We start from the raw sequence: 144,179 nt of genomic DNA, 5'->3' as shown, positions 1-144,179 counted from the left end.
AAATTTTAATTATCTAAATTTTTTGATAGTCCACAAAATAAGTCCATTACTCATGCAAGCAACTTAAACCCAAATACTTATGCGGGTTGGCAGGTTGTGACGGGCCAGCCCGCCATTCGGCTCGACGGGTTGGTGAGTTTGGCGAGTTGACAGGTTGAAATGATGGGTCTGGCCCGCCAATTTTTAGCGAGCCAACGGGCCGGCCGCAGGTCACAGCCCACTTTGCCATCCCTAGTAAATATAGGTGCATCAGACATTCATGGGTCACGTAACATATATACCATATACTCTATCACTCTAATTGCGTGCTAACTTTAGCACTAGAATTTTGCAGGTATAAAAACCACTTGATATCTAGATGTTGAGAATCAAAAACCTTCGATTAAATACCACTTGATATCTAGATGTTGAGAATCAAAAACCTTCGATTGAATACTTCTTGCATCCATTTGAATCGAATACCTTCAATCGAATACTTCTTGCATCTATATTTTTTTGGTAAGAACTGTTATAATTATAATTATATATATATATATATATATATATATATTATAATAGATAAAGTCGATATAATATTTTTATATACATATTTCATTATATCTTTTTTCATCCTTTTTATCACACTATCTTTTTTAATGTGTGTAGTGAATTTTTTTTTCCGTGTGTAATAGAGGTTGGAGGGAGTAGTAGAATAATTTAATATTAATTAATATAAAAGATAGTGTGATAAAAAGGATGAAAAAAGATATAATGAAATATGTATACAAAAATATTGTATCGACTTTATCTATTATATAATATATATATATATATTATATTAATCTTTTAAATTTAAATTTTATTTTTTTAAAATATTTTCTTAATTTTTAAATAATTAGAAACTGAAAACACATTATTTTTAATGAATTAAAATAACATTATTATTTTATGATATATTGGTCTTGAATAGAGAAAAATCAAAGGTATCTATTAATAATATATATTTTTTATTAATTAATATACTATTTAATGTCAGTATTTTTTTACTTGTTAATTCTACTGTATTTAATAGAATGTACTTGAGAAAAGTTAAAAGAAAATGCACACACCTGTACTGAAAATAAATTTTTAATTAGAAGAATGGGTGCGGAAAGAATCAAAATTTTACTGCTAAATTGGAGATTATATTAGATTCTTACACCATGTCATCAATTTACAATTCCAAAAACTTAAGCTATTGGATAAAGATACGTTAGTGATGTTTATAATGCATGATTCGCATCTTTAACACTCCCGCCAGAGAAAAAGGAACCCAATTTAACTTTAATAATCTATACGCCTTCAAAAGAATTAGATTCCGACCGGTTGAGAATATCCATAGTGTGAAAAAATAAAAACAAGAAACCTATCATTTAACTTTGTTGGGTTGCAACTAGATCATTGAATTGATTCAAAAACTAGTTGAGAAGGCTAAAGTTACATATGCATGTACAATGAAAGCATTCTCGTCATATCCACAATTCATTTCAATGTCACTGTAATTGTCATTTCAGTTATGCAATCAATTTTGTTCTAACCAATTTCCCCATATAAAGGAAAGTTTTCAAAGCAAGATCTCTCAAGATAGTGAATAATCTGACAAACATGGACATTAGAGACTCATGGCAACATGGGGCAAACTTTTTAAGTACCCCATTAGAATTTATGATGTGTATTGGTAGTATTATATAATTTAATACTACTAGTGATGATGTGAGTTAAAGATCAGGGCAGAAGGCAAAGTTCAAGTTAAGAGAAGGCAAAGACAAGTCTCAGAGCACAAAAATAAAAGTAAAGGACTACTTATGCAAATGCAATAATAGGATTGGAAAAAAGGAAGATTGAAATCAAAACCCAGATGGTCAAGCCTAACAATAATAAAAGTAGAGTTAAAGGAGAATAGAAAGCTAAAGGGTGAAAAGATACAAAGTGGGAGAGAGATTAACCGATAAGATACAAAGTGGGAGAGAGATTAATCGATAGAACATTTTATTGGAATACAAATAAGATTTTACGTCGATAAAATAATAGAATAAATGACGGTTTATAAAATACACACATACTTCAATGATTGATATGTCTTTTGAATGATAACTAAAAACAAAATTATAGGGAGTTAGATTCAAAATAGACAATATCTCACCATTGTGTAGTTGTGTGAAATAATCTTATAAAAAAAATTAGGTTATAACTCTCATCTGATATGAAAATGATAACCATCTAGATCTAAGTGTCTAACATTGCAACAAGTTCATTGATGATAACCAAAATCAAAATTATGAAAGGTTAGGTTTAAAACGAATAATATCTCACCATTGTGAAGTTATGTATAAAATAATCTTATAAAAATAACAAATTTATAACTCACTTTTTTAGATATAAAATATGCTCTCAGATAAATATTGACAAAATAACCCAACACATTTGATATGAAAATGACAACCATCTTAGACTTATGTACCTAAAACACTGCAAAAAGTTCATTTGATATTTAAAGCAAACATTTAAGAAATTTTCTTTTGAATGATAACCAACAACAAAATCATGAAAGGTTAAGTTCAAAGTGAACAATATCTCATCATTGTAGAATTGTGTATAAAATAATCTTATAAAAATAACAAAATTATAACTCTTTCCTCTATATAGAAAATATATCTTCAGACAAATACTGACTTTCTATGTATCTTCAGACAAATACCGACAAAATAACCCAACACATTTGATATGGAAATGACAACCATCTCAAACCTAGGTACCTAAAACTAAAATATTGCAACAAGTTCATTTGATATTTAAAGCAAACATTTGAGAAATCTACTTTTAGATGATAACCAAAAACAAAACCGTGAAATGTTAGATTCAAAGTATACAATATCTTACTATTGTGAAATTATGTATAGAATAATCTTATAAAAATAAGAAAATTATATCTCTCTCTTTTGAATATAAAATGTCCTCAGATAAATACCAACAAAATAACCCCAATACATCTGATATGTATATGACAATCATCTCGTACCTGCGTGCTTAAAACACTTAAACAAGTTCATTTGATATTTAAAACAAACATTTGTGAAATCTACCAAACATTTTTTCTGCACTACAATAGCAACTAAACCTTTTCTCACTAGGTGGATCTTTATAAACTATATGTTCTTAAATATATACAACTAATGGTCTCAAATGTATGAGGAATATTTACATATGATGGTAATGGAAACATGGATAACATCACATATACACTTCTGTGAATCTTATCAGCACAAGAGAACTCCAATTCCAGAAAAGCATAGCAGAAGCACTTGATTAATGTTAGTCAATGTCCAAACCAAGACGTCCTTTATAAGGGTGGAAACATCCATCCCATGGTCCAACCAAGAAGCAAACCAGCACCAGCAAGGCCTAAACCCAATGCAAAAGCAACAACACACTTTGTAATCCCACATTTTCTGTTACTATTCTTCCTCTTCCCACTTCTGTGACTCTTCTTAAGCAGCATTCCCCTGTATGGGGCCCAGGGTAAGGATGCTGGAAAGAGGTTTATCAATGACTGGTTTTTGTTTCTGAGTTGCAGGCAGAGGTTCTCGAGCTGCAGCATGTGGAGCCACTGTTTGTAAGCAAAGAGTTGCGAAGCTTGTCGAAAAAAGAGACTCACGATGTGCTCCTTCTCGCTGAAAGCTTGCTGTGCTGCTTTCTCAGCCTCTCTTGCTCTTGTTTGAGAGTGACACAAAGCTTTCAACAGCTCAGACATGCTACTACTGTTCCCAGAGTTCATTTGACAACTTTTGTTGCTAGAACTAAAATCTGTGCTCTGGCTGGAACTGAACATATGGAGCAAAGTTTGTTAATAAATTGATCATAGAATAATCATGAAACTTCTCAACTCACCAGTATAAAAGTTGTAAAACTTTTTTTTTTCCTAAAACAGTCACCACTCACCAATTAAGTTGGAATGCATTCAAAATTCCTTCTTATTTAAAAATTTGTTTCATGAGTCAGGAGTTCAATATATCCAGTACAGAAATTAAAATCTATAATTGTATCTTAAATTTCCAAGAACACGAAGCATCTGTGCAACTACAAAATTATATACAATTTATGACTTCAATATAACTAATGTTTGCAAGCCATATACATGTCTAAAATATCACAGAATCTATACACTATCTAAGACAATGACATATAAAATGCAACGTAGATGCAGGTTTGTAACTGAAGCTAGGGTGATGTCAAAGGTTCAAAATCAGCTAGTGCATGTGAATGACTAAGCAGATCTTGTAAAAAGATGAAGAAAAAAAAGGTGGATTTCAAGGTCAGAAGGAAAAACATATTTGTCAAGGGGTTGAACTGTTGAAGCATAGCTTAAAAAGAGAGTAGAAAAAACGTCAATGTTTTTTTATGGTTAATTAAATTCAAAATCATAAATGATTTGATTTCATGCACACTTTGGTAGCTCTATACATTTGTACAACTTAGTAGCTTATCAGCTACAAAAGCAGGTTTAAATTCAGTTAAACATGTACGTCATCAAATTCCCTGTTAGCATGAGATAGATAACTAAAAGCACTTTTAAATTGGTAAGGGCAAGTAGTCAGAGCCAAAAATCTGTCTAAATAAAATAATTTTTGAAACCTGTCCAAAACTCCAAATTAGAAATTATGAGAAGTTATCGTCATAATACTTGAAGATCAATATCTCGTTTGGGTTTAAAATGGAATAATGGATGTATTAAAATCTGAGATATAAAAAAAATTGTACTATCTCATGAAAATTGTGAGGTTTGCCACCAATAACTACTACCTTCAGTCTCCAATAAATAGCATAGGAAAGAGCATACATCAAATTTCTTCCAAAATAAGTTGACCATGATGGAAAATATTCCAGAAAACAATTAAAAAAGAATTGTAAAGTATCCCTCTACAGCATTACCTGGAATTCTTGTTTGAATCCTGAAATGAATAGTCAGAAGTGGATATTCCAGTTGTATAACCATCTGCATTGGAAGAACCAGACTCAGTTTTATGGTTCAAAGATGATGGTGGAGCCTTATCATGGTTAACACCCTTTGTGTAAGGGGGTTTCTGTCTAACATGCTTAGTCAGGGGATGAGGGAGATCACAATTCTCAATATGCTCAAGTGACTTCTGAGCAACCAAGGAAGCTAACTCATCTCTTCCAGCAGTGCGCCACCAAGGACCAGATTTCTCTTCTCCCATCAGATGTGATTCTAGATCAGAAGATGCCATTTTACCTTGTTCAGAGACCCAGAAACTGGAAATATCACAATCCATAAAATGACTGTCTGAAAAACATAACTCCTCTTGATCTTTCTTCTTACAAGTAAAATGTAAATCAGCATTGAGTGAAGCCTCAATTTTTGGCATTCTTGTATTGTTGTTTTTCAAACACGTAGGAGACACATGCCAAGGCTGCTCCTTAGCACTTTCAACATTAGAAAGAGCATCAAAGTCTTTGGCCAGTTTATCTCCCCCACTCTTGACACTGCCATTTAGAAATTCAGCATACAAGGCATCATCAAGTTCAGACTCGCAAGAATTCAGATGCTGACATGTATAATTTGCTTCCTCCCCCAAGTCACTTTTCACATGCAGCCACCACTTCATTTCCGGTACCTTGTCAGAATTCAGATATTCATGAATAGAATTACTAGGAACCCAATCAGATACTAATTTTTTTGAAACTGATTTCGGATGATCAGGTGAATTGAGGGGTATCCGGAAATCTTGAGTAAAACAATTAGCTGTATAAGGAGCCTTCCCTTCTGCTGACGCCATTACTTCTTGGTCTCTGAGTAATTAGTAATTACCTATTTTAAGAAGCAACTTTCTATGGATCTGGCATCTGTTGAATCAGTAAGACATAAACTCAAATCACAATGAAATGTTAAGAAGTAAATACTAAACACTACAAAAAGACCAAGAAACCACAAATCTTCAAATTTGACAGTACAAAGGTTGTTGAGGTTGAGCCAAAAAGCAGCAACATGATTCGACAAATGAACTAGATTGAGACGTGGGATCATAGAGAAGCAAGGAAGGACAGGAATATTCAATTAACTGATTAAAGGACACACACACAGAGATTGAGAGAGAGAGAGAGAGAGACTGGCCTTGGTTTTGCTTATCATCTGAAGTGAATTTCCTTCCTTCCCTCCTTCCTTCCTTCCTTCTAAGGGCGAAACATGTCAGAGACTTTGCGTGCACAACTGTCCAAGATACTGTGTCTTGGTAGCGGTAATGTAAAAACAAGGTCCTTGTATTGACAACCATGTCACAAAAAGACTATAAATAATTATGTTTCAACCCTTCCTCCTAAATATCTATTTATCTCCTATGTTCCTGTCAGAGTCCCATCCCATGCTTTATGAATTATTGTTCCCCCCCTTCCTATTCTAATTCTTTCTCTAAAATGAAATATGCACCTCCTCTCCATAAATTAATTATTTATTTGAAAAAGGTTATATATTAAAAACTTTATTTGATTTCTTATAATACTTTTTTTTATTTCAATTTAGTCCTACTTTAATTTTGTTTTAATTTAATTCTTAATAATTTAAATTATTGTAATTTGGTACTTCTGTCTAAATGATTTAAACAGAGTTAATTGTTAGTCACGTGGATGTCACGTAGATGTCACGTAGATGAATGCCAAATTTCTCAAATACACTTGGAACCAGAACGGCTCGTTCTGAAACCAGAACGACCCGTTCTGGTTACACTATTGGTATGTAAATTTGGTATATGAGATGGGTTGTTCTGAATTCAGAACGTCCCGTTCTAACACCAGTTCTGGTTTCAGAATGGCCCGTTCCAATTACAAAATTAACACATAACATATGCATATAAAATGGGCCGTTCTGGTTTCAGAACGGGCTGTTCTACTTCAAGGTGTATTCATGAAATTTGGCGTCCACCTATGCATTTACGTGACATCCACCTGACATTCACGTGGCTAACAGTTAACTTCGTTTAAATCATTTAGACAGAAATCTCAAATTGTAATAATTTAAATTATTAAAGATTAAATTGAAACCAAAAATTAAAATAAAACTAAATTAAAATAAAAAAATATTATAAAAGACCAAATAAGAGTTTTAAAAGGTTATATTATAAATTGAGCATAAAATTCATCGAAGTATAAAAAACATAAAACTTATAAATTGTTGAAATGTCGTATAAATTGTTATTATTCTCTTTCGTGTCCAAGTGTCCTAATTCTATGGAACTTTGTGTCCCTATCGCTCTCAACGAAGTTTGGAGAGTCTGCTTATGGTGACACCTTCGCAGTCGACCTTGTGTGACTCATGACTCAACTTTGCAGCACCTTTTATTAGTATTTTCCTTATTTCTTTCTTTCTTTCTTTCTGTTTTGGTTTGGATTAATTGGATGGAGAGAAGTGAATGATTTTATTCCCTTTGAAGAAAATGGTGCCACCCACTAATATTTATTCATCTTATTTAATTAGCTATCCGTTTATCCTTATTAAGAAAACTATGCTTAGATTTGCATACAAATTATCCATTTAATTAGTTGCACGTCACTGTCCTATAGGCGATAACTTTGATCCAGAACTTTTCTCCTCATTTAATTGCATTCTATTAAAACAATCATGATTTTGTATGAATTATCTATATCGTAAGAGGTAATAATTAATTTTTATAAAAATTATAAACGTACGTAAAATGAGTATTTTTTTATTATTTTAAAATAATTTATTATAAACACATGAAATAAATATTTTTTTCTTAAAAATAATTTTTTCATTGTCAAAAAGTCAAGATTCAAATACAAAATCTATTTGCATTTTACAAGTCATTTAATATATCTTTTTCGAACACAAGGAACGGTACAACTTGAGAGTATGGGTCACAGCCTCTCAAAATATCTGTTACACGTTTAATTACGTTTAGATATGAGGTTTTTCTAAGCTCCTTTGAGAATGATTTAAAACATTTTTTTTCTTCATAAAAATATACTAAATCGAACACATACTATTCTAATTTAATCTCCAAACAACACTTTTCTTTCCATGCTCAGAATAGTGTTGAGATCGTCAGGATGATTACCCGATCTAATGAAATCGTGTTTATCCCATGTTTATTTCTTCCCATTCTTTTTCATTTAAGCATATTATTTCCTATTTTGTAGAACAAGAGTAAATTAATGTAGTAAAAAGTAACAGAACCCAAAATTTTCTAATTATTACGAAACTGATATCTCTCATTATTTTAACATGGGAATTTGAATTGGCATCCCCAACCCAACCCCCATGTGAACCTTCAATTAAGGTTGACCAAAAAAATATTTGTATACTTAAAAATTATAATCCATTTTACGGATAAAAGCCACCATAAATATGATATAAATAAATATCTTGTTGATTAACTGAACAGCAATGAATAGTAAGACATTTATATCAACAACTATTAACATTATAAAAATATTTAAATGCTCTATATTGTATACAAAGTAAATTGTTCACATTTAATTTTAGTACATAGCAATAATGAAACTCGAAGGAAGGAATCGACAAGACCACACAAACGGTGGAACATAACTCGATGGAATTGACAAGGGACAGAACAAGCGGTATGTGGTTAAATTTGAAATATATATTTTAAAATTATTTATTTTAAATATAAATATATATTACAAAATTACTTTTTAGTATAAATATGTACTTTAAAAACGTTTATTTATTTATTTATTTATTTTTCACTTTTATTTTACTTTCTACTCTGTTTAAATATGGACGAATAAGAGATGATTCCTATCCATAGCCACCCCGCCACCATTGTAGTCCCTACTTCGGATGTTAATTAAGCTCCTAAAAGAAATAGCAATAAGGCAAACATATCCCTCACTAGAAAGAAACACATGGTAACATTTAGACAAATACCTGAAGCATGAAGGAAGGATAAAGATCACAAACATCATAATCATAAAAATAATGAACCATCTGCTTTAGTAATGAACCATCTGCTTATACTTCTTCCTAAGCACAGACAACCTTCTCTGAAGTGGAAGCTTTTCATCTTTTTTCCCTAGTCTATCCAAGTAGTATACAATTTTATTTAGGGTAACCAAAACCTCCTCACTCTCATGTCCAAATTCTCTCTCTTGGATATTCAGGATCCTTCTAAGCAGCTTCAGTAACTCACTCTCATCCTTATCAAGTCTGATTTGAATGGACACCAAACAGTCCAAAGCCTCCCCTGCCATGCATAATATATGATAAATATCAATTTCATTCCCAAAATAACTTCTTGAAAACTGTTTTATATTTGAGTAAATTACATTGTGGTTTCATGAAATTGTACTGACATTCTCTGTTTTTTTAACGTTTACAGTAGTCTTCCTTACAAGGATCACAGTGTAATGTTAAAAACAAGAAAACAGAAAAAACTCGTTTGATAAGAGTAATTTTTGAAAACTGCTTTTAAAAGTAATCCCTCTTTTTCAGATTTTAAAATAAAAAACAAGAACATCTTTAAGTTGTTTTTCTTTTCTACTTTCAGTTTTCTTTTACTTATATTCTTCTTTACACAAACTCATTTTTTCTGACTCCTCTACTACTATCTAAAAAGTAGTTTTGAAAACTGTTTTACTAAATAGTTTTTAAAAACTGAAAACACCCTTAGGCTCTGTTTTTTTTTTCCTTCGGCATAAGAACTGGATTACTACTCTCATCAGTGAAATGCAACACAATTTAATGGCCTGAATAATGAATGACTTGATCATGTATTAACTTCAGACTGACCATATTATCAACGAGGTAAGGGAAAACTTACCAACGGGAAGAGAATTTTTTCCAAAAGCCTTCTCACGGATGCGCAAAACCTCCAGGGCAAGTTTCTCTGCTTCTTCATCATTTTTCAAATGGTAGAGTGTAACTGCAAGGTGTAACATAGGAAAGCTGATGGACTGGTCATCAGTTCCCTTATGCTTTATCATGATTTGCAAACTTCTTCTCAACAAGTGCTCGGCCTCCGCATAATTCTTTGACCGAGAATATGAAGTTGCAAGATTTATCATGTGTGTCAGTAGGCTGGGGTGCTCCTTTCCTTTGTACCTCTCACTGATCAATAAGCACTCCTCTAATAGCTCTCTGCCTTCTTGTCCTCTTTGAAGAGAAACAATACAAAAAATTCAATTCAATAACCTTCTTTGCTTTTAGTCTAACTTTTTTCTTTATGTTTTCTTCCTTTTCTTTTTTTTTTTTTTTGGGGGGGGGGGGGGGTATTGTTGGACGGAGATACAGCAAAACCATTTCTATAGCCCCAAAAGGTGATCAAAAAACCATTTAAGTTGTTAGAGTTTATTCTTAAATGCCATAAAATATTAAAAAATCTTTCATTCCTAACCAAGGTTATAGAAAAGCTTACTTCCCAACAGCATGAAGTAATTCAGCTAGATCTACTCTCATCTTTTCCATTATACTGTCATCTGGTGACAAGTAATTTGAATTCTTCATGACCTGAAGAGCACGTTTAAACAATTGAATTGCTTCATCTGATTTCCCTGTAAAAAATGTTCAACTCACACATCAATAAGTGCCTAGGCTTCATTCCCCTCTCCCCCTAATTGGCCAGCACATGGACACCATTTAAATAACAACTGGCATCACCAAAGTAATTCCAATATATAACTTCCAAAAATAAATCAAATTATCAAAAATATAGATGTTTATTCTACCATTCTTTTGCATTACACAGGACCCTTGATACGTGAAAGAAAATCTAATCAACATTCAGGTTAGCTGTGCAGCCAGCAAAAACAGAAGAAAATAATAAAGGGGATATAAAGTAAAAATGGAATATGCAAACCGCAAACAAATTGCATTTGCAAGTTTATACAGTTACCTTGAGCACACTTCACTTGAGCTAGGGAACTCATAGCCATTCCAATTCTTCCATCATTTTGTCCATATAATTCGGTGTATATGTTGAGAACTCTAGAAAACAAAAATAAATAAAAGTAATATAGACAAACAGAGTCAACAATGCACTGAATATGGAAGGAGAAAACAAAGATAGGAAGCTTAACCTAGTAAAATGACTTTCTGCGTCATTGGCTCTCCTTTCTTTGAGTAAAAGATTGCCAAGACTAAGTAAAGGTACAACCAAATCCTTACTTTTGGTACCTCTACTTGATTCCAAAATAGTGATAACACGCTGGTATATCTCTATTGCTTTTGTTGTTTTTCCAAAAGAGCCAAAAACTTTTGCCATACCCAAACAGGGTGTCACAAGAAAAATGCTATCCTTACCTAAAATAAGAAGTAATGTTCAGAATATCAAAATTTTGGAAAAAAAAAAACAGAAATTAGAAGCAAAAAGTTGACTTCAACACAGATCATTTCTGCTACGGTATTCGTATAATGAAACTGTTAAAAGTAGCTTCTAACTAGGCATGCTCAATTGAAAAATCTCAAGAAAATAGCTCCAGTTTTCTAATCAAATAGATAAGCAACCCAACATAACTACAACCACAATCATTCACCAATCACCATAGGTAAATAATATCAAATACTAAATGAAATTAACATTGCTAACTGAAAAATGCACTCACCATAGGTCCTCTCCATAATGTGGACAGCCCTCTGATATGTGTCCAATGAATTTTCGAACTTGCTCAATGTTGCATACATACTTCCCATATGCATAAGTATTGAATCTAGACATGGTGCATCATCCTTCAAATTGTCAACAACTTCTTTCATCTGGCCATCAATGAAAATATAACAATGCATTCCGCAGAGAAAAGGGTTTAGTCATTAAAATTTGAGGGAACAACAAAAAGAGGTGTGCAAATGTATTACTTTAAAATTTCAGCAAAAATGTGGAACATGTAATTATTTACAATTATCAGTTGGGTTTATACAAACTAAGACAGATGCAAAGGAAATTATTTCAGTCCAAGGGAGTCAAACATATTTAATACTTATAGAAAGTTACTGACCATTAACCAGACTAGTGAAAACACTCAGCCTTGTGCAAGAAAACATGCCTGACATGAGTGATTGCAAATAATTTAACTGCATATGTTTCTGGCGACCATTTATTCATTCTAGCCCCAGAGACCATGACAAATTCATTAACTCATGATAGAAACAAAAATAAAACCAACAACTGACTTCCTCGTTATACTTTCATCTCATTATAATAAAAGTTGGCTTTATTAGCATCTAATAAATTGTTATCCTGAAGTCTTAATTTAGAACAGTAAAAAAGTCACGCATATTCTGAGAGTTCAACTAATGACATTCCATGGACATAAATTTAAGTTACTATGAATCCAGAAAATCTCAACAGCAATTAAACTAGATATCTAAATAACTGAATAATGTGCAAGAATAAAAGAAAAGGGGGAAAATACCAAATCCAACAGAGAACCAACAAATTTTAAGTCTCCAACAGCCATGTAACCCAGTGCAATGATGTCCAAAGTTGCAGCTTCTTCTATGCCTTTAGTACCTGCATTCAGCCGCTCTTTCACCACTTCATAATTTGCAGTAAGCAGGTCTACAGCATCATTTTTGTTTCCCATCTTAATCATTCGTTTCACTTCATCAAATAATTCTTCCAATTCCCTCTCTAAACTGCCGATTCTGTGGAATATGTAATTTGCAAAGCCAAGGGACATTGTCAATTGGAGAACGAGCAATTTAAGTTTATAATGATGGCACAAAGTTGTTTTATCCTTAGAGGATAAAATTCTGACACAGTGGCCAGAGAATTTAGGCCCAAAAGTGAAATACAGAAATACTTCAATATACAACAAGCATAAGCAGTATAAGAAAGGAAGAAGACAAAATCATTTGAACCAATTCGCACCTCTGATAGTCATTTGGAGCTGAAAATCCTGAATAAGCATCACTATGTGAGCCTGTCCCACCAAATTCCACCGACCCAACTGAGGATCTTGAAACGCAGAACCGAACACAAACAGTCCTAATGGGAATAATATAAAGCTTTTGATTGTACTTTTGCTTGTGATTACAAACTGAGAAGCATGCTATGCTTTTCAACTCACACAGTGACAGCAGATGCGGAAGCTCTTTGCTAGTCCTAGTAATAGATAACACAATACATTAAACCAAGCCACCACGAATTATTATAATCAGATATGTACATTAAAATCAAGAGTATAGTGTATAACAAACAACTAATCAGAAACCATTATCTTCACTCACAGATTTAACATGTATCTTAGCCAAAGACTTACACCTAAATTATTAAAAGAATTCTGAACTCAACTATAAGCACTATCCACTCCTCTCCAACGACCTAGAAAAATAGTTTAAGAAATCGAAGTAACAACGAAAGGAGTGCTATCTCAATAAAGCATATACACCAAATTTGAGCATTCTCCGGAGTCTGAACAAGTAAGGAAATGCGTTTGTCGTTGATAATAATCTCGTGAACAAAACTTGCTTAATTATTGGTAGGTTTTGAGTTAGCGAAGCGCATTAGTTTCAATTAATAAAGTTGATGTTATCATCCTAAGGCATAAGGTAATTTAGTGCAACGAACAAAGAAGTGGCATGGGATGGAAGCAGAGAAAGAGAACCTGAATCCAGTGAAGGAGGGCGAGGGGACAAGAAATGAAGCTTTCATTGTACACATAAACCTCGTCTTCGTCTTCGTCTTAGGATCAAACCTTAGCAATTCGCAAGCTTAGCATACAACAACAATGAGAAACGGATAAAGCGTGGTTTTTATTTTTTGTTATTGTTGTTGTTGTGGGCTAGTTATGGATTTTGGGCCTCTCCTTTCAAGTTGACTTTAGTGATATATTGGACTTATGCTTCGGCCCATCAACATTTTTATGTGCCATATTTTTCGCATTGTCTTAGTTATTTTTTAATTTTTTTGGTTCGGCCCTGGAGTATCCACCGCCGATAGTAGTGATTAATCTTCTCACTAAGTTGGAGGCACCTCAAAGGATGGGATAACTGGTCTCAAGATTTAACGCGGCTGCATACACAAGGTAGGATTCGAACCCCTGACTTTGCTTAGTGTGGATCAACCCCTACCGCTAAATAACACGTTTGGAGTTTAGTTATTTTTTAATAATCATAAAGAAAAAAAAGAGATTATTTTATAATAAAATATTAAGATTTTTTTAATGTTTATTATACACTTCTTTGATTATTTCAAGACTTAATTATTAATCTATCAATGTTATCATTTATAAAAGAGTGATCATTGTCTATAATATTTTTATTTTACACGTTTTAATTAAAATTTAGATGTGCACTTTAAGTATCAATTATTGATTTAAATAAATAATAGTTTAATAATTTTGTCTATATTATAACATTTTCTCCTTCTTACAATGTTAGTATTTTTCTATAACAAACTTGTAAGATCCATTTGTTAAATTCATATGCTAAATAACTTGTTGTACTTATAGCAGTCGATAATTTTTAATATGTAAAAGTTTACTTGTCATTTTATCTAAACATTTACAACTAATAATGTCATTACTTAACCAATCAAAAAGCTTCAAGTCTAATCTCTATGCTTGGTCCATGTATATTTCAACTTAATTTTTTAAATGTTTTTACAAAATATTTTTTCAAAAAACTGGTAAAATGTTTTTTTTTTCCAAAATAAAAAATATGCATATATTTTATTTTAGTCTGTGCTTATTTTCAAAATTTTCTAATAACATTTAAAATTTGTAAATACTCATCCTACCTCATGAGTAGTAATGGAGGTATATATATTATCGGAAATAAAACAAATTAGAGAAAGTAGACGTAATAGAATGTATAAACGCATTATTTTAACTAGAGAAAAAGAGATACTCCATCTCTCTATGTATTATTTAAAAATAATTTTCTTTCTAAAGAGGAAAAATAAAATAATTGAAGTGGTTTAAAAAATATAATAGGTGAATTGTGGAAGAAAATTAGAGAAGGTTTGTATAAATTGGAAGTAAAATTATCTAAAAAATAATAAATAGCAAAAGATAATATCTCTTTTATTATTGGTATAAATTAAATAACAAAAAATATGCCACAAAACTAATTTCAAGTTAATATCTCCTCCTCCAAAATAAAAAATATTTTTAAATAAGATTATATTTATTATATTCTATAATAGTACATGCAATATTTGTAATTAAAATTTTTCAGCTTTGTTGATTTATTTATTCTATATAAAATAATGTAACTTAATTTACATGTAATATGAAATATCCTATAAATTTCATAACGTTTATAGTTTTAATTGTTTAATTGTTTATATTTATTATATTTTAATTTTTTACTTAATTAGTTGTTATAAATAAAATTCAAGTTGATATATATATATATATATATAATTTTATATAAATTTTAATTATATATAATAAACCTGAACGTGCATTACACCTTTTAAAATACTAATACATAAAAATATAATAAGTAAACAATATTTTGATGAAAATAATGATTTAAATATACTTTTAGTGTTTGTAATAAGTTGCATTTTTGGTCACCTATAATATTATATTCACAATTTGTACCCCTCTATTTTTAATTATGTAATTTTAATCTCTCAACTTTATAAAATCTATTTTGATCCTTTCATTAAATACTCATCTATAGATTGTGACACTTATGTTTAGTAGAGAGAGAGAGAGAGAAAGAGTTAGTGTGAATGATCTCTTTCTTTTCTCCCCTTTTCCTCCTTGGTTGAGGCCTTCTCCTCCTCCCTTGTGCAGTTGACTGGAGTAGTTGAGAGGTTTTGAGTCGCGATGTTGCTAGTTGGGCTTGAAACTATATGGAGTGTGCGGAGCATCCCTTTCTTCCCTTTCTCTGGTTGTTTTTGATTCTACAAGAGGTAAGGGAAGCTTGTGATTTGAATGATCCGTGTTGTATGTGGTCTGATGTTGTCTAGAATTACCTAAGTGCTTAATTATGATGAAGATAGATGAAATGTGGCTTGTTGAGTTTGTAGCACTTAAAGTGGTGTATGAGTGGGATTGTTGAAAATATGTGAGTTGATATGATGTTATGTTGTTGTGTACTTCAGATGAAATGATGTTTAAGTTGTAACGATGTACAATGTTAAGTTGTTAAGCTATACAATTATTAGGCATGTGGTTGTGATACATTTCTATGTTCAGATACATAGAAACTAGATAAAAGTTAAAGATGTTTTAGAACTTTAATATCCCATTGTGTGAATATATGCTATGTTGAACCCTTTAGTAAGTAAGTTGGATTCTAAATAGGTACGTTATTTTTAGTTGTCTCCTTTAGGTTCTATGTGATATTTGTATGTGGACAAGGTCAAGACATATGTGTATTAAGTGACCAACTGAGTAAAGCACGAAGTTGAGAGTTAAAATCCCTAACCTAGTATCAGAGGGTTGTGGTATTTAGAGGGTAGTTGATGGATTGATCCCACAGGTGACTTAGTTAAGCTAGTTAATGTCGTGGTGGACTCATACCCAAACTCTTCTACCTTCACGTAGTACCATACTTTCTAGTTTAAGTGACAAAACTTGAGAAATCAATCTAGCTTATGCTAGCCATTATTTTTAGCCTTGTGCTAGTTGCTATTTCTAGCCTTAGTGTTAGTTGATGTTTTTGACCATAGTGTCAACTACTATTTCTGGTTTTTACAACTGCTATTTTTGGTTTTATAATAGCTGTTGTGATTCAATATGGTCAAATCACTTAAACTGTTCACCTCAATTGTAGGAGATCTCTATAGTTGATATGTGTGATGACACATCAATTGTATTTAAATATATGTAGATTATGTCATTCTATTGAAGGTGAATGATAATCAAATGAATGTTTGTGTTGTTCTATGTTGTTTGTGATGTATTGATGATGTAAATGTACATCCTGTCTAGTAATATGTATATGTGCATACTAAAAATGGCTAAGTTGAAGGTGTAAAGATGTAGAAGTTGTTATCTGATGAAAGTTGTGAGTATGATGTTGTTTAATAATTATGTGTTGTGCTATATCTATAATGAAGTTTCCTAATCGTACACATTGTTTAAGTACCTTAAGTTGTATGACGAGATCTGATATGATGATATGAATGATGTTCATTTTAAGTTATTTATGTTGCATGTTGTTGTATGACATTGCTTTTGTATCACAAGTTTACCTTGTGTTTTCCCTTGTGGTTTGGAACTGCTATGATTATACTTGATATGAGAGCAAGACAAGATTAATAGGTCGAGTGATCTTGTTTCGTGGTAAGTCACGCTAGAGGTAGCTCTCTTTTGGATATTGCTACCTTGAGATAGCTAGGTCTTGTATAGAGGCTTGACCAATGACTAGGTTTATCTTGTATATAGTAGTTACTTCTTTTGTATTAGGTATGTATATATGTTCAGGAATAGTCATTTTATTTCTTACATATATGACTATTTGCATGAGATTTACCTACTTATTGCATGATATCCTAGGTTGATGTTTGATGCTAGTGCTTCCACTTAGTTGTTAGATTGTAGTAAGTATAGTGACCAGATGAGTCGTTACACTACTTACTAATAACAGCTCCTTTATCCTAGCCCTGATCTACTTCCATACAATGTATGATCCTCACAATCCAAACCAATTTAAACCACCATGAAAATAACAGGGTAAGTTAGAGTTCAAAAACATGAACATATAGAAAACAATTATATAACATACAATGTTACACCACAACTATACATGAAAGTTATTACACTCCAAGCAAACATGTATATCATTCAAGCCATATCACATAATACATCAACAATGCATATGAACACACCTCTACACACAACATATGCAAACATGTCAACTAATGCGTCATCACGCATTTAGCTATTGAGATCTCCTTATAAATGAGCAGTCTAAGTGACTTCATCCCACTGATCTAACCCAATCGTTATCCGATCTTGTCACTTACACTAGAAAAGTTTGATTCCACTGTTAGAAGTGGTACAAATAGGTATAGACGTATCATGACCTTGACTTGCATTACCAAGTCACATGTGAAGTTAGCCTACTAACCATCCTCAAGGAACCATGCAATCTTTTCAGGTACTTGGTTAAGGGTTGTAGCTCCTGACCTCTTACATTACTTAACCACTAACTAAGAGCCTAGAAGAGACTCAACACACCTTAGAAACCCATTCCAAGAGAAACAAATACTCAATAAGGGTTTTTCAATAATGGTCTACCCAAGCACCACTCCAAGATTCCCTATGTGGGATCTACAATTTTCAAGAAAAAATTCTCTCTTCATATCCTAAGTTAGCCAACATGTTTTAATACTATATCGCATTTTCAACATGTAAATCTCATCATACATTTACTATATACACCATATCCAATCAATGCATATAAAGATCAACAACAACTTCATAAACATGGCATATCAATGCTCTCCAAAATCATACATCATACAAATGTACAATAGACATATAATCACCATCATTCAACACCATACAAAACATCTACAATGTTATCTCTAATCAACATATGCAAAACATTTATCATATGTCATACAACATGTGATAGAACTTAAAAAATCTATTAATGTTCATCATACAACATCACCAAAACACACCAAACATCCAAGCATCACGTGCTCAACACAACTTATCTCACACTCGAGGCCATTAAGGCAAGGAGCTCCATGCTTCGCCCATGCTCAATGCTATCCAAATTGCCCTCGACATGACTAAGGTAGATATCCCTTGGGACCTCGTGCGAGGCATGGCAGAACCCATGCTCAACCTATCAAGCAAAGAGTCTCATTTTGACTCACATCAAGCATTGTCATATCGACATCCGGGGTCATTCAAATAGAGAGCTTTTGGCTTGGCCATACTGGGCACAACTCAACCTTGATCCTAATGTCACCAAGTTAGAGACCTCTCAAAGTTCTCACATTCACACCATTGAAAACCATGTTTGATGCCATTCCAACTTGAGATGAGTCTCTCTCCTCACATCCAACACTACCAATCTTACGACTGACATGGTCGAGACAAAGCTCTCTATTTGGAACTAGGCCCAACATCGTATCAGAAATATGTAAATCTAGACTTCAAAATCACCTCAATCAACTTGAAAAACAGGAAATCCAAACATACAAGGCATCCAATATTGCATATATATCATATATGGCTTGAAGTCGAGCTAAAACAACACATGCACTGCAATTTGTATCATTCACCAAAATCAACCCCATGAGCTCACAACACCAAGAACTCAACACACACTAAATCCCACCTTAGATTTGCCACATAACCAAGAACTTTAGGTAATCTAGGCACATATAACTCAACCATTCAATAAGAATCGAGTCTAGCTTCCTTTATCTTTACTCTGAGCAACCAGAACCGAAAGAGAAGGAAAGGAAGAAATCCAAGCTTCCACAAGCTCTGTAACCTTCCCAACTTAGATTCTCAACCTTCAAATACTTCGAATCAACTATCCAACAACAATCGCCACACATTGAAGGGATCTAAGAAGAAGAAAAGAAGAAAAAGGGTAAGAGTTTCTCTCTCTAGAAATTCTGTTTCTAAGGTTTAAAAATTATGAGTTTATAAAGCTCAACCCAAAATAAAACCTTATATATCTTTCCTATTAGGGTTAATTGAACCTCTAACCAGAGTCTTCACCACTTACCTAAGCATAATGTTACAATTTATATATTGATATAGATATAGATAGATGAATACCTATATTGTATGTTGATAGATGAGTTGACGATGTTAAGATGCAAGTTGTATGTTGTATGACTATTAAGTTGTGAAGCTATGGACATGTGGTTGAGATACATGTCTTAAGTTTAAGATACATAGATGCTAGAGGTGAGTTATGCTGTTTTAATGTTGGTTTTCCCTTTAGGGCCTATGTGAATTAATATGAAAGTAGTCGGACCATATCCTAGTTGAATGACTAATCAGGTAAAGTACGAAGTTGGAGACTTGATCCTTAACTGAGTATTAGAGGGTTGTGATATTTAGAGAGTGGTTGGTGGGTTAATCCCATAGGGGGACTTAATGTTGCAAGCTAATGTTATGGTAGACCCATACCCAAATTGTTTTACCTTGACATAGTACCATACTTCCTAGTTTAAGTGGCAAAACTTTAGAAATTAAACTAATTTAATTATCTATATCTAACTCTCTTTGAGGTCTAACGTTATTCTATATTTGACCTGATTGAGATGGGTCTAACATTGTAGTTCGATAGGGTCAAGTCACTTAAATTGTTCATCTTTCTTGTAGGAGAAATTGATATGCATGACAACACATTAGTTGTTAATATATGTATGATGAGATGTTGATTATAATAAAGTTGATAAGCATTGTGCATCTATTAAGTTGTGACTTACGTTATTGCTAATATGTGTTTTTGTTGCCTTTTGTCATATTGTTGTATGTTATTTCTTTTGTAAGTTTCTTATTTTTCTTGTGGTTAGGACTACGATGACCATATTTGGTATGCGAGTAAGGCATGATTAGGTGGTTAGCTAGTGAAATGGTGGCTTGTTTTGTATGACTATTTCGGTGGAGTCATATTTTGGAGTCGAAGTCTTCAACCGGTCATCTAAAGGATATTTTGTAATAGTTTAGTCTCTAATGTATATAGTATATGTAGTGAAATTTTTTTTATATGTTGTATATATTCCATACATTTTACTATATGCATGTTGTAGCTTCCGCTTTGAAGTCGATTATTCTGTAATAAGTGTGGTGACCTGTTAGGTTGTTACATTGATGGTTAAAATTGTAACATTAATTGTGACCTAACATTAGATAAATGACATGATGATTAATATTTAATAATATTTAGAATAATTTGTATTTTTAGTTCTCATTTTTACCACATTCTCATCCACTACTAGAATTTATCTTATTACATGCGATTTTTCTTGCGAATTTTTCATAAAAATTCGCAGGAAATGTTTGTTCCTGCAAATTTTTCTGCAAAATTTTATCTGCAGGTAATACCTTCATGGATAATATATTTTTGCGAATTTTAAAATTTGCAAGATATTTTCTTGCAAAATTTCTTGCGAAAAAATTCGCAGGAAAGTTTCTTGCAAAAAAAATTTCGCAAGAAAATTTGCAGGAAAGTTTCCTGCGAATTTTTTCGAAGAAATTTTGCAGGAATATTTTTTACGAAAAAAATTAAAGAAATTACTATAAATTCTATCAATAATTTTTCAACTTTCAAATGCTCACAATAGATTCATCTGAAGCATTTGTTTCCATGCCTCCAACATGGGATACATAATCTTTTAAATTCTAAGATTGTAGATTATAAGCCTAACATTCAACCATACAAATCAACTTGTAAGGTAAGTATTGCCCCAACTTATATATTCTTTAATTGCTTTATTTTCAATTGATGCGGGAATTGGAGTTTTTTTTTAAATATTAAACTTATAAATTTAAATATTTTTTTTTCCTACGGATTAAAATTTGCAGGAAAATCCGCAGGAAAAGTTACCTGCAAATTTTTTTTACCATTTAGTAAACATTACTTGCAAATTTATTTTTGCAAGAAAATCTGCAAGAAATAAAATAAAATTCTTACAATATTTTCTGCAAATTTTTACCATGGAAAAAAACTTTCTATGATTATTAAAATTGCAGCAAAATTTGTAAGAAATATCTGTAAATTATTTTTCGCAAATAAATTTGCAAAAAATTTCTGCAAATATTTTTTGCAGGAAAATTCGTAAAAAAATTTTGCGAATATTTTTTTGCAAGAAAATTCGCAAAAAAATTCTACGAATATTTTTTGAAGGAAAATTCGTAAAAAAATTCTACGAATATTTTTTTGCAAGAAAATTCACAAAAAATTTCTACGAATATTTTTTTTACAGGAAAATTCGCAAGAAAATGACACTTTTCTATGAATGATCTCACCATTTTTATAATATAAAAATGAGAAGTAAAAAAGTGAAAATTAACCTAAATATTATTAAATATATAATTTTCATATCATCATTTACTTAATGTCAAATCATGATTAATATTAAAATTTCAAAAATTACTTTGAATGAAAATTCAATAAAGTTAATAATAAAAATTATGAATTTTATAAAATTGTCAAATTAAATGTAAAGGACCAAAATTGTAATTTGATATTATAAGGAGATTAAACTTATAGTTTAGATGTTTTTTTATACCAATAAGGGGAACTTTGTTACATAGAAAAAAATTGTTTTTTAAGAATTTGAAATTAAAATTGTTTGATTTTATATTTAATTTATTATTAAAAAATTATCAAGAAATATTATTTTCCAAAAAAAAAATAACTACGTTGTTTTACAAAATTGTTTCCTAAGAGGTAGAATTTTTTTTTTTTTTGAGTTGGGAGAAAACATTTTAATGCATGTTCATTTAAATGGGTAAAAAAATAAAGATATGAGAATATACAAAAACTATATCCTCTTGGAGAGAAACAAGATGAGAGAGAAAGAGGAGGATGTCCGTTTGAAGCAAATTTTAACGGAACCATCGGACGAAGGTGGTGTTAAGATCCGTAAAACATCATTTAGAGATAGGATGATGGGCACAAATGCTACACACTTGAGGCAGGAAAGAAGGGGTTTGCTTAAGATGAAATTGATGACCATTGACTGGGAGGATGGTGACAGGCTAAAATCGAAGTGTTTCATTGATGAGAAGCTGCTGAATAAGTTGCGAATGCCATGGAAAGAAATAGTGATTGTCAAGCTTATAGGGAAAAGTATTAGTTATATGGTGATGAGAGACCGATTACAATTGATTTGGAAGCCCACAAATGGTTTTGATATGGTGTATTTGGGACATGATTTCTATGTTGTGAAGTTTGATTCAACTATGTATAGGGAAATGGTCATTAGTGGAGGGTTATGGATGATTTTTGACCACTATCTGATGGTGAGGCCATGGACCTTGAATTTCATGGCATTTAAGGAAAAGATAGATAGAACCCCTAGCTTGGATTCTTTTCCCTTGCTTAGGTATGGAGTTTTATGATGAAAGCATAATACTAGCCTTGGCCACGATGGTAGGGAAGCCTATTAAGGTTGATTTGATGACACTGGATGCATCATGAGGCAAGTTTGCGAGAGTTTGAATGGAGATTGAGTTACATAAGCTGGTGATGAGGAAGTTTTGGTTTTGTGATCACTGGTTTCATGTAGACTATGAAGGTCTTCATCTCATCAACAAAGAGTGTGGATTGTATGGTCACATTGTAGGGTTATGCATGACAAAAGGAGTACATCAGTGACAAATAGGAGGGGTATTCTCAGAGAGCATGGTGATAGGGCCGTGGTGGAGGAAGATCTTAGGCTATCTAATCCCGAGATTCAGGGAGGCCAAAATCAACCCAATTTATATGGTTATTGGTTGGTGGTTAAGAGAGGTAAAAAGGGGTTACCAAAATAGAATATTCTGTCTCGGGGAGGGGAGGGGGAGGAGCAACAAAGAGAGGAAAAAGGAGCGTGGCTAATAAGGGTCATATCCCAAGTGCAAATATGTTTGAGATTTTGAAGGATTAGGTTTCACGGGGAGAAACATATAATTTGGAAAAGTCGAATGAGAATATGGAGGTGGCCCACACAGGTTCAAAAGTTAAGACGAGTGCCAACAAGAACAAAAGAATATGAGGAAAAAATTTTATTGGTTCACCTAATAACTTGCAATCTCTGGTGAAGGGGAATGGGGTGGGACCCTTAGGGTGAAAAGAATCCCACATGGGGGGCCACATGTGACCTTACCCAATGGATACGAGGATGGAACGCAAATTTCATACCCGTCAAGTATAGGGACAAGGATGGGTATATGGTACTAGAATGGGGATGATGACATATATCGAGAAACCCGCACATGCCTCGCCTCGTTGCTATCCTTACCTAGTGCTATCCACCCACGCTCGACGTGGCTAAGAAAAAGGCCCCTGGGACCTCATGCTTGGTGTGGTAAAGCACCATGTCTGACCCCATCTTAGGCAAATAGTCTATACCTAACTCTCACTCGATGTCACCACATCGGTGCTCTACAAAATCCAGATAGAGAGCTATAGCTTAACCACATTGGGCGCCACTCAACTTTGAGTCTAGCATCACCAATTTAGAGAACTTTCAAGATTCCCATGCCCATAACCATTCCAACCCGACATGAGTCTCTTTCCTTACACCCGACGACATCAATCCTACGCTTGACACGATCGAGACAAAGTGCCTCAAGCTAGAACAACAACCGATTCCTTGAAGGTGCACTTTGTTTGACATCAAAATTTTGCATATATAGAACCTAATTTTGAACCACAACTTGAAATCCAACAAGGTTCCAACACATGCAACATAAAACAACAGGTATATGCATCACAACCAACTGAAAAATGCACTCAAATTCAACATGCAAACAATATCTTGCAAATAATTAATGATTATAGCTAACAACTCAAAACCTCATTTTTCCAACGAGCTTCCCTATTTGATTTCATCATCACAAACATACACAATGAGATTCCACCCTATACACAACTCAGAAATGATTTTCCAGTCCTCAATGCACCATAACACATAAATTTTCAACTTCCTTTACCTTGGATTGCTTTGGTTTGAGGTAGAAGAGGAGAAAGATTAAGGCTCCATAACATAATCAACAATTTCATTCAAGGTTTTCACCATTTGAATCACAATAACACAGTTTCGAAAAGGATTGGAAGAAGAAGAGAAGATTGAGAGAAAAAGAGCTCACGAACCAAATACGCTCTCTCTAAACTTCTAAGGGAAATAAGTTTAAGAGGCTCTATTCATATAGAAATCTTATATATTCTTCTCTCAGGGGTCAAACTGGATCTCTATCCTGAGAAACCCTCCCCTCTCTACTCCATTAAAGATCTTAAGGGATTTTTAGACCTCTAAGTCTCTCAACACTATTATCAACTCACTCAACAATATAAAACAATTAAGAGTAATATAACACTATCATAACTTATAATGTTACATCATTTATTATACATTATTAATGTTATGAATAATAATTAGTGGCTCAATTAGTGGATGCCAATATTCATTATTAATTATTACCATTTATATTTCTGTTATGTATTATTCCTTTTTTGTGTAATTCTTCAGTTACCATATGTACTTATAAATAGGTTAGTCCTTTCCCAAAGATAATACATCAGTAAGATTCTTTTCTTCATCTCATATTGTCTTATTTGTTTTCTCTAGTTTTCTTTCTTTTATAACACATTATCAACACGATAGTCTTTCCGCTATTGGTGTTGTAACTATAAGACAAAGCTGTGAAGAATTTTCTTGAAGAATGTCATATTTTTCAAGACAAATATTTTAAGCATAGATATTGACAATAGCATCAATAATGAAGATATGTGTGATCGAAGTCGTATCCGGTCAAATAAAAACAATGAAATGTAGTACTAGGAAGCTTTCCTAGGTCGTCTCCCAAGGACCATTCTTTTCTGTCAAAGGTTCAAACATGAAGGGGGTGGGTTTGGTTCAGATTTATCAGTTAAAACACAATAAAATGCAAAGTAACACAATAAGTAAAACAAATTCACTCCTTGTTCGGATTGTAACTCTCTTATCCCTGGTTCACAAGAGATTACTCTGTCAACAACTTAATCCTTGTTCCATCCGAGTTAACCAACTAAGCGAAGATTAACTCAAGACTTCCCTACACGAATTAAGCAAACGTATACAACATTGAACCTCTCCACAGGATTAAGCAAACTGTGGCATTAAAGACAACCCATTAAGCATGAACACATTAATACAGAGATTTAATGAAGAAGAACTAAGTAGAACAGAGATATACAAAATGAACCCAACCTCAAACAAAGATTAAAATCCACAACAAGGAGCCAACCCCATGGGTTTTAGCCTTCCATTAAAACAGAAACGAAAACGAAAATTCAAGGAAGAAGGAGAAGAAGAAATGAATAATTTGTATTACTTCAATGTAAAGGTTCCGTTTCTTGATAAACCAGAGAAGAAATAGAAGAAAAACTTAAGAGAATGAGCTCCAGAACAGAGAAAACGTAAAAAGGAGAAGAGGCAAAATGTGGTCACATCAAGTCTCAAAAGTTTTTGGCTGCATGGTCAGCCCTAGGACCTAAAAAACCTTAAACGAAAGTGGGCCTCCTTCCCATGTGTCTGGCCCAAAAATAACCAAAATAAGGTTAACAAAAATGTAAACATGTTGCTGATGTGGCACTGATGTGGCAGGTTGGTGCTGACATGGCGCTGACGTGACACTTTATCTCTTGAAGTCCAAAAATAATATCCAAGCCCAAAATAATTAATAGACAAAAATTAGACCATGTGAATCAAAATTAATTAAAATTCGAATTAGTAGCCCAATGAAGCCCAAACAATAAAACTGTACAATTAAAATAAGTACAAAAAGATAAATAAATAAGGGAAAATAATGACTCATCAATGTGTCTCGCTGATAGTGCAACGACTCACATGATTCTCAAGAATAATAAACTCTTCTCAAATTTAGTGATGCAAGAAATCAATGTTAGTATCATATCTGATACTACAAATATAATTGAAGGCTCCGGAAGAGCTAACATATTGTTACCGGGAGGAACGAAGTTGCATATTAAAAATGCATTATATTCTTCTAAGTTTTATAGAAACTTATTATGTTTCAAGGATATTCGTTTAAATGGGTTTCATATTGAAACAAACAATCAAGGGAATGTAGAATATCTTTATATCACAAAAATCCACTTGAATAAAAAGGAAGTACTGGAAAAATTACCTGCTTTCTCTTATGAACTGTATTGCACGTATGTTAATACAGTTGAAACACATACTATTGTAAACCAGAAGTTTACAAATCAAAATAAATTTGAGGTTTGGCATGATCGATTGGGTCACCCTGGGACTATCATGATGCGAACAATAATTGAAAATTCATGCGGAAATTTATTGAAGATCCAAGAGATTTTTCAATCAAATATTTTCTCATGCACTGCTTGTTCCCAAGGGAAGTTAATAATTAGACCATCACTAGCAAAATTTAGGAATGAATCTTTCTTATTTTTAGAACAGATACAAGGTGATATTTGTGGACCAATACACCCCCATGCGGACCATTTAGATATTTTATGGTTTTAATTGATGCATCAACAAGATGGTCACATGTTTGTTCATTATCAACTCGCAACCAGGCGTTTGCGAGATTATTAGCTCAACTAATTAGATTAAGAGCTCATTTTCCTAACTATCCAATTAAGAAAATTCGTTTGGATAATGCTGGTGAATTCACATCTCATGCTTTTAATGAGTATTGTATGTCCATTGGAATTGATATTGAACATCTAGTAGCACATGTTCATACACAAAATGGACTTGCAGAATCATTTATCAAACGTTTAAAACTAATTGCAAGACCATTACTCATGAGGTCAAAACTTTCAATGTCAACTTGGGGCATGCAATCTTACATGCCGCAATATTAATTCGCATCAGGCCAACAAGTTATCACAAATTCTCTCATTTATAGTTGGTTTTTAGTGAGCAACCCAATATTTCTCATTTGAGAATCTTTGGATGTGTTGTATATGTTTTAATTGCCCCCTTTCAAAGAACCAAAATGGGTCCTCAAAGAAGGTTGGGAATATAAGTTGGGTATGGATCTCCATCTATAATAAAACATCTTGAACCATTAACAGGAGATTTATTTACAGCTAGGTTTGCTGATTGCCATTTTAATGAGTTGATTTTCCCAACATTAGGGGGAGAACAAAAACAGCTAGAAAAAGATATTAGTTGGAATGAATTATCACTTCTCATCTTGATCCTCATACAAAATAATGTGAACTAGAAGTTCAAAAGATAATTCATTTGTAAAATCTAGCCAACCAATTACCAAATGTATTCACAGATCCAAAAAGGTTGACTAAGTCATATGTATTAACGGCTAATGCTCCAATAAGAGTCGAAGTCCCTATTAGACAATTTAATACTACAAACGAGTCACAAATACACCTGAAGCGTGGTAGACCAATTGGTTCCATAGATAAGAATCCTCGAATAAAATGTAGTTTAGCGGAAAACACACAAAAGGGGGGTTGAATGTGTGTGAACGAAGGATTTTTAAAACGTTTTTGCAAAGGGGCTTCTTTCTATCTAAAAATAATATTTTAAGCACTTAGAGACTGTGCAAGATTGGTTAAGAGAAACTCTACGTCTGAAGATCTATCGTCTACTTGAAAATAATTTCTTAAGTCAAGTAAATATAATTTTGTCTAAATATCGTTTAGAAAATAAGTAGTAGACGAAGTTTTTTAGTGTGATATATCAATATAAATAAAACTGTGTTTGTAAAACAAAATGACAATGCAAAGAGTTTTATACTGGTTCACTCGTCCTGAGCTACGTCTGAGGTTAGCGGAAAAACACATAGAAGGGGGGGTTGAATATGTGTGTGTGTGAACAAAGGTATTTTAAAACATTTTCGCAAGAGTAGTGCTCTTCGTCTACTGCACTTTTGAATATCATACTTTTATGCAGAGTTTGCTTAACATACGATCAATGCATCTGAAGGGTTTATCGTCCACTAGGAAAAATGTTTCGTAAAAATATTAATTGAAGTTCTTACATTTTCTTTTTCAAGATAGTTTCGTTTAAGGATAAGTAGTAGATGAAACTTTCAGTGTAATAAGTTTGTCAAGCAAAGTTAGCATCTTTGTCTAAAAGTTGTTTTAAAGATATATAAACACCGGACGAAGTTTTACACAAATATTTAATCAGTAAGGAAGATTTGCGCTTAAGTAAATAAAAGGATGCAATCATTTTATACTGGTTCGCTCAACAAAGCTACGTCCAGTCTCCTTCAACTTGAAGGGTTCCACTAGATATAAAATAAAGAACATTGAGCATTATCGTCCACTCCTGGACCTGAGTATTCTCGACTACTCCTGGCCTTGAGTATTCTCGACCACTCCTGGCCTTGAGTATTCTTGACCACTCCTGGCTCGTCAGCTTCACTCACCAACGCTAGTATTCTTAAACCACTTTTGGTTCTCTAAGTATTCTCGACCACTCCTGGCCCGTCGGCTTCACTCACCAACGCTACTATTCTTAAACCACTTCTGGTTCTCCAAGTATTCTCGATCACTCCTGGCCCGTCGAATTCACTCACCAACGCTAGTATTCTTAAACTACTTCTGGTTCTCCAAGTATTCTCGACCACTCCTGGCCCGTCAGCTTCACTCACCAACGCTAATATATTTTTCTCAGCCACTTCTAGCTAGCAGTGAGTATTCTTTGACAAACCCCTCTGGGCTTTACAAGTATTCTTTTCCTAGCCTCTTCAGGCTTTACAATGTTGGCTAGACAGTTTTGGTTGAGTGCATACATAACTCTCATAGAGAGGATTGGAAATTTCCTACACTTACTAAGGTTTTCTACCTTACTTTTATAGAGACTTGTGTTTGAGTGTTTGGGTTACTCTCATGGAGAGGATACATAGGTTTACAACACTCACGAAGGTTTAGTCCATCATTGAAATTTCGAACACCTTAGTCTACAGAGATAAAAATACAACATTACATTGTACATATGACTATGTATGCTCGTCTCTGGTCTCTGATTTTTATGGGCTGAACATAGCTCTTCTTTATGCTTGAACCATTTTTGGTCAAAAATAGCCAACGTCTAAGGTTTGAAGTTGAGGTTTATATAGTCTTGTGATTTCTGCCCGTTGCAACTTCCTGTTGAAGCAAATATAGTCGTTCGTGACTAGTTTAATCTTCGCATTTAATGCTTTGATTCTTGCATTAAATGTGGCTTCCTGTTCATAGACAATGCATGAAGTTATCTTGCTCAGTTAGTAGTTGTATCTGAATGTAGCAAAGTCCTAGGAAACTTCTGTCCTTTTCTGACCCTATAGCTGTGGAGCTTTTGTCCTTACCAGAAAAAGTGATGTACTTTTTTTGACATATGCATGATTTAACGTTTGATCATGTTCTTCTTCTTTCTTCTTTTCTTCTAATAATTCAAATGAATTCGTGTGTTCTTCTGTGAGTGTAGACGATATTCAAATTTTATTTTGAATCATGATTTCTTAGGAGATTGTGTGTCATTCTTCGTCTGTGTCTGGTAGTCGACATTTAGTTCAATACTTTGACCTTTGTCTGATCAACGTTTTGACTTTTCTTTCGTCTTAGTCAACCTTGTATATGGTCAGACTTTCCATTTCTTCTTGGTCGTTGATCATCTTCCGTCAGAGTCTTTATGTGCTACCTCTGACTGTATTTTGCATGGTCTTGTTGAGTGTTTATGTTGACCTTCTGTCTTGTACTGTTGATGCTTATGCCTCTTCGTCTTTTTATCTGTTCTTACGTCTTTCTGAAACACTAACTCACTTGTTAGAGATAATAACATATATTATATTTGTCTCACTCAAAACCTTTTTGGGAATGTCTTCGTCTGACTTAACAACGTCCAGTCTCCTTCAACTGAAGGGTTACACTAATCACAACGGATTACAAGTATTCTTAACCACTTCTGGTTCGTCAACTTTACTCGTCGACGCTAGTATTCTTAAACCACTTCTGGTTCTCTAAGTATTCTCAACCACTCCTGGTTCGTCAACTTCACTTGTCGACGCTAGTATTCTTAAACCACTTCTGGTTCTCCAAGTATTCTTTCACTAGCCTCTTCAGGCTTTACAAACAATGGATGTTTTGAGTGTGTGTGCGACTCTCATAGAGAGGATAGTATGATTTCTACACTCACTAAGGTTTTCAACCTTAGTTTTACAAGGATATGTGTTTTAGAGTGTGTATATAACTCTCGTAGAGAGGATGGGGTAGTTTCTACACTCACTAAGATAAATTATCTTAGTTTTACACTGATATTCAATTCTGAACAAGAAGAGATGTAAGTTTGTTTTGACGCTTGCTTTTTCTTATTGTTCGTTGCTTCTCTTCTCTCTTTCTTCTCTTCTTAGGTCTTGATACTTATAGCCTTGTGATACATCTGCCCGTTGTTTAAATTTGAATGTGTCCGTTGAGGCAGAGCTTCCCGTTGGTGCAGATAATCGTTTGTTCATGGCTACATATATCTTTTTCATTTAATGCATTTGATCTTGTATTAAATGCTTGCTTGCTGAATTTGTGTTACGTGAAGTCTTTTGCATAATTTGTTCCCTTTTATTTTTGACTTCAATCATGACCAAGGTATGTTTGTCCTTTTTCTGTCATTGTAGCTGCGGAGGCGTTGCCTTTTTCTGAAAAATAGATGTACTTGCCATGACACATGCAGCTTTGACTTGTGGATTAGCGCTCTTCTATTTTTCTTCTTTCATATCGCATTCTTGTGTACTCTTCTTGTGAATGTGGATAATATGGAATGTTCCTCGTTGTGAATAGTGGACTTTAGACGCTTTTCAACATTCTTCGTTTGCTTCTGGAATTTGAGTCTCCGTCTAAGAGTTAGACTTTGACTTTTTTGTGAAGTCCCACATCGGCTAGTAAGGTGAACGAAGCATGCCATATATATGGGTGTGGATACCTTACTCTTGAGGACGCGTTTTGGGGTGGTGTTGGCCATTCCCGAGAACAAAGCCGTGAGGCCGTGGGCCAAAGCGGACAATATCCTCATGCGGGTTGCTTGGGCTGTTACATTTGGTATCAGAGCCGGGACCCGGGCAGGTGTGCCAGCGAGGGCGCTGGGCTCCCCGAGGGGGGGTGGATTGTGAAGTCCCACATCGGCTAGTAAGGTGAACGAAGCATGCCATATATATGGGTGTGGATACCTTACTCTTGAGAACGCGTTTTGGGGTGGTGTTGGCCATTCCCGAGAACAAAGCCGTGAGGCCGTGGGCCAAAGCGGACAATATCCTCATGCGGGTTGCTTGGGCTGTTACATTTTTCATCTCGTCTGATCAGTCATGAAGATGGATGACTTTTATTCCGTCTAGAATATTTCTTCGTCTTGTGTTATCCAACGATTGATACTTGTTTTGTTGACCTTTGTATAGTTGACTATTGAGCTTCATCTGATGTTTATTTGGTGCTGAGCCAACTTTGTCTTGGTATAGTTTTGCTCTTTAGTTGATATTTGTTTTGGCCTTGTGTCTAGTTGTCCTTGACACATCTTCGTCTGATATTTGTTATCGCCTAACACTTATTTGGCTTTTGTTTGATCCTTGTTTTGATCGTCCATGCTTTAGTTTTGTCTGTTTCTTATATTTATCTGAAACACTGACACATAGATTAGTCTTAACAATATGTATTATATTTGTCATGTTCAAAACTTCGCTGGGAATGACTTCGTCTGACTCAACATAAAAAAGGGAGCTAAAGAGAAAAATGACCAAATTGAGGATGTAAAAACTCAAAAAGATTCCTCTGACATAATTAATATTCTAGTTTCAGAAGAAACTCAGGTACCTGAAATTATTGAAAATGAAGAGATCTCAATAAATTATGTCATGAATGAAATACGATAGAATCGAAACAATGTCAATATTGATGACGTGTTTGCATATAATATAGTGCTAAATGAAATAAATGATATTCAGGATCAAGAACCAAAGTTCATCAATGATTGTCAACAAAGAAATGATTGGCCAAAATGGAAAGATGCAATTGAGGCAGAATTAGACTCGCTTGCTAAACGAAAATATTTTGAACCAGTACTACGTACACCAAAAGGTGTAAAACTAATTGGATACAAATGGGTTTTTGTGCAAAAATGAAATGAAAATGCTGAAATTGTGAGATACAAAGCAGGAATAGTTGCTCAAGGTTTTTCACAAAGACTCAGTATTGATTTTGAATAGACATATTCACCTGTAGTGGATACAAACACTTGTCGATATTTAATTAGTTTGGTTGTACATGAAAAACTTAATTTACTTCTAATGGATGTAGTTACATCATATTTATATGGCTCTCTTGATGATGACATTTATATGAAACTCCAAGAAGGATTTAATTTGCCTAACGATACAATTTGTAGAGAAGATTATTCGATCAAATTGAATAAGTCCCTTATGGGCTAAAGCAATCAGGTCGTATGTGGTATAATCAACTAAGTGAGTAATTTTTACAAGAAGGATATAACAATGATCCAATTTGTCTATGTATATTTATAAAAAGATCTGAAAACGGATTTGTCATAATTGTAGTTTATGTAGATGACATAAACATTATTGGAACTCCCGAAGAGCTTTCAAAATCAATAGATTGCTTAAAGAAAGAGTTTGAAATGAAGGATCTAGGAGGACAAAGTTTTGTCTAGGACTGCAAGTTGAATACTTAGAAAATGGAATTCTAGTGCATCAAGAAGCTTATATAACAAAGGTGTTTAAAAGATTTATATGAACAAATCACATCCATTGTGCACTCCCATGGTTGTAAGATCTTTATATGTTAACAAAGATCTATTTAGACCCCAAAGAAAAAGGATGAAGAAATACTTGGTCCTGAAATACCATATCTCAGTGTTATAGGAGCACTAATGTACCTCGCTAATTATACATGACCTGATATAGCATTTTCTGTTAATTTGTTAGCAAGATATAGTTCTTCACCTACACGAAGACATTGGAATGAAGTTAAACAAATCCTTCGTTATCTTAGAGGTACAATGGATATGGGGTTATTATATTCAAATATTCTCAAACTAGAACTAAATAGTTATGCAGACGCAGGTTATTTGTCAGATCCTCATAATGGTAAATCACAAACAGGGTATTTGTTCACAAGTGGTGGTACAGCCATTTCATGGCGATCTGTAAAATAAACCATATCAGCCACTTCATCTAATCATGCTGAAATTTTAGCATTACATGAGGCAAGTCGTAAATGTGTTTGGCTAAGATCTGTGATTCAACACATACGTGAAACTTGTGGTTTATCTTCTGGAAAAATGACATCGACAGTTATATATGAAGATAATGCTGCATGTATTTCATAATTGAAAGATAGATACATAAATGGAGATAGAACAAAACATATTCTACCAAAATTCTTTTTTACTCATGATCTTCAAAGGAATGGTGATACAAGTGTTCAACAAGTCTGCTCAAGTGACAACCTAGCAGATCTCTTTACAAAGTCACTTTCAAAAAAAGTTTTTAAACAGTTGATACACAAGATTGGACTCCATCCTCTTTCAATCAAATTTTTTTCTCCATCTCATTGTCTTATTTGTTCTCTCTAGTTTTCTTTCTTTTTATAACAATTAATTAATTAATTTACTAATTGTTATATTTAGTTAACTTTGATAATACTATAACATATAATATAATATATTTATTAAATTTGATAAATATAATATATGTATTGAATTAATTACTTTCTACAATTATTACATATATATATATATATATATATATATTTAAAATAAAAAGGCAAAAATTAATATAATACTTAATGTTACAAATAAAATATTTATAAATATACGTGTAGGAATATATGTTATTATAATGTAGTATTTAAAAATAATAATAATGTGATTTCTTCTTGATACAATATTAATTAATTAATTTATTATATATGTTATTTGTTTAACTTTGATAATATTTTAAGGTATTATATTTATTATATTTAAAAATATAATAAGTGTTTATTAAATGTATTGTTTTTTACACCAATTAAATGTATTGTTTTTATATTAATTACTGTGGAGAAAAGATAAATACTGGAAGGAGAGTTGAATAGTATGTATCAAAAACTCATGTTTTTTTATAGTGAAATAATAACACTAGTCAGATGAAATGTAAAAAACAATTAGATGAAATACTAAGTATTTTTATATTGGTTTATCTTAATCACCAAGACTACATCTTATTCTCAATCCATCCAGATTGAGTTCCACTATCTTTAAACAAAGATAGAAGTATTCTTTTAGCAATCCACTTCTGGCTTAATCCTAAGTATTTTTTGACTTGCCCCTTCAAGCAACTACCCAAGTATTCTTTCAACAACAAGCCTCTCTAGATTTAACAACCAAGTATTTTTTTATAGTCAAGTCTCTTTAAACTTAAAAACAAGTATTCTTTTTCAGACAAGTCTCTTTAGACTCAACCTTATAACAATTGTTATAAAGGTTATACATATGTTGTGTTCGTCTTACTTAGACATTATACAACCAATATAGAGTAATAAACTTTTACAAGAAAGAACAGATTTACAGAGAATTTCTTTCTATACAAGTCTTTTCTGTATATTGTGTGTCTCTTCTTTCTTGAGCTTTGAGTCTTCTTATATAGTAGTTTGAAAAGATGATCGTTGCAACACTTTGAGTCCAACTCATAAGTTTTTTTTTTCTGTCTTCATCATTTTTTGTTGTGATGGCAGGTAACCATTCGACTCATTTAATGCAAGTATTAAATACATTTCACCAAATGGTATCTCTATACCAAACATAGCTTGTAAAAGTAATGTCAATGCAGTGCAACAACAATAGTGACTTTATTTTTTTTTTTTGTGATTTCAAGGATCTTTATCTTTGGTCTTGACAAAAAGTATGATCTTGTTTTATTTAATAGATTTGTGAGTTGCAAGATAATTTTCTAATTTGATTTGTTAAGGAATTAAACAAGAAGCTTTTGTTGTTAGTATCAATAAATATTAAGCATTTAATGTGTGAACACATTTTCTCTTATAAAAATTCTTTGTTTAATTCCTTAACAAATCGAAAATATTCTATAATAAGTTTTATGGATGAAACTTGAAAATCTTCCCTTCAAGTTTTGTGGGTGAAACTTGAAAACCATCCTCACAAATTTTATGGGTGAAACTTGGAAACCCCTTCCTCACAAGTTTTATGAGTGAAACTTGAAAATCTTTCCTACATAAGTTTTATTGGTGAAACTTGAAAATCCCTCACTCACAAGTTTTCTAACAAGACTTGAAAATCCTCCTTCATATGACATCTTCTCTCATTTAAGGCAATAACCCCCTCTACAGGTTGAGGAATTTTTCTCATCTCAAAATCTTTGACCTAACATCATAATTTTAAAAGATAAAACAAATATCTAAAATAAATACTATATTTCAATTATAAACAATATTCTTAAAGAATCAATATCTTTTAAATTCTAAACAGTATCTTATAGATTTAAAATTGAAAATTTGAATTATTTTTTCATCGATTCCTCCTTCAATTAAAATTTTTAAACTTGATCTTCTTCTTGTCATGATGCTCATCACAATCATCTTCAATCATATTTTTGCTTTGTAGTATTTCTTGTCTCAGTATTGAAATTGTCATATGTCAATCTTCAATACTCAAGTAAGAGGTCACCAAGTTGCACTAACCCATAAGCTCTGAAACCGTTGGCAACAAAAAAAAATTTTTTTTTTACACATAACAATGATGAGAAATACATTAAAAACAATACCATAAATATATAAAAAAATATCACAAAAAATTTGTTTAATATGATTCGAGCCTTCGTACTTACATTCAGGGATATTCATTATCTTAAAATGTGTTACATGTATCCTCCCTTCAAGTTTTGTGGGTGAAACTTGAAAAATCCTCCTTACAAGTTTTATAGGTAAAACTTAAAAACTCCTTTCTCACAAGTTTGATGGGTGAAACTTATAAATCCCTCTCTCACAAGTTTTATGTGTAAAACTTGGGAACTCCTTCCTCACAAATTTTATGGGTGAAACTTGGAAATCGCTTCCTCATAAGTTTTAAAGGTGAAACTTGGAAACTCCTTTCACACAAGTTTTACGAGTGAAACTTGGAATCCTTCCTCACAAGTTTTTTGGCGAAACTTGAAAATTTTCTTTCATATGACATTATCTTTCATTTAAGTGGGTAACCCCCTCTACAAGTGGGTTGATTCTTCTCATCTTAAGAGTCTCTATTTATTAACCTAACGTCCTAATTTTAAAAAAGAAAACAAATCTCTAAAATAAATATGTTATATTTCAATTATAAACAATATTCTAAAAGAATAAACATCTTTTAAAATCTAAATAGTATCTTATAGATTTAAAATTGAAAATTTGAATTATTTTACCAATAATTTTTCCTTTAATTAATTTTTTTTAACTTGATCTTCTTGTTGTCACAATGTTCAACACAATCATCTTCAATCATATTCTTGCTCTATAGTATTTCTTGTATCCAATATGTGAATATTAAAATTGTCATAATATCAATCTTCTCTAAATATTAAATATCTATCAATTTAATAATTTCATAAGTTATGTTATAACATTATTCTAAAAATCGGATCTAATTTACCTATTTAACCAGTGTAAATGAGAATTAGTTTGGTCATTAATTCATTAACACTTAAAAATTTGGAGTTTTGCATAACCGGTCTAAGATAGATCAAAAACAGTCTAAAATATGTGAATATTGGTCCATAATTAGTTTAAATATTGATTTGAATGGGATTGTTTTAAGTTTCATATTTGTATTTCTAAGTTAATCTAAAATATTTTAAGATAAATAAAACATATATGTAAACGTCACACACAAGTATAAATTATTTTACTAATTATTATTAATTTTTATTTTTTAAAACATATAATTTAATTATTTATACAAATTTATAATTTTTACATCCTGATTGTCTTTTTTTTTTATAAATTTATATTATTTATTGAACTATTGTACAATATTAAAATATAAATTTAATTACAAAATCGTGAACTAATGCTTTCACTTAGAGTTGTCAATTTAAGTCTAGTTGAAGAGATCGACTTGACTAGCCCACAAATAAGGTTATATTAGGCCTTAAAATGATAGACTAAATAAAATTAGGTTATTTTGGCCTGACCTACTAAGCTCAATCAACCAAATGAATGAACTTGAGTCAGGCTAACCTGCAAACTTATAGGTTGATTTGTTAAATTAATAAGTGGAATAATCTAAACTACTATTTATATAAATTCATAATGTATTATAAAATAATAGAATAAATTATAATAATACCATAATAGTAATTTTCACTCTTTTGTATTTGTTTAAGGAGTTATTGTTACAAGCTTGGAGTTAGGGTTAGTCCTTGTGAGAGTTTTGTCATTCGACCGCCCTTGTTGCTCCCTTAATGGCTTGACCCTATAACTCGTAATTTCTATTTTTTTGTTGAAGAAGACAAAGACACGATCACACTTGCATCTATTCTCACATAATGACCATAAAGACTCATTGTCAACACTCGACCATGAAATTACAAGCTATCACTTCACTCCCTAAACCATTCTAATTTTAGCTTGATTAGTTTTAACCTTTCAAATAATAAATCTTCTTTCTCTTTATGATATAATTTTATCCTATTCAACTGTTCAATTATATTTATCTAATTAATGACTCTTTTTTTTTATATTTTTTCTATTTCATTTTAATTATCATTTGCACAAAAATAAATAATTATTTTATAATAATATATAACATCAGTTAATCATGTTATAATAAATTATATATTTATTAAATATTTAACTTTTTATAGAACTGCATGTAAAATTCAATATCTGTTTTATATTTATTACGATGCATGTATATTTTAAATTTAAAAATAAATTTTATTTTTATTACAATTTAACATTTTTATTTGTGTCTGTAAAATTGAATCTCTTTTTTATATTTCCTGGTCGTATATATTAAATTTAAAAATAAATGATATATTTATTAAATGCTTGACTTTTTATATAACTGTATATAAAATTAAATATATTTATCTTTTAATATATTAACTGTTTGACTTTAAAAAAATTGTTTGACTTATTATATATTAGTATATATATATATAGGAGTGTTCAAACGACACCGGTGTAACTTTTATTAAGTGTTACACCGCTCAATAACTTTATATTAAATGTGAATTTTGAAAATTCAACCGTTAGATTGAAAGTTCATATCTCTTAGATTATATATGTCAAATTTTGTATTAATCTAAGATGATTTGATACTTCATTCTCATAAAACAAAATTGAAATAATATATACATTTTAAAATATACTAAAATATTAACACTTTGATTACCTTCAAGTTATTGTTCAATTTTAACAAAATTTGACGGTTTGAACTCTCCTCATATATATATATATATATATAAAATAAAAATATACATATAAGTCCATAAATTGAGAGAACACAACACACAAGTTCATAATCGCAAAAATGGCTTCCAAAAGAATCATCGATCAAAGCTCTTTCTTGGGAATTGTATTCTTTGCTTTTCTTTTGACTTCAGGTAACAAGCTTACAGTATTTAGTTTAGTTTTTTTTATTTTATTTTAATATTTTCTTATATTTTTTTCAAAAGCTAATTGGGAAATTTTTATTTTTCATTAACTTAAAAGAAATTATTTAAAGCATCAAGATCACTTTAAGTGTGATTATTTGACTCTTTTTTATATTTTTTTTATCAGCGATCAACTATTATATCGTATTTCGGAAGTTTAATGTGTAGTTTTGTTAAATAACTAGAGAGAATATTATTGCTCACATTGCCCTTAATTTCAAGATTCAAACATGATTACTCGCATGAATGACATGTATTTAGGTGAAACTTACGTTATTATTATTTTTTTCCCTAAAATCTCATTATTATTTTTTCTTCTAAAATCTCATTATATTTAAAATTAAATTGCACGGAATGTAACTAATGTTTAACGGTGGATAAATTATTAAGTTTGTTTTGGTGATTTGTTTCAAATAAACGTAAAACTCTTAAATGAAAACTGCTGAGCCATGCAAGTTGTTTCTTAAGTCTAGAGGACCCTAGTCCTAAAATATATATAAACACTCGTAATTCGTAAAGCATGATATTGAAAATCTAAGTTCATCTTCGAAGCTGTCAAAACAATAATAAAAAAAGGTTCATCTTTGAAGAATGGCCACCAGAATTATCAGTCTAAGCTCTTTCTTGGGAATTCTATGTATTACTTACCTTTTAACTTCAGGTATTAGTCTTATGATGCATTTATTTCAAAATTATTGCATGAAATCATATAATTCGACGACTGATGTATGTGAGACACATAATCACCTTTTTTTTTAATATACAAGAAGTTAGTAATAGGATTGCCCGGACCCAGATCATACGATCTAATACCCATGTAATAATTTTTATTGGGTTTAATGGTAATACGATCTTAGACTAATGTGATTAACAAATCTCACTTTTAGGAATTAGTTTGGAACCTTTTTAGTTTTAAGAACTAATTTAATAATGATATACACTTTGAAATGTATAAAATATAGAAAAAGAGAAAAAATAAGCATTACAAGAAACATATAATTTCTAATGAGATTACATTGATTTCAGGCTCAGCTCTTATAATTTGTCAAAAGAACGGAAACTGTCCAGATGCAAAAGCTTGCTACGATTTTTGTGTATTTTTTGGCTTTAAAACATACGGTGGTCGTTGCAATAGAGATAATCTGTGTTGCTGCATAAGAGATGATAATGGCCCTCCTGCTTAAGAGATTCGACACTAATTACATACTTTCAAAAGATGATAATACCTCTCTTGCCATTCAGATTCGGCCCTAATTAGATATTTTCCAAAACCACTGTTTTCTCACTGTGTTTCTAATACAAGGTTTCCATAAAAAGAGGTATAAATATAAATAAAGTGTTTCAATTTAAAATAATATCGTTGTATTAATTATAATTAATATATAATAAAAATTAATAAATGATATGTGAACCAAATTAATTTTTAATCTTAATCATATAATATTTAATCTTATTAATAAAAATGTTGGATGGCTGATAAATTGTATTTGGGAAGGACTAACCTATTTATAAGTAGTTGAACAATTACACACAAAAAATAATACATAACGAAATATAAATGATAATGATTGATAGTAAATATTAACATTTACTAATTAAGTCACTAATTACTATTCATAACAAATAAGTGAATTTTTGTCTTCTATATTAAAATACTTACAATATCCAAAATAATGTAATATTTTTTAGTAGAATAATATTTTACAAATGTAAGAATATATAATCTCATCTATTGCATTTATTAAATATAATACAGTATTTATATATAAAAAAAAAAGTGATCATTTGTATAAGAATCTCAATCGTTACAGGATGACAAAAATAGATAAAAATAATAATAATAAGAAACCGCCATTTATGTTTTATTTTAAGGAAAAAATATTGAAAGAATCATAAAATAAAAAAATGGTTTAAGAAAACAAAATTTTGAATAGGGAAAGTATTAACACCTTACAAATTCTTTGTAAAGATGGTTAACTTTAATTAATTAAGCAAATTTCTTATAATTTTAAAATATTTATCTCATCTCAAATTAATAAAAATTAATGATGATAATCAAATATATTTTATTTAACAAGTGCATATATTTTATTTGAATGAATACTAAAATTATTTATTATTATTGCTATAAAAATGAAAGACAATATTTTAATTTTAATTTTTTTGCTCGACAAGAAGGATTTCTTATTCTTACGTATCTTCATGTGTAATGATAAATCAGAATTACACATTTCATTTTAGAAAATATTTGTGAGCTTGTGCTTTTTAATTGAATTGCTTTTTTTTATTTTAATTTAAAATTTCTGAATTGTCTCAATTTATAAACCCTAGAATATAAAATTAATAGAGATGTACACCAAAATCAATTCATTGAAATATATAATTTTAAATATAATTATTGTAATTATAGTTATTATGGTATAAATTTTTTTAGTTTTTTTTTAAATTTTTGTTACAATGCTTTTAAATATTTTATGATTTTATCAATATATTGTAGTAATATTTTAATTTTTATGATATGAATTATACATTTTAATTAATTTAGAGAATAACTTTAAGATAACAAGTTATCCCAACTTATATCCTTAAACACTTAAATTAAGAGAATGTCATATTCAAATAATCCTTTTTATGTTAAATATTATTTAATTTTAAATAAATCATTTTTTTTATAGATTATAAAATTTAGTTTTAACTAGAGCTTACAATTTATGAAATATGTTATTTTTAAAGAATCTCAAAACTATTAAATTGTCATAACCTATATCTTAAGAAATTATAAGGTTGAAAAAATCTCAGATTTAATCAACCATTTTTATATTTTAAAAGATTTTTCTTGATTTTAATTTCATTATAAATTTTTATTTTAAATGATTATATGTTTATTTTAGAATTTTAGAACAATTAAATTGTCAAAACTTGTGCTCTAAAAACTTAAACACAACAACAAAAACCAACACAACTTTATATCTTACCACTCAATCATCACTACTCATATGCAACTCTTTAATTAACACACATCTCAGCAACACATCACACAATCAACAAAAATACACGGTCAACATACAACTCTATCAACACATCTTACCACTCATATCTACTTCTAAACTAACAATTCTCTACAAAATCATCACATGCTACTTCATCACTACAACTCATTCATAATATTTTCATTTAATAACTTAACATAACAAGTATTTAACACTTCATCAATTAAGTCATCATATTCTTTTTTAGCAACTAGTGCCTGGAGCTACTCATTTTGCGCTCGATACCGTCTAGGTAGGAAACTCTCTACCACCCACGCCCAGTGTTAGCAACCCATGCTCGACATGGCTAAGATAGAGGCCCATGGGACCTCAAGCCTAGAATGGTAAAACACCACGCTCGATCCCATCTCAGGCAAAGAGTCTTTGCCTAACTCTTGTCGGGCATCACCACATTGGTGCCTAGTAAAATCCAGACAAAGAGCTCTAGCTTGATCACGTTGGGCACCACTCAACTTTGGGTCACATGTCACCAAGTTAGAGAGCTCTCAAGGTTCCCATGCATGGTGTCATTCAACTCATGCCCAATGTCGTTCCAACCTGAGACGAGTCTTTCTCTTCACGTCCAACACCATCAATCCTATGTCCGATGTGATCGAGACAGTGTGCCTCAAGCTAAAACAACACTCGACACCTTGAAGGTGCGCTTAACATGACATCCAAATTCTGCATATGCAAAACTCAATTTTGAATCACAACCTGAAATCTAACAAGGTTCCAACGCATGCAACATAGATAGCAAGTATATACATCGCATAACCAAATAAAAAATGCACTCAAATTCAACATGCAAACAAGATCTTGTAAAGATGTAATGATTATAGCCAACAACTCAAAAACCATTTTTTTCCAACATGCTTCTTGCTTCGATTTCATCGTCACAACCATGTAGACACCAGGTTTTGTTCAAGTTATTCCTATAAGGATCATGAGGCTTTTTAAGCAAGAAGAGAAACCCTTGAGGGTCAAGGAAGGACGGAAGCGGGTCGGGATGAGGCCCGGGAAGCCCAAAAGACACCTTTTGCACGAGAAACCCTAATTTAGGCGCGGAACAACCGTTCCCACCTTTTGAATGGCCATTCCCAATGAAATTTTCAGTGTATTTTAGCCACCCAAATGACCGTTCCCAATGACCTAATTATGTGTAAATCTAAGGCACGGAATGGTCGTTTCAGACTTGGGAACGACCATTCCCCTTCCTTGGGAGCCTATAAAAGCATGCCCAAGGCTCACTCTCTTGGACACACCTCATAGACATAATTCTTTTCCCTTATTTATAATTTTTGAGTGATAGTGCGGTCTTTATAGAGCTAAAGGCTATAAAAAAAATCCTTGTCTAAATTTGTGAAGAGATTTATAAAAGTTTTCTTCAAAGGTTCTAAAACCCTTCCTTTTTTTCTTTTTTTCTCTCTCTCTCTCTTTCTTTCTCTTTATTTGCTTTATTTATAGCCCTAATTTCATGTAATAGATTAGACACTATGTAGATGATAAAAATAACATGCATGTTGTATAGGGATGGCAAAACGGGCCAGTCCGGCCCGTTTTGGCCCAGCCCGCCATTGGCCCGCCAAAAACGGGACGGCTCGGGCCGGCCCGCCAATGTAAAACGGGCTGGAGATGCTGGCTCGCCCCGCCTAAGATCGGGCTGGCGGGCTGGCAGGCCGGCCCGCTTACAAAAAATAAAAATAAAAATAATAGAAAAAAAAATATTTTATGGTCAAATAAAAAAAAATTGCTACAAATAAATAAATATAACCATATGAAATTAAAAATGCATACATATTGTACATAATATATGTTCAACAAAAATAAATTACAAACTTAAAACAAAATCAAATAGAAATTAATCCATTTACACCAAAATCAAAACCAAATTATAATGTTGTAGATTAGGGTTAATGCAAATTATTGTATATATAATAAAATAAAAAGGTTAGAAACTTAATTACATCGATATTATGCCAAATTTGTCATAGGGTACTGAGTTAGAACGTTGTAGGGTGCTTAATGTCTTCCCAATGTGTAACTGACCTATGAACCCGACTCTGGTTATAAAGGCCAAAATTGATTCTTTTGAAAACCCTTTTTCTTTTTTCGATGTTTTGTGTAAAATATTGGTGACGACCCTTTCGAACCCTTTTTCAAAACCATCAACGGAGGATTAGTCTGATTTTCAGGCATTCCAAAACTAATGAGATTTTTAAACTAGAGGTCCAAACCATCTGTTGGTAAGGTCGAAATTTTTTGGGTTCTGACAAGTCACACACAATGAGATTCCACACTACACAACTTAAAAATGATTTTCCAATCTTTACTGCATCATCACACATAAATTTTCTGCTTCCCTTACCTCAAGTTGCACAGGTTAGAGGTAGAAAAGGAGAAAGATCGAGGCTCTACAACGAAATCAATGATTTGATTCGAGGTTTTCACAATTTGAATCACCACAACCCAATTTAGAAAAGGATTGGAAGAAGAAGAGAAAAAGATCAAGATAAAAAGAGTTTACGGACTAGAAACCTTATTTCTAGAATCCTTTCTCTAGACTTTTAAGAGAAATGAGTTTGTGAGGCTCTACTCAAACATAAACTTTATATACTCTTCCCTTTAGGATTAAATTGGATCTTTGCTAGAGGAATTCTCCCATCTCAACACCACTAAAGCTCCTAAGGGGTTCTCAGACCCCCAAACCTCTTAACATCGATTAACAACTCATTCAACAATATTAAACAACTAAAAATAATATAACATTATCACAACTTATAATATTACATCATTTGTTATATATTATTAATTAGTTTATTTATTGATTGTTATATAGTTAACTTTGATAATACTATAACATATAATATAATATATATTTATTAAATTTAATAAATACAATATATATATATATATATTGAATGTATTACTTTCTATATTTAATATATATATATATATATATATATACATTATTTAAAAAATACAAAGGTAAAAATTAATATAATATTTAATGTTACTAATAAAATATTTATATATATAGGAGTAGGAATATATGTTATTATAATGTAGTATTTAAAAAATTAATGTGATTTCTTCCTCATACAATATTAATTAATTTATTTATTAAATATTCTATTGTTTAAATTTGATATTATTTTAAGGTATTATATTTATTAAATTTAAAAATATAAAATATATTTATTAAGTGTATTGTTTCTTAACACCAATTAAATGTATTGTTTTCATATTAATTACTGTGGAGAAAAGATAAACACTAGAAGGGGGTTTGGATAATGTGTAGCAAAAACTCACGTTTTTTTTTGTATTGAAGTAATAATGCTAGTTAAATGAAGTGCGAAGAACAGTGAGATGGAACATTAAATATTTTATATTAGTTCATCTCAACCACCAAGATTATGTCCCGTTCTCAATCTATTCAAATTAAGTTTCACTATCTTTAAACAATGATACAAATATTCTTTCAGTAATCCACTTCTGACTCAATCATAAGTATTCTAACTTACTCCTTCATGTAATCACCCAAGTATTCTTTTAATAACAAGTCTCTTAAGGTTTTACAACCAAGTATTCTTTTACAGTCCAACCTTTTTTAAACAAGTATTCTTTTTCAAAACAAACCTCTTTAGATTCAACCTTATAACAATGGTTATGAAGGTTACACAGATGTTGTGTTCGTCTCACTTAGACATTATATGACCAATATATAGCAGTAAGTTTTTACAAGAAAGAATAAATTTATAGAGAGAATTTCTTTTTATACAAGTCTTTTTTGTATATTGTGCATCTCTTCTTTCTTGAGCTTTGAGTCTTCTTATATAGTAACTTGGAAAAGATAACCGTTGCAACACTTTGAGTTCAGTTCACAAGCTTTCTTTGTTTGCCTTCATCGTCTCTTCCTTTTGATGGCAGGTAATTGTTCAGCTCATTTAATGCAAGCATTAAATGCATTTCACCAAATGGTATCTCTATACCAAACGAAGCTTGTAGAAGTAATGTCAGCACAATGCATCAATAACATTAGCTTTATCTGTTTTTCTCTATAATTTCAAGGATCTTTGTCCTTGGTCTTGACGAAAAGTATGATCTTGTCCTCTTTAACAAATTTAAAAGTTATAAGATAATTTTCTGGTTTGATTTGTTAAGGAATGAAGCATTGAAGAAGTTTTTTTCATTAGTCTCAATAAATATTAAGCATTTAATGTGTATGAGACAGACTATATGCTTCGTCTAATTTACATCACCTTGCAGACGATTTACATCTTGCACTTTGTTCGATAAGTATTTTCAAATATATTTTCGAAGATGTTTTTGAACACATTTTCTCTTATAAAAATGTTTCATTTATTAGTATTAAAATTCTAAATTCGACAGATTCAAGATTGTATTTTAACATAACAATTAGTAATAATTTTTATGTTGGTCTTTAATGAATAAAAGGGTGAAGATCTTCGGTGTTTTAATAATTTAAAAGAAGGAGCACAACTTTTATATAAAAATTTAGTCTATTTAATTAAATTTATATAAGATATTTTTCAACACAATTAAATGTTTGGTAAACTATTTTTGTTATGGAAAACGGGAGGATATGTAACTTTTAGTTGATCCTGGATTTCAAATACAACCATACACTCCAACCGTTTGATGAAGGCATAGTAGTGAGTAGTTGTTGAATGTTCACTACATCATCTTCAATCATATTTTTGTTCTACAATATTTCTTGTCTGAGTATTGGAATTGTCATATGTCAAGTTTTAATCCTCAAGTAAGAAGTCACCAAGTTGCACTAACCATGAGCTCTGATACCATTTGGAAACAACAAAAAAAACTCATTTTTTACATGTAACAATGATGAGAAATACATTAAAAATAACACCATAAATATATTAAAAAATTCACAAAAAAATTATTTAATGTGGTTCAGTCCTTTATGCCTATGTTCATAGTTATTCATTATCTTAAAATGTATTTCATGTTTGTTCCTAAAAATCTTCCTTTCAATTTTTATGTGTGAACACTGGTCCATAATTAGTTTAAATATTGACTTGAATTGGATTGTTTTAAGTTTCATATGTATTTCTAAGTCAATCTAAAATATTTTAAGATAAGTAAAACATATCTTTAAACGTCACCCACAAGTATAAATTATTTTACTAATTATTATTAATTATTATTTTTTAAAACATATAATTTAATCATTTATAAAATTTATAATTTTTACATCCTGATTTTTTTATAAATATATTATTAATTTCTTGAACTATTGTAAAACATTAAAATATAAATTTAATTACACAATTGTGAGCTAATACTTTCATTTAGAGTTGTCAATTTAAGTCCAGTCTAATAAGATGGCTTGACTAACCCACAAATAAGGTTATATTGGAACTTAAAATGATGGTATAAATAAAAGTAGGTCATTTTGGCCTGGCCTGCTAAACTCAACTGACCAAATGAATGAGTTTGGATTAGGCTGACCTGCAAGCTTATAGGTTGATTGGTTAAATTAATAAATGAAATAATATAAACTACTATTAATAAGTAAATTTGTAATGTATTATAAAATAAAAATAAATTATAATAATACCATAATAGTAATATATTTTCACTTTTTTGTATTTGCTTATAGATTTGTGGTTACAAGCTTTGAGTTAGGATTAGTTATCGTGAGAGTTTTGTCGCTCAGCCACCCTTGTTGCGCCCTTAATGGCTTGACTCCATGACCCATAATCTCTATTTTTTTTCAAAGAAGATGAAGATGCAATCACACTCACATCTATTCTCAGAGTGACCATAAGGACTCATTATCAACACTTAGGCCATGAAATTACATGATACCACTTCACTCTCTGAACCATCCCTATTTTAGCTTGATTAGTTTTAACTTTTCAAATAATAAATCTTCTTTCTCATTCTGATATGATTTTTTCCTATTCAACTGTTCAAGTATATTTATCTAACTAATTGAGTCTCTTTTTTATTTTGACATTTTTTCTATCTCATTTTAATTACCATCTGCACAAAATTAATCAAGTGTTTCATGATAGTATATAATATCAATTAACCATGTTATAATTAACTATTTATTAAATATTTGACTTTTTATAGAACTACATGTAAAATTCAATATCTATTTTATATTTATTACAATGCATGTATATTTTAAATTTAAAAATAAATTTTATATTTATTAAAATTTGACTTTTTATTTGTCTTTTTAAAATTGAATCTCATTTTTATATTTACTGAGTGTATATATTAAATTTAAAAAATAAATTATATATTTATTAAATGATTGACTTGTTATATAAGTGTATGTAAAATTTAATATATTTATCTTTTAATATATTAACTGTTTGACTTATTAAATACTACAGTGTATATTTATCCTATATATATGTGTATAATAAAAATATACACATAAGTCCATAAATTGAGAGAACACAAGCTCATAATCACAAAATGGCTTCCAAAAGAATCACCGATCTAAGCTCTTTCTTGGGAATTGTATTCGTTGCTTTTCTATTGGCTTCAGGTAACAAACTTACAGTATTTAGTTTAGGTTTTTTTTAATGTTTTTCAAAAGCCAACTGGGAAATTTTTATTTTAAAGCATCAAACCCATGTCACTTTAAGAGTGATTATTTGACTTTTTTTTATTTTTATTTTTTTATTTTTATTATCAGCTTAACTATTATATCGTATTTCGGAAGTTGAATGTGTAGTTTTGTTAAATAATTAGAGAGAATTTTATTGCTCACATTGCCCTTAATTTCGAGATTCAAACACGATTACTCGAATGAATGATATATATTTAGTGTTTAAAAAAAATAAAGAAATAATTTGAGAGAGAAAAAAAAAGGAAGAGATAGCTAGTGAGTAGAGGGATAAGAAAGAGCCAAAGGGAGAGAACAAGAAAAGAGTGATAGTAAAGAAAAAGTATATATAAAAAAAAAAGGTGAAACTTACATTATTTTTTTTCCTACAATTTCATTATATTTTAATTGTCTTAAAAGTAATATTTTTAATTTTATCCTAACACATTCTATATTAAACAAAAATGAGATACATTATTAATAGATTTACTATTTTAAGTATTTTATGAAAGAATATTTTTTTAAGTGGCAGAATAATTTATTTTTATTCAATGAAATAATTAATCCATTCATGCATGTATCTATATTAAACAAATAAAATCTTTGTTCTAATTTTACTTTATAATTGTTGATTCTCATGGAATGATGAATAATGATTGATATGAAGTATTAAACTTTAGTATACAAGTTTATTAAAAATAAGGAATAATATACTAACATGTATCTTAAGGACATTGTTTTAAAAAATTAAAAGTGAAAAAACACCAAAAATCAAAATAATGTACTCTATTATTTCCAATGCAAATTTTCGATTAAGAATTTTCTTTTAAATTTCTTGTGTACATTAATACTCCAAAAATAAAACCATGATTTGTAAACAACTGATAATGATGACATTCGACTGATTTCAGGACCCGTAAATGCTTCAACGACGGTTTGCAATTCCCAAAAGGGAAACTATTGTCCAAATGTGAAAGCTTGTAACAATTTTTGTTTATTTTTTGGCTTTAAGTCTGGTGCTTGCGATCCTCATACAAATCAATGTTGTTGCACCAAGGGTCCAGATACTTTGAAAAATTAGTGTTAGTGTTACTGTGTTTGTAATACAAGTTTCCACACATTAAAAAATAAAATAAAAAAAGAAGAAGTGGAAATATAAATAAAGTGTTTCAATTTAAAGTAACATCTTTATATAAATTTTGTCATTACTAAATGATAAAAATTAACAAAGGATATTTGGTTTAAATTAAATTTTAATCTTAATATATAGCTATATGACATACATTCATAAAAAAAAAATATTGAAATACATAACTGAGTCTGATAAAAATAAAAGGAACGAATATATGCTTTTTCTATTTAAAGCCTTAATAATTTTTCTTGTAATCCTTTACAAAAGATTTAATTATCTAATTCATTGAAATTAAAAAATTATTAATTTATTTGATAATAATAAATTTATAATAAAAATTGCTTTTTTCATCCCAATTTTTTAGTCCTTTAAAGTTAATGCACATGAATTAAGAAAATTTTAATTTAATATATATAAATTTAGACTAAAAAGTATTTATTTAACACCATATTATCTCAACTTCGATATAATGTTTTTGTAAATAAAAAAAAAAAAAAGAGAGAGAGTGAACAATGGATACAGAAATGCCTATTAAACAAGAGAAATTGAGAAAAAGATATTAATTAGATTTTAAAATTCTAAAATCACAATTATTTTGAGACAAAAATAAAGGTTAAAAAGACTAAAAATTTGGATATATATATATATATATATATATATATATATATATATATATTCTAATACTATTCTTGACATTAACAAGATTCTCATTCTACTAACTAATTGAATTAAGATAAATGATTGTAATTAAGAATATTTTTAAAAAAACAATTAATGGAAGAAATAGTATAGATTGGTTCTGATATAAAAGATCAAACAACGCTTTTGATTTAAGTCACATAAAAAGGATTGGAAAAAAACATTTATTTAAAAAGTGTGTTGTATCATTTTAAACAAAGAAAAATAATAATAAGGTTAATTTTATTTAAAAAGTTTACTATTTTCTTTCATATATTTATTATTTTATTTTTTGTTTATTTGAAAAAACTTAGAACAACATCTATTATAAGATGAAAGGAGTAACAATTAAGATTTGTTTAACAAGACATTTCATGAACTTATTGTAAGAATTCGAAAAATTTTGATCTTACCAACAAATGGTTTAGACTTCCATTTTAAAATTTTCATCAATTAGGAAATGTCTGGACAATCCCCAACTAATAGTTTTGAAAAGAGTTCATAGAATCGTCACCGATATTTTGCTCAAAATATCGGGAAAAGAAAAAGAGTTTTAAAACGACAAAATGACCTTTACAATTAAAATTTGGGCTCGGGGGTCGATTACGTGTAGAGAAGGTGTTAGGCACCCTACAACGTCCTGAATTAGTACCCTATAATGAAATTAGCGTGATTGAGAACAATAATTTAAATATTGAGTTCCCTTTATTAATGATTATTTACATGATTTACCCTAAAACATCTACATGATTGCTTTCGTTTACAACAAAATGAATATATAGTAAAGAAAATACCTCTTAGAACAAGCTTTTATAAATACTCCCAATATAGTAAACGTAAGGCATTTTTTGGCTACCTTTCACACATCAAAATACCTCAAAAATATCAAGAAATACAAAAAGAGAAGAAAAGAAGTGTCTAGACTCAGAGGGACTTTCAGAGACTAAATTTTTGGCCCCTAACACTATTCATGAGCCTTCTATTTATAGGCACAAAAATCTACCAGAACGCGTCATTCTGAATTCAGAACGGGCCATTTTGGACCTTTCTATTACATACAAAATTTGAAACTAGAACAACCCGTTCCCAAAGCGAAATGGCCCGTTCTGAATTTGAATTTTGCATGTAACAAACTAGGTCAGAACGGGGCATTCTAACCTAGGGTTACAGGTTTTTACCCAAGCTCAGAAGACTCGTTTCGGGCTACTAATTATGGCCCTTTGTGTTCTACACCTCTGGATGTCATGTTAGCCTGCTCTGATGTTGTTTTCGGGCCTTTGATAACTCATTCTTCATGCTAAAAGTCCCTTTCTTTGTTTATGTGCCTCCGGACGAAATTAGGTGTCTACACTTATAAGTTTGTTTGGTATGATAACTTATTTTAGGAGCTTATAGTGTATTTTTATAAGCTAATTAGAGTTGTTTATAATTTATAAACTCTTACTCTCCCTGTTTCTTCCTGTAACGACTCAACAAGTCACTACACTTTACAGCTTAACATCTAAGTAGTAGAAAACATAAAATCTAATTACTTAGAATTAACATACAAATAGTTTTTGGATATTTATACAACAATATATATGTGTGTGTGTGTCTGTGTGTGTGTGTGTATGTATGTGTGTGTGTATGTGTGTGTGCAAGAGATAATCAACTAAAAACATAAAACACAAATCCCTCAATGAGACTATATCATGATCTTTTTTATTTTTTTTATGTGTGTGTATATATATACACACACAATCATCCAAACTATAAACATAAAATCCTAAGTTATCGATCAAACAACTATTATCTACAAGCTACATCAGAACATGTTGGAGAATAAGATACACATTAGAAGGGGGTTGAATAGTGTATATCAAAGCCTCGCATTTTTACAATGAGGCAGAAAAAAATGTGAACAGATGAAGTATTGGAAGGTAATCAGACGAAGTGGTAAAATAGATGAAATGACACAAGTATTTTTATACTGGTTTGCCTCCAACCCAGAGACTATGTCCAGTTCTCAATCCAAACAGATTGAGTTTCACTATCTTTTACAAGATACAAGTATTCTTTACCAAGCCATTTCTGGCTAAAATCAATATTCTTTCAACAAGTCTCTCTAGGCTTAAACCCAAGTATTCTTTTAACAAGCCTATCTAGACTTCAACCCATATTATTTTAAAATAAGCCTCTTCAAGCTTAACCACTAAGTATTTTTTTAAACAAGCCTCTCCAAGCTTAACCATTAAGTATTCTTTTAAACAAGTCTCTCTAGGCGTAACCACTAAGTATTATTTTAAACAAGTCTCTTTAGGCTAAATCCTTACAAATACAATTGATAAGAGTTACGAAATAGCTTTGTCTCTTTTAGACGCGATGTTATACAATTTTGACACAAGTAGTCTATAAAGAATTCTACACAAGATTTGCTATAAAGGTCTTCTTTGTAGAGCTTCAAATATTTATTTCTTGTTTCACATTGTGCATTCTTGCTTGTCTCTTTGTCCTCTCTCTCTATTTCTTTTGTTTGAATGCTTGACCCTTATATAGTAGCTTCAGAGAAGCTGACCATTGTAACAATGTTTAAAATTTAAACATTCAAATTTCCTTGAGTTGCTTCGTCTATCTTCCCAAATGTTCCTCAGAGGGTATTGTAGATGCATTTAATGCGTACATTAAATTCTGATCAAAGATGTGTGTATCTCCTATCTGATCTAAGCAACTACTTATCATCTCTTTCTTCTGTTTTGAGTGTGACAGAGTGGTGTTGGAACAGAGCCACTTTTTTTAGTGTCTTGTCTGAGATATTTGGGATTTTCTCTTTTTATCCTGACATAATGATTTGATGTTTCCTTTAAAAAAAACTTTTGTTCTCTTCGAGGATCTTTCCTTATTCGATTTATTAAGGAATAGAGTATTAATGTTTTCTTAAGGAATAGTCTGACAGTATAACGAGCAATAAATATGGTAATTATTTCAAACTATATGCTTCGTCTTACAGACGAAGTATGTCACTGCTTCAACTGCAATGTTTTCTTTTGAAAAACTTTAAGCAATGTTCATGTTATTTATTAAAAATGTTTTAGAAACACTCTAAGCCTTTTAGAGAGATGTTTGTGATCATAAAAAATCAAATTGTCTCAAGGGATTCCAAATTGTTTTCTTGATATTTTAAGCTTCTTTTTGATCTTACAAAACAACATAATCAAACACGACCATCAGCAACATGGCCCTCAAAATCCTGCTCACCCTCCAACCTAATCCTATCCTACTCCCATAATAATATGATCTTTGTAGTCTAATAACAAGGAAAATGCAAGGGTAATCTCGTAATTGAGAAAATAACATAGTATAAAAGCAATAATTAGCTATACTACTCAACTTAATCATCACCATATACCATCGATCTAAAGCAACACAAGACAACATCATAATACAACTTCTTAATTTCACAACATATCATCATTTCAACTTACAACTTTAACATATAACTTACTAGCATACAAGCTTACAATCACTCAACACATTAACTTGGTAAATAACCACACAACTTTACCATGAAACACAACTAAATAACATAGCAACCCAACTACATAACAAGACATTAATTCACAACTCAACAAGACAACAATTTAAACAACACTGCAACATGGCAACACAACATCACAATGTGTCGTCACACATTTCAACTAAAAGATCTCTTACAACACAGGTGAGTAGTCTAAGTGGTGGTTTTCCCTTACTGAATCAACTTAACAACACAATCTTTTTTGGGCTTGCTAGATCAACAACAGCATAAACCACATTTGGTGCTACCAAACCCATGTCCGATGTCTTCCAGGTAGAGAGTCACTCACTTGATCATGCTTGATGCCACTAACTTCTGTTTGACGTCACCAAATTAGATAACTCCTAAGGTAATCGCACCTACCACCCTTTAACCCACTCATGACGTAACTAAGGTAAAGAACCCTTAACTGACTCACGTTGAGAGTTACCTATCTCGTATCTGATGTTAGTGACCTGTTATAAAATTTATGAATTCAAGTCACAATCAACATATACATCACTAATAGAATTAATCTAAAAGCTTTTCTTACCTCAAATCACCAAGAAAAGAGGAAGAAGAAGGAAGTATGGTGAAGAATGCGATCCTCCGAGCTTTCTCTACATAACAACTACAACTCCTAATTCGTGGCTCCAAAGCTTTGAATCACGACTCTGTAATACAACAAGGCTCTAAGGGAAGGATACGAGCAATTTGTCAAGTCAAAAGGATGAAAGGTTCTCTTTTAGCTCCAGAATTTATCTTTCTAACTTCTCTATAGATTTTCTTGTGGAAATAAACTTATGAAATTTAAGTCTTAAGAAAACCTTATATACCTTCCCCTAAACTTGGCCAATAATGAAATCAACTCCTAAACAATTAAACTCATAAGAATTCTTTTATCCTTAGAGTTTTAAACATTAAAACAAAAAACCACATAAATCATATACTTGATAAAATTAAATAAACAATCATAGAATTCACAGCATTACACTCCCTTTCATCATCGTTAATTTACTTGAAATCTTTTTACCCTTTTAATTTTGAAACCTGTTTACATAAGCTATCATTCTCCCACTCTTTATCAAATAAATAAATACATCATTTTAAATTTAGTAACTGTACCGTCCAGGTCGTAATCCGACCTGATCTCCCTAATGGCAGTAGGGCGACCCTGGCCCTCTACTCGGTCGTAACTCGATTTTCACTCGCCTACAAAAGGAAGGGGTTCTCGGCATTCACCCGACTGAATGCTCAGTGTGGGTCTAATCGGCCAAATGCCGACTTGACTCGTCCTCACTCACCCTGCACCCTCGAGATAACCTAGTCGGTCAGAGCCCGACTCAACTTGCTCTCACTCACCCGGCCCCGCGAGATAACCTTGTCGGTCAGAGCCCGACTCGACTTGTTCTCACTCATCCTGCACCCTCGAGATAACGACGGTTAAGGAAATCCCTTCATTCTCGGGGCCCAAGAGGCCCATGAACGAGGTACCATAAAACTCAAAACCCTAGAGCTAAGGAGGCAGATTACACTTTTGAATGCTCTGGCTCTAAGGCACGATCTAGGAAAAAACCCTAGTCCACCCTTTGGCCGGAACATTTTGGCGCCCACCGTGGGGCTACGATGAAACTTTTCCTACGCCCCAAGAAACACAAAAAACCTACACTTTACCATGGCGAGAGGCGGCAACAACAACAACAACTCGCAACCACCAACCATGGAGGAGATGATGGCCATGATCAATGGCTTAAGGGAGGAGAATGCGCGATCCAGGGAGAGAGAGGAGGCCATTCAATGCGAAAACGAGGAGATCAGGAGGCGAGCGGACGAGATGCAGGCCAAAATTGCGGCCAGTACCAGGACGGTGGATGAAGATGTCATGATGGAAGTCCCTAGGGATTTTCGACCCTTCTCGGAAGCCATAGAAGCCGAGATCATCCCCAGGGACCATCGGATACCCCAAGTGGAACCTTTCGATGGAACGCAGGATCCCAGTCAGCACTTGACAGACTTCCGAGCCCAAATGTTGATCTGTGGAGGGAGCATGGAAGTCCGATGCAAACTATTTATGGGAACACTCAAAAAGGCGGCACTCGATTGGTTCAGTGGTCTTCCGGATCGGTCGATCACCGATTTTGATGTATTTAGCCGACTCTTCATGGCGCAGTTCGCCGCTAACAAAAAGAAGCCGCCGATCACGTCGGATTTGTTTGACCTCAAACAACAGCTCGAGGAGTCTCTGAAAGATTTCCTACAAAGGTTCAACGAGGTCGCCTTGAGGATAACGTCGTTGGACGAGAGGATGGCTGTCATCGCATTTTAGAAAGGTTTGAGGTCTGGAGCCTTCGACATTGTGCTCGAAAGGTCAAATTGCCAAACGATGTCGGAGGTGAGGGCTTTCGCCTTGAGTCACATCAAGACGGAGGAAGGACAGATTAATAAAAGAGCTGCCGAAAGCCGAGAAGAGGCAGGCGGAAGTAACAAGGAGAGCAGCAAACATCTTCGACCGCGTTCAGACTGGAATAAACGACACGACCGCTATAATATGAAGGAGGGCAATTACCGACAGGCTGATCGGGGAGGTCGTCCAAGGGGCGAGTGGACACGTACCAACGACGAGGAGAAGTTCACCCCACTCAACGTCCCTAGGAGGCAGATACTCCATGATGTCAATAGCGCAGCATTGTTCGAATTCCCAGCAAGAAAACAGATTGAGCACTTGATCAAGGAGGGACGCCTGAAAAAGTTTGTAGCACGAAAACAGGAAGAAGGCTCGTCAGATAGGCGACACAGACACGCACAGGACGACACAAGGAGGGATAGGCACAGAGAGAGAACCCCCACCAAGGACGCTCCAGCAAGTTCGTCGGAGATCCATCAGCAAGCAATACATGGGGATTTCAATACAGTGGCAGGAGGATTTGCAGGAGGGGGAGTCACTTCGGCTGCGCGGAAAAGGTATACTCGCTCCGTCATGTCAGTATCGGAGATCCACCGACCAGTGCAACCCATAATTTCATTCTCGGATGCCGACTATGAAGGGGTAGCCCCTCATGAGGATGACCCCATCGTCATCTCGACGATAGTGATGGGCTATAATGTGAAGCGCGTCCTGATCGACCAGGGGAGCTCAGCTGACATTCTCTTTTGGGATGCGTTCGTGGGAATGAAGATCCCAAACGACCGACTAGTACCCTACACGGGAACCCTAGTAGGTTTTGCGGGAGACCAGGTTACAGCAAGAGGGTACGCCGATTTGGAAACAACCTTCGGACAGGGCTCGCAGATGAAGACGATAACGGTCCGTTATTTAGTGGTGAATGCTCAATCGTCATACAATATACTCATCGGCCGACCAACGCTGAACAAACTGGGAGCCGTAGTGTCAACATCACATCTGAAGGTGAAATACCCATTGCCGAATGGAGGAGTCGGGGTCCTCAAGGTAGATCAGGAGGTCGCCCGAAAGTGTTATGTGGACAGTCTAAAGGCGAGAAGGCGATTATATACAGCTCCAACCGAGAAACACATCCATTCCGTCGAGTTGGATCCTAGGATGTGTCAGTTTGATCATCGACCTGCCCCCGCAGAAGATGTTAAGGAAGTGGAGATAATGGAAGGAAGAAACGTGAAAATAGGCACGTCTTTAACCCTTGAGGATGAAGAAAAGCTAATTAGGGTTCTGAAAGACAACGTGTCGGCATTCGCATGGCATTCTAGTGACATGCCCGGGATTGATCCAGACTTCTTGTGCCACAAACTGGCTCTAGACCCTAGCGCGAAGGCGGTGATTCAGAAGAGAAGGAAGTTCGGCGAGGAGAAGAGAAGGGCGATCACGGAAGAGACACAAAAGTTAGTAATGGCAGGACATGTCCGAGAAATCCGATACCCGACCTGGTTGGCGAACGTAGTCATGGTGCGCAAGAGTAGCGGGAAGTGGAGAATGTGTACGGACTTCACCGACCTTAACAAGGCCTGCCCAAAAGACTTGTACCCGCTACCGAACATAGATTGCCTGGTGGACGGGGCGTCGGGATACGAGTTACTAAGCTTCATGGATGCCTACTCGGGGTACAACCAAATCCGAATGCATCCCGCAGACGAGGACAAGACCGCCTTCATAGCCGATCAAGCCAATTTCTGCTACAGGGTTATGCCGTTCGGTCTGAAGAACGCAGGGGCGACTTATCAGCGACTAATGGACAAAGTCCTTGTGAATCAACTAGGTCGGAATGTGGAAGCTTACGTAGACGACATGGTGGAGAAGTCGGAAAGCGTCAATCGATATTTTGCCGACTTGCAGGAATTGTTCGACACTATTGGCAAGTACTAGCTCAAACTGAATCCTGAGAAGTGCTCCTTCGGTGTCCAGGCGGGAAAGTTGCTCGGTTTCTTGCTGACTCACCGCGGCATTGAAGCTAACCCGGACAAGTGCTCAGCGATCATCAACATGAGGAGCCCATCTACGGTGAAAGAGGTACAGCAATTGACGGGAAGGATGGCTTCTCTCTCCCGATTTCTATCAAGAGCAGCGGATAAAGCGCTGCCTCTTTTTCAATGTCTGAGGAAGAACGACCGGTTCGCTTGGACGACCGAGTGTGAAGAAGCCTTCTCCGAGCTCAAGAAGTCATTGGCATCCCCGCCGATCCTGACAAAACCACGACTAGACATGCCCTTGTTGGTGTACATCTCGGCGTCTGACTGAGCTGTCAGTTCAGTTCTGGTGCAAGAGCAAGAGGCTTCTGAAGTTCCTATTTACTTCGTAAGTAGGGTCTTGCAGGGAGTAGAGACAAGATATCAGAGAATCGAAAAGATGGCCCTCGTTATACTGGTCACTGCGAGGAAGTTGAGGCACTACTTCCAGAGTTACAAAGTGATAATTCGTACTGATCATCCGATTCGACAAGTCTTGTAGAAACCCGATCTGGCTGGTAGAATGATGAAATGGTCGATCGAGCTATCGGAATTCTCCATCAAGTACAAGCCGAGAGGAGCAATCAAAGCTCAAGCATTAGCCGACTTCTTGATGGAGTTGACCCCTCCGGCCAAGGAGGACACATTCGGTGAAACTCAGTGGATTCTATCGGTTGATGGTGCTTCAAATCTAGGAGGAAGTGGAGCTGGAATTGTCTTGGAAGGCCCGGGCGGAATTCTACTAGAACAGTCATTACGATTTGAGTTCAGGGCAAGCAATAACCAAGCCGAGTACGAGGCGTTATTAGCAGGGATGAGTTTGGCAAAGGAGATGGGGGCGACGAGCTTGTCAGCTAGAAGCGACTCCCAGTTGATTACCGGACAAGTGGCGGGAACCTTCCAAGCCAAGGATCCTCAATTGGCCAAGTACTTGGAAAAGGTCAAAATCTTATCGGAAAATTTCTGAGAGTTCACACTTAACCACGTGCCGCGGGAGCAAAATTCGAGAGCAGATCTCCTCTCCAAGTTAGCCAGCACAAAGAAGCCAGGAGCCACCCGCTCGGTCATCCAAGAAACTTTAGCTCAGCCAAGTATAAATGAGCCAGAGGGGAGTGTTCTTTTCATCCAAGAGGAGCTCAACTCCTGGATGGGACCCTATATTGCGTACCTGACTCGGGGGGAATTGCCAGAGGACAAGAAGGAGGCGTCACTAATACAGAGGGAGTCAACCAGGTTCGTAGTCATCAATGAAAGATTGTATCGAAGAGGTTTTAGCTCTCCCCTTCTAAGGTGTTTGACCACGTCACAAGCGCAGAGAGTGATGGACGAGGTACATAGCAGAATGTGTGGAAGCCATATTGGAGGACGAGCTCTGGTATACAAAGTGGCGAGGGCAGGCTACTTCTGGCCGAGTCTGAGAAATGACTGCGTCAATTGGGTTCAAAAATGTGATGGATGTCAAAGGCATGCAACTCTGCACCACACCCCAGTTGAACGACAACACTCGATTTTGTCTCCTTGGCCATTCAACAAGTGGGGTATTGACATTCTCGGTCCATTTCCAATTGTAGTAAGACAGTTGAAGTTCTTGATAGTGGTTGTGGACTACTTCAGCAAATGGATCGAGGCGGAGCCAGTTGCAACCATCTCGGCAGAAAAGGTTAGAACTTTTCTTTGGAAGAATGTGGTGTGCAGGTATGGAGTCCCTCAAATGCTCGTTTCCGATAATGGGACACAGTTTGCAAGCGCGAGAGTTCGAGATTTTTGTAAAGAGGTCGGCATCCGAATGGCATTCACTTCCGTCGAACACCCACAGTCTAACGGTCAGGCGGAGTCGGCCAACAAGGTAATCCTTACAGGTTTGAAGAAGCGTGTGCAAGACTCCGGCGCTTCATGGGTGGAAGAGCTTCCCCGAGTGCTATGGTCGTACCACACGACTGTTCATTCAACGACCCAAGACACTCCCTTTAATCTGGTATACGGAACCGACGCCATGATCTCGATCGAAATTGCAGAGCCTTCAGTGCGCACTACAGCTTTTTTGGAGGAAGAATCCGACCAGGGAAGACGAGTTGATTTGGACTTGATCGCAGAGACAAGAGAAAAGGCAAGGATAAATCAAGTAGCGGCCCAGAGAAGAGCAGCCTTCAAGTACAATACAAAGGTAAATCCAAGAGACTTTGTCGTCGGTGACCTAGTTTTGAGGCGTGCTCAGCTAACACAGATGAGGAACAAGTTATCACCTAAGTGGGTCGGCCCTTACAAAATACACGACGTGGTCGGCAAAGGGGCTTACCGACTTAGGACTTTGGATGGAGGGATGATACCGAGAACTTGGAACGCGGCCAATTTACACTTCTATTATAGCTAGTCTTTCTTTCTATTTTGTATTAGGTGCACTCTTTTCCTAACTCAGTATTTTTTCCCCGTAAAAATAAGAGGGGTTTTGGCTGAGAAGGTTTTTAACAAGGCACCACGGTTCGTCTATTATTCAATGAACATCATTATTCCTCATATGATTTTTCATGTTTTATACAGAAGCGACCAAAACTCGTGATTGTCGGCAAAAGTCCGACTGGGCGAGTAGAAATAACTCGAAGACTAAAACTCGTGATTGTTGACAAAAGTCCGACTGGGCGAGTATAAATAACTCGAAAACTGAAACTCGTGATTGTCGGTAAAAGTCCGACTGGGCGAGTATAAATAACTCGAAGACTGAAACTCGTGATTGTTGGCAAAAGTCCGACTAGGCGAGTATAAATAACTCGAAGACTGAAACTCGTGATTGTCGACAAAATTCTGACTGGGCGAGTATAGATAACTCGAAGACTGAAACTCGTGATTGTCGGCAAAAGTCCGACTAGGCGAGTATAAATAACTCGAAGACTGAAACTCATGATTGTCGGCAAAAGTCCGACTGGGCGAGTATAAATAACTCAAAGAATGAAACTCGTGATTGTCGGCAAAAGTCTGACTGGGAGAGTATAAATAACTCGAAGACTGAAACTCGTGATTATCGGTATTTGGACGACTAGTTACATCGGAATTCAACTTTTACCTTAGACAAAATTTTGTCATTATTCTTGTCGGCAATTGGACGATCGGAAATTGGACGACTAGTTACATCGAAATTCAGCTTTTACCTTAGACTAAATTTTGTCATTATTCCTGTCGGCAATTGGACGATCGGTATTTGGACGACTAGTTGCTTTGGAATCCAACTTTTAACTTAGAAAAAATGTTATTTTTATAGTCGGTATCTGGACGACTAGTTACATCAGAATTCAACATTTACCTTAGACAAAATTTTGTCATTATTCCTGTCGGCATTTGGACGATCGGCAATTGGACGACTAGTTCCATTGAGATTCAACTTTTACCTTAGACAAAATTTTGTCATTATTCCTGTCGGCATTTGGACGATCGGCAATTGGACGACTAGTTCCATTGAGATTCAACTTTTAACTTAGAAAAAATGTTATTTTTATAGTCGGTATTTGGATGACTAGTTGCATGTGGGTTCTTAGAAAACGTTCATTTTAGTTTCGACCATTTCTCGATTTATAACTCAAAACTTTCCCGACTTTAGGAAGTCGTTTCTTGTCGTAGGGGGTGAGGACAAATTCCTAAGTCTAGATAAACACAAAAAAGACCATACTTCATTAAATGTTGTGAAACAAGAGCGACATTAGGTACAAGAAACATAACAATAATTAAAAACATAATAGCTAGTTTAGAGAGTCTTGGAGATCAAAAGAGATCAATCGTCCTCAGGGGGATCCACAAGCTCGCCATCCACGATTTCCTTGAAATAGCCAAGGCCTTCAAGGTCGATGTTAGCATGAAGAAACTTCACTTGGCTTGTAGCAGCGTCAAAACCTTGCGTGAACTTCTTCAGGGCATCCATTTTGGCGGCATGAAGGTCAGATTGCAACTTCTCAATCTCCACCTTCATCGTGGCCACATCATTCTAGAAGACTTGAACCGCGTCGGCACTTTTGTCTCGTGCCAAGTGAGCCTCCTCAACATCTTTCTCCAACTTTGATCTCTCGGCCACCCAAGCTTTCCGATCGTCCTCGAAGACACGTCGACCCTCTAACAACTTATCCCGCTCAGCGGCAACCCATCTTAAGTCAACCTTGCCCTTATTGATACTCTCTTCAAGGGTACTGATTTTCTTCCCTTGCAATTTGATCTCCCTTACCATCCCACGAATCTTGTCCTCATTAATAAGAGACAAGGCTGACAGCCGATTTGTAAGAGACTCCACGCCCTTGGCAATAGAGAAAGCACTCATCTTCTCTAGGTCGAGCTTATCCCCCTCGAGCAAATCCGTATGGTAGATGTGGGAGGAATGGTTGAACGTTTCATCCCAGAAAGAGGGGACCCTCCCCTGCTCGTTTCCGTGGTCCACGGGCTCCCAATTCTCACCCATACACATGCTTATGGTTCATTCGGCCGATTGAACCTCTAGGTCTTTCTCGGCCTCATCCCCCCCGACCTCGGTCTCCAAGTTCACGAGGGTAATAGGCTCCTCGGTTTCTCGGCGACGCTTCAAAGGATTTTCGCCGACCACACCCTTCGGGACAGAATCTTCAACGTCCCTCGCCCTTTCACCGACCACGTCGGCTACAACAGCTTTGGAAGCCTCTTGTTGCTTCCATAACTTCCTCAAATCCCGGTTGCTCATGCTAGCCATCCTATCTGAGAATTCAAACAGCACAACATTAGTCAGACAGAAAAATTAGAGAAAATACAAAAACAAAAAAGGGGTGATCGGTCAATAACCGGGTACCTATATAAATTCTCAGTTCCTTGGGCCTAGTTTCTAAATCTAGAAGTTTTGCAGTGTTGAAAATAGTTTCGAGAGCCTCAAGTTTTTTAACGTCTTCCTGGTCGGCCTCGGAGAGCTTGTCGGCAGATAGCCCCCCAAAGGATATCGTCTTTTGTTTCCAATACAAGGGAAACCCTTCTAGTACATCTTCATTACCCGAAGTGCACCGTATTCGAAAATATGACCTTTTAAAGTCCTTATAGGATGATTGAAACAAAGTTAACAACCCCCGATTCGATACCCCATGTACAGACACCCAGCTACTACGTTTATTACTACGACTCTCGAAGAAGTAGAAAAATTTATTTACGATCGGGGTTATACCTAAACCTAGACACAGGACCTCGAACCCTCGGAAAAAAGCCCAGCTATTAGGATGGAATTGGGTGGGAGCCACGTCCAAGGCTCGAAGCACTCCTTTCTCACACACAGTTAAAGGCCACCTCACCCTCAACTTGGAAATTAAAGTACAATAGCAAAAGGTAAACTTCTCGGCAGAACCACCATCAATACATACGGGTTCTTTATCTACGCAAGGTTCACGGATAATTATATGGTCACCCTCACTACACACCACATGCTCTGTACAAAAACTCTCCATGGCATCCCAAGAGTTTATTAAAGACTCACAACGCAAAACATCATCTTTCACCCATTGGTACATTTCCCCGTAGTTTACTACCGCCATGATAAACAGTAAACCCAACTTAAATAACAACTATGGCTTTGCTACAAACAGAAATGGCCAAAAAATGGTTCAGATGGGCGTACCTAGGACACACAACAACCTCCCACTCAATTAAAACTCCAAAGCGCCGCCGTAGACCGCCGTGTATCACCGGAAAATCCTAATGAGCCTCGAGGAACCACGGAGGAGAACAAAGTGAAAAAAGGGGAAGGGGAAACAGCAGCAGAAAATGGAAAAAGGCCCGCAAGGCATTTCCATTTATAGGGCCGAAGAGGCGTATGAGAGAAGTCGCGAACGAAACGCGGCGTTTCGAGCGAAACGCAAAAACATAACACCCTTTCACACGTGGAACGCTGTGACTACTGGATGAGGGGGTCCCATAATTAAACGCAATTAAGTTTCGCTGCCACGTGGCGGCACAACCACTCATGTCCCTGCAAAAAACGGCTACAAATTAAATGCTTGTCCCCTCATTTGTCATACCAAAAGGCGCGACTCGGGAATCACGGTATGACGAACCGTATTTCCAAACGGTAGAGGTCAGGTCCTGCTCATGGAGAAACTCATAGTCCTTAAAGACTCAAACAATACCTAAAACACATACCAAATCAACGTTAAAGAAGAGTTACTCGGTTATGAGTCGACCTCACTCCCCATGAAGAGGTAGAGAGGAAATCTGTTCAGTCAAGAACTTTCACCTCATTGGCTTAGCGCTAGAAGCCAAGCATGTCGTCTCGGCCTATTCCCGATACCTATTCCCGGCCTATGTCCGAGGTGACTCAATGAGAGCAATCATTTTAGCCTTTTCGCCTTATAGGCTCAAGGCTGGAAGGCAAGTGTACCGTCCAGGTCGTAATCCGACCTGATCTCCCTAACGGCAGTAGGGCGACCCTGACCCTCTACTCGGCCAATACCTGACTAGGTCACCCGGCCCAAAGCCCTCTCGCCTTACAGGCTCAGGGCTGGAAGGCAAGTGTACCGTCCAGGTCGTAATCCGACCTGATCTCCCTAACGGCAGTAGGGCGACCCTGGCCCTCTACTCGGTCGTAACTCGATTTCCACTCGCCTACAAAAGGAGGGGGTTCTCGGCATTCACCCGACTGAATGCTCAGTGTGGGTCTAATCGACCAAATGCCGACTCGACTCGTCCTCGCTCACCCTGCACCCTCGAGATAACCTAGTCGGTCAGAGCCCGACTCGACTTGCTCTCACTCACCCGGCCCCGCGAGATAACCTTGTCGGTCAGAGCCCGACTCGACTTGTTCTCACTCATCCTGCACCCTCGAGATAATGAAGGTTAAGGAAATCTCTTCATTCTCGGGGCCCAAGAGGCCCATGAACGAGGTACCATAAAACTCAAAACCCTAGAGCTAAGGAGGCAGATTACACTTTTGAATGCTCTGGCTCTAAGGCACGATCTAGGAAAAAACCCTAGTCCACCCTTTGGTCGGAACAGTAACTAAATCATTAGTTAATGTGATCAAACACTTTCAATTCAACCACTCAACTTATAACTTTCCAACTTTTTAGCTCCTTGCTTATAGTAACTTATAAGCTTTCAACTAACTTATAATTTAGTTTTACCAAAAACATTCTAAGTGTTTGTTTGGAAAAGTATTTGAGAAGATTATAAGCTCATTTGATTAATTTACGGGTGTGTTTGGAAAAATTAACTTATAACGTGGCTAAAAGCTTATAAGCTAGTTGAAAGCTTATAAACTATAAGTTAGGAGTTGAAAAACTAAAAGCTTATAGGCTAGTTGATTGAATTGAAAGTGTTTGGTAAAATTAGAGGATAAGTTAGCTGATTAATGTAAAATGGCATATTTGTTTAATAATAAAAGTGGGAGAATAACATGTAGGTAACATGGTTTCTAAATTAAAAAGGGTAAAAAAAATTCAAGTAAATTAATGAGATAAATAAAAGTAAAAGGAGAAAAGCTAAAAGCTTATAAGTTATAAGCAACTTCAATTACCTTATAGAAACAAGCTATAAGCTCCTAAAATAAGCTTTCATACCAAAAAAGCTGATTTTGGTCAAACAAGCTTATAAGTTAGTCAAATAAGCTTATAAGCTCTTCAAATGCCTTACCAAAAACTCTATGTAACATCTTAGACGCACCAAAATTAGAGGGATCCAAAGATTCATATAGGTGCAAAATTGTGCAATTGAGAATGATGTAATAGATTTAATTTGTACTACTTATATCAACAAGATGCATCTACTTTTCGGTAGCTCATCACTTAAGAACCTCATAGTTAAGCATGTTTGACTTGGAGCAATTTAAAGATGGGTGACCTCTTGTGTAGTTTCCCAGAAAGTATATGAGTGAGGACAAAGTACACTGAAAAGTCTTGTGTTAGTTTATAGGGATAGTTGTTGATCCTAGAAGCAGTTGGACAACATAGAAAAGGCTACTCGTGGAGGGTTTTGACTGGTGAAGATTTCTAACCAACAAGGAGTTGTGTGAAGTGTCTGTAACACTATATGTTTAATGTCTTATTATATGATTATTTGTTATATGTTGCTTTATATGTTATTATGTTGCATGATCCTTGAGATTTAAGTTATTTTGGACTATTTTAAGTCTAGGTCAAACTTGACCAAGTTTAGGAGAAGGTATATAAGGTTTTCTAAAGATTTGAACTTCATAAGTTTAATTCTTAAGAAATTGAGAGATAGGTTTTAGAGAGACAGACTCTAGAGAAAAAAGAGTTATTTTCTTCTTTTGACTCTATAGAAGTGTCTCAATCCTTCCTATGTGGAAGTGTTGTGGTGATTGTTTAGAGATCTAAAGCTAGGAGGTTGAGAATCAGAGATCGAAGCAAACATATGGTGAATTCTTGGGAAATCTTATTCTTCATCATTCTTCCTTTTTTTTCCTTGTTTCTTGGGAATTTGAGGTAATATATTGATTTTTGTTGTGTTGATTAATGCTTTGGAAAGAATTTAAGTCAAATTTAAAAGATAAAACCTTGGTGTTCTTAGTTATTGGGGTTTCTTGGTGAAGAGAGAATAGTTGAATGACCTTGAATTGTATTGTTGTTGTATGGTGTAATTCTTTCATTTTATAAACTATATGATTCTAGTAGCTGATGAATTATGAAATGCATGCATGAATCTTGGAGTTGGAGGAGAGGATTTTGAGTGAAAGTTGGTTTTTTGGGAGTGAGAACCTTGTTTTTGAAGTATACTTATCTATTGTGTTTTCTAGCTCATAGCACCCCTATGGCTCACTCAAGTGAGTTGGTGCAACCATTTCAAAAGTGGTCTTTGACTTGGCTCACTTGAAGCACTCAGTAAGTTACTCTAAGTGAATTTTGCTCACACAAAGTGAGAGCTCACTCTGTTAAGGGACTTGACTTCATCTCCCAGGTGTAGTCTCTATTTGAGCTTGCTTAAAGCAAGTTGTTGAGTGCTTCAAGAAAATTTCATTCACTTAAAGTGCATCCAATTGAGCTTGAAGCGATGGTTTCCTTTGAGACTTGTTGTTTTTTTAAGTTATATTCTTGTTATGTTGGTTGTTTACATGAAAGTTCATGATGATTGAACCTAATTCATAGTATGTTCATTTGAGAAGATGTATGATGATGATTTAAGTTGATTAAGTTGATAGTAGCTTGTTGTTTGATGTGGTATGAATTAAGTTGTATGATATTAAGTTTTGATAGACATGTGATGCATGTTTTTTTAAGTTAAAAGTCGTATAAAAATGAGAGGAGACAAAAATTTACATATTTCACTATGTGGATATCCATTACAACGCTCTAAGAGCCAAAAATTTGAAAACCCTTCAATGAGTAAATTGCCTCTTGATCGAAAAGTTGTTTTAAGTTGTCTCCTCTAGTTTTTTAGTTGAAACAATATGGTGAAGGTCGAACCATACTTTCCATAAGTGGCCAACGAGTAAGGTATAAGGTCGAGGGCCAAAATCTCTAAGTACTGGAAAGGTATGTAGTATTTGGAGATATCCAACATGATAATTCCATATAGACTTAGTTATGCATGTCAAGGTGGTGATAGAATCACACCTAAGTTGTTTTATCCTTGAAGGTTGTATTGGATTTTCCTAGTGTAAATGTCGAGACTTGATAAACCAATTTTTGTCATCATGTAAGGTGTGTTTCTGGTTTTATACCAGTTATTATGATTTAGTAGGGTCAAGCCTCTTAAACTGTTCATCAAGTTGTAGGAGATCCCCATAAGTTGTTATATGTGACAACGTGATAGTTATTTAATTGTTTAACTTGTTCAATTGTTTAGTTGATTATAAGTTGTTCAAGTTGATTTCTTAGTTGTTTATGTTGTTAAGTTGTGAATGTTGTTTAATTTGTTGTTATGCTTTTAATCTGCAACGCTAACTTGTTGTTTTAAGTTGCATATGTTGCTTGAAGTTGTTATTTCCTTATATGATGTTATGGTGTTTTCTTTCACAAGCTTAACCTCGCTTCTTCATGTTGTTGGACTGCAATAATTATACTTGTTACGAGGGTATGCAAGATTAGGTGGAGGGTACGCTTGGTGGATGGCCAGGCTAGAGATGACCTTTATTTTGTTGTGTTGCTTTGATACAACATCTGTATATAGAGACATTTGATCGATGCTAGAGTTGTGTTAGCAGTATTCTATACTAAATGTATATTTATACATATGTACAAGGTTTTTGTCGTAATCATTCAAGGAATTTATATTTTCAAGTCAAAACTTGCAGAGACTATTTTATGTTTTTACACCTTATTCATATATTTGTTGTATGAATATTCAAATATTGTTGTATGATAACTTTCTAACTTAGTTGATTCTTTATGTTTTCCATTGCATAGTAGCTTTACTATAGTAAGTAAAGTGACTTCTTAAGTCGTTATAATGTCATTATGTGAAGTATTGTGAATTGGAGTCACTAAGACATCGATTCTAAGAAGTGTGACTCTATATAAGTTAGTTTGATTAAAACAAATTTATTTGGTATGAAAAGTTATTTTAAGAGCTTATAACTTATTTTTATAGCTTATAACATATAAGCTCTTAGTGTTTTTTTTTCTTCATTAATTTACTTGAAATCACTTTACCTACCTTATCATTATATCACTCTAATTATAAAAATCATGTTATGTCATTTTATATTTATCAATTAGTTTATCAATTAATTTTATCAAGTATTTTTAATTCAATCAATTAGTTTATAGCTTTTAAATTTTTAACTACCTTATAGAATAGCTTTATCAATCTTAAGAATGTGTTTGACATGACATTGAAGGAGTTTATTAAAGATTTTGACTAATTTATAAACTAATTTGATTAAAATAAATTCATTTAGTATTTAAACTTATTTTATTAATTTATATTTTCTTAAGCTACCAATTTTTTTCTTCTTATTTATATAATATCATCATTAATTTATTTGAAATCTCCTTTTTATCTCATAACTAAATATGTCTTTATATCATTTTTCAATTGTCACCTAACTTATTGAGTTATCCTACCAAACATTTTTAGTACTAGATAGGCAAATAGTTGCTCAACTAATATATTTTAGATAAAGTTGAATATCTATTTAGCCATTGTTGACCGAATGACACCATTTAGCATGACTGCATGCATTTCATCCATAAAAGAAAACAAGTATAGATAAAGAAGGAAACGTAAAAAGATGAGAAGATTATCTTATCTGTATCGAAAGTTATGTACATCTCATATACATTTGTAACATTTTCCAAAGATTGTGCTATAATCAATGGCAGAGCTTCTTGGGGACATAGGGGCCCCAAAATTTTTGGTAAAATCTTTATATATATATATATATATATATATATTATAGATATTTATATAGAATAGAGTATTTATATTTTTAGTTGAAAATCAATAAATTTTTATAATATTTTCAAATATTTTTTAAAATTATTTGTTTCTCAATTATCAATAATTTTAAATTATTGAAAGAACAAAGATTACTATTTTAAGAAAATGTTTAATCATTTTAATTAATTAATTAATTATTTATTATTATTATTATCATCTATATAAACAATTTTTGTTAGTATACTTCAACTTTTCACTTTTGAAAACGCCAATTTTATTTTTTTTTACTAATTTTAAGCATTAACTTTTTTCATACATTAGTTACATGTTTATTAATTAATTGTATTTTCATGATATAATTTTTCTTTCCATTTCAAACCCAATTTCTCTGTGAAATTTGTATCACAATTTTTTACCAAAAAAGCTTGTATAATATATTGAATTCGTTGATTTTTCTTGTGTAAGAATTTTTTTTAAGGTTTTTTTGTACTTTTTTTTTTACTAATTGTGATATCTAGTGGAATTTTTGCTACAAAGATTTTTTTAAAAAAAAATTGCAATGATTTTGATAATAAAAAAAAAGTATGATTATATCTTTAAATTTGTTGAAAAGTTATAGAAAATTGTGTTAATTTTTATTAGGCTAAAATGTACTTTTAGTCCCGTGTAATTATCAATCTACAATTTTTGTCCCTTCTTTTCTAATTACATAATTTGATTTGATTTCCAATTTTTTAAATTACTCAATTTTTTTTCCCTTTTGTCACTTTGACATGGCATTAATATTAATATAGAATGACGTGTCACTTTAGTAGTGACGTGACTACTTACACAAATTGATGAGATGACATTATAGTGATGATGCAAATTAATGACATTAATGACATGACATTGACAAGATGAGAAAATATAAAATTTATTTAAAAAATGGTAAAAATTAACTTTATGAGGACTAAAACTCATGACCTTCATTGTAAAGCTCACAATTTAAACCACTAAGCCACTTTTTATAATTATAATTTGAACAACTTATTACATATAACATTACTCATAATAATTAATGAATAAACTCTAATTTCTCTAAATAAAACTTTAATATACAAGAAAATCATTTACAAAAACATCTCAATAGATAGAGGAAGTCATATCCATTCAAGCTTGAAAACATGTACTTAAACAAAAGAAACATGACTTTTAACAAAATAACTTCATGGTTAATAAGAGACTACTACAACTTCAAAAGTAATTGCATGATCCATAAATATAACAAAGAACTCTAAGTAATAAAGATCCTAGTCTAAAGATCTTCAATGTCACATCTTATCAATACTTGACCCACAACACATCACAAGGCACATACCCCTTTACCAACATCATCCTCATGATAATCATCACCTACAAAACACACATAGGAACACAATAACAACAACAAAGAGGAGTGAGAAACATTAATTTCACTCTAGGTACTGATATGACATATAACTGAACAACCACACACATCAACCATAACATAAGCATACGTACATGTAACAAGAGTATTAAAATATAAGTAAAATAATATAACTTCAATTAATAGCAACATCACACCATCACAAGCATACACATTCACATCTCATTCACTCAATGTAGCAGACATGAAATCATCTAGATCTACATGCATGAGACGCAAAAGATCTCATAACTCGTGGACTGAAGGCTAATACTATGGCTTGAAGGCGAATACTTATAGCTCGAAGGTTGTTACTCATGGCCCAAAGGGAAATGCTCATACTCATGATGCATGCTTTATATATAAGACTCTATGTAACACTATCACATGGATTTTACTCTTGCTCATCTCATTCACTTAATACATCATTTTAATGTCAATCTCATGCATACACATCATCATCTTTGATTTCTCATATCACACATCAACTCACGTCTCATCATTTACCAATGTTTCAAACATTGCATTCAACATTCTCAATTCAAGCATAAACATCTCCTCACAATCATATATATATATATATATATATATATATATATATATATATATATATATATATATATATATATATATATATATATATATAACTATATCATATCAAATCATATATAATCATATCATATCACATATAAAATTCTAATGCCACATATAAACATTTGATATCATTCACATAATGTAGAAACATCTCATGTAGGGATGGCAAATATACCCATACCCGTGGGTAATACCCGAACCCGTCCCGACTTTGACGTGAAATACCCGGTTTGACCGGGTACGGGTACGGGTATGTACTTACCCGCCCTGTACTCGTACCCGTACCCGTCCCCGTTCTCATTTTTAATTTAATACTCACTTTCAATTTAATTATATTAAAAAAATTTAATATTTTTTTATGTGTGATTATTTATTATAATATGAGATAAAGAAATAACTTAATTATAATTATAATATAATAAAAAAATAATTTAAAAATATCATTTTTTTTACAAAAAATAAAAAATAAAAAAATTTGACAGGTACGGGTACGGGTATACCCGATACCCGACGGAGACTGGGATGGGGATGAAAATCTATACCCGACGGGTATGGGGACGGGGACGAGGATGGGTTTAACTCGTGAGGACGGGGATGGGTATCATGAAACCCATACCCGACCCGCCCCGTTGCCATCCCTAATCTCATGTTACATACAAGCACAAAGTCTCAAGCACAAGGTGTCAAATATAATTTGTATCTTCATCATAACTCATTCACAAATACCCTTTTTCATTATTTCTCTTTCGTAACCATTGATATAAAGTTTCACAAACCTTTTTCAAGATTAAACATTTAAAGGATAAAGCAACTCACCATTACAACTCTCAAATTGTCTCTCATTATCTTAAGCTTCTACGACATTATAGGGTCTAAATGCAATATATGGTTATAATTATGATATTATGTTGATATCAATTTTGTTAGAAAGATCATACAATTATTTACAACTTATATGTTGACCTCAAGAGATTATTTTACCATCTATAATGCTTAAAAATTACAAAATCGTAGCATTTTAGTCTAAATATGATAACTTAACCTTCACTTATTAAGTTATCATATTTAATGGGAGACTGGGTCTAAGTGGTCGTGGTTGGTTGATTGGGGGGACAAGAGGTAGATGTTGACATGACGCACCTCTATTGTTCCCATTGTTCCACGTGTTACTTTCCTGGATATGTATCTCATGATGCCTCGCATTAATGATCTTTAAATGCACCTGAAATCTCTTTTAAAAACTTAGACAATATGTTAGTGAAACATAGGCATAAGATGATGTGAGTCACCTGATACAAATTACAATGTAAAATGATACGCAATAAGATGAAGCATGTAATGCTCAATCTGACATACATTTTAAATACAAATGATCTCCAATGGATATAAAACATTCTTCAACTAAAGCCTTTGTAAAGATATTAGTTAATTAATGATTAGTGTCAATAAATTTTATATCAAAAACTCCTTTTTGCACATAATCATGAATGAAATGATATCTTATTTCAATGTACTTTGCCTTGGAATGTTGTGTAGGATTTTTAGGTAAACTATTGGCATTGGTGTTATCACAAAGTACAGGTTATTATTTTCAAGACTATAATAGTCTTCAAGTTGATACTTGACCCATAAGAGTTGTGAGCAACACCCAGCTAGTCAGATATACTCTGCCTTTACTGTTAAAAGAGTTATAAAGTTTTGTTTCTTGCTTGCCCAAGAGATGAGGCAACTTCCCAAGAATTGAAAGGCTCCACTTGCACTCTTCCTTTCAATCTTATCTCCAACATAGTCAGCATCACAAAATCTTTCTAAATTGAAATTATTATTCCTTTCATAGAACAAACAAAGGTTAGTAGAACCTGCAAGATGTCTAAATATTTGTTTAACAACTTTCAGATGTGAATCTTTGGGATTAGATTGAAATCTAGCATAGAGACAAACGTTGAACATGATATCAGGTCTACTTGTAGTTATGTAGAGTAGAAATCCAATCATACCTCAATAGATTGTTTGATCTACTGGTTTATCTGATTCATCTTATGATAGACTTATAAATGGATGCATGGGTGTGGGAATTGGCTTATAGTCATTCATTCCAAACTTTTGAAGAAGTTATCTAGTATAATTTTGTTGATAAATGAAAATATCTTTGTCTATCTACTTGATTTAAAGTCCAAAGAAGAACTTCAACTCGCTCATCATACTCATCTCAAATTCTGTCTACATTAACCTGGAAAAATTCTTACACAAAGATTCATTAGTAGCACCAAAAGTTATATCATCTACATATATTTGAGCTATAATGAAATATGTTCCAAAATCTTTTCTAAAGAGAATCATGTCAACTTTACCTCTCACAAAATCATTGCTAAGTAAAAAAATTACCTAGTTTGTCATACCAAGCTCTAGGAGCTTGTTTTAGAACATAAAGAACTTTTTTGAGTTTGAAAACGTGTTCTCTAAAATTAGGATTTTTAAAGCTCGAAGGTTGTTTGACATACATTTCCTCTTTAATTATTCCATTTAAAAAGGCGTTATTTACATTCATTTGAAAAAAAAGCTTTATGCTTTTGCAAGCTACAAAAGCTAACATGATCTTAATAGCTTCAAGTCTAGTAATAGAAGCAAAGGTTTTAGTGAAATTAATACCTTCTTGTTGATTGTAGCCTTGAGCTACCAATCTACCCTTATTCCTAACCATTTTACCTTGTTCCTTTAGCTTGTTTCTAAATATCCATCAGGTTTCAAACACGTTTTGGTGTTCAGGCTTTGGTACTAGGGTTTAGATATCATTTCTTTCAAATTGATAGAGCTCCTCCTCCATGGCAATAATCCAGTCATCATCTCCTAATGCTTCGTCTATATTATTTGGTTCCATTTCAAACACTAGAGCACATAAAGCATTATCTCTAAGAGCAGACTTGGTCTTGATGCCTTCAGTCTTGTCTCTTAAGATTTGATCTTAAAATGATAGTTGAAAAAAATTTAGTCTATATGAGGTTTGGTGGATTCATTTGATTGATTTGTTTGTCCTTCAAGAGAGTCCATCATCTAATTTGTAGTATATAGTTATTTCGTCGGATCTCCTCCAATTTGCAAATCTACAAAATCTTCTAGATTCATACCTTTGATTTTTCCTTTTTCACTCCTAAAGGAGACTGATTCTTCATGTGGTTGGAGGTTTAGAAACATAGACCTTTCTCCTGTCATGTGTCATGAGTAGCCACTATTAGTGTGGATCCTTTCTTCTTCTCATTAAGGATATCTCTATGTTAGTAGCATCTGACTTAGTGTCTATAATGAGGTATATGTTGACCTTCTCATCATTTGAATTGCCATTATTGTTGTTATCCAGATCTTCCCAAGTGGCCATTAGGCTCTTTTTAGCCTTCAATTTTGGAAGACCACCTTTTCCTTTGTGAAAGGCAATCAGCCTTCATATGACCCGATTTCTTGCACTTATAGTAGACAACTTCTTTGTTGTCAATTTGATTAGGCTTTTTGAACTTGCCCTTCTTTCTATAGAAGTTTCTCAAACTTCCTTTCTTTTTTAACATGTCTTTAAACTTCTTAGAAATGAGAGATATATCATCATCTATGGAGTCCTCAAAACTATCATCTAAGATGTTGGGCTCAAATTCTACCTTCAAAGCTTTTACTTTTTCTCTCTTCTTGCTGGTCTCACCACCACCCTTTAAAGAAATAGTGTCATTTGATCTAGGGTGATCTCTGTTATTCAAGTGAACCTCATGAACTCGTAGAACTCCAAGGAATTCATCAAGAGTGAGAATTTTAAGATCACAGGCTTCTAAGATAGTTATGGCTTTGGGTTCTTAGATCTTAGGAAGGTTGTCCAAGATTTTGAGATTATTCTGAGCTCTAAAAAAACTCAATTCCCAGGGATTTTAATCCATTTAGAATTGTTTGGAATATTCCAAACATTTCATCCATGGATTCGCTCTCATTCATGGAGAACAACTCATAGTGTCTCTGAAGTGTAGCAAAACATTTGAGCTTTACATCTTTAGTACTCTCATGAGTTATCCTAATGACATCCCACATTTCTTTAGTTGTTGAGCAGTTGCAGAACTTGTTATACTTTATTTTGGGTAAGGAGCAAGCAAGGATGTATCTTGCTTTAGTATTGAGTTGCAATGTGTTGTAGTCATCCTAAGTATATTCATTCTCAGGCTTGGTAACAAACATCACCTTGAATGATGATTCTCCAAAGGTGGTATTGGGTGGATTTGATGAATACCTTCATTTGATCTTTCCAATACGAGTACTCCTCTCCATTAAAGGTAGGGGCCTTATAAGAGAGGCTCATTCCGGTAGGTATTATCATTCACTACTTCCCATAATGGATCTTTTTTCCTTTAGCGTGGTTAAATGCTCAACCCTGTCAAGGGTTGAACTCCAATACCAAACTAGGGAGAAAAGATAAACACTAGAAGGGTGTTAAATAGTGTGTATCAAAAACTCACATTTTTCATAGTAAAGTAGTAATGTTAGTTAGATGAAGCATGAAAAGCAGTCAAATGAAACACAGAGTATTTTTATACTAGTTTGTTTCAACCATCGAGACTACGTCAAGTCTTCAATCCAACCAAATTGAGTTTAACTATCTTTAAACAAAGATACAAGTATTCTTTCAACAAGCCACTTCTGACTCAACCCTAAGTATTCTTTGACTTACCTCTTCAAACAATTACTTAAGTATTCTTTGAAAAATAAGCCTCTCCAAGCTTAACAACCAAGTATTCTTTTATAGTCAAGCCTCTCCAAGCTCAAAATAAGTATTCTTTTTTAGACAAGCCTCTCCAGGGATTATAAAGGTTACACAAGTGTTGTGTTCGTCTTAGTTAGACGTTATACAACCAATACAGAGTAATGAGTGTTTACAAGAAAGAATAGATTTATAGAGTATTTATGTAAAAATGTATATATCACGTCTTTTGTGTAAATTCTATATCTATTTTTTGTGTGTTTTGAATCTTCTTATATAGTAGCTTCAAGAAGATCACTATTGTAAAACTTTGAGTCCAACTCACAAATTTGTTTCATTTATCTTCATCGTCTTTCCTTGTGGTGGTAGGTGACTGTTCGACTTATTTGATGCAAGCATTAAATGCATTTTACCAAATGGTACCTCTTATCTGATCAAGGAGGCTACTTATCAACTTTCCATACCAAATGGAGCTTGTAGAAGTAATGTTAGTGTAGAATAGTTGTAGCAATGACTTTATCTGCTTTACTCTGTGATTTTAAGGATTTTGGTTCTGACGGAAAATATGGTTCTTCTCTTTAACAAATTTGTGAGTTTCAGGATGACTTTTTGGTTCGATCTGTTAAGGAATATAGTATTTAAAGAAAACTTTGTTATATATATATATATAAGAGACAAATTGTAATGTCTTATAGACAATCTATATCTCACACTTCATCTTATAAGTTTTTCAAAGATATTTTTGTAGACATTTCTTCTTTATAAAAAATGTTTTCTTTGTTAGGATTAAAACATTAAGTTTAAGGGATCTAGATCATCTTTTGACTTAACAATCATCAATTTTATCAATCTTCACTCTCATCTACGATTCAAGGGTTTCTATAGACACTCATAGATTCACAAATAACCCAATTCAACACAATTCGTTTCATATATAATACAAAGCTCATCCACAAACCCTAAACGAATTATACGAGACACAAATTCTCATCATATAAATCAAAACCATAAGTTCTCCAAAAAACATAGGAGAACAAATAGAGCGATTAGGGCCAATAGATAACCCACACGTTAGAGAGAACTCTCACTCCACCTTACCATTGTAAACACTTGATGAAGGATGAAGATCTACAAGGTGTGCTCTAGATGCTCTTATGCTTTCCTTTTCCCATTCTTCAATTTAGAGAGATGAAGAGCATGAAAGTAAGAGTAAAAGAAACTAAAGGATAACCCTTAACCCAACATTAAGTTCTCTGGTTACATTTTTTAACCCTAGTTACAAAACTTTTCCCCTCACACTTTATTAAATCCGTTTACAAATAAAATAACTTATATAAGTCATATATTAAAATATTATTTTTTTACCTCATAAAATATTTAAATTACTTATAAATCCCAATTAATTAATTAAAATAATTTTTTATTAATTTTAGAAACTTGAGGTATTACAAACTTAGTAATTTAAATGGTGATTTTTTTTATTGAAGATCCTAAGTTTTAATCCTTATTAGATTATTTTTTACTATTTTATAAATTATTTTATATTGAATGATCTCATTATTAAAGTATCATATCATCAATCCACGTGAGTTGTCATGTCACTATCAAAGTAATACATTATTAATTCATGTTAATAGTAATATTACATCACAATTAAATTGGTAAAAATAACTTAGTAATTTAAATAATAATTTTTATAATAAAATGTTTTAATCTTTATTGTGTCATTTTTTTACTATTTTTTAAATTAATATTTTATTAAATGACTTCATTATTAAAATGTCATATCATTGATCCATGTGAATTGTCACTTCACTGTCAAAGTGACAAATCATTAGTTCAAATGTCATCTCATAATTTAATTAATAAATAGAACTAAAATTATGTAATTTTATAAATTGAAAAACCAAAATTGTGTGATTAAAAAAATAAGGACCAAAATTGCATATAAAAAATTCTAGATGAACAAAAATACTATTTAACTTTTCCTTAAAATTTCAAAATCTAACTAATTTCTTTATCAATTATACCTCTATTTACAAAATGAGAAAATTATATATTAAATAAGGACTTTTTAGTCCAAATGTACGTCAATATTCTCCATTTTAGGATAGTATACCGACTTCGAACCCTACTCATTAAAAAAAAAAAAAAAGACTATTCAATAAAATGCATTTAATTTTTTTTTATAATCATTATATCATGTATTAATCAGAATTAAATGATAGACGTAAACGATGATTAAATGACACTCGATAGTCGAATATAGTCCTTTTTCATATGTTATGAATTTTGTATCAAAATAAACATACCATGAGTATTGTTTGGTTATTTTATAAAAAAAATGTCTCTTATATTAATTATTTAAAAAAATACCTTTAATTAAAGTTATATTTCATTCGATAAGTAGTTGATAAAATAAAAGTCTTGTTAATATTAAAATAAACTGCAAAAGAAATAACATTATTAATTACATAATAACAATGGGAAATACATTACATAATAAATGAGGGTATTTTTGTGATTTTCCAACAAGTGGGCCTGGTTCAGGTCAGGCATCACATCTGCGACCCAGACTTAGAAAAGTAAGAAAAATATGAACTCAACTCTAACCACGCAGGTTAAAGTAGTTTCTCTGTTAAAATTGAAGTTTAGGTAGATAGATATACACACAAGTTCGGGCTCTTTTAATATGCAAACCTAAAAACAAACTACTTGCCACTTATGTGCAAGTATCTCACGTTGTCAATGAAAAACAAATAGTATATCTTTTGAAAAATGAAACTACAAAATAATCATCCTAGTTTTTAATTTTTATCTTTCAACAAATACGACATCACTCACGTGCTGATTTTAGTAAGCATCTTCATTAATATTTAACTTCAAATCAAGCATGCATCTCTGAGTTCAGACTTGTGCTAATGAGTGAGGTAGAGAACTGTGTATAATGGAAACCGCATGATTGAGGGAGAAAGACCCTCCCCTTTTCAGGCTTGAGTAAAACCTTTTGATTTCTTACTCAGAGATTAACAAATGTGATAAACTAGAAAAAAACACCATCCAGGGTAGCTAACAATTGCTCTCATGCACTTGCTAAATTACTAACAAAACTAACAAAGAAGCTCTCTCTTAGTACAATATTTACAGTGAGATGCTTCTTTCACAATGAAAATTTCTATTGGCCACCACAATCTTGTAAACATATGGAAAACTAATCAGTGCAAGGAACAAAATGTCTCGGGCAGTAACTTAAGGGCCATCTTCTTGTGCTGTTAAAACAAAAATAAACATCGTTTCAAATTTTCAATTTAGAAACAGGGCTGTTTACTCTTTAAGAAACAAGACAACAACAAATGCATTCATGAGAATAATAATAGTCACGTTTTGACGCATCGAGAGAGGACTTACTGCTCAAAATAAATCCTTGGAGCAAGCTCTGGGCTCTCTCAGCCTGCTCTGGAGTACCAGATATCTGAATAGTCTTCTGTGACACATCTTCTTTACCCTCTACAAGGGTTACATTGGCTCCTGATAACTGTTCCCATAAAAATGCAAGTCAAATTAAATGGCTTTCTATTGAAAGTAAAAGTAGTAACACAATGATAATAATTTCTTGAATCTCAATCTAAATCCAAAAAATATTGGGAAGTTATTGAGTAATTTTTTTTTTATTCTTGAAGCTATAACAAAAGGAAAAAATACATTTAGTATGATCTAGATACAACCCAGAAGTCAAGCAACACAGAACAATTCATATCATTTAAAAAAAAAATTCTATCTTTCCTGTTCTAAGAGTAATTCAACTGCTCACAGATTGGGTTTGGGGAAGAGAGGAAGGACAGAGGGAAGATAAAAGTAAACAAGGACTAAAAGGTTCCAACTACCTGTTACAAGAATGCCTTTCCTACCACTTTACAACTCAAATATTTAAGGGACTAAAAAATCTAATTACACACCTCACTTATTTGGGCAAGCTTTTTGGATTTTGCCGTAAGCTTTGGTACTGCATACTCTGGTATAACAACTTCAAGTGTACTCCTCGTGACAAGAGGCACAGCAATCCTAACCAGAAGGCAGGAACATAAATCATTATTAATGGGGAGGGAGAAAGGAAAAAGCATACAGAAGTAACACCTAAAGCTACAGATGAGAAGGATGAGATATTGTCATGTCATTCCATACTAGAATAAAACATCCTGTTATGAAATGAAGCAAGGACCAGTTACCTATTTAAACTACTAAGCACATCATCGCGGCGGTCACTTTCTTTTGGCTTTCCTGTCTCAGTGCCAGATCCTCCAACTTCCTGCCAGGAGAAAAAAAAATCATTTTTTTCTTCTAACAAAGAACAATATTCTCTATTAGAGAGGAGTGCAGACGACACACTCTTTAAAACACTAGGATAGTAACTAATGGTTTCATATAACATGCTTTAGCAAAAATAAGATGATATATTTGTTCCATATGAGAACACCTGATATAGTAAACTATACTTAAAATAGCCACTGAAAAATATAGCTTACTTAAATAAAAAAAATTTTAAAAAAAAAGCACTTTGTCATTGGATAATAATAATATATGGTTTCATATAATATGAATTGGTATATATCAATGGTACCAGCCAAATTCCTCTTTTTTTTTTTTTGTTAAGATACAGCTTAACTCAATAAACAAGAAAATAGAAAATATACAACAGGAGACAGAACCTCAACCCATCCCAAATGAAGAAAGAGTATACCACATTACTACTCATGAAAAATGTTCTCCATATCTTGGCAAAATCATGCATCTTTTTTTTTTCTATCTCCTATGCTTAAAAGTTATTTTCAGAGAAGACAAGAAACATATATTAAATATGGCTAATAAATCTCCTAAATGCCAATCATTTAAATAACCATAAATAAAGGCAATATTGAAAGATAATATGGCATTTCTCATTGCATCAAAGAATACCTTTGACGGAATGGCTGCTGCAACAGTTTGCACATTTTGATAGGTTGTGGGAGTTTCAGTAACTGGAACTACATTATTGGAAGAAGATGCATCCACACCAGGTAAGGGAGCTGGTGGTGGCACTGTGTCCCTTTGAAAGAAATCCCTGTACAGGTAACTTCTTAATCTTGATGTTACCTCAACAACAGCATCTCGGGCTGCTTTAATCTCTCCCACAATCTGTAATGGCAATAAAAAAAAAAAAAAAAACAATTGAGGAATGTAGAAAGCAGAATTTAAATATCTAGCATCTGGGTCTTCGTTTTAAACCTTGTGGAAGGTAGGATTTTGGATCCTCTCTATACCACAGTGCATGAGGCTCCCACCTAATGGGGGATCTGGGGAGGTTAAATATCCACTTACTTACCCACAAGTGAATAGGCTGTTTACAATACTTGAACCCGTGACCTCTGGGTCATAGGGTAATAACCCTATCATTTTCTCTAGACTCACTCTCATTTGGATCCTTTTAATAGTCTACCATTTATTTAAAGTTTTTAATAACAAAAGCCAATGGAAACTATACATTCTTTAGTTTGTAAAATTAGTGTCTAATGTAGTACATGTGCAACAAGTATGATGCTTTGAGGAGTAAGATCTATCATCATTATAAAGCTCAACATTTATCAGTAATTCTTACAGGCTACATTTATCAAAGGAATCGAATAGAATATATTGGCAAGTTATAAGTCAAATGACAAACCTGTACCAGTTCATCAGTTTTTGCAAGACAGAGAGGTAGATCATCTCTAGGTAAAATTTGAATATTAGCACCAGTCAACCTCCTTATTTCCAAAAGTGAAGCATCTTTTCCATCTAAGCATTCAATCTCACTAGATGGGATAACAAGCCTGGTGGTTATAGTATTGTCCTTATCCAGAACAAGATCGGCAATGCGAGTTTGTATATGTAACAAAGCTTCCTGAGCTGGGAACAGCTCATCATCAGGACCCTTGAGATACAAAATAGTAATGGTTATAACTTCAAATATGCGACATATATTATATGTAAGTGAAAAACGTATTAAATGCACTGATAAAAAGTTGAAGTTAAGCAGGGAATGTAGTCTCCCAAGAACACTAGCAACCTGAACTAGTGACCTAAAAGAATATGCATTAGTTATACTATACTTACTCACAACACATCAGGCAGAGAAACAGAAAAAATAAGAAAAGGAATGTACCTCCTCCGAAGTAACAATAATTATCTGTTCATCCGAACCACCAACAGGTTCAGTGACCTTAACATCTACCCCAACTTCATTCTGAAGGAACTCTACAATTCCATCTGTTTCCCCAATAATACGATCAACTTTCTCAACTGGACAAAGTACACGGAAAACAAGTTCCTCCCCATAGAAGCCCTGTGCATCATCAGCAACAGGAGCAGCCCCAGGCTCCATTGCATAACTTAATGAGGGGTGGTTATTGTTTCTGGAATTTGCTGTAGATGCCCGAGACCCAAAAGAGGCCCCATCCACAGAGGATCTACGAGATCCACTAGTCACGTGAGGGATATAATCATCCTCAGGAGAAAATAAACGCTCCGGCGAATGTACACGTCCATGAAAATGACCACGGTCACGGTGCTGGCTCTCCCTCAACCGTGATGATATAATTAGTAGAGCATTCTTTACAGCATTTACATCACCTACAACCTGCACAGAATATCATTTAATTATCAGCCTTCAGACTCCAGTTCATATATACTGTAAACGAGTAAATTTCCAGATGAATCACATCAGATCTTTAGAATGGCCAAGCAGCACAACACATATCCAGTTTTTTCAGTATGGTTTTAAACTCAATAAAAAGGATAAGGTCAGAGATGTTATCCTCAAATAAGCATGTTACTGTCTGCTTCCTGTCTCAATTACCAGATTAAATTGAAGCAAAAATCAATCAACAATTACATACTCGATCTAGCCAAGTTCAACCAGATCATCAAAGAAGCACATGATCCAGATCCACCACAAAATCAAAAGCAGATTTCTTAAAAAACATGGATAATGCAGCACAAATCCAATGATCCAACATCGAAATAGCTTCGAACCCGAACATCTTTCCTCCATTCCAGCTCAAAAGTATTGGAGAGCTTCAAATGCCGCTCACGGCGTAGCCAAAATCAGTTAAAATGGAGGCTTTATCACATTAGTTTATGAGAGAAAGAAGCAAAGAGAAAAGTGAAACGTGAAAAGGGGCATTAATATCTTCGGTTCGGTTCTGTAATTTTAATTAGTATCCTCCAAAAGAGAAGCAGAGTAACTTGCTCCCTCACAGTCCAAACCGATGGTGAGCAAAATTAATGAAAGGGGGGGTTTCGTTTGTTTCGTTTAGTCATCAGAGCACATCATGCATGCAATTTAAGAATGAGATGAAAAAGAGTTCCAAGCTTATTGTTTATGCTGATTGAGGCACCTGAACAATCTCTTCAGACATGGAAACACAACGAGGAAGGTTGTGATCTCTAGGGAGTATCCTAATTTGCGTCTTGGTTTCCATCCTCATTTGTTCAATAATCTTCCCTCCTTTCCCCAACAAACACCCCACGTGCATTCTCGACACCACCAGCCTCGTGGCCACGCGGCCGCTCCCACCGCCGCCGCCGCCGCCACCCCTTCCGCCGTAGTCCTCCTCCTCCTCCGGCACCCCAAAGGCGGCGTCGCTCTCGAGAATCCGGTCGTGGATCAGCAGCAGCGCCTCCTGCGCCGGCGAGAAGGACGGCATTCTCCCATCGGGGTCGCGGCGGCGCGTGTCCGAAATCTCGATGATCCGCTCCTCGTCTCCGGGCATGAGCTCGTGCACGTTGATCCACGCGCCGGTGTGCTGGCGAATGGACTTTATAATGCTGCCGGACTTGCCAATGACGCCGCCGGCCTTCATGTCGTGGCAGAGAATGCGGTAGCTGGTGGTCACCGTCAGCGGCGAGTCCTGCGTCTTGGCGTGGCGGGCGGCGCCGCCGCGGTGGCGGTGGCTGGCGGCGCTGTAGTGGTGGTTATAGCGCGGCCTGGTCCTGGCGACGGTCTCGGAATCATAGTCTTGGTCATAGTAGTAGTTTCTCTTAGATCTAGACCTTTCCATGGAGTTCGAAAGCGAAAAAATGAAATTAAAATTTGTTCTGGCTGCGCTTATCCGCAGCAGCGTGAATCAACAGAATCCAGTTTGCATTGTTTTGAAGGGATTAGGATTGGGATTGGGATTATAGAATTTTTGTTGACTTGTTTCTGCAATCGCCATTGGAAACCCTAGAAACAAGTTCGGAGTATCTTTCCTTTGCAAACTTGAGCAGCAACGTGAACCAAGTGAGTTACTGCTTTATTTTGTTTTTTATTATATTATATATATCCTAATGACATGTAATAGTAAATCATATAATATTTAAATTAAATTAATATTTTTAAATATATATATATATATATATATATGCGCAGTGGTCGCTTCTCGCGAGCTATGCTATCGCTGCCACTCAACTCGACAGTCAAACCTCCAACGGCTCTAGATAAATACATTAATTAATTAATTTTAAATGTTTTTATATTTATCAAGAGCTTAATTAATACTTACTAATCACAAATAATGGTAAGGATGGATTTAGAGATCTTTATTATAAAAAATATGTTTATTTTAGTGGTGAAATTGTTATGTATTACTCTATTAAACTTTGTTTAACATCAAAATTGAAATGTGTTTATGGTGGAATTAAAAGAGTAGTAAGGATATGACACAAAATGTTTTCACGTTTAATTTTTTTGTATTAAAATAATATTTAGTCAACGAAAGTGAAATTTTTTAAATACATATTAATCTTTAATTATTAACTTTGAAATATTGTGTGAGTGATATTTATAAAAAAAATTGTTTTATTTAAAAATGGTTTTTTTTTATATGTTAGTTGATTTTTTAATTTACTCTTATATTTTCTATAGTTTTGTACTTCATTTAAAATTATTTTATTTCATAAATTATGTATCTATATATTAAAGTTGTAGTCATTTACTTATTTTATGAGTAATTACGATATTAGTATGACGTATTTACATATAAAAATGATGATTAATCTTTGTTAAAAATTATGATTTGGTTAAATACACGAGAATAAATGTTTCTCTCTTAACATGATTTATTTTATTTCTAAATTTAAAATTTAAAATTTGAGCAATTTAATTAATAGATATAAATCGTTATTATAGTGTGAATTCATGTTATTATTATGTTTATGAATGGTGTGTAACCATGAAGAATACATGCAAATCATGAATAAAATCATGTAAAATTAAATCAAAAATAAGAATTTGATATTGATTGAGTTTATAACACAATCAACATAATGAGCTTTTACTCAAAACTTAGCTTCAAATTATAAAATTACATGTTTATGTCTAAACTTAGGATTGGTAGGATTCACTTATGTAGCAATATACCATACCTTGAGTTAGAGCAAAGTTATCTTCTCACTACACCAATACAAATTATTATTACCCTTGAAATATGCAGATAATCTAAAATATTTTAAGCTTTTATAAATATAACTAATGTCATTATAGTAGATAAGGATTTAAGATAAATCTTTAGTTAGTCGAAATCACTATTAACATAAGTATCAAAGTGTCTTTTACACATATTCACTCATTAGTTGAAATTTCTGATCTCTTAAAAAAGAAAATTCAACACTTCATAATATTTGAAGGTTAGAAATAAGAAAAATAGAAGGAAAAAAATGCATTACAATGATGAATTAGATTTTCTCATTATTATTTCCATAATTTTATATTTTAAAGAGATAAAAAAAAATTCTACTAAAAAGGTTTAGCTTAGTTAATTAAGCAAGTAACATGAGTTGCTCTAAATTTATTTGTACCAAATTCAATTCCAATAAAAAAGAAAGGAGATAAAAAAAAAAAAAATCTTTACCTTGTCATGTTTTTGGCCTTGAGATAACATATAAGTAAATTAGTTGAAATTTTATCTAAATATTTATTTCATTAATCCAAATATGCTCACAACACAATTAGTTTTAAATGTAAAATTATAGGCTACGCTAAAACTGTTTACAAATGCATATAAAATACAAGAGAGGTTAAGTTGTATTTTTAAAATATTTTCACAAATATTTTTTGGAAAACACATTAAGGGGGGTGTATTGGTTTAGGATTTTGTAGGATTTTAAAAGACTTTTTTTGAGTAAAAAAATCCATTGGTATTCAATCAGGATTTTATGTCACTTAAAAACAATCCAGTGGTATTCAATATAGATTTTCAAGATTTTTTAAAGAGTCCATTAAAATCTATTGGTATTCATTTGAGATTTTTTACAACTTAAAAACAATTCATTGGTATTCAAAAATATAAAGATTTTAAAGGATTGTTATGTGAGAGGGATTTTGAAGGACTTTCTAGTGTTATCTATAAATACCAAATTCATAAAACAATCTCATCTAAATCCATCGGATTTTGAAGGATTGTTTGAAGTGACTTTTCGAGAATTTTCAAGTGAGTTTTTCATCTTTGTTTTCCTATGTTCCTGTCTTCTCCATTTTTTCTCTGCTAATAATACTGCACTATTGTTCATTGCTCGTATATAATATTGTAGTACTGTTCTCATCCCATTCCCCTATTTTTTAAAACTCCGATATGTAAATGATAGTGTCATTGATTTGTTCTATTTTTCTGTTCGTTCTCTTTAATTGACTTGCTTTATTTTATTCTATGTAGTTGAATTTGTTCCTTTATATAACACAAAAAAATGCTTAAAATTTCAACTTTTAAGTGGTAATTTTTTTTATCACACACGTCAAGAAAAGAAAAAGGTGAAAGATGAAATTGATATCATAATCTCTACAATATATATATATATATAAGATGAATTTGTTAGGGTTTCTCTGAGTAGAATGAGATGAAAATGGATCTTAGTTGGAGGAAGAACCCTCTCAGCATAAAAACTGTGATTTCTCTGCTTCCCTTAAGTTTGTTACTCTTATCCCTCTCCTTTTACGACTCAATAATTATTTTATTTTTTTTACTATGAATTTTTATTTTTATTTTTATATTGTGAAATTAGGACTTTTTTATATTTTAAAAAAATAAAATTAACATAAGACATTGCAATATCTAATTTTTTAGGATTTAGGATTTATGTCTTCATTAGCTTATTTTTTAAAATAATAAATATTTTTAAAATATTTGTTAGAATAATTTACATTTATAAATATCGTTAAAAATTATCATATAATATATAACTAAAATAATATATATATATATATTCTATATATCTAAATGCTTATTCTTTAAATAATAATAATAATTATTATTATTATTATTATTATACTAATATTATATATATTGCATATGTAATTAGGTAAATATTTTTTTGGTGGATTGTGGATTTCCCAATCAACACCAATTTTTAGCTTTATTTCGAGGTGTAAGATATCATCTACAAAATTAAATTTTGCAGGTCAGGGTAATGACCCTGAAAATGAGAAAGAATTGTTCAATCTTCGTCATGTCTTTAAGGAATGTGATCGAGAAAATATTTGGTATTTTTAAATCAAGGTTCACAATTTTCAAGTCAGCACCTCCATTTTTATTTAAGACACAAGTAGAACTTGTGTTAGTATGTGCAACACTACATAACTTTCTACGTAAAGAATGTCGTTTTGATAAATTTCCAATTGAAGCGGTGGATGAATCTTCATCTTCAACGTTACCGGTTAATGAGATCATACTTTTAAACCTATTATTCAAACCCAGGAGCAAGAGCGAAAAGACGCTAATGCTTGGAGTACTAGTATAGCTATGAATATGTGGGTGAATGCTATTTAAGAGGATAAGATATTATGTTGAATTATTATTATTATTATTTATCTAGACATTATTATTTTTTATTATTTTTGTCTTTGACTCTTTTTAAATTTGAGTGTGAAATTTTTTTTGAAATCTTATCAAATGTCAAAAATCCACGAAAATTTTACAAAATCCCTCCTGATTTAAAAGTCTTGCAGAATCCATTAAAATCCTGATTTTAAGTCTTGTAGAATCCTGCAAAATCTTAAAAGTCATGAAAATTCTGCAAAGTCTTTTAAAATCCGTAGAATTTTTTTTAACTAAAAAAGTCCTTTAAAATCCTAATCCAATATACCCCCTGAAACACCCAAACAAAGCTAGTTTAAAAATTGTACAACTTCAACAAGATGAATAAAGGTATCATCTTATAAATGAATTGTAGTTTTGGTCCAGGCTAGGGTGGGAGACTTATTTTGTCTCCTACCGTAAGAAAGTTGCTTTTATCCTTTAGATTTGATAGATTTAAATCAATGGCTGAAATTATTTTTCTTTTTTTCCTTTTTACTTTTTTTTTCCTTTTCTAATTTACCCTTGATGTCACCTTCTCTCTCCACCAAATTTTCATCAAACATACTCTCTTTCCTCACCAACTACAACATCTTCACCCTACTCTCACACCTTACTCTAGCATCGACAACATTTGTCCATAATCATCATATATACAAACCAACTTGTGTTTTTGCAAGTGAGAAAAATCAAACAACTTTCTCTACCATTATATTCCTCGCGAGAGGTGCTTGGTTCTCATTCCAAGCCACCATCATAACACCACTATTTGACACAATCCTTGTCCTTGTATAATGTAATGTTTTAGATCTTCGATGTTGGGTTCCAAGTGAACATGCCACCTTTGGAGTGAGAGAGAAAGGGGTTGGAATTATTGTAGTCAGCGTTCAAAAAGGTAGATTGAGAAGAAATTGTTTTTAGAGTTTATGTTTTTGGGGTTATTTTGTTGGTTTTGTAATATTGATATGGTAGTGAATTTTTTGTTGGTGACACTGTCTAAAAAGGGGATTGACAGTCGCAACAAATTCTTTGAATGAAATCAAAGGAGAAGAATCATAGATGACAAAAGAGAGACATGGGAAGAGCAACTAAGACAAAACAAGAAAGACAAAAAAAAAAATCTTAATCTCTCATTTTAAAACCAATATATTTAATGATAACAAAAATTCTTTCGCACAGTGAGAGGCATTTGTTAGTCTCCCACCATAGCCATCACCTATAATTTTATGAAAACTTTATTTTTTACACAAGAAAAATTGAGAGAAGAGGATGATCACAAGTATTTATATCTTGTCTGTACTAAAAAATTATATTTTTTTAACTTATTTAAACCCATGGTTTAGAATTTATTTAAAAAAAATGTCATAATTACTTTAGTAATTAGGAAAGAGACCTCATTACTTTCTTTGGTGAATATAAACAACAAAAATTCAATTCACATTAATTAAAAAAGATTGTTTATATTATTTAATTTTGTCAATTCTATATAAAAAGTAACTTATTTATTTAAATTATCATTACTCGAAATTTAATATCAAAAGAATATATTAAAAATATAATTTAATTAATTAAAGAAGTATTTTAAAATAATAATATTAAATAAAGAAAATTTTATTTATATTTAAGACAATAAATATTATTATTTTTTACTTATATAAAAGTATTAATAAATCTTTTGGGTAATAGAAAAAAGAAGTGATTAATCAACAAAAAAAAATTATAATAATTGAGAAGATATCAAATAATATTGATATAACCTTTAATAATTATTATATCATTAAATAATTTTATATTTAATGTAAATTTTATCAATTTAATTGTTAAATTATAAATTTATATTACGTTATATATTTATATTAAATTTTATTAAAATTAAATAATAATTTAAAAATAATTAAATTATTTATATTTTAATATATTTTAAAATATATAGTATGTTGATTTTAATCTATATAAATAAAGTATAAAATATTAAATTAACTTGAATTAATATAAAATTTAATAATAAAAATTTAAAATTTTATTTTTTGATATATAATAATTAATAAAAATTATATGGGTGTTATCTAATTATCTGCTTAATAATATACGATTTTATTGATATAGATAAGGCGAACAGCAGAGAGTAGGTGAACACTCAGTCATGGCTATCCGCATCAACTCTTTTACTCTCTCTTCAGTTTCACCTGTAATCTCTTTTTTCCTTTTCCACGCAAATGCCCAAAGTAAAATTTAATTTGATTTATTTTCTTTCAAATATATATTTTCTGAAATTGACTTCAAGTTCCAACCATATTATTAAATAATTTTCATGCAGAAGATGGAGTTAAGAGTTGGAAATTCAGGCCTCTGGGTTAGCTCACAGGTAGAAAAGATTCGAAATTTTTGAATCTTTCGTTTGTCCCCAACTAAACTTGTTTTTGCGTTCACTCTTTTTGCAAGATGATGCCCCAAATGCGAAAGGAGAGTCGTGGACGACGCGTCTGGAGGCGAAGAAAATTGGTATCCTTGGTCCCCATTTTCTTTTTCTAACAGTTATTGCCTTTTACGCTTGCCTCTTACATGTTTGTCTAAATTCCCAAGTTAAAACAAATAAACATTAAGGTGTTTGCTTGTGTTGTTGTGCTTGTAGCCCAGTTTAGAAAGTTTTTTTCTAGATGTAAAGTGCTAGTTGTGGGACTATTGTTATGCAAAGTAATAGTTAGGTGTTTGAGTTTATTTGGCTTGAAGGGTTAGTTCGGGTTTTAGAGTGAGGTGAGTTTGTATTTTTAGTTCTCTTGGGCATCAGCCTCAACTGGATGAGGTTTTGCTTTTAAGTGCAACTTGATGAGTCAGGAGATGGGTATTTCCTACTTATCATTTACCCATGGTTGTTCTTTTGCTAGAAAAGAAGGGTTTTAGTTGAAGCATTCTGAACTTTGTAAGTTTGATGGAAGGGTTGTGTTTAAAGAACTTGATGGTATTATATTTTTCAAAGACTTATTTATTGGATTCTAGGATTTGAAAGTAGACTGGGAAAATGAAACAGAATTAGCAATCTAGGTGTTTACGTGTTGCACATGACACCTTCATGGGGTTCCAACTTCCAAGTATAGATGGTATGACTTTTACAATATCTGTTACTATTGAAGAATATGACTATTTGCAAAAGGCTTTTTTGCTCATCTCCTGAGATAAATTCAATTCATTTCATGTCTTTGCTTCTTCGTATCACAATTTTATTGCACATCTCGCAATATTTGGTAAATTAGTCTCAATAGATACTCATCTTCTCTCAATCTTGATACACACAACACAATGAAAGGGTGAACATAAAGATTCTTTGATTTTTTTTTTCTTTTTGTCTTTAGACATAAGTTATTCAGTATTTCAAAGCTGATAGTCAAGGACAAATCTACACTCACAGGATGTGGCTTCTGCTTTTGTTTCTTCTTTTCTAATTAATTTGACAAATAAATTCAGAAACATAATTGCTAAGCTTGTGCATTATAGTACATGTGATTCATGTCATTGGCATGACTCTAATATCATGTGTTATTAACCTGAATGTTTAAGCAAAACTCATTTTGTTACAGATAAAAAAGGATGAATATATGCTTCCAAAAATGGAGCGGGTTCCTTTCATGGAGGAGCAGGTAAGGATTATAAGGGAACAGGGAAAGCTATTGACAATGGACATAGAGAGGCTGTTGTTATCAGAAGATAATCGGTTTGATTTCGTGAATGAGATAGCAGCTGAGGCGAATTCTTATGTTGAGAGCAACAGGGATGAGTATGGAGGTGAGAAGAAGGCCATTCTTCATGTTTTGAGCAACCGAATGAATGATACTGGAATTTACCGGCCAGAGGCATATTATGAGCCCGATCACTTCAAGCCCGGGCCTCATTATTTGAGAGAAGAATTTACATAATAAGTCCAGAAAAAATACATGTTATGCTGGCATCTTAAACTAGAGACAAAATCCTACATCTTTGCTTCTTATTGATTTCCGTCTAAATTTGCTGGTGTTGTTTGTATGTATGCAAATGAAAGCCATATTCAAACCGAAAATAAAATCAAATTAAAGGGTTTTTCTTCCTACTCATTGCAAAGATTCTAATGATGTTGAAGATGCATTATGACTAGCATTGCATTTGTTTTCACAGTTAAACTTTGCTGACCTGAGAAAAGAGAAAGGAAAAACAGCTTTCAAAACCTATGCCCCCCAGTATGATTCCGAGATGAAGTGATACTCTTTCTTTTTTATTTTACAAAGAAGTGGTACTCTGTAATGATAACTATATTTTCAGATTTCATTAGTTTTTTCATGCATGCTCCTATTTAAAATATCTATATCTAATCTCTACGAGAAATAGTGCATTTACAATCAAACAATAACTCACATTTACATATCAAAGGGTGAATTATTGTAAACTCAACGGTATTGAGTTTGATTCTTAATTTCTTATGGATGAAAAAAAGGATAAAATTTAAATACACTATCATTGGTGCCATTTGTGTTACTATTTTTCAAGCAGAATTAAATTATTATCTTAATAATATGTGTAATAAAAGATTTTATTGAATATGAATACATACTATTGAAATAGTTTTTTTTTTATTTATTTTTTATTGAAGAACATTAACAATACATATGTTAGTGTATTAAAATCTTGGCATAAGAAAATCACATTTACATCTTACTAAATTAAATAAGAATACTTCAAACAATACATTAATATTTTACACTCATTAAATACTATTTAATCTATATAAATTAGAATAATTTTCTTACATGATAGTGTTTTTAACTATTTTCTTTAATCAGAGATTTTTCTTAATCTCTTATCACTTTTAGTATATCATTTTGTTATTTATATATTAAATTTTAATATTTTAAGAAATAGCAATAATTAAAAATGATTTTATATCATAATATAAATAATTTATTATAAACTTTTAGTACATATATATAATAGTTTTTATTATAAATTTTAATTCCATAAAATAAAAACGTATTTTTATATTTTAAATGCTAAAATACTAATTAAAATCGGTAGTAGTATGTAGATTTCTTCCATTTCCGGAGGTTAAACAAATGAACGATCTTTATCTTTATATCCAACATAAGATCATGTTACTAGCGTGCAGTAATATTTTTGCGCCTCATAAATGGTCATCGTAGTTTAGTCTCGGATTCAAATGCCTTGCCAGCTAGCTTGTTTATCTCACCTGAACTACAACCGCGTATTTTGTAGAAAAAAAGAGTTAAGGTTTTCTAGTTTGACAAAGTAACATCCTTGAGTTACATGCTCCTGGTAAAATACAAAGCCAGTGGGTCCAGGACCATCACGTTTCAGGTTCCTGTTTTGCCACCTCAGTTTGTGGGGAGGGCCCATTTGTTTCAAGGTTAATAATGTCTACAAGGTTGTAGAGAATCTAACCCCATCAGAGAATCCAATCCGTTAATGCAGTTAGAGGCTTCTATTAACTCACTTATCTATAACATCTCTCACCTTCTGCTTCCATTCTTCACTCACTCACTGCATCATGGCCTTGTCAAGCCCTCAGATACAACGATTCCTCTTGAGTAAGCTTCATGGCCGCTCCATCTCCAAGAACACACCGAGAAATGTTTTTGCCATCACAAGCAGAAGTGGGTGCTGTTCTGCCATAGCCATTGATGCCCCATCGTCGTCTTTGACTGAGGTGCCCGGCATAAGATGGGGGTCCATAGCCTTGCAGGGTCTCCGTGAAGAGATGGAAGATGATATTATTGTGAGACCCGCTGGCCTTCAAGGCTTCTCTTTTGCAGCTGTCTTTGATGGCCATGGAGGCTTTTCTTCGGTCGAGTTCCTCAGGTCTTTTCTTCCTATGGGATCTTATCTTATCTCATGTCATGTATGTTGTGCTTTGTTTAATGCCTTTTTGCTTGTTTACTTCCCCATGTTATATCCATTTATACTGCCCTAATGGGGTATGTAGATGTGAATATTAGATGGATAGTTTAAGGTAGGACAAAACTTAGGTAATCAGAAATATGCATTTACATTTATACAATCTTTAGTTGCATATAATACCAAAATGAAACTCTAATTCTGATTAGATAACAACACTAACATGATACTATATCTAAGTTTTGTCTTTTAAGATAAAGGTATTGCTATCGAGTGCCTTAGTAAAGGAACCAAAAGTAAAGATTTTATATTGGGAAGGTATATTGAAAATCAAGAGAAGTACACTTCACACTTTCCAATAAAAAAGTTGTTCACTTATGATTTCTTAACTGGTGACCTAAGTACACTAGCTAGCATTTTCATTACAGTAATTACTTGCTTAGGTTTCTAGTTAATTTTCGTGATAATGAATTTGGGGAGTGAGCGGTCAGTCTGTCTAATGGAGTCGCATAGGTGGAACAGAATGGAGTGAATTGAAATGAAGTGGAATTAAGTTACTACTATTATATTTGGAATAATTTTATGATGAAATGGGAGGGAATAAAAAGAATGGTTCCAATTCATAACCTTTGAAATCAGAGGGGGAAAAATGGGAATTGATTTGAATGAGAAGAAATGTATTCTATTTAGTTCTGCTTCATTCCATGTTATTTTAAACAATTCAAACAATGGCACCTAATATATTCCATTTCATTCTACTCCATGTTGGATAATCTTAAATTTCTAGAGATATCCGAGATATCCGAGATATTCGAGATATCCAAGATATCCGGGATATCCGATTTAGTTATCTGGAATTATTTGATTTTGAGTTATTTGGTTTCAGATTAGATAAGATAGTTTTTTGGTAAGTTTTGATTTGATAAGATATTTTATTATCTTCTTGTTAATTCAGTACGTTGTACAATGGCTATTTAAAGGCCATCTCTTATTCAATAAAAATCACAGTGAGTTGCTACGATCACCCACAATTTTAGTGTTACTCGTCTCTCTTAGTTTTTCTACAAATTGGTATCAGAGCTATATGCTCTGAGTGCCGAGTGTGAGAGGAAAACAGTGTGCGCCTGTGAAGGGGGAAGAGAGAAGAAAGAGAGAGTAATGGCAAAGGTTGTGAATGGAATGACCGTACCACAACTGTCAAAGAAAACCAATTATGATAATTGGTGTTTACAAATGAAGACCCTGTTGGGTTCCCAAAGTCTATGGGACATAGTGGAGAAGGGGTTCCAAGAACCCGAGGAGGACGAAGACCAATCTGTGGCTCAGATTGCCGCATTGGAAAAGACACGAGTGAAGGACAAATCAACTTTGTATTTTTTGTACAATGCCGTGGATGAGTCAGGTTTCGAGAAGATTGCAAACGCTGCATCTTCAAAGGAAGCATGGAAAATCTTAGAGGTTGCGCACAGAGGTAACCACCGTGTCAGACAGATTCGACTTCAAACTCTCCGAGGAGAGTTTGAGAGTTTGAAGATGGAGGATAAGGAACAAGTATCCGAGTACATAACTCGGGTGGAGAAGGTGGCTAACCAACTAGGAAGGAATGGGGAGCCAATGCCAGCAAGTAGAATTGTGGAGAAAATCTTGAGATCATTAACAGATGATTTCGAGAGTATTGCATGCGTAATTGAGGAGTCAAAGGACTTGTCAGTTCTCTCAGTGGAAGAGATCGCTGGGTCACTCGAAGCCCACGAACAAAGGAGGAGGAAGATGAAGAATACTCTTGATCAAGCATTACAGGCGCAACTTGATTTGAATGAAACTCGGAACACTCAGGGCCGAAGATCAGGAGGACAAGGACGAGGTGATCATGGAGGACGAGGCAAAGGACGAGGTGATCATGGAGGTGATCAAGGACGAGGTCGAGGACGAGGTGACCATGGAGGTGGACAAGGACGAGGTGATCGTAGCCAAGGAAGTCAGCCAAGGTCCGAGGTGGAATGTTATAAGTGTGGCAAACTCGGCCACTACGCAAAGGAATGCAGATCGGCAAATTGCTACAACTGTGGCAAATACGGTCACATAGCAAAGTATTGCCGAGCTAAAAGCCGAAGTGAAGAAAAAGGGAAGAATCTTCTCACAGAAGAAGAGGACGAGGAAGCAGGAATTTTGATGATGACGCAGAGCTCGGAGACCAAGCTACGTCCGAGTTGTGCCTCCAAGGTCCAGCTAAACTTGAGTTGCGTCGAGAGATCAACAATTGAGCCTCCAAGCTCATATGAGAAGTCAGAAGCCGAGCTTGATTCAAGTTGCCTAAACAACTCGGTCTGGTATTTGGACAATGGAGCGAGCAATCATATGTGTGGAGAAGAAAGTTTCTTCAACGAACTCATCAAGGTAAAGGCTGGATTCGTGTCATTTGGGGATGATTCCAAGGTGGCGGTAAAAGGGCGTGGAACCATCAAGTTTATGCAGAAGGATGGACGAGTTGGAGAAATAAGGAATGTCTACTACGTTCCCGAGCTTAAGAGTAACATCTTAAGCATGGGGCAGATGATGGAGAAAGGAAACTCGGTTCTGATGAAGGATCGAGTGCTTTATTTGAAGGACAAGCATGATCGTTTGATAGCCCGAGTGGAGATGAAAAAGAATAGGATGTATAAACTGGAGCTGAACATCCTTCAAAATAAGTGCTTGAAGCTGGACGTGAAGGATGAAGCCATGATGTGGCATTTTCGTTTTGGGCATTTAAACTTTGGAGGCTTGGCCGAGCTATCAAGGAAGGAGTTGGTGCATGGACTACGTGGTGTTGAGTTTGACAAGAAGTTTTGTGAAGCGTGTGTACTTGGAAAGCATACAAGGACAAGTTTTCCGAGCTCGTCCGAGCACAAAGCGAAGGAGCAACTTGGGCTGATACACACTGACTTGTGTGGACCAATCTCTCCAGCATCTTTCAGTGGTAAGAAATATTTCATCTCTTTCATAGATGATTTCTCTCGAAAGACCTGGGTATATTTTTTGCAAGAAAAATCAAAGGCATTTGAAGCTTTTAAGAAGTTTAAAGTCATGGTGGAGAAAGAGACTAACAAGCAAATTAAAGCTTTGAGGTCGGACAGAGGTGGAGAATTCACATCGGCAGAGTTTATGGAATACTGTGAAGAGCAAGGTATAAAGCGTCTTCTCACAGCTCCATATTCACCACAACAAAATGGAGTAGCTGAAAGAAAGAATCGTACTATTCTTGAAATGGTCCGAACCATGCTTAAAGGGAAGAATATGCCTGAGAAGTTTTGGGCAGAGGCAGTACAGTGTGCTATATATATACAGAACAGGTGCCCACATTCAAAATTGGATGATGTGACACCTCAAGAAGCATGGAGTGGACAAAAACCGAGTATACGTCACTTCAGGATCTTTGGAAGCCTTGCTTACGGTCATGTTCCAGCTCAGCTCAGAACGAAGCTTGATGATAGGAGCAAGAAGTACATTTTGATCGGGTATGATGAAAAGGCAAAAGCCTACAAATTGTATAACCCTGTTACAGGTAAAATTCTGGTAAGCCGAGATGTCCAAGTAGATGAGGAAAGTGAGTGGAGTTGGAGTAACTCGGAAACGACCTCGGGGAGCTCGAACTCTGAAAGGGAGAACTCGGAGATAATAGGGAGAAGCTCGGATAGGACCAATGAGCATTCCGAGGAAGATGATGAACCTGAGCAACTTAGAACTCGGAGCTTGCAAGACATCTACAACTCCACTGACGAGTTACATGTAGTATGTCTATTGACAAGAACAGAAGACATAAAATCTGAAGAGGTGGTACTTGATGAAAGATGGAAGAAAGCAACGGATGAGGAGATCGGATCAATTGAGAAGAGTGAGATGGGAAGTAAAGCTGAGCTAGTTGAGGAGTTTAAAGAAGTGAAGAGGGAGTTTGTGATGACCGATTTGGACATCATGAAGTACTTTCTGGGTTTAAAGGTGGACCAAAGAGCAACGGGTATTTTTGTGTCCCAAAAGAGGCATCGGCCACCTCGACGCAGGGGGTGCTGGACGTTGCATGGCTCGCGGGGCCATGGTACACAGAGGAGTATCGCGCTCTGGTGGAAGAAGCATCGAAATGAAAGAAGAAGGAGAAATTTAAGATTATGGGGGAGTTTTGTTGGATAATCTTAAATTTCTAGAGATATCCGAGATATCCGAGATATTCGAGATATCCAAGATATCCGGGATATCCGATTTAGTTATCTGGAATTATTTGATTTTGAGTTATTTGGTTTCAGATTAGATAAGATAGTTTTTTGGTAAGTTTTGATTTGATAAGATATTTTATTATCTTCTTGTTAATTCAGTACGTTGTACAATGGCTATTTAAAGGCCATCTCTTATTCAATAAAAATCACAGTGAGTTGCTACGATCACCCACAATTTTAGTGTTACTCGTCTCTCTTAGTTTTTCTACACTCCATTCTATCCATCGATCCAAACATATGGTCAGTATCCCTTCCTGCACTCATTGTTATTTCTGCTGTGTGGATATGTGATTTCTTTCTATTCTGAATTGGTCCTGGTAAATGAATTATTATTCTTTACACAATCTGAATTGCTGATTTGGTGTACCAAGTGCCAACTACAGGGATGAGCTATACAAGGAGTGTGTTGAAGCTTTACAAGGTGGATTACTATTAGTTGAGAAAGATTTCAAAGCCATTAAAGGAGCATTACAGGATGCATTTCTCAAGGCTGATATGAAGTTATTAAAACGGTAAGGCAATACACTAGTCTACAACGGATAATCTCCATAAAAATTAAAATGTGTCTAGTTGAATAGTTTCCATAGGTTTCTAGATTTGGTATGATTATGTTGGAGGTTTAGAAAGTAATATTTCATTTTTAAAGGCTTGAAATAAAGGAAGAGGAGGACGAATCAGGTGCTACAGCAACTGCCATGTTCGTTGGAGATGATGAGCTGCTAATTTCACATATTGGTGACTCATCTGTGGTATGTATTATTTATCCTTATTGTGTTCCCAGATGATACATCTGACTCCAGATTTTGATTTTAAAAAAACGCACTTCTTTACATACTTTTAATTAAAGCGCTGAATTGCCAATACTTCCATCTGTTTCAAGTATATGTATCTGATACCAATACTCGTAGATAATTTCACCAGTATGTACGTCTAAAGTATTCAATCTTTTAAAAAATTATGAAAATCTAATATAACTGTGTGAGATACAAAAGAATATATAATATATAAACATAGAAACATTGTTCCTTATGAACCAAAAAGGGAAAATGTCCTCCTATTTATGGATGAGTTCAAGGAAGGAATAACATTGATAGTATTCCTCTTTGTACACAATAGCAAGTGGTTTATGATGACAGTGATTTATATTTGTTTTGCCTTTAATATTGTCTATGAAGTATGTTCTTAATCTAAATTTGTTGAATTGCAATTATATATTTATTACGCTTTATGAATTTTTATATCTAGATATGTATCTTGCATGTATAGTATCTATGCATCATACATTCATACTACAAAATTATCAACAAAGTGTCTATCACTCTGACATTCATCTTTCAATTAGGGTATCTATGAGATTGAATGTCTTCAAAATTACCTGACTTCTACTTAAGCTTGTTTATTCCTGTAGGTTCTATGCAGATCTGGGAAAGCAGAAGTACTGACTAGTCCTCACCGTCCATACGGGAACAACAAGACTTCTCTTGAAGAAATTAAAAGAATCAGAGAAGCAGGTGGATGGGTGTGTGTTTTCCTTGTTCCTTCATTTTTTTACATACCTTTTGATCATCATCCCTAGTCAGTAACTCGATATTCTATACAATAAAAACCAAAGTTCTGATGTGAAAATTGTGACAACTTAGGATGTGAGCTAACTCGATGTGTTATGGGAATATAAACATTCTCTCTTTCCCAGTTTTACTATTTATGTACATTGGTTTTGTAGTTGGAGAAACCACATGTAATATAATTTGTTTCCCACAAGGGAAACACAGTCAAATACTATCATATAAACATCAATAAAGAGCCTAGCATATCAGGTGATAGGGAATTGGTCACTTTTGAATTTCATTGATGTTAAGTGTTTTTTTCCAGTTTCAATTTATAGTTCCAAATTTCAAATTATGTTGAGCTGGCAGTGGTTTTTTTTTCCTTAATTTTTGAATTTTTACCCACCTGAATGGCGGGAGCTTTATGCACTTCAATGAAACTCATGGTTAATAGTAACACAAATATATGTTGTCTATAGATTAGCAATGGTAGAATTTGTGGAGACATTGCTGTATCTCGTGCATTTGGGGACATGCGATTCAAAACAAAGAAGAATGAGTACAGTCCTTAATCTCTGCATATTCCTTCTAGTGTATAGGAATTTCTCCTAAATTTTCTATAAATGGTCTACCACTACTGAAGTGTTTCCTAAAGGTTATCTACCTTTTGCATGTGAAAAGGATGCTGCAAAAAGGAGTTCAGGAAGGAAGATGGTCAGCAAAGTTTATTTCTCGGTAGGTAATGTTATGTTATGTGTCTAAATAATTGTTCCTTATATTTTCTCCAATGTGGGTTTCTAGATACTGCAAAATACAATGAGGACAACATGATACTTTTGGACTTTGTGTTCCACTGTCACATTCAAACGACCTATATCTAATGTTAAAATTGTACCCTCCTGATTTTGGACCGAGCCATATGTAAATTACATTTTTTTAAGCCTCGTTTTCCTTTTTGACTTGAAGCTGAAGGACTGTGTGCCCCTTATTTTGGACTAAGCCATATACGTCATAAATTTGCAATCTAAGACCAACTTATCATCATATGCTAGGCACATTTTTCTAATGACTCTTGGGGCCTCGACCGTGAGAGAGGATTTTCTAATTTAAATAACCACCAACTGTTCCGAATAAAAATCCTGTTAGATCCTCAAAAAGAGTTTCTGGATGTTCTAGTCGCAAGGAGGCTGTAGGTTGATGGTTTCCTGTGACCAGATCAAAAATAAAGCTATAAATTTTAACATAAGGATGCCTTTGTGACACAGTGTACAGCTCAACAATGACTTGATTGTTGCATACCCTGATATTTATCAAGTAGCTCTTGGCTCAGATGCTGAATTTGTAGTATTAGCATCCGATGGCTTATGGGATTACATGAACAGGTCTATTGCATGATCCTTTCAACAATTTCTTGTACCTTCTTTTTCTTTTGGTTCTTCAGAGAATCAATTTCACATTCTTACTACCATTGCAGCTCAGAAGCAGTTTCATTAGTGAGGGATCAACTACGAAAACACGGAAACATTCAGGTATGCATAATGCTTATATTTGAGGCCACTCCACTAGTATCAATAAGCCATAGAAGTTGCAACAATAATATTTTGCTTGTTCTTGTTTCAATTTCAGCTAGCATGTGAAGCACTTGCACAAGCCGCTTTGGTAAGTTAATTATAACAAATCACGTGTCAGTTATAATCATGAACTTATTATATTGACACTTCAAAGTTTAGTTAATATATAATGTAATGACATTCTCTGCAGGACCGACGTACACAGGATAATGTCAGTATTATAATTGCCGATTTAGGGTACGTTTTTTCTCATGCATATAGTTATGAATTTAGACTTTGGTACCCTGATTATTGGTCAGGCCTTTGTGAAGAACAAAACTGGGGCCAGCATATAGTAAAATTCACGAACTAGTTATGGAAATTCTTTGCATCATCCGAGCATTTTATAGGGCAGAGTTTAGTAAAGTGTGTGTTGGAAATATTTTGTGGAAAATGTAGAAAAATTGGATCTTGCAGACAAATTGAAATTAAAATTGAAGAGTGAAAATTATCATTAAAATTATCATAAAAATTTCATAGAAGAGGATATGTCTATGTATAGGCTTACAATTAATTTAAAATTTCTAACAAATCTCATCTCCTAACAACTCTATTTGTTGAGATTATATTGAATAACTGACAACAAATATAAACGTTAAAATTGTAATAATAATAAATATCCTATCTAAAATTTATTCAAAATTTAAATAAAGAAAAATCTCATAAATCTAATACTCCTCCTTGAGATTTGCCATAAACATCACAAACTTTAGTTTCGTGAACTCCAAAACTTGATTTCTTAAGAGCCATGTTAGCAAGTTGTTGTACATCAATTTCTTGACCTAAATCATCACCATAGTCATTTAATTTAACTCCTCCCATCTTTAAATACCATTTGCTAGGATTTGTCATATCAAACACATCTTGCATAAAAATGTGACCAAATCTTCCATGCCAAACATCACTCTCATCAATTTTAGCAATAAAATCATGATTTTCAACTAAATCAAATTTCAAATGAAAATTGTTTTTAATCATCTCAATCTTTGCAGTCTCTAAATCATGTTCATCCATGGTAAAACAATAATTCTCTTTGAAGAAGACTCCATATCCATTCCTTAGCATTTGTGGAACACTAAGAAGATTTTGATTCAATTCTGGAATGTAAAGAACATCTTTGACAATTATCATACCTTTCTTGGTTAATATAAAAATTGTTCTTCTTCCATTGACTTGTACAATTTCACCATTTCCCATCTTGACTATCGATTCAATTGATTTGTTAATGGGGGTAAAAAATGATAAACATTTAGTTATGTGACTAGTGTAGCCATTGTCAATGAGCCAAATATTCAATTAATGTGAATTGAGTTCTTGAGATGTCATAAATAAATACTCATCTTCGTCATCATTTTTTTCTTCAATCACATTTGTTTGTTTTTCTAATTGTTGTTTAGGCTGATTCTTCTTTAATTTGCAATACTTTTCACTGTGACCATTTTTATTGCAAAAATTATAGTGAAAAAGAGTTTTATCTTTAAACCAACGATCTTCTTCAACATGGTTGGTTCTTTGGCAATGAAAACAAGGCAAAAAATTTCCTTTTCTCGAAGAACATTCAACTTTTCCTTTATTGTTATTGAAAGTTCATGAATTTCCAAAATTCCTTCTATTGTGCTTTGCTCGAAAGGCAGCTTCAACAACTTCATCACTTCTAATCGCGACTCTTTACTCTTGTGCGTTAAGCTCGTTGGTCAATTTAATAATTGTGAGAGTTTGCAAATCACAAGACTCTTCAATTGCAGAAATCTTGCCTTCAAATCTTTCTGAAACCATGGTTCACAACATCCATTAACCTACTAGAATAATCTTTGGCTAGAATAATCTTTGGCTAGAATAATCTTTGACAGATTCATTATCCTTCATCTTCATCAATTCAAATTCTCTCTTCAATGTGAGAAGCCTAATAGATTTGACTCTATTACTGTCTTCAAATTCATCTTGGATCTTTTCCCACTCCTGTTTAGGTGTTTCTAAATCCATGATTTTAGTAAAAATATGATCTGCAAGTCCTGCATACAGACAAGTGATGGCTTTATCTTTCCAGCTTATAAGCTTTGATTTGTGCAATGGTTGGATTTTCTCTCAATGGTGGTGGATTAGCTTTAGAAATTACAATGTTCCATAAAACTTGAGATCTTAAAACAAATTTCATCTTGACAGCCCAAATATGATAATTTTCACCATTAAACATTAAAATTGCAAGTGAATTGGTGGAAGCAGACATCCTTGCACCAAAAATTGTTTGAACAATAAATTACTTAATTTAACACTCAACCTCATTATGTTTAGTGTTAAATAAAATTTTCCTCACAACTTGTAGGAAGCAAACTCTTGATACCACTGTTGGGAATATTTTGTGAAAAATGTAGAAAAATTGGATCTTATAGACAAATTGAAATTAAAATTGAAGATAGAAAATTATCATTAAAATTACCATAAAAATTCCTAGAAGAAGATGCATATGTATAGGCTTACAATCAATTTAAAATTCCTAACAAATCTTATCTACTAACAACTCTATTTGTTGAGATTATATTAAATAACTGAAAATAAAATGTAAAAGATAAAATTATAACAATAATAAATACCCTATCTAAAATTTATTCGAAATTTAAATAAAGGAAAATCTCATAAATCTAATGGCGTGGTCAAAAGTGTTTTGAAAATTAATATAGTTTAGGGTTTAGAGTAGAACTTATTGCATAAGTTCTATTTTTTTTTAAAATATAAGTTACCTATGATAATTCAATTCTTGTTAACTGAGTTTGATTTTTCTACCATTTATTGTATTGTTCTTATTTAGTTATTTTGAATACTTGTAGGCGGACAGACTGGCAAAATGTTCCACTGCAGCAACAAAATGTTATATTTGAGCTGGCTCAAGCTCTTGTTACCATTGGAATTGTGTCTATTGGAATCTGGTTTTCATCGCAGCTTTCCTTATAGATTCAGAAAATACCACCAGTCATGTACATAAAACAGAAATATACTTATGAACTTTTTGTCTGTATAATCTTAATTGTACATGCCTCACATCCTAGAATCTACTTGGTTTAGGGCACCAAAGAATTGTTAAGAATAAATATATTTTTGAAGGCTTCATCTTATTCTGATTCTGAAATTTAGTTATTGCTTTTCATGGTTTACCCCTTGACATGTCGAAGTGATCACCTGCAGTTCCAACTAAATTTGATAGCACACTTCTTTGACTTATATCTCTTCCTCTCTACAAAAAGAGCTTTGAAAATTGGTCCACAATGACCTAGACTAAATTGTTAATTACACTATCTAAATGAGGTTTGACTCTTAAAGTACATTAGAAAATGAACAGTTTAACCACTTTGGTCTTTATTAATTAATTACTCAAATAGCTTACCCAAAAATCATCTTTTAAATATTTGATTATTTGTTTAATGGTAGTGTGAATGAAATAAGGCAATTCAAGTATCTGCTCCAACTTAAAATTTTCTAGTAGGATCCTACAGTATTACACTATATGACCAAAAGTCTTAATTTGCAAAGCTTGGCTGTAAGGCATGTAAAAAAATCTAGATTTAGATTTTTGTGTGTTCTTAATTGGATCCAATTGGATTAAAGGGTTATTCTAATTGACATCTTTGGATGCTCATATTTTGAGTAAATTGTTGGAGAAGGAATTGGTATCTTTGCAAAGTCCAAATGGAGTGTTTGTGGACATATTAACTTTTAAACTGATTGAATTTGACCTAAATTAAGGAAGAGAAAGTGTGATGTCATTGTCAATCTTTACCACCAAAAATGCGTCTGCAGAATAGTGTATATGGACCTGCACAATTAGAAACATCAGGAACCTAACTTTTTTTCCTTTCTTACAAGTCTATGAATGAAGTTCTTTACGAAACGCTATGTCAGCCACAGGAATTGGAAAGCCAGATTTAACTTTCTTTGATGTTGATGTATGTCAACTTACTATGAAAATTGATCACTATTTACATATTAGCTTGTGTAACTGCTGACTCGGCGACCTACAACTAGATATTTTGCTAGTTTATTTAAATGTGATTTTTTTAGTAACTATATTATTGATTAATGATTAATCTTTGTTAAAACTTAGAAGTCTTCCATTTTTAGTAGATTCTTCTATCCCAACAATTTGTTTCCTATCTATAATGAAATTTTTTAACCAAGCTTTGTTTGATATAATTAGTTAAAATGTTTTTGTTTAAAATGAACAATTTTATTCTTATAAAGTAAGTGAACTTTGATTTTAATTCTTATATAAAAAACTTTGATTTTCATCCTATTTGAATTCATTATTGGTAGTTGTTCCTACCGTAAGTTCGCTGTCATCGTTAGGGTTAACGCATTCGAGGTATTGTCCGCTTTGGTACTCATTGGGTCATCACAGTTTTGTCCTTTAAAAAACACCTCGGTGGGTTAAGGAGGGAGGATGTTTATAAACTATCATTAGCCTCAACTCCTAAGCGATGTGAGACTTTTTAGACATACCGGAAGAGTAGTTTTAATGTTTATTTAGAAGTATAAATAATTTTAAGAGTTTAACATAATTTTAACTAACTGACTTTTTCAAACACGTTGACCGGTAGTTGATAATACTTTGTATTTTTTTATTAAAAAAATAGTTAATGAGTAGCAAGAAAAATTACTAGGATTGGCCTCTTGCATGGTAGATGTTAGGGTAAATTTATTTATTTATTTATTATTATTTTAATAAAAAAAGTGAAATGACTTTAAATATGTACATAGTATGTTATTAATTTTTTATCCGATAATTTTGAAGGTATTGTCCTGTATCTATCAATTTCACTAATTAAAAAAATATGCACACATAATTTTATTGAAAACATAGATATTAATTAGAGGGAGATTATTTTTAAAATTAATAGGGGAAAATTGGGGGAAAATACTGTATAAACTCCTGTTTTATTAATTGTATTATCCGTATCGCGGAACTGAGCTTGAGCTCGGTACTGAAGTGCTAAGCGACATCGGATGAACACTACAAGACATTGGCCAAAACAAGGGCCCACCATTTGAACGGATCATAACCAGCCTCAGGCCCAAGGCCTAGTGATGGAACTAGGTGAGGAGATTGATGTTCCTCCACTTTGCTCCATGCTTAGGACCGTGAATGCTATTGAGGTTAAGACTCCAATGACTCTTTGAAGCTCCTTGAAGTGTTCTTCAATGGAGAAGAAGTCTTGAAATGGCTCGGTTACTCCTTAGCTTGAGGTAGAAGCTTAAGGAACCAAGGTAAGGTTGATGAACTTTGGTGAAAACCTAGGAGAGAAAGTTCTCTTCGGTTTTGAAGGAGACTCTTGAGAGAGAAATATGAAGTTTATTTCTCATTTATGTCAAAAGTGTCTACAAATGAGGTAATTACAAATATATAGGGTAGAGGTAGCTTCTAGGAGAAGCTAACCTTAACCATGGTTCACTAGGAGCCATGGTAAGGTAGGCTTAACTCCCACGGTTTAGCTAGCTTCTAGGAGAAGCTAACCTTGACCATGGTTCACTTAAGAACCATGGTAAGGTAGGCTTAACCTCCCTTGGTTTAGAAGCTTGCAAGGCAAGCTTCAAAAACCAAGAGGTGAAGCTTGAGAAATTCGGCCAAGAAGAATACTTGGAGCTAGGCGGCCTTGGTCTCAAATGGCTCCTTGATTTATTTTGAAAATCCTTGATTTGGTTTAGTTAGGTTCATCATATGATGATGAAACCTAGCTAAATCAAATCTATGAAAAATTAGGAGCAAAAATGAGTCCAATATGCAAAATTTTGCCTAGGCCCAACTCAGACCCAATTTCTAAGCCCACCCTCAAGCATTGCTAAATGTCACCCCTTTTTCCCTACTGAAAAAATACAAAATGAATGTATCAACTAGGGAGGTTAAATGAAGTTAAACTCTCCAAGTAACCTATCTTAAAATCAATATACAAACACTAGTTAAAAGTAAGTAAAGTGCCTCACAAATACAAAGGCAAAAAGTGAACCTATACAAAGAAACTATGTACAAATATAAAAAGGTCTTGAAGATCATCCCATTCCTCTTGGTTCTTTTAGGATATCACCTCTTGGATTCCTTGGCCTTGGCCATAGTCTATCACCTAGATAAACCCTAATTCACACTAAGGTACGTGCACTACATATACGAGACTTATACACCCACAAAGACTAACTTTAACATCGAAGTCTCTTTTGCAGGTACCGCCCCCACTTTAGAACAGCCGACGTATCCAGCGAAGGAGGCTCACCAATCTTGTCCAGCAGATCGTCCCCCATGACTGATCTCCGGTAAGAACATTTGGCGCCCACCGTGGGGCCGTTCAAGACATCTCTTATCAGCCACGCTTATAGTTTTCACCCGAAGCCATAGTAGACGAGCAACAGACGACCAAGATCACGCATCAAGAATGGATGGAGAAGCGACATTAAGACGGCTGATCGAGCAAGTCGATCAAATGCGACAACAACACGCTACTGACTTGGAGAACATGCGCGTCAGACACGAAGCTGACCTAGCGACGCTACGAGCTGAGAATGAGCGCATCTGCGCCCAGCTTCCTCAGCGCCCCCCTGATCAGCCCCCTTAACCAAGCAATCAACACGAGGAAGAAGGGCACTCAGTTTTCTAGCCACCGACTGCACCCAGGGTGATGACCCATAGGTCTATTGCGTATCGGTCACATGTACCGACGCACAGGTCAGACCACGAAGTCAGCAATGCCCCCGCCCAAGCTCTAGGACATAGGGCGAGCATCCACCGACATCCTTTTGTTGACGGCATCATGGAGACACCCCTTCCTTTTGGATGGAAGCCCCTCAACATCGACCGCTATGATGGCACTACTGACCCGGATGAGCATGTCGACCTGTACGTCACGCAGGTAAACCTATACACTAACGATGATGCTATCTTGTGTAGGGTTTTTCTGACCTTGCTCAAGGGATCGGCACTCGCTTGGTATACTCAATTGCTAGCGGGATCAGTCGATAGCTTCGACACTCTGGTGAGGCAATTCACGGTGCAGTACGCAACGAGTCGACCACATCATATCACGTCCGCTGCCTTGGCCAGCCTCAGACAGGGCGACGATGAACCATTGAGGACATTCATGGAACGCTTTGTCGGCATCTCCGTCAAGATCTGCAACCTCAACCCCGAGGTCGCCCTACACGCCATGCTCATGGCGCTCAAGCCAGGACCTTTTGTTGACAGCCTTTATCGGCGACCTCCCCCGGACATGGACGAAATCCTTGCCCGAGCTGCAAGGTACATTCAGATGGAAGAACACACTGCTTTTCGTGACCAAGTTCATGGGAAACCACATGGAAAGCCAGACCATGGCCACAAAGATAAGGTAAAAGTCACCAACGATAGCCAATTCAAGAAGGCTAGACTGAATAAAGGAGGGAGGTATGACTTCTACACCCCCTTGAACGCACCCCGAGTACATATCCTGGAGAAGGCCAGCAATACCAACCTGATTACTCTACCACTGCCTGGGCACAGCCCTAGCAGCGCAGACAAATCCAAGCATTGCCGATACCATAGAAACTATGGTCACATAACCAAGGAATGTCGCACACTCAGAGACCGCATTGAGGAACTCGTCCAAGAAGGGCACCTCGGACAATACGTCCAACAACAACAATCTCACAGAGGAGGCTACCATGGACGAGGACAAGGACGAGGCCGAGGTTCCGGCACTCGCACAGATCAACCCTCAAGATCTCAGTAAAACTTCGGTGGAGCAGTGCAGGCCGAGGTAAGTCATGATACAGGAACGACTCCTCTACATGGAGTCATCGATACAATTGCAGGTGGCTTCGCAGGAGGGGGCTCCAGTAGCTCGGTGCGTAAAAGACACTTACAGAGCATCAACAATGTCCATGCTGACACCTCGGCCCCGCACCGCAACACGCCACCCATCACTTTCACGGATGATGACTACACTGGCATTTTTCCAAACCAGGACGACCCCATGGTCATCGTGGTGGAAGTAGCTAACTGGGAGGTCCACAAGACGTTGATCGACCAGGGAAGCTCGGCTGACGTCCTATACTGGCCGACATTCCTAAGGTTAGATATCCCCCACTCCCTCATTCAACCTCACATAGAACCCCTAGTCAGTTTTGCAGGGGAACAAGTCCACATTCGGGGATACATAGACCTACTAACGACCTTCGGGACCCCCCTGACTCAAGGAGGATCATGGTCCGATACCTCCTCGTGGAGGCCAACACGTCATATAACATCATCATCGGCAGGCCGACATTGAACCAACTCGGAGCTGTGGTATATACCTCGTACCTGACGATGAAATTCCCAGGGAGCAACGACAAGATCATCTCAGTTAGGGCAAACCAGAAAACAGCTTGACAATGCTATGCTGAAAGCCTGAAGTTTTCACCATCAGAGGAGCACCGCCGAAGTGACCCCCCTACAGTAGCTCACATAGCCCAGGTTGACATCACTGACCTGGATCCAAGGTCGAAGTCCCACGATGAACGACCAAGTCCAATCGACGAGCTCGACGACCTTCAAGTTGGTAAACTCCCTGGACAGTGTACGAAGATAAGTCAACAACTAAACCCAGAACTGCGACAATGGCTCATAGAAGAGATCTCCAAAAACACCGACCTTTTTGCATGGTCAAGTGCCGACATGCCAAGTATTGACCCTAATCTCATCTGTCACAGGTTAGCCATCCACAAGGAAGCCAAGTCGGTCGCTCAAAGAAAAAAAAGGTCAGAGGGGAAAGACGCGACACCATCATCACCGAGACACAGAAGTTGATGAACGCGGGCTTCATCCGCGAAGTCAGATACACCACGTGGCTAGCCAACGTGGTACTCGTCAAAAAGAACTCGAGGAAGTGGCGTATGTGTGTCAACTATATCGACCTCAACAAAGCATGTCCCAAAGACTCATACCCTTTATCGAGCATCGATAGATTGGTTGACGGCGCCTCCGGCCATGCCCTCCTCAGCTTCCTCGATGCATATTCTAGGTACAATCAAATCATGATGTACCCACCAGACGAGGAGTACACGACTTTCATCACCGATCACGCCAACTTCTACTACCTCGTGATGCCTTTCGGCCTCAAAAATGCCGGAGCTACTTACCAGCGATTGATGGATAAAGTCTTCCAGCACCAAATCGGGAGAAATATGAAGGTGTACGTAGATGACATGGTCGTCAAAACACCGTCAGCCGAAGCTCATGCTGCCGACTTGGCCAAGGTGTTCAACCAAATCTGGAAGCACAACATGCGCCTAAACCCGGAGAAGTGCATTTTCGGTGTCCAAGGAGGCAAATTTCTTGGCTTGATGATCACTAGCAGGGGAATCGAAGCCAACCTAGAGAAATGCAACGCCATTATACAGATGCAAAGTCCCCAGACTGTCAAAGATGTCCAACGCTTAGCAAGAAGGTTAGTCTCTGTTTCTCGTTTCATCCCCAGGTTGGCGGAGAAAGCAGGGCCCATTTTCACCTTATTAAGCAAGCCAACGAACTTTGAATGGACTGACCAATGTGAAGAAGATTTCAAAAGCTTCAAAGTTTTCCTCGCCACTCCACCAGTCCTACAGAGGCCGGATCATTATTCTGACCTCCTCATCTATTTGGCTTTGGCAGAAGACGCAATCAGCGCGGTAATAGTACAAGAGCATCACAAAGTGCAAACTCCCATCTACTTCATCAGCCGAGTCCTGCAAGACACGAAAAAGTGGTATCAAACGATCGAAAAGCTGGTGTTGGCACTTGTCACCGCAGCTCGGTGCCTTCGACCTTGCTTCCAAAGCCATCAGGTGGTCGTCAAAGCTGATTACTCGATTAAGAAGATACTAAGAAAGCCAAAACTCGCCAGGCGCATGATAGCATCGTTAGTGGAGTTGTCTGAGTTTGGCATCCGATATGAAAGCCGAGGCCCCTTGAAGGCTTAATGCCTAGCAGATTTTGTGGCCGAACTTACCCCAACCTCGGTAGAAGAAAAACAGGAATGACTCTACATGTTGATGGATCTTCCAACTCTAAAGGTGGTGGTGCAGGTATTATTTTGGAAGGACCGAACAAAGTCACCATAGAGCAATCTCTCAAATTCAGCTTCAGAGTCACTAATAATCAAGTAGAGTACGAAGCATTACTTGCAGGACTAAGATTGGCTCACGACCTCGGAGCGCAAAGAGTGAGTTGCAACAGTGACTCAAAACTCATGGTAGAACAACTCAGTGGGGCATACCAGACCAAGGACACCCTACTACAAAGGTACTTTCATGCAACATCCTAGAAGATCTCATCCTTTGATGAGTTCACCATACACCATGTGCCCCGAGAGCAGAATGTCAGAGCCGATCTCCTGTCCAAGCTCGCCAGTACAAAGTTCCCCGGACAACATCGGACCATCATCCAAGAGACTCTGAATTCACCTAGTCTAGACGATAAAGTCGTCAACGCCAATGATCATGAAGACCAAGGATGGATGACAGGTATATGGAGCTACTTAAAGGAGGGAACTCTACTCGAAGACAAAGATGAAGCTCAGAAGATGAGGGTAAGGTCATCCAAGCTTGTCATCATCGGAGACGAGCTGTTCAAATGTGGCATCTCGACCCCCTTGTTGAAATGCTTAACAAAGTCCCAAGCCACCTACGTCATCGAGGAGATCCACCAAGGAATATGCAGTATGCACTCTGGGGCACGCTCGATGGCGACCAGGGTGCTCCGAGCTGGATACTACTGGCCCACACTGAAGTTAGATTTCCAAGACTATGTGCAAAGGTGCAAAGAATGTTAGCAGTTCGACAATACACATCGGCAACCACCTGAAGTCCTCCACAAAATGATGTCACCATGGCCTTTTGCCTAGTGGGGAATGGACATCCTTGGACCATTTCCCCCGCGAAGGGTCAACTCAAATTCTTCCTTGTGGTAGTCGACTACTTCACCAAGTAGATTGAGGCATGCCCACTTGCAAAAATCACTGTCGAGAACGTGCATAAGTTCACGTGGAAGAACATTATTTGCAGGTTCGGTATCCCACATTCCCTCATCACCGATAATGGTAGGAAGTTCATCGCACAGAGCTTCAAAAGCTTCCTCCGAGAACTTGGTATCAAGCACCTCCCCACCTCGGTGGAAAATTCCCAAACCAACGGCCAAGCCAAAGCTGCAAATAAGGTCATTCTCTGGGAACTCAAAAAATGACTAGGAAGCGCCAAGGGACAGTGGGTTGATGAGCTCCCCAGCATTCTCTAGGCATATCATTGCACCCCTTAGTCCACGACTCAAGAAACTCCTTACAGGCTAACCTACGGAGCCGACGCCATGATCCCAGTAGAGGTCGGCGAGACGTCTCATCGGCGACACACCTTTGACAGTGAGAAAAATTCCTAGGAAACGATAATCAACCTTGACCTAATAGACGAACATAGAGAGGAGGCTTGGATTCATGAAGAAGCTTGTAAACTTTGAGCCTCCAAAAGGTACAACACACGAGTCCGACCCCGCTCTTTCTGGGTAAGCGACTTGGTATGGAGACTACAAGGCGAAGCAAGAAGAGATCCATCAGAAGGGAAACTCACACCTAATTGGGATGTCCCGTTCAGAGTCATAGAAGACTTAGAAACCGACGCATACCGACTAGAAGAGCTCGGCGACAAGACCATCCTGCGAACTTGGAATGCCACCCATCTCAAGTTTTATGTTAGCTAAATTGTATAAATGGGTTGCGCACTCTTTTCCCTACTTAGTCTTTTGTCCCAAAAAATAGAAAGATAGGTTTTGGCTGAGAAGGTTTTTAACGAGTCACACCCACAACATCAATAAAAGCAACTTATTTTTATCCATATTTCTTCAATTTAGCACTATCTTGCCACGATTTACATTAATCCAAGGTCGAATTCGAACCTTGGCACGACTTATATTAAGTCAAGGTCGAATTCGAACCTTGGCACGATTTACATTAAGTCAAGGTCGAATTCGAACCTTGGCACGATTTACATTAAACCAAGGTCGCATTTGAACCATGGCACAATTTACATTAAGCCAAGGTCGAATTCGAACCTTGGCACGATTTATATTAAGCTAAGGTCGAATTCGAACCTTGGCACGATTTACATTAGGCCAAGGTCGAATTCGAAACTTAGCACGATTTATACCAAGTCAAGGTCGAATTCGAACCTTGGTACGATTCATTTTAAATCAAGGTCACACTCGGAACTTTGCGCAAATTATATTAAGGGTCGAGTTCGAACCTCAGAAAGGCAACATTGATTTGAGTCAAAAAGCGCAGGATCAAGATCATAGTGACTAGCACCAAATTGAAGCAAACGAAGAAGAAATCCAAATATATAAAACGGAGAGTTCATACATAAAAAATGCAAACTAAAATAATTACAAGGAAACAAGAAGAAAAGGCCTAAGAGGCAGCGTTGCCACTTGTGCTATCAGACAAGTCATCTTTGTTCACCAGCTGCCCACCCCGCACATCTTTTTCTATGTGCATAGCAGAGAGGTTGGCCCCTGGCACAAGCAACTTAGCCTGACGCACTGCCTTAGCAAAACCTCGTCGATGCTCGATCACAACGGTGCACTCGGTCTCAAGAAGCTTATCCTCCAAAGCCTTCTTCGAGGTGGTCAACGCATCAATATCAGTCCTCAAGGCCCCGATCTCCTCCTCCCTACCAGCTAGGAGCACCTCGTCGCACAGGCGCTTCTCCGCAGCCTCCCCTAACTTAGCCTTCAAGGCCCGATTCTTCTCCTCCAAGGACAGGGCTCGGCTTTGCACGCCCTCTACATCGACCTTGCAGATCTTCGCAACCTCTTGCAGGTTACCAACCTCGACGACGTACGCCTCATTGGCCTCCAAGGCAATCTCCAAAGACTTCTGAGCCTTTGAAAGATCTCTCCTCGAAGCTTGAAGCTCAACTTCACCTTTCTTTGCAACCTCCCCCAGCGCGGCCTTCAAGGCCCGATTCTCCTCCTCTAAGGGCCGACCCAGCTCCGTGCATTCTCAAGCTCACCTTGAAGATCTGACCATTTGCGCTTCCAATGGTCCACTATGGCAATGAACCTCTACATAAACACCTCCGCAGAATCCAAGCCCTCAACTGGACCAACCTTCTGGATCATCACCCTATCAGCAACAAAGGCTGAATCCTCCTTATAAAAGGCCTCGGTGGTCACCTTGGAACTCCACAACGAGTCCACGTCCGGTGACACGCTCACGTGATCCAATCTCGCCAAGGGGCGACTAACATCAAAACACTGCACAATATACTTCCCCCTCGGGACACCTGGAGGAGGAGGCGGCGTAGCAGCAAAAGGAGCAGACGTTGGAGGAACCGAGGTCGTGGGAACAGAGGTTGGAGGAACCTCCGAACCTGGACCTTCCCCACGAGCTTCAGCGAAGGAAGGCACGGGAGTCGCCTACAAAACATTCAAATTCAAAGTAAAGTGTTAAGTTATAAAGCAGGAATGGTACACGACAAAAGGGGAACTTCACAGAGCAAAGGGAAAACCCTTCTCTCTGGAGCGACCCCCACTACGGGCCTCCTTGGCGACCCCCTGGCCAGGGGACTATCAGTTAAGTCAATGGGGTTGGCATCGGCGACCCTCGATGTCACCTCGTCGAAAGCGGAAGGGGTCGAAGTCCCACCAACCTCCCTCGTCGCCCTCTTCCTCTTACGGCGAGTCTCCAGCGGGGCAACCTCCTCGTTAGGCACCACTTCGCCAGGCTCGGGTACCTCGAGCTCTTCCGTGTTAAATTTGGCCTTCAGGTTGCGCCACTTGCTTTTCCCCATCAGACCTGCAAACACAAAATAGCATAACACGTCAAAACATCGCAAGAAGCAACAAAAAGAAAAAAGAGAGAAGAGGCAAAGGGAAAACAATGGAATACTCACTCTCTAAACCCCTTTGCTTATCAGTCAAATTGGCAAGGGACAGGACGAGTTTGCTGTCCAGCAAGTGTGGAAGCTCGGCCAATTTAACGATGTTTTCCTTATCTAAATCTGACAACTGAAGAAAGCTCGACCCATTGAACTTGACTGGGCTCCGCTGCTAGAAGAAAGGGAACCTCAGCTCCCCTTCGCTATGGAAGACCACCTCCTCCCTCGGATCAGCAACCGTAGGTCAGACCCGGAAAAACTCTTTCTTAAAATTTTTGTAAGACTGAGAGTAAAGCTGGAACAACCCCCCAGCCTTACTCCCATTCAGAGACACCCAACCTAGGAGAGGGTCACCCAACTTCAGTTGGTAAAAATGCAAAAAGACAGGCAGAGACACACCCATTCCTAGGGCTGAGCACAAAACCTGAAAAGCCCTAAGAAAACCTCAACTATTAGGGTGCAATTGGCAGGGAGCCACGTTGACAAACCGGAGGAAAGCACACTCAAACTCGGTGAATGGCAAGCAAACACCGAGGTCCTTAAAGAAGCACTCGTACATATAGAAAAATGGGGTATTAGGGGTACCCGCCATGTAAACACGCTCACCGGGCTGGAAAGGCTCAACCCGGACGAGCTTGGAAATTTTGGAATTGCAAATCTTAAGAGATTTCCACATGGCATTGACATCCACAAACGCCTTGAACAGACTCTCAAACTCTCCGACATTCCCCCTAACCCACTCATACCCCGAGACGGAAATGGTGGGGTGAGAATCCTTAGGATTATTCCCACCCCTCTTGTTTTCAGCAACGACCATTTCGCCGGCCGCCGCCTTGTCGCGCGCCTTGCCCTTGCCTTTGGCAGGCGTAGAAGGTGCGACACTCTCTCCCTCACCAGCCATTAAAAATGGAGAAAATTCGAAAAGGGGAAAAACGGAGAAGAAGATAGAGGAGGAGAAGTACCTGGTACTCCTTTGACAATGATAGGACAATGGCGAAGAACGGTGACCTGATCACCGGAAACAGAGTCAATGAAAGAGAACGGAGACGAGGGGTGGGCAAAGAAGAGACGAAGCGTCGAGAGGAAGCCAAAGGAGAAAGGGAAAAGTGAAGTTGAGAGTGTGCGAAGAAGAGAGGGAAAAGCGTTTTACAAAATTGAAAACGGAAGTGACATGAGGGCAGAAAACGACAAAGTGGGCAGGGCATTAAATGAGGCCCATAATGACGGGTACATCCCATCATTGTAAACCGTCACCTCCCATTAACACACCGCCCATGCGTTTCGAGAAACGAGATATCACTTTATGAAACATGGCACTCCGCCTTAAGAGGCATAAATGAATAGTCGTGACCCTTCACTGAGCTCGGCATTAACTCCTCGACCCACGGTCTTCGGAGCTCGGGGAGCTAGTGTACTATCTGTATCGCGGAACCGAGCTTGAGCTCGGCACTAAAGTGCTAAGTGACATCGGATGAGCGCTACAAGACATCGACCAAAACAAGGGCCCACCATCTGAACGGATCATAACCGGCCTCAGGCCCAAGACCCAGATAAACCCTAATTCATACTAAGGTACGTGCACTACATATACGAGACTTATACACCTACAAAGACTAATTTTAGCATCAGAGTCTCTTTTGCATGTACTGTCCCCACTTCGGAACAGTTGACGTACCCAGCGAAGGAGGCTCACTAATCTTGCTCAGCAGATCATCCCCCACGACCGATCTCCGGTAAGAACATAAATAATATTTGTTTTCAATTTAATTTCTATTCTGTAATCATTTTGAATTTCTCATATACTGTTACAGTTTAAATTTATGATAGAAAAATTCTAGATCCTCCGAATCCATCCTCCAAAATTTATTCTGAAACTTTAAAATAATAATTTAAATTATAAAATATTAAATTAAATAATTATTTTATAATAAATTTATTAAAAAGTATGAATATTTAAAAATTTCGGAGGATGTTTCGGTTACTTTTTCGGAATGAATAGCAACTCTCTATCTGATATACTGTAATAATATTGTTTGTTGTAGTTATAGCACTACAAAGAGTATCGTTATACTTTTATCCAAAATCAAAAAACCTTGTTATAACATGTTTCACATTAGTTAGAAATATATAATTTTCTTAAAAGACTTACGTACGTAATCCTTTTTAAGTTGGATAATCTTTCTCCCTTTGACCAAACTTTTGAAAATAAATTAGATCCAAATCATTTCAATAATTAAATGACTAAATTGAAAACGAGTTTCTTCTATAAGAGAATTGAATGAGACATTTCATTTTATCTTTATAGGTGATTTTACTTTGTATGTGTTATTCTCACGGTGATGTTATGGAAATAACAGCAAGAATGCTGTTAATTAAAAACAATTTCACTTATAGAAATTAAATTAAAAGAATCAACATAAAAAATAAATTGAAATAAGTGTCGTATTCGTATCCAAGAATAAGCTTATATATTAACTAATTTTGCCTGCTACTTATTTCTGTATTTCTTTCCGTCGTGGTTAAATATTATATGAGACGACAACAAATTTCGTCTTCAGTCCCAGAATCAGATTCAGATTTTGTTGCAATGGACATAGAATTCACACATCACAGTCTTTAATTGGAAAGCAAATAAATAGTAATTAAAACTTTATCATAATATATATTCTCTGCTTAATGGTCCATAGTCCATACATACGCATCTGGTGTACATAATAAAATATGATACGAATTTATTGCCTCATGACGCACACAAGTAGTGGCTCGATGAAGAAACTCGATCGTTTATATATATCTCCTCATACACGAACAAAACATTGAGTAAGAAGAGAGATGATGGTATATATATATAATATAGGTTAATTTATTTCATTATAAGGTGTAAAGGTATTCAAGGGCCCTTTCCAGGTTTCTTTGTGTGCCTTGGGTTGGGTCCTGCCTCATCATAATCCAACACAAAATCATGGCCGAAAAGCTTCCTTGACTTCACCTTGATCCCACCCTTCATTCAAAACCAAAATGAAAAAGAACTTGTTAGTTAAAAGAACCATATATATAATCTAGATATTAAATATTGAATTATATATAATACACAATATTTTTCAATTTTCAAATTGCAAATGAGTAAATAATATGCAAAAGATTTTTATACTATCATTTAATAAGAAATTATAGTGTATGATAAATTTGTTGACTTTTATAATTGATTTTAAATTCGGTGTAAGTTATTTTGAAACTATGTGTGACATTATAAAGCCAAGCAAGAATCTATGTTTCTCTCAATGCAGCTCCATCATATTTATTTCTAACAATATTCTGACTTATAAGGTCCATTATTTGCAATTTAATTAACTAAAATAAGAAGACAAACATATAGGTTACCTTATAAAGTAAGCCACGAGTAGGATGCATGTTTTCTCTGAAGCCTTCAGCCAAGCCTAAAACCAAAAATAAAAATAAAAATCTGTTACATGTGTCTAGAACGAGTCAAATGTTTGTAACTGTATTCAATTACATAAAGAACATATATACTCACCTGAAGATATGGGAATGAGGATCAAGAGCAGAAGTAGAAGGATAGTGTTGATCTTAAGGGCCATGACGAGTATGAAGGTTCCTCTTATTTTATCAGCAACTAGATTGGAACTAAGAACATGACATGTACGTGTCTTGGCAAGGAAGTGGAGGCAGGAGCACCCCCTTTTAAACTTGGGGACTTGAGAGCTCTTGTGATGGTGTACCCCACCCAATACCAACATAGTGATATGATGAAATGCAATAACTTGTAGCCTTTAACCCACAACACTTAAGTCAACTGTACTATTCTATACGACTGCATAATTACATCAAAGAAAAGACAAACAAAGTAGTAAGTGTTTGCATGTGCACATTGCCAACATTTCCCTGCATGGCTCAAAATAACCTACCTCTTTCAGCTTCTCCACCTTTTCTCAAGTCAACATAGTTGTATTTTCTATTATAATTAACTAGTTTTTACTTTTCCCCACATATGATCAGTAAGACGCACCATTACTTAAACAAGTGTCATAGGTATATAGGTATACAGAGAAGTTCTATGATAAGAGTCTGAGTTTTATTTTAATTTATACACGTTGACATTTAATAAGATCCTTTGTTATATATTGTAGATCTCATATCAAATAAAGATAAAGTCATAATAGTATATATAAATAAGAAACTATCCTTTACAAGTCTATTTTGTAAGGTTGAATAATATTGGGATCAATAAATAAGATTTAAATTTACATTTTAAGATGGTATGAAAGTCTATTCTAATGATTATTAATTGTTGTTAGGTTGTGTCACCCGCTATTGAATCATCTGCACATGTTCAATTCTGCAATCTTCACTCTTTTTAAATATCAAGTTCTCATTGAGGAGAGTGTATTCAAAGAAAAACTCCAATTCTGATCAGAGAATAACATTGCCTTACATGTAAGTTTTAACCCATAATTTATCCTGTGTTTGTCTATTTCTTTTTTCATTAATAAACGGTTCATATTCTAAGGAGAATTTTACCCAGCTCTAATACTGAGAAACCACATTCACATGAATTAGGTGGTGAAAGCTGCTAAATCCTTTTCGTTGGTATCAAATTTTCCGTGGTACCTATCACCACTTCAGTGGAATGGTGCTTTTGGTCCTCACATTTCGGCTTTCGTCACTTTTGTTAGTCAATGGATGGAGACAGACATGGAGAGTGGGCTACAGATAAATTCAAATAGAGGGCAAGAAGAGAGTTGAATGTGGAATGCCCCTTAGTGGGTGCACTACCAAAAAGGAGAGAACAGCTAGCATTGCTAGTTTAATCCTACATTAAAGCAACCAAATTGTTAACTTAATCATCCTTTAGGAGACCAAAAATATGTTGGTAATGATTGTATCATATGGACTAATTAAACTTCACAAAACTTTTTTCTGTTTTAGCAAATATGGTATAATATGTAACTTGTATGCAACAGAAGACTATTAGGCCTTAAGTAACACTTGACATTCCCACGTGCACATGTACCATCCTACAAGTACGTATACAACAAAAAAGGTTCCATAGGTGTTAGAAATTGACAGTGCCCTAAGTGCCATCACACATCAATTTGCACATATTCTTTGGTCATATGATGAAGATTTTTCCATGCACATGGATATCTTTTTTTTTTCTGCTTATATCTTTACCTGCATATCTAATCTTTGCCCATATACGCAATTGTGCATTCTAGATCTCCAGATTTCCTTGTACTAATCATAGGGAAAGGGGAGCATTCTGATTTGTGTGGTTTAGCATTGCTCATACCAACAATTGGAATAAATTATACCTTGCTTGAATAGGCAAAAACCCGAAAGCAATTAGATATATAATACTGCACATATAATTAAGATTATCTGGCTAAATTGGTTTAATTTATATTTTTAAAGAAGCTTGGTCTAATTACAAACATCTAGTGTTGACACACTTGCACTGCTCTTTATTGGAGAAAACAGAGAAGGGTGCAATTTTTGTGTCTACTATTGCATATGTTGAACCATTTTTATCCACACAAAGACATTACATATGTGAGTGACACTGTTTAGTGAAAACTGGAACTGAAGAGAGTCAAGTATAGATTCATGCATCAAAAGTGGAGATGCTGTTCATTTTGGATGCTTACTGTGATTTCCTTTCAACATCTTCCCAAACTAATTAAGATAGTTTTGGAAATGCATGTACACTTGTGTTCCTTCCAATGAGTAGCACTATGTCATATATATATAGTAGTCAAAGACTCTTAATTCTAAGTAGTAATTAGACATGGATTAAAAAAGAAATTAAAATAGAAGGGAGAAACAAAAGAGAGAATGGAGAATCTCATTCACATCCAAACCACTGCTTTATGAGATATACATTGGTGGCAGTCAGATCATAAAAGCTTACCAGCACTTTCTCTGAACTAATTTAAAAGTAAGAAAGTTACCCATATTTGATCCCTTCTCCATTAAAACTCAAAGTTGTATATAACATGGAAAAAACCTAACTTATCATTTTTTCCTTTGAACACCGCCACTTAGTACTTGGACAACATATTTGTATGATGGCTTTCCAGGGTCTCATGGGACAAAAATAGATTTGTATAGTTACTGAACTTTTGGGGGCTTCAGAATCAAAGCCATATCAATGAAAAGCAAACATAAGTTTTGACTGCGTTATTTATTTATTTATTTTGATTCTCTAGGATATCTTCTAACCCAAATCTAAATTATTCTCTTGAATTATGGAAATTCATTTAAGAGACTTAACTAATTTAATCTCTCGAGTCATGGAGCTTCATTAAGAAGCTTTTAACATCACAAAAAGTAATGTTATATAAACCATTGTCCAATATACATGTATCATTATTCTTTTATAAATAATTTTCTAAATTGGCTAAGTTATTATTAAATGTGTTTTTTCTCAAAAATTAATGACAAAATTATTAAAAATAAAGTCTAATAAATATTAGAGAGAAAAATGATCATTATTACTATCATATTAATTTTAATGCCTATATTTTATATATATCATGAAATGATAAGTATTTATTATTATTATTATTATTATTATTATTATTATTATTATTATTATTATATAAGGATGTATAACTCTTCCTTACCTAATTAATCTCTATAAAAATAAAACTAGTACTCTTTTGACGCTTCCATACCTAAGTCAAGGATCGACTCTTGGTTCTTGAATTAGGATTAAAAATGTCAACTTATTGATCTAACAACTTTTGATATCATGAAATGAAAAACAAATAACACAGTTTTTTTAATTAGTATTTTAATCTGTATAATGTAAAAATATTTTTATTATATATAATTAAAATTTATAATAAATTATATACATAATTAAATATTATGTTTAAATATATAAATTATATTTAAAATTTATATAAATAATTATTTTTATATTTATGATAAATAATTTATATTGTAGTAAAAATTTATTTTATTTATTGATAATTATTTTAATATATTAATATTTAATTCACAAATAATTATGATAAATAAAAATCAAATTAGATAAGAAGTTAAAAAAATTCTATTAAAAGAAAATCCTTAAAACACTATCACACAAAATAGTTTAATGTTTAGGAGTTGATTCACACTCTCCAATTAATAAAAAAAAAATATTTATTTCATTTCATATTTAAAAAGTGCAGTATATTGTTAACAACATTATATATATATATAGAGAGATGAATTTGTTTACTTCAGGAGTAAGTCTACTTAGACTTATTCCGTTCAATAACTCATGTTCTACATCGAATTTTAACGATCAAACTATTAAATTTAAAGTTCTTAATGCATAGATCAAATTTATAAATTTTTAAAAAATTTAAAAATTATTTGATATTTAATTTCATTAATTCAAATCAATGTATAAAATAATTTTATAATTATCTGTTAGTTTGAATTAATGAAATGAAGTATCAAATGATTTTTAAATTTTTAAAAAATTTACAAATTTGATCTATGCATATATATATATATATACTCTCTCTTTTTTTTGCTAAAATAGTATTTTAGTCCCTTATAATAATTGTTTGTTTCAATTTAGTCCCACTTTTATTTTTTGTCTCAATTTCGTCCCTAATAAATTAATTGCTTGCAATATCGGACTTCCGTCCAAATTATTTAGACGGAGTTAACTGTTGGCCACGTGGAAACTACGTAGATGCCACGTGGACGTTAAATTTTGTCATGTATCTGGAACCAGAACGGCCGGTTCTGAAATCAGAACGGCTCGTTCCGGTTGCACTCATGGTGTGTAAATTTTGCATCTGGAACAACCCGTTCTAGATGCATTATTTAACACCAACGCGTGCAGCAGAACGGGACGTTCTGAGAACGGAACAGACCGTTCTGACATCCAAAACGGGCCGTTCTAGATTCAGAACGGGCCGTTCTAGAACGCCAACCAACATAGTATACCAGTGTGGTTCAAAAATCGAAAGCAAATCATTTACACATACACAATTTTTTTTATCTAAAAAATAATATATTTTAAAAAATAAAATTATATTCTAATATATATATATATATATATATATATATATATTTAAATTATCGTATGTATAAAATATAAATTTCGAGGAGTTATTCATTTATCTGATATTTGTCAAACTTTTGTACTTTCTATTTATTGTTTATGTTGATAAAAAAATTAAAATTGTAAAAAAGCTTAAATATGTTTTTAGTCTCTTAAATTTAAGATAAATTTATTTTTGGTCCCTCAAATTTATAAATGTTGTTTTTAGTCCCTGTAATTTTCAAAAATCTTGTTTTAGTCCCTTAAGTCATCAATAACATATTTGAAAGTGACTAATTAAGACAGTTATGCAATATCAACTAGATTTAATATTATATTTTCACTAATAGAGACACCAATAGGTAGATTTTATGCAATAATGTTTGATAAATTTCTTAACAAAATTTGCATATAAGGACTAAATTAAGATTTTTTTAAATTACAGGATTAAAAACAACAATTTTAAATTTAAGGGATCAAAAATAGATTAATCCTAAATTTAAGGGACTAAAAACATATTTAAGCCTTGTAAAAATTTATATAACATATTAAAAATATCTTTATATGATAAATAAATTAAACTTAATTTTTATAAGATTTAACATATTTATTTATATGTTTTTATTAGTGTTAAATTATTATTAAGTAAGTTTTTAAAATTTTTATGTAACCAAACATTTTAAAAAATATCTATGACAGATAAATATATAATATTTATAACATGTATTTTTAACAAAAATTAGGTTTAAATATGTTAAATTATAATATAACATAATCTGATATAGTTTATTTTCATCCTTAATCATAATTGTAGATATAAAAACTTGTAAAAAATAACTATAATATATATTTATACTTAAAAAAATTATATATAAAATTTTTAATATTACAAATATATGAATAAGTATTGTCATCACGATCTAAAATTCATGGATATAATCATTAATTGTATGTGTGACTTTCTGGAACTAGAACTGCCCGTTCTGAAACTGGAACGACCCATTCTGGTTTCACTCCTAGTGTGTTAATTTTGCACCCGAAATGGCCCGTTCCGAATGCAAAATTAACGCACGAAGAGTGATACCAGAACGGGTCGTTCTAGTTTCAGAACGGGCCGTTCTGGTTCCAGATGCATGACAAAAAATTTGACGTTCACGTGGCATCTACGTAGCTTTCACGTGGCATCCACGTAACATCCACGTGACCAACAGTTAACTCCGTCTAAATAATGAAGTCCGACATTGCAACCAATTAATTTATTAGGAACCAAATTGAGACCAAAAATAAAAGTGAGACTAAATTGAAACAAACAATTATTATAAGGGACTAAAATAAGTTTTTAGCTTTTTTTTTTGTTTTTTCCTTTCTTGTATGGACAAGAGTTTTCAATAGAAATACACGTGTAAGATTTAGTAAAAAGAAATCTTATATACATAAGCCAAAAATAACTTAAATAAATAAGACATAGCTTTCGGGAAATAAAACAAAATGGACTTTTATTTCTGGTGATATTGTAAATTATTTTATACCCACGATCAAAAAATAAAAATATTGTTAATAGCATATTATCATAAAAATTATCAAATTTAATGATATATGATAGTTTATGGTTGAAATATAAAATCAAATAAAATTATTGTTAATATGTTATTATCAAAATTAACAAATTTATGATATATGATAGTTTGTGATTGAATAATAACATAAAATTAAATAAAATTATTATTATTAATATATTATTATAAAAATTAATAAATTTATGATATATAATAATTTGTGATAGAATAAGAGTGTAAAATCTATACCGTATAAGCATAATTATTTACTTTAAAAATGGTAAATAGTTTATAGGTCTTCAATTATCTGAAAAATTTTAAACAAATTCTTATACTCCTAAAGTTTGTAATTAGGTTCTTAAATTATTTTTTTATCTTTAACTGACTCTTAACTCTATTTTCATTAAGGTTTTTCTATGCACAAATTAATATTTCACTAATTTTTCACCCTCTTTAACTGGACTCTTAACTCTATTTTCATTAAGGATCTTTTTATGTACAAATTAATATTTAACTAATTTTTTTCCTATAGTCATAACGATCACATTGAAAATTTAATTATTTCACCGATCCATAAACATTAAACTATTTAAAAAATTTAAGTAGGTTCACGTACTTTTTTTCTTTTACAACAAAACTTTATAAAGTAAGGGATTCAATTAAAAAATATTTATAAATTCAAAAACTTAGGTCTCATTTAGATGGTTTTTTAATTTGAATTTTTTTAAATCAAAATCAGTTTTTGAGCTATTAGTTCTATATATTTTTTTTAGTTTTGAAAAATTGTTAATAATTTAATAATTTTTCTTTAAAAAGTTGTTGACAACATCAACAATAATTCTTCCATAAATTAATTATGCATTTTTTAAATTCCAAGTAAAAGTTATATGAATGATAGTTATAAAAAAATATTACAAGAGCCGGTCTAGTATGAGAAGTTGAGGTAAATATATTATATTTTATAAATAATTTTAAAATAAATATAATTATTATAAATAAAAAAAATTATGAGTAAAATAATAGATAGTGGATGACACTCTCAAGATTATCAAGATAACACTCCCAAGACTATCAAGTAGGGAGTCAATGACATACTAAGAATTTTCAAATCAAGTATCACTATCTACTTAGGATTAGTCAAAGTTCAATAGTGCTCAATTTGACCCAGAGTTTTACTTGTTAAATTGAGGGTCAGTAGAGACCCACCAATGTATAATTTTAATGGTCATAGGGAGTGTCGAACCCACGTCATAGAAAACACAAAGTTAAACCACATCCTAGACTATTTATGCTATGATTTTGATGGTCATAGAGAGTGTCAAACCCACATCATAGAAAACACAAACTTGAATCAGATCCTAGACTATTTATGTTAACTCACGATATATAAAATATTTTTTATTAAATAAATTTTCATTATTATATAAATTTATTAAAAAAGGAAAAATTATAAAAATAATGGGTAGTTCTAATTCAAAATATAACTCAAATCTGTCCTTGCATAAAGTTTATCTTAAAAATAGTGTCAAAACTAGAGTTATCTATGATCTAATTTGATGGGTCAGCCCAACCAGTCCAAAAATAAGGTCAAATGGAGCTTTAAAAAAGATAACATAAATATAATCAAGTTGTAACATTAAGCCCCTCTTCTTTCTTTTTTCTCTTCACAGGTCCTAAGAGTGTTATGGCTGAAGTGTTTCTTCCTTCTCCATGACTAACCAGTGAAAGAGGAAAAATAAGTTGTGTTGGTGGTGGGGTGTTACCTCGGAAGATCAAAGGTTGCGAAATTCTCCTCCCTTCTTTCTAGAGTTGGAATCTAAGTAAGGGAAGGTAGAACTTGATTTTTTTTTTGTGGAATTGATGTTACATGTACCTTGATTATGGTTGAGTGCTTGCTAGTCTGCTTAATTTGGAGTGGGTGTTGGACTTGGAAGAACTTGGTGTTCTTGGTGAAAGAAGAAAGATTTGATGATATAATTATTGTGTTGTGGTTGCATGTTTGATTTTCTTCAAAATCTAAGTTATATGTTGCTAACTAGTGAGAAACACTGAATTTGGAAGCATTAATTACTGGTTGGGTAAGAGGATTTTTGGAATTTGGTAGGGTTTTTAGTTGCTGGGTTTATTATTCATGAAATGTAAGAAAATATTATGCACTCAGTGCTATAGTACTTGTTTCGGCATTGGAGCACTAGAAATACTCCAAATAAGAGCTTCAAACAGAAAGTTAATATTACAGTGACGAAATGAGTGCTTCGACGGTGAAAAATAGGGTCTAACAGAGATCTAATGTTGTAGCTATGAGGAAAAACTAGGCTGGTAGAGATCCAACGTTGTAGTTATGATGAAAAATTAGGTTGGCAAAAATCTAGCACTGAAGCACTGAATTGAGTGCTGCAACGACAAGGGTAAATGACCGAATTTGATCTTGGGGTCTTCGTGAAAAGTGTAGCCTTGGATGTTAACTTTTCAACGGTCTAGAACTCCAATTATGACCTTTTTAGTGAGTGACAATCAAGTTGTCAGCATTTAGGCAAACTATTACGATTTTTATAATTTTTAACATGGTAGATGATGGGATTAGACACTAAGGTCTTCATGAAAATTGTAGAAAATCTTCTTGTCTTTCATATGAGATAAGGATGAGCATGGTAGGAGTAGTAGAACTTCCTATGCGTTGTTTTATATGAAGGTTGTCATTATACGATAAGTAATTTTGATAAGTCATATGTTGACCCATGTTATATAATGGGTGAATTTGGTGAACATGAATAGAATACTTGTATCTATTGCTTGTTGTATGATGTAGGATGGTGATAATAAGCATTGGTATGCTATATTTGTATAGTTGAAATGGTGATGAGCATTGATATGCTATGTATGATTGATATGCTATTATTGAATGAATAGTTGAGCATTGATATGTTATATCTGGATGAATTGATAAGAATTGGTATGTTATTCTTGGTTTAGGTGTTAAGAATTGGTATGATATACATGATTGATATTGTTAATCTCTATATGCATTGATTGGATGTGATGTATATAGTAGATGTATGGTAAGGTGTAGATGTTGAGAAAGTGGTGTGGCATTAAAACATGTTGGCTAACATAGGATTTGAGGGGAGGAAATCATTTTGGAAACGGAAGATCCCACATAGAATATCTTGGAGTGGTGCTCGGGTAGGCCATTGTTGGAAAACTCTCCTTGAGTAGGTGTACCTCTTGGAGTGGGTTTTTGAGGTGTGTTGAGTATCCTCTAGGTCCTTAGTTAGTGGTTGAGTAAGGTAGGGGGATCGAGGGATACAATCCTTAACCAGGTACTTGGAAAGGTTGCATGGTTCCTTGAGAATAATTAGTGGATGAATTTCATATGTGAGTTGGTAATGCATACTAAGGTCGTGGTAAGTTTATACCTAGTTGTATTATTCCTAATAGTGGAACTGAACTTTCATAGTGTAAGTGATAAAACCTAAGAAACCGGAAGAGGGATTGGTATCCTATTTTGTTTTCATCAAGTCGACGCTTCAGGCTTGAAAATGATTGGATTGGTTTGATAGGGTAGAAATCACTTAGACTGCTCATGTTATTAGGAGATTTCCATAGGTGAATGTGTGATAACGCATTGGTTGATATGTTTGCATATGATGTGTGTTGAGGTGTGTTCATATGCATTGTTGATGTCTTGTGTAACCTAATTTGGATGAGATACATGTTTACTTGGAGTGTTGTAGCTTTAATGTATGATTGTGGTGTGAAGTTGTATATTATAAGATTGTTTTCTATATAAATACATGTTTTCAAACCCTAGCTTACCCTTTTTGTTTCTATGGTGGTTTGGACTGCGATGGTCATATGTTGTATGGGAACAAATCAAAACTAGGTATGAGAAGTTGTTATTGGTAGGGGCATGACCTTTTGTTGATGGTGGTGCTACTACATGTAGCTTATATAGTCATGCTTGACTGGCATTAGGGTATAGGATTATTTGGGATTATGATAAGCATATATATGACTTGTTTATATCAGTTTAGATGTTTTACTTTTATACTCATGTTATATGTATAAGTCTATGGTGAGTTTCTTCATTTAATCTTGTATGTCTTAGTGATCTAATTTTTGTTGCTAATGGTAGTGATTCCATTCAATGTGATGGTAGGTTGTTACACAAGTCATTTTGGTTTGGCCTGCTAAGTCCAACAAGCCAAATAGTCTTTGGTCGAGCTGACCCTTAGGCTTTTTGGCTAGCACGTTCAACTAATAATTGAAATAATATAAATTAGCATCAATATGTAATTTGTTATAAAATAATATAATAATACTACATTAGTAATCATTTTTTATTTTTATTTTTTTGGTATTTGATTGTACTTACAAGTTTAGAATTAGGGTTAGCTAATTGAGTAAAGTGTTTTTAACTAAGTAGGAAAAATTAAAGAATGTGTTAACTATTATTTTGGGTAGAATATTTTTGACTTCTGGTGTATGGACATTTGTAACTACCTAAAGTTATATGAATGTGATTGTTCATTATGTTGATTTAAATTGGAGGCTAAATATTAAGTTGTTTTTCATTTTGTAAATTGGATACTTCATATACCGAGTTAGAAACATCTAGAAGATTACTTGGAACTCTTACGGAGTAGAGGATAAATGGAAAAATATTTTCCCACAATGGATAATGTCTTTTCCAATGATATGCATGGTGAAAATTTTAAGAGAAACTATAAAATTTATTATTTATTAATATTATTATATTTGCTTTGGAGCTTTTGATTATTATTTGAGCATTAAATTACGAATAGTACAATACAACTTAAAAAATAACTAGGTTGAACTTTCAACTAGGGGCAATAATCACTTAGGCAATCCAACATAGGGAGTGAGGTGTGTTTCAAATCAGTCAAGGTGGGCTGAAAATATCACATCTATTTTTCGTAGATGATGTCTTGTTTTTCATACAAGGAAAGCTTCAAGCATATGATTTCCATACTTGATAGGTTCATTTTAGCATATGGGTTGTGTGTCAATCCTACCAAATCAAGGGCATTTGCCTCGAGTGGCATCTCACCTAGTCGTCAATAGAAATTATCACTTATTTTAGGTATAACCTTTTCAAATGATCTTGGGCCTTACCTGGGCTTTTAGTTTCTTGTAGGAGGGATCACAAACAGCATGTTCTCTCACGAGATTGATAGGGTGTGAGATCGTCTAGCTTCATGGAAGTGAAGATTCTTGAAGTTCTTTGCATGGCAATTGGCTCATGGCATTATTACCACTCAACAACTGTTATGGGCTAGGCATGTGGGCCCTAATACGTTTTGTTTTAACTGCCACTCCAGTCATGAAGACTTATATCACTTGTTCTTCTTTGAGTGTAATAATGCAATGGTTGTTTGGGCTCGTCTGGGTATCATGGTTTCGATGACGCAAGCCACTTTGGCAAAATTCGGTTGGTTAAGAGGTTGGTATACTATACATGGTGTTTTGGGACTAGTTTATTATGGGAGATTTGGTTGGCAAAGAACTCACTTTTGTTTAAAAATACCAAGATCCTAGTGCATGTGAATGCCTCACATACTTGGGGACTTTATGGTCTAATGTTGAGGACTTTTCATTAGTTGGTTGTGCACCAGGAGGAAAGATGGGGGTATCTTGTATCTTCCCAGTTTTGGTCCAGGTTCTGATTCACGTAGATGAAAGTGCATTGGGTTCTCTTGATCCAGCAGGATATGGGGGATTATGTAGGGATAGTTCTGGGAGGTGGCAATGTGATTTCTATGGTGATGTGGGAATTACGGATAATCTTCATGCAGAATTGAGAGCTATTCAGGATGGATTAATGATTGTTTGGCGAAGAAACTTTAGGAACGTGATATGCGTGTATGATTCCCTCCATGTTGTCAATCTAGTTTTGGGGCCAAGGGAGCCTTTTCACAGGTATACGACGTTGGTCGTGGAGATAAAAGATTTGTTGGGTCATGAGTGGCGGACGTCGCTGATGCACTCCTTACGCGAAGGCAACCAATGCATGAATTTTCTTTCCAAGTGGGGTTCAAATTGCAAAAGCAAGTTGGTAATCATTAATGACATGCTTGTGGAGTTGCGACCTCTGCTTCAAATAGTTCAAGTGTTCTTCTATTTAGGAGAGTTTAGTTTATTTGTGTCCTCTCCTTTCACTTTTTGCCTTTTTGCTATGTATTACCAAAAAAAATAATAATCCATATTAAATTATGCACATATTGCTAGAATAAGTTTTGTAACTAACTACTAGTGATAGAGTATTTCATGATTACACAAAAATAAATAGGTATTTTATAATATCAATTAATCATTTTGTAATTTTGGTTTTTCTATTTCATTGTAAAAAAACATTTTTTTTAAGTTTTAATTAGGCCAATTTGATCTGATGGCTCAACATAGATTAGACTGGACCAAAAAATAACAACTCAAAAAATATAGATAAGACCAATTTAATTTACAATAACATTTAATTCGTTTAAATCTGACAAGATTAGATTAATTCGAGTCATTTGACACCTCTGATCAAAACTTAAATTTGGTTCTAAAAAAAATACCGTGTGATAACTTAACTCAAATTTGTCTAACATATTTTACATGTCTAAAAAAAATATACTGTATTATAACTTGAGTTTCTTTTTTAAAAATATATACTTGGTTCTTGTTGATTTTTTCATTAATATTAATAATTAATTAATAATAAGAAACAGCACAAGTCACACTCGCTGACAGCAACGGTTGCTTTTGCTAGCAATTTTTTTCTAAAAAATACCTTGTCATAATTTACTTAAATTTGTCTAACATAATTTAAATTTGTCTTAAAAAATATACTGTGTTCTAACTTAAATTTTTCTTAAATATATACTTGGTTCAAGTTTTTTATTTTTCTTGTTGATTTTTTTTTCATTAATATCAATAATTAATTAATAATAACGAACAAGACGAGTCACACTCGCTGACAGAAACGTTTGCTTTTACTAGCATACGTATGTCACGATGATTTAGCCGTTCAGGAACCACTACACTTTTTTTTCCCAAAACCACCCAAAACTATATTTAAAGATTGTCAAATTCTTTTCAAAAAATGAAAGAAAGTCATACTCATTAACTATGACTTAAAATGAAAGAAACTTAAAGTCATTAATAAAATATACTCTAAGTTGATAATTTATTTTAAAAAACACTAATTTAATGATTTTAAAAATAAATAGTACAAATTAATGTGATAAAAAAAAAAAAAAAAAAAAAAGTCCCACCCACCCTCAAGTGATGATAATAGATCATCTATCCTAGAATCCAACAGCCAAGTAAAAAGATAAGTTTCTGTCCTGAATGGTGGTACAGTTATAAGTAACTATTATTTATTTTTTTTTATATCAAAAGTAACCATAAATTTAAAAGTTAAAAGAAGTAAAGGGAAAAGAATGAAGAAAAAAAAATAGTAGTAACTTAACCTAAACAAGTGAATTCAACTCAAACTTTAATAATTGTGACGCTTGTACTCAGTCATTTTAAATTTTAAAAGAAAGAAAACACGTAACATGTAGGATGACAAAATATACATGGATCTCATGAGTATTTGTAAAAAATACTCTCAATGAAAATAAAGATAGAAACAAGACAAAGATTTACCTATAAAATTCTAAAATTCAATAGAGATAGGAATGAGTACGACTATTATATTACTATAATACTCATTCCGCACATTTATTTATATATAATTAATTATAAAAAAATATCTTATATTGTAATATAAATTCTTAACTTAAAGTTCTAAATTACAGTATTTTATTTATAAAATTAAAATTTTTGTATCTTTTTATTGTACTTTTAATTTTTATATTAGTTAATTTAATATTTAGTTTCATCATGATTTAGTTTTTTTTATAGGTTTTATTAGACCAAAATAATATTTAAGCTTGGATGTATGTATGTGTGATATGTATATTTAATATATATAATTATTAGTATTCAATTTTTAAATAAAAAGTTAATTCTAAATTTTAAAAGTTTTATTATTATTAAAAGATTCATGTAGTAAATATTCACTAACTTTTCATATTTATATATTTGTTTTGTTACATTTTGTATTTTTAAATTATAGGGGTTGTTATTTTAATTAGTGATTGTGAATTTCAAAAAAAAAATCTATGTATATTTGACATCTATAATCTTCATTAATAAATTTGTAAATTTGAACTTAGAGAGAAGACCAAAGTTTTTTTTAATACAATAGTTTGTTAAGTTTTTGAAATTATTATTATTAATCTAGTGAGAGTATCTATATTATCTTTATAATAAATAAATGAAAATCACTATATTGACCTAGTGGGAGTAGTTGAGATAGACAGGATAGTATTTCAAAGATTTTTATTTTTTATTTTTTTTGTAAATTATATGCTAGAAATCATAAGTTTAAACTTCAATGAAACTATTATATAAAAAAAAATTGATGAATAAGTTTGATAAATGATGATGAACAAGACATATTGACTTAAGTGAAATTGTAAGTCTATTTATATATCTTATATAAAACAAGCTATCTAAACAACCTTTTAACTAAGCAAAATTTTAAAAAGGTTAGGTTATATTTTTTATAAAAACAAATTGTCCATAACATGTAAATAAGACAAATAAAGTCAAACTCTCTAAATTCTAGTCTAATTAACTTATTTTTGACTCCTATTAATGATAATATTTAAATAATTAAAATTTATATGTAAAATTTTATATTTCTAATAAATAAATTATGACTTATATTTGAATGATTTAAGACTAAAAATGCTCTTTTATCTAAATAATATTATCTTTATAATATATTCATATTTTTATAATATATATATATATATATATATATATATATATATATATATATATGTGTGTGTGTGTGTGTGTGAACGTGTGTATGTGTGTACAACTTTAATAAGAAATAATAATAATAATTTTTATAATATATTTTATAATTAATTTTCTTTAAGGATTTTGTTTTCATTATAATAAAAAATAAAATGACTAATAATAATTATAATTTTTTTATATTCAATTTGTAAGTTACAATAAAAATTATTGATAAATACAAAAAAAAAATGGTGTTTATATAATAACATTATTTAAAAGATCTGTAATTTTTTCATGTGATTTCATGTTGGATTAGCTTCTTGTATAATATTTATACCTTAATATAAAAAATCAATTAAATATTTTATTTAATCATTTCAATTAGAATTCAATTTTTAATCATATACTTAAAAAAGTAAAACATGATATAAAATAATCAAACTAACCTAAAAATCATATAATATGCTTGAACTACCATAATAATAATTACCATTCTCTATATAATGTGACATGAATAACAAATGTGGTAATAAAAATTTAACTAACACAATTTTTTTAATTCATATAAAATTTAAAATGTGCATATTATATTATGTCAATTTTTCATCTCTAAGTCAAGTAGTCAACTCCAGTGATTGATTCAACCGTCACAATACAATGGAACTCAATAGAAAAAGAAAAAAGTTGGAAAGTGTTGCAAAAATTATACAATGGAACTCAATAGAAGAAAAAAAAGTTGGAAAGTGATGCAAAAATTACCTTGCGCACAATGATAGGTCCTTTTTTCTGTTTATAGGCTTGTGGGAAGGGCTTGAGTTCACTGCTAGGCCTGTGACGGCTAACACATGATCATGGAGACCCAATTTCAAAATTGGTTTAAAAGTCATTTTAAGTTTCCAACTCCGTTTTACAAATGTGGAATTTGTTTTCAAATTAAAGTTTAAAATAAAAATTAGAAACTTACTACCACTCCAAATTTAACCTCAATTACAAATTGTTGATACAAACTTATTTAAAAACATTCTAAATAATTTAGGAACATTGACTAATTTAACGAAAAAATAAATGATACAGCTGCGAGTAATCCTACCTTGAATTTTGTGTTCACAGTAACATGATTTAATCCGTTAGAGATATAATAACATCCAAACTAATTACAATAGAAAAAGTTGATGATTTTCACATTTCATAATCAATATCAAGCTCAGGTACAGATAGAAACGAGTTTAGTCTTGAACTTGTTTACGTCTAACTTATTTGGATTCTCCGTAATTGAAAACAATTACCTTGGATTTTCACTTAGATTAGTTTAATTTTTTGTAGAAAATAAATTATAAATTATTCAATGATTTGTCAACATTATAGGTTTAAGATCCGCAAGAGATTTTTGTCCATGGTCAACTCAACTGTAGGGTTTGTTGGGCAGGAAGCAAAGAAATAGGATACATAGAAATATAAAAGAAAAATATGGAAAAGAGAAAAATGGAAATAATATAATAGATTTTAATCTTCCCTTCCATTTCCTCTCAATTTTCATGGTATATCTTGGCTACTAAACAGTGTTAAACTTTTCAATATATGATGAGAACTAATTTTATAAACTCGTTAAACTTAAGCATATAATACAAATTCCGCAAATCAGATACTTAAATTATTAAAATTAAAACCAATTTTCATTATTTTAAACTAACTAGTACTTTGGTACAATATTATATAAAATCAATTTTATAATAAATTATTTACACAAATAAATATTATATTTAAATATATAAATTATATTTAAAATTTGTATGAATAGATTTTTAAACATATAAATTATATTTTTATTAAAATAAATAATTTATATTACAATAGATTATTTTTAATTATTAATAACTTATTTTAAAATATTAAAATTTAATTTATAAATAAATATGATAAATATAAATTAAAGATAAGAACAAAAAAGAAAAATTCTTAAACGCACGCAAACTTTTAATATGTAAGTATAAGTATTGATAAAATAGAATAAATTTGATTGTTATCAAAATCGGACTAGATCAATTAGTTGATCCAAAACCAGTCATTGACTGCTCCATACAGTCCTTAAAATTCGTCAGCCATCAAGTATAAAGGAATGAATAAAAAAATGATAGTAATAATAACAGTAAAATTCTTTTTGTAACAGTTGTCCTTTCTTGGAACGGATCCTCTCTTTCTGTAAAAGAAACCGGAGGTCGTCCGGTTAACAAAATTTCAATCATTGGCAACATCGTAATCATTCATTTAATTCAATGGTTAAAATTTTGTTAACTGTACACTCCAGTTTTTTCTCATGAGAAAGATCTGTTCCTGTCCTAATTCGCGGCTAATCCCAACTCGACAAAACCGATGACAACTTTAAATTGTACACATCACAATCTTTGATGGTTCCAACATCAAAGATTGACATTTGTGAATCTTTCTTTCACACCAGTAGTAACTTGAATTTGATTATCAGATTTTTTCTCTTGATAAGTGATGAGGAAATTTTGCTATAAATCATCAATGAAGACAACAGTTTTATCTTACCTTGCAAAGGAGCATGCCTTTCCATGATCTAAATTTTTCACTACTAAAAAAGAAAGCGATTCATGTGTGTAAGAATGAGATTAATAAAAATCAGAAATATTTCATATGCATAACTACTTGCGTATTATCTTCATGTCCATTGTTCATTATCTGATTCAACATTACAGTTTATACAAATAAATAGCCAAGAACAAGAATGCGTTAGTTTTAGCCGTCTACCCAAAAGGAAGGGTGATATACAAATTTGGAATTTGAAAAGTGCCTATGAAAGTGGCCAAACATTTTATCTTATCTCAGTAATAAAAAGATTCATATTACCAAACCATAATAAGATATACAGGAAACATGGCAAAATTACCAAAGTCGCCAAAATTCACAAACTTTTACTTAAGACAAGAGAAAGAAATACCAATACAGGCTAAACCCAGACGGCTCCCTCCAACAAGAGAAACAACAACCCACCACACCAAGTTCTTTGGTTATCATCACAGTATATGGCGAGTTTCTTTTGTATCCACAGGAACAGCCAATATACGACTTACAAATGCATTTCAAAGCAAAAAATTAAAGGTTGATGATTTCATGAATGCACGATGATTTTTGACCTAAGAAACCAACCGACATGTAAAAAAAAATATGCATAATGCGTGTAGGATGTAATCTTTCCCATCCTGGGTAAACAATCACAATCGATTCCCAGCCTAGAAAAGCAAGTATGGAGAAAAAAAATTGTATGGATGACCAACAGCCTAGGGACAAATTATACACAGTAGGATGATCAAAACAATGATTTAAGAAGATGCAGGTTAAAAGTCAGAAAAAAAGGAAGAGATTCACTTGATATAAAGCACTTTGGGTGGTGTTGATGAAAACCAGTTCAACCCTGTGAATTCAACCATTCCAATAATGCATGACCAGTTCAGGAAAAAAGCATTTTCAAGCTCGAATGGGTTTATCTTCTCATAACATCAACTCCAAAGTCCAAACTCATCATCCAATTCCAACTAAGAGTAGCTTAGTTTCTCAATCAGGAATCAGTTGCCTCCCTTTAGCTATATTCGACCGATTACATGTTGCATGAAGACCTACACCCACATTTGCAAACTCATCGCTACCCTCTTCCTCTTGACAGAACTGGACTTAATGGTGCTCATGCAAAAGTCAGTGATGCATTGGTGATGATGCAAGAGTTAGTGACAACAAGAAGACCTTCAGACTGATACCTTCTGTTGTCTGACCATGGAGACAAATTGACACATGCAATCCCAAGACCCACCTCGACACACCCAAATGCATGCAGATAGTTTATGACAATGGATATGCTAACTCAGCATATGAACCTCAAACAGATATAGCTCGAGTGATAGCCAACTTGGCCCACTCAGCAGATTCCTTAATCAAATGATCTTCTGAGGTCAAACATTCATTCAAAAATTCTCTGCTTGACAAAGACTGCTGTATTAAAGAACCAGCATTGCTTCCAAGTGTATCTGCTAGATCTCCAAGGACTCCAATTGCTGTTTTCATGACTACTTCGTCCCTGCATTAAAAGAGGCAATGAAGTCACTAGAAGTAATGAATAGATAGCAAAGAAAAAAAGACAAACAGAAAAATGACTTTTTTCCTTTCTTACATGTCTTTTTCCATGTATATGCTATCCAAAAACTGGAGAATATGAGGCGCATAAGGAATCAAGAGTTGGGTTTTCGATGAATTCTTAAACCCTTGAAAAATCCCAGAATATGCCTCTAATATCCCATTTCTCAAAGTATTAATGTACTCAGTCATTTCATCATCAAAACCTGCTGTGTGAGCATACATCTCTGCAGCAAGTTGTAGTGTGTTCATTGCATACATCAAGTACTTATTAAAGTTATCTCCTATTGCAAGTGCTATATCACCAATGCATGAGAATAATGGGGGTTTCACAGAACGGTCCAAATTATCATTTGCCAAATTCTTGAGAAGTTGAGTCATAATTCCATCACAATAAGGCAGTATTTTATCCTCCAATGCCCTGCATATGTCCCCTACAACACCAACAGTGACAGCACAAACTTGGTACTCCTCAAAATTCTGAAGGTCCATCTCCATAAACTTGTAAAATTCTGGCATGTACTTGGCAAAATCAGGGCCCATTGCATATGCAAGGGCTCCAATGGCTAGCATTGCCTCCTCATGTGCAGCGGCATTTCTACAAGCAAAGACCCTGAAGAATAGTCCCATGATCTGATCAGAAAACTGCAAGATGACATATTTGGTAGATTCTGAAGAACCCAGCTTCTGAATAAGTACTTGCAAACACCCACAAAGAAGGCCTATCAATTCACTCCGCTTTTCTCTTTCATCGGATGAAAGATTTTGTGTTTCAAGACATTTGTGCAGCTCCATCATGATGACAGTAACTAGTTGCACCACCAAATGGGTTATTTCCTCTGTTGAACACCTTACTACTTCATTCAATGTTTCATAAGCTGCAGTTCTCAATCGTGATTCAGTAGCATCCTCTCTGCGAGTAACAGTTAGAAGGGATTGAACAATTTGCTGAAAAAAAGGAGTTAGAGGAGATGCTGATCCCACATCCTCGTAACCCTGGGCGAGAAAATACAGAGCACCACAGGCCTTCTCAGCAACATTGGGAACATCCTTCATACTCTGAAGGAGAACTGTAATAATTTGTTGGCAGTTTCCCTCATTAATAATTGGTGTACCAACAATAGAACTGTGAAGAAATTCAAACATTCGTCCCAAAGTCCAAGCAGTGGTGTCTTTCACATGGTTATTAGGGTCCTTCACTAAAGCACTTAACATAAATGGTAAGGCATGGTTTACAAGAGGAGCTAATTTGTCAGGGGAAGGCCCTTCCAAGATAGATCCAAAAGCATACGAGGCTGCCTCCCTTTGCCTCCAATCTGGTTTTGTAATATTCTCCTCAATGAAGGGCATTACCAGTGGCACTATATCATCTCCAACAGTACGAGCAGCTAAACCAAGGCATGTACCACCTGCCATTGCAATATTCCACGCACCTTCATCCAGATCTTGATCCTCTTCTTGTTTGAGTAAAGTTTCCAACAGCAGAGGGATAAGAGCAGGAAGAGCTTGCTTAATAAAATAAAAACAAGGTACATCAGAGTCTCCATTGGAATCACCAATATATTCTTCCAAGATATCTGTCTCCTCATCACAAATTGTACTCCAAAATTCAATGGCTTGAAGAGCAACAGGCTCCTCATCACCCCTAACAGCCTTTGCTGTGATGTTATATATATCCTGGATGTAAGGAGCCAATTTCTCATAATACATGGCTGCAATTGAGACCAAGCATTCAAAAGCTGCCTGTCGTATTTTCACTTCAGGGGACATAGTTGTCTCACAAACAACTCTCATGATATAATCACGCTCCATATCATTTCTAAAATTAACCTGAGCAAATCCAAGAGCATTATATAATGCCCTAGTAGCAGCAAGCCTAACATCATTATTCCCTTCAGACGCATTCATACCTTGAACTACCGCAGTAAGTATTTTATTTACTTGGTCCTGATCAACAACCTGAGGAGATACTTCCTCACACAAATACCCCAGAGTCTCCAAGGTCGCTTGTTTGACATGAGTAGGTACTTGATGAATATTTGATAAAAGTGATCCTATCAGCTCAGGCCACTGTTTCTGAGGAAGCTCAATTCCAGCAACTTTGGCAATAACTTGAGTTGCTGTAGACCGAGCTTCAGTTACAAGAGAAGAGAGTGTTTGCAGCAAGCATGACTTAACTTGAGTCTTCGCCACAGGGTCCAGTGACAACCATCTTTGGACCAATTCCTGCTTTCTGCTTTCATCCTTGGCATCCAAAGCATTTTTCAGTATCAAACCTGCCAACTTTCGGCTATCAACCGGTTTATCTTCACTTGCTAACTCTCCAGATAGAGAGACCAAGAATCCAGGAAGGTTTTGCTCCTGAAATTGCCGCAGACTGTCCTCAGCATGCTTCCGTACATTCCCATCAATTGATTGAGCATTCAAAAGCACCTGTGTAACTTCCATTGCCATGCTCTACCTAATGGCACAAAACAATCACAATGAGTCAATCGAAGAAGCAAGGCTCTATTAAATTATCCCAATCCCAGATCCAGAAATCAACTAAATGACCAACGAATTCAGAATCCACACTACAACTACACAAAATCATATGACACTGGAACGAAGCATAGAAAAAGGCCTGGAGAGAGAAACCTATATGTGAATTAAACTTATCCAAGACGAAGCGCATGCTCTAGATAGTCTTTGATTACTTAAATTTAGAAACCTAATTTAGATGCGTTTTTAGGTTTGTCTTTCGGTAGCTTGTAAACAAAAGACCAATTAAATCCGCAATCAAGTGCATACTGGATAAAGTTTTTGCGGCCACACGAACAGTTGACTTTGACAACCGCTTGTGTCCCATCTCTCACGTCTCAGCCAAATATCCTAGTGACGAGTCATGGATTCACTCAACCACAGATCGAATCCGACTCAACACAAACAATAATCCATATCGATCACAATTCAAACAAGAACCAAAACCATCGAATCGAAACATGATTGAAACAAAAAAGAAGGCGAAAACCTAAAACGCCCAAAATGAAAATGGAAATAATAAAAAAGGCGAATCGGAGAGGAAAAGAGAGAGAGAGAGATCGGTTTAACATAATCACCTGGAATCGGAGAAGAGATCTGAGAGAAAGTAGAGAGAGTGAGTGAGAGAGTCGGAAAAATAGTGAAAAACAAAGAGAAAGAAAGAAAGAAGAAGAAGAAGAAGAAGAAGAAGAAGAAGAAGAATCCACTGCAGCAGCGGTTACAATCGCAAGGGCTACGATTCGAATTAAAAATTATAAATAAATATATTTTTATTATTAGAAGCACACGCAAATAATAATTATTTTTTTTACTACGATAAGGTGTAAATTCAATTGTAATATTATTATTATTATTATTATTATTTTAAGATGAATTGATATATTAGTTAATTATTAATTATTAATTTGAGATTAATGGATGGATTATAGTTAGAGTGAGGTGTGTACAACGCGTAAAGGCGGTGTCTTTTGCCCGGGCGACGGGCCCGCGTTTGAATTGAATAAAATTATTGTTCTTGTTTTTGGTCTCATCCATGATTGAAGGAAAGGAAACCAACTTGCTGCTTCCAAACCTTCTGAATTATCGCCAAATTGCACTTTGCTCCCTCTTTCAATTTTAATATATTAATAATTTTCTTCCCCAATTCTAAATTTTTTTTATTTTTATCCAACCGCCAAATTTCCATAAATTCACTAAATTCACAAATTCATTTAAATTAAAAGTTAAATCTAACTATATTTTATATTGGCGTCTTGTTATATATTTGTTATATATAACAATTAGTACCCCTAATGTATTACAAATGTGCAAAATTAAGTGCTCAATGGTTGCAAAAACTACATAATTCAAATACGAAGACTGTAATTACATATTAAAATTTAAACATGTTTAAATATAAGTTTATAAGTATTTTTTAGAGTTTTTATATTTTAAAAAATACTCTTTAATTTTATTAGAGAGATTCTTAAAAACCATTCATATTTTGTATCTAAACAAACTTTTAGAGTGTAATTTTGCCTTAAATTATGGGTGAATAAGTCAAATTTTGATCTCTATAAACTTTATCAACAAACTTAATTTCATTTTTCGTATTGTAGTGGGTAACTTTTTAAAAAAAAATATTTAGTATATGATTTTTTTTATGTGTAAGATTAGTGTGTAAAATTAATTAATTTATAATTACAATCTTTTTAAGAAACTTCTTTCAAACAAGATTAATTTACAGTCTCTCCATAAAATGAGTATCATTCAAGTTGAAAATCAATGGGTATTCTAACACCATGCACCAACTGTTGATCAGGTGGAAGATTAAGTTACTCAAGAAGTTGATCAAGTTGAAAAAGATGTGAATCATTTATCAACTTTTGAGACCATGATGCTCAACAAGATGGATGCTTAATGGAACAACACTCCTCACTCTAGAAGCATATGAGCACGAATTTGAAGCAATTCATGAGCGTTTAGACGATCTCTAGGAGCAAATCAACGCTCTAACCTCTTTCATGTGATCCTTAGTTTGTCTTAGGCTATCATGTTTTGTTTTTTGTTGTTGATATATCGGGTGATTTAATTTAGTGTTTGTTTAGGATTGGAACACTTTTATTGATTAAACTATTTTAGTTTCAATTTATTAATTTTTCTTTGTTGTGTTGTAATGATTTGATATCATCCGTAATATATGAATGAATAAGGAGTTTGTTTCAAATTTGTGCTTGGTACACTTGATTTGTTTTATCAAACTCTTATTTACTTGAGTGGAATATAACATTGCATTATAAGATATATTTTTAATGATGACCAAAGGGGGAGATAAGTATGAGTTACAATTTGAAGTAACTTCGACTGGGAAAAATTGATCGAGACATACAAGCATTAAAAAAAATATAGAGAGGGCATAAATCATTAATATTTGAAGAGAAATAATTTAATATGAATAAGATAAATGAAAGTAAATATTACAATTTAAAGTAGTTAGAAATATCAAAAGATATAATAACCTATGTAAAAGAAAATTTTAACGAAAATTTATGCATGCGAAACTTGTTTTGGCAGTGTTAGACAATATTTAAGTTTTTATGCACTTACTTCAAGTTTTTTACCATTCCATCGACTCTAATAAATATAAACTACAGTAACTATGATTCATTAAAAAAAATATAAAATTTCCATAAAATTCAGCTCAATTAAAAATTTTAGAAGTAGTATAGTGGAAAAAAAAATTGCTCTCCCATTTAAAATTAACAAAAATGCAAAATCATTCACATTTTTAATGGGCGTACAATTCTGCAAAACAATATTCATAAATATATATATATATATATATATATATATATATATAATTTTCAATATATTTTTTAAAAAATATCCATAAATTTACGAGAATATCATTACCCTTTAAATACATACCAAGTTAGTAACCTTCAGACTTAAGTAACGTGTGACGCATGCACACAAATAAAAGAACGTTTTATCATGTTTATCATTTTAAGAATTTTATACTATGAGTATAAAAGAGCATTTTGTAAGTATAATTTTTTTAGTAAAAACATGTATAAATTTTAAAATAATCATTTATAATAATAATAATAATAAAAAGTTACCAATAACAAAGCACATGCTTTTTTTACGGTAACAAAGCACACACCATTCACCCGTTCTTTAATGTATGAAAAAAAATATATTATATCTATATGATCTCTTCTTTTCTAATACATTTACTGACTTGACTCGTTAATAATGCACTTACTATCTGCTTTGATCTAACTCGTATAAAAGCACAC

General features: G+C 33.7%; 9 protein-coding genes across 11 annotated transcripts; 4 read left to right on the top strand and 5 right to left on the bottom strand.

The window, feature by feature from the left end:
* Positions 1 to 3,034: 3,034 nt before the first annotated feature.
* On the bottom strand, positions 3,035 to 6,325 carry LOC109814423 (uncharacterized). The gene is made up of 3 exons (XM_020378841.3): positions 6,149 to 6,325; positions 4,948 to 5,880; positions 3,035 to 3,839 (listed from the first exon to the last, which is right to left on the bottom strand). The coding sequence occupies exons 2-3, from the start codon at positions 5,811 to 5,813 to the stop codon at positions 3,359 to 3,361; spliced, it is 1,347 nt and encodes a 448-aa protein (XP_020234430.2). The 5' UTR covers positions 5,814 to 5,880; positions 6,149 to 6,325; the 3' UTR covers positions 3,035 to 3,358.
* A 2,557-nt stretch (positions 6,326 to 8,882) lies between these two features.
* On the bottom strand, positions 8,883 to 13,765 carry LOC109814414 (Tetratricopeptide repeat (TPR)-like superfamily protein). The gene is made up of 9 exons (XM_020378829.3): positions 13,612 to 13,765; positions 12,876 to 13,109; positions 12,418 to 12,649; positions 11,611 to 11,761; positions 11,086 to 11,308; positions 10,902 to 10,993; positions 10,425 to 10,560; positions 9,831 to 10,162; positions 8,883 to 9,254 (listed from the first exon to the last, which is right to left on the bottom strand). The coding sequence occupies exons 1-9, from the start codon at positions 13,665 to 13,667 to the stop codon at positions 9,004 to 9,006; spliced, it is 1,707 nt and encodes a 568-aa protein (XP_020234418.1). The 5' UTR covers positions 13,668 to 13,765; the 3' UTR covers positions 8,883 to 9,003.
* Positions 13,766 to 59,184: 45,419 nt separating this feature from the next.
* Positions 59,185 to 59,628, top strand: LOC145958667 (uncharacterized). The gene has a single exon (XM_083076176.1). The coding sequence runs from the start codon at positions 59,185 to 59,187 to the stop codon at positions 59,626 to 59,628; it is 444 nt and encodes a 147-aa protein (XP_082932302.1).
* Positions 59,629 to 79,677: 20,049 nt separating this feature from the next.
* RCF3 (RNA-binding KH domain-containing protein) lies at positions 79,678 to 85,045 on the bottom strand. The gene is made up of 8 exons (XM_020367046.3): positions 84,142 to 85,045; positions 82,908 to 83,381; positions 82,428 to 82,676; positions 81,686 to 81,904; positions 80,959 to 81,038; positions 80,689 to 80,794; positions 80,141 to 80,267; positions 79,678 to 80,001 (listed from the first exon to the last, which is right to left on the bottom strand). Exons 1-8 carry the CDS (start codon positions 84,802 to 84,804, stop codon positions 79,982 to 79,984), a joined length of 1,938 nt encoding a protein of 645 aa, XP_020222635.1. The 5' UTR covers positions 84,805 to 85,045; the 3' UTR covers positions 79,678 to 79,981.
* Positions 85,046 to 90,654: 5,609 nt separating this feature from the next.
* PTAC7 (plastid transcriptionally active7) lies at positions 90,655 to 92,653 on the top strand. 2 transcript variants are annotated; one of them, XM_020367125.3, is made up of 4 exons: positions 90,655 to 90,760; positions 90,890 to 90,937; positions 91,015 to 91,074; positions 92,148 to 92,653. In XM_020367125.3, the coding sequence occupies exons 1-4, from the start codon at positions 90,716 to 90,718 to the stop codon at positions 92,481 to 92,483; spliced, it is 489 nt and encodes a 162-aa protein (XP_020222714.1). In that variant the 5' UTR covers positions 90,655 to 90,715; the 3' UTR covers positions 92,484 to 92,653. The 2 variants fall into 2 exon arrangements, with proteins under 2 accessions (XP_020222714.1, XP_020222715.1); XM_020367126.3 differs by having other exon boundaries at positions 90,690 to 90,797.
* Positions 92,654 to 94,003: 1,350 nt separating this feature from the next.
* On the top strand, positions 94,004 to 104,966 carry TAP38 (thylakoid-associated phosphatase 38). 2 transcript variants are annotated; one of them, XM_020366799.3, is made up of 11 exons: positions 94,004 to 94,413; positions 99,071 to 99,211; positions 99,346 to 99,448; positions 100,108 to 100,218; positions 100,726 to 100,805; positions 100,928 to 100,981; positions 101,512 to 101,628; positions 101,721 to 101,775; positions 101,873 to 101,905; positions 102,008 to 102,054; positions 104,682 to 104,966. In XM_020366799.3, the coding sequence occupies exons 1-11, from the start codon at positions 94,103 to 94,105 to the stop codon at positions 104,803 to 104,805; spliced, it is 1,176 nt and encodes a 391-aa protein (XP_020222388.1). In that variant the 5' UTR covers positions 94,004 to 94,102; the 3' UTR covers positions 104,806 to 104,966. The 2 variants fall into 2 exon arrangements, with proteins under 2 accessions (XP_020222388.1, XP_020222389.1); XM_020366800.3 differs by having other exon boundaries at positions 94,005 to 94,413; positions 99,083 to 99,211.
* A 6,897-nt stretch (positions 104,967 to 111,863) lies between these two features.
* Positions 111,864 to 112,658, top strand: LOC145958666 (uncharacterized). Its single transcript, XM_083076175.1, has 2 exons — positions 111,864 to 112,049; positions 112,152 to 112,658. Exons 1-2 carry the CDS (start codon positions 111,864 to 111,866, stop codon positions 112,656 to 112,658), a joined length of 693 nt encoding a protein of 230 aa, XP_082932301.1.
* Positions 112,659 to 118,388: 5,730 nt separating this feature from the next.
* LOC109804637 (uncharacterized) lies at positions 118,389 to 119,445 on the bottom strand. Its single transcript, XM_020366469.3, has 3 exons — positions 119,288 to 119,445; positions 119,134 to 119,189; positions 118,389 to 118,753 (listed from the first exon to the last, which is right to left on the bottom strand). The coding sequence occupies exons 1-3, from the start codon at positions 119,349 to 119,351 to the stop codon at positions 118,643 to 118,645; spliced, it is 231 nt and encodes a 76-aa protein (XP_020222058.1). The 5' UTR covers positions 119,352 to 119,445; the 3' UTR covers positions 118,389 to 118,642.
* A 17,700-nt stretch (positions 119,446 to 137,145) lies between these two features.
* LOC109815501 (importin subunit beta-1) lies at positions 137,146 to 141,639 on the bottom strand. The gene is made up of 3 exons (XM_020380243.3): positions 141,477 to 141,639; positions 138,416 to 140,839; positions 137,146 to 138,322 (listed from the first exon to the last, which is right to left on the bottom strand). Exons 2-3 carry the CDS (start codon positions 140,830 to 140,832, stop codon positions 138,124 to 138,126), a joined length of 2,616 nt encoding a protein of 871 aa, XP_020235832.1. The 5' UTR covers positions 140,833 to 140,839; positions 141,477 to 141,639; the 3' UTR covers positions 137,146 to 138,123.
* Positions 141,640 to 144,179: the final 2,540 nt, after the last annotated feature.

Source organism: Cajanus cajan, chromosome 6 (genome assembly GCF_000230855.2).
Source record: "Cajanus cajan strain Asha chromosome 6, NIPB_CcT2T_4, whole genome shotgun sequence".
In the NCBI taxonomy this organism is placed as follows: domain Eukaryota; kingdom Viridiplantae; phylum Streptophyta; class Magnoliopsida; order Fabales; family Fabaceae; genus Cajanus; species Cajanus cajan.
This window is presented reverse-complemented; position numbering and strand designations above follow the sequence as displayed.

Excerpts from the sequence above, each read along its gene's own strand:
- LOC109804637 (XM_020366469.3), bottom strand. The coding sequence starts at position 119,351 with ATGGCCCTTAAGATCAACACTATCCTTCTACTTCTGCTCTTGATCCTC. Across the intron at positions 119,190-119,287 it reads CCTCATTCCCATATCTTCAG|GCTTGGCTGAAGGCTTCAGA; the intron begins GTGAGTATATAT and ends TTTTGGTTTTAG. Across the intron at positions 118,754-119,133 it reads CTCGTGGCTTACTTTATAAG|GGTGGGATCAAGGTGAAGTC; the intron begins GTAACCTATATG and ends TTTTGAATGAAG.
- LOC109814414 (XM_020378829.3), bottom strand. The coding sequence starts at position 13,667 with ATGTGTACAATGAAAGCTTCATTTCTTGTCCCCTCGCCCTCCTTCACT. Across the intron at positions 12,650-12,875 it reads GCTCCAAATGACTATCAGAG|AATCGGCAGTTTAGAGAGGG; the intron begins GTGCGAATTGGT and ends CATATTCCACAG. Across the intron at positions 11,309-11,610 it reads CATTATGGAGAGGACCTATG|GTAAGGATAGCATTTTTCTT; the intron begins GTGAGTGCATTT and ends TTCTTATTTTAG.
- LOC145958666 (XM_083076175.1), top strand. The coding sequence starts at position 111,864 with ATGACTCTACATGTTGATGGATCTTCCAACTCTAAAGGTGGTGGTGCA. Across the intron at positions 112,050-112,151 it reads ACGACCTCGGAGCGCAAAGA|AAGATCTCATCCTTTGATGA; the intron begins GTGAGTTGCAAC and ends GCAACATCCTAG.
- PTAC7 (XM_020367125.3), top strand. The coding sequence starts at position 90,716 with ATGGCTATCCGCATCAACTCTTTTACTCTCTCTTCAGTTTCACCT. Across the intron at positions 90,761-90,889 it reads CTCTCTCTTCAGTTTCACCT|AAGATGGAGTTAAGAGTTGG; the intron begins GTAATCTCTTTT and ends ATTTTCATGCAG. Across the intron at positions 91,075-92,147 it reads TCTGGAGGCGAAGAAAATTG|ATAAAAAAGGATGAATATAT; the intron begins GTATCCTTGGTC and ends ATTTTGTTACAG.
- TAP38 (XM_020366799.3), top strand. The coding sequence starts at position 94,103 with ATGGCCTTGTCAAGCCCTCAGATACAACGATTCCTCTTGAGTAAGCTT. Across the intron at positions 100,982-101,511 it reads TCAGCAAAGTTTATTTCTCG|TGTACAGCTCAACAATGACT; the intron begins GTAGGTAATGTT and ends TTTGTGACACAG. Across the intron at positions 101,629-101,720 it reads TTATGGGATTACATGAACAG|CTCAGAAGCAGTTTCATTAG; the intron begins GTCTATTGCATG and ends CTACCATTGCAG.
- LOC109814423 (XM_020378841.3), bottom strand. The coding sequence starts at position 5,813 with ATGGCGTCAGCAGAAGGGAAGGCTCCTTATACAGCTAATTGTTTTACT. Across the intron at positions 3,840-4,947 it reads GATTCAAACAAGAATTCCAG|TTCCAGCCAGAGCACAGATT; the intron begins GTAATGCTGTAG and ends CCATATGTTCAG.
- RCF3 (XM_020367046.3), bottom strand. The coding sequence starts at position 84,804 with ATGGAAAGGTCTAGATCTAAGAGAAACTACTACTATGACCAAGACTAT. Across the intron at positions 82,677-82,907 it reads TTATTGTTACTTCGGAGGAG|GGTCCTGATGATGAGCTGTT; the intron begins GTACATTCCTTT and ends TTGTATCTCAAG. Across the intron at positions 80,268-80,688 it reads AGCTTGCCCAAATAAGTGAG|TTATCAGGAGCCAATGTAAC; the intron begins GTGTGTAATTAG and ends TTATGGGAACAG.
- LOC109815501 (XM_020380243.3), bottom strand. The coding sequence starts at position 140,832 with ATGGCAATGGAAGTTACACAGGTGCTTTTGAATGCTCAATCAATTGAT. Across the intron at positions 138,323-138,415 it reads ATATACATGGAAAAAGACAT|GGACGAAGTAGTCATGAAAA; the intron begins GTAAGAAAGGAA and ends CTTTTAATGCAG.
- LOC145958667 (XM_083076176.1), top strand. The coding sequence starts at position 59,185 with ATGATGAAATGGTCGATCGAGCTATCGGAATTCTCCATCAAGTACAAG.